Raw genomic sequence first — 144,179 nt, 5'->3', positions numbered from 1 at the left:
ATATGAACTACATGATAAATAATCAAAGACCACACTTGAGCTTTAATAGGTGACCTAACAGGATCGACCCGGGATCGTGAAAAATGTATTATAAGTGACACATCCATGTGTTTTGCCGCAGAATGAGGGCTGTCACATCAACATACTGTATGCATGTAGTCCCTGATAATGTATAATTTATATGACACATTTTCATGGGGCGCCATAATGCCATTATCATATTGGAGAATGTTTTTAGTTCTCCCACGGGACATCTCCACAAATCACCATGTCCAAAGCAAACTAGGGCCAAAGATTAATGATAAACATGACAAGGACAAATTAGAATATGAAGCACCACCAAATATCCCAGGGCTAAATAAATAGACATGCATTCTAAACTGTTCCCTATTGTCCAATTTTATAAATAGTCCTGTCGGGCCTGTTTATGAACTTCCAGAATATGTGTTTTTATATGTTTCAGCTGTCATGTGTAATATACTGCAGACAGGGAGAGAAAGATGAACATTTAGGCTACACATCCAGTAAAAGCGTCACTATATTGAGCTAGCAAATAGTATGCCTGCTTATATTCCGAGCTTGAGAAAACAGTAGCTACCACAGTTTTAAATCCATAGTTAAAAGTAATTCGGTTATTTCCCTTTATTAAATATCAATCAATCAATCAATCAATCAATCAATCAATCAATCAATCAATCAATCAATCAATCAATCAATCAATCAATGTTTATCTATATAGCCCAATATCACAAATGTTGTTAAATATAACTCTACAGCTACAATATGTTAGTTTACAGTGCTGATAATACATGCCCATTGTGTTTGCTTTCCTGGATTATAGTCCTCATGTGAATTGGTTGTTTTTACCCTTTTGTCGACAAAGCTAGGCTATATCTGCTTTCAGTCTTTATGCTAAGGTAATCTAAACTAACTGTCTCCTGGCTGTTGCTCTATTTGCGTTGGGACAACACATCCATCGGAGGTTTTACGTTTTTTATTTACATTTGGACATAAGCTAGCTGTTTTCCTGTTTTCAGTCTGTATGCTAAATAAAGCTAGGCTAACTGACTCCTGGCTGTAGCTTTATTAGCGTGGAGATATTGCAAGAGCAAGATTTTCCGAAAAAGTCAAACTATTACTCTAAAAATATAAAAGTGATATCAGTTTAATGTCTGAAAGTATTAAAAGTAATATGACTTTATCATGCTGCATGATGGCTTTTTTAAGAATGACATTCACAAACGTAATTATTGGAATCGACTGATATTCAATTTAGCCATCACAAATATCGTAAAACAATGCACCATATCATGAACTGATCAAAGGATATGTTTGTAAAATATAATGTAGCTATTGCTGTTAAATACATTTAGTTGAGTAAACAGTAAATGATTTCCCTATAAAGAGCAGAAAACTTAAATGATTGACATTAAGCACTTGAGTAAATGTAGTAACACGGCAGCAGTGGTTAGCATTAGCATTAGCAACTGTGAGAACCTCGGTGAGTGCTGCCAGAGTCAGAGAGCCAACCTTATTGTTTTTGATGGGGAGCATAAATCCCAATAACCATCAGGAGTGAGTGCTGAGCCATTAGCCACCCTGAGTGACTGTCACATCCAATGGAGAAGCCCCTCCTCCATCTCCACCTGAGGCTCTGGAGATGGATGGCCGGCCGCTCCATGGTGCGCTTGCTCATTTCTACCCCGGTACAGAAGTCAGTGCTGATTAAAATATCCACACTGGGTCTTTATTTCTATTACCAATTCACTCAGCCAGTCCAGACCCTCTCAATTAAAGCGCCTGGGCCCGGATGAATGGAGATGAGGGGGTGAATGGTAGCTGACAGAATTACAAACGCTCACAGTCACAATTTATGCTCCTGACAATTAGGAGCAATTTGTTTCATGCTAACTCATCCTTAAGGTTTCAGAAGGTCTTATTTGATATCAACAGGAGAGGCTGCAGCTGTCACAATCCCCCAATGCCACTCTCCGTTTTGATTATACTCAGTTGACTGCACTTACAGTAAGTAATGCAATGAGTCCTTCTCTTACACATAGGCCTACATGAGATGTTTATGTAAATACAGAACATGTTGAGATTAATTAAGTAAATTTATGAGTCTCGATATTGGTGGTGCACGATAATTATCGGCCCGATAATTATCGGTCCGATATTAGGAATTATGACGTCATCCCGATAAACCCGATAAAAGTATTAATAGCCCCGATAATATAAAATATATTTTTTGGGTAAAAAAAAAGAAAGAAATATTGCGGTGTGGGTGGATTGGGATGAGGGACGCTTGTTTTTCACTCGGCTCCTCCCGTTTAGCCAGTACTGTGGTATTAGTGGTTTAGGAAGAGGGGAGTTTTTCACAAATCCAGCGCTCCCTAACTCATGCCTGGCTGCGACGTAAATGGTGTGCGGCCGTGAAGCCAGGACAGTAAACAAACATGTCGTCGGTAGTATGGGACTATTTCAAAGTTTCAGAGTTAGATAGTTCGCTTGCTATTTGTATTAACAAATACAATGCAGAAGTTCCACGAGGAGGGAAAAAGGCAACGAGCTATAATACTTCCAACATGATTAGTCACCTGAAACATCGCCATCGCTACGATGGTGTGTTAAAAGCGTACGAAGACGCCTGCGCTGCTAAACTAGCGACGAATCCAAAGCCAGCTGCAAAGGCACCGGGGCTTTTACCTATCGAAGAGGCTTTTGAAAAAGGCAAAAAGTTTGCCAGAGACGACCCCAGGGCTAAAACGAGGAAAAACTACAGGTACATTTAATATATATATATTATATTATTATCGGTTATCGGTATCGGTATCGGTCTTGAGAAGCAGGAAGTTATCGGTATCGGTATCGGTTTCAAAAAACCAATATCGTGCATCCCTACTCGATATACTATATTCACTGCTTCACAGGCTTTGGGAGAAACGGAAAACATGTAACGGCGCTACGTAGGCCTACTGTATCTAGGATGATGTTTTTTTTTTACAGTTTTACGTTACAGTTACAGAAAAAAAAGACGTGACACAAATATGAGTTAGTAAAGTCTTGGACGGAACATTGCTAGCTTTTTTACTTGTGTTTTATGTCTCTCAAGTCACGATGAGATGAGTCAAAACAGCCTCACTCCCTGATAGTCCAGTAGCGATGCTTGGTCCGGGTCCTATGGCGTGCAGTTGGGACGCGCCGAGTCTCTTGCAGCTTCATAAACGGACGCAAAGAGCTTTCAACTGATTGCAATGTATTCTGTGGCGGGATTTGACGCTCATGGAAGCACGGCATTCGTTTATGTCGGCAGCCCTTAAAGGCAATGTGAGTGTGTATCAATGTGTGTGTATCCATTCCCATTGGATAACGGAGGATTTCACACCCGGAAGTAAGTATTCCCCTTACTGTCGATTGATTTGACAGTGATATCTCCACTACTCGACTAAAAAACACCAGATTATCCTTGTTAATTACACAACATTGATTGGTTTAAATTGTGTAAAATGCTTTTGTATTTTTCCCCTTTGTTTCGGAGAAACAACATTTTTTATCAGAGTTTAGGATGGCAGAAGACACTACACTACCCAGAATCCAGGAAGGATTCTTGCCTAGCTTCTGAAGGAAGTGACTCGGAAGACATGTGCTACCAAGCAAGCATTCTCAACATTGAGAAACACCCAGAGTTGGATGAGTGGGCAGCCAAATATTTCTGAACATGGACAAGGAGGACATGAGGTTATTTTAAATAACCTTTCCACACTGCTGATTCAGCCTTAATTTGAAATCTGTGCTTTTTTCTTTACACACCACATCTTATTGTAATGCACATTAATGCCCCACATGATTACATTAAGCACATCACTTATTATATATAACATGTTATAAGGCAACACAAAAATATGTACGCTCTTTCAACAACCTTTAACTCCAGCCACAACTATAAAAACTGAGAAATGATGGCGACTTCTCAGCGAGAATGTCTTAGGCTCGGGCACAATGGAGTACAGCTCTCACTGACTGAGCCACTTTCTTCAGCGGAACCACTAAAACTTCTATGGCGATATTCTATTGTGCTTTGAAAAAGGGCTTTTGAAATGCATTAGCACTACACACTTTCTGAAGAAAGCCCAAGCACGGATTTGATACATAGCGCCGGAACAAAAAAGAGAAAGGAAAAAAAAGATAAATAAAAGCAGGATGCAATCATTTTTGAAAGATTTGCCCAGCCCCCTTAAGATCTCTCCTTTGTTGTTTGCTGACGACTTGATACCGCAAAGTTCTATTTGTCTTTTACTTCTTCGTCTTTTTCTTCTGCCGTAGCAAATTTGTTTTCAGGCTCCATAAAATAGCCTTTTCTTATTTCAAGCAGCAGTGTATGCAGTGGAAAATCTTTCACATAATATATCCTTAAAAGCACATTACTCTGTCCCATACACCGTTAAGAGTTAAGAACACAGTTAATATTTACAGTTGAAAAGAAATGGGAGAAAAGGAAAAGGATTTTGTCAGGGAATAAAACACCCCCACCCACGTATACACACTCACTCTCAGTGCAGCAGTTGAACAATTGCTATTCACAATCCTATCCTTAATGCCTAAGACCAACATAAAAGAGGGGAGTTTAAGAATATAGGGATAAGCCCTTTCAGCTTTTCTAAGTCTTAAGGCTGGTTTATGCTCCATGAATACTGAGCATCGGCAGCCAGTGCTGTTGCCACTCTAAATAGATATTACAATGATTTGGGAACAATGCATTCGACTGATTCCCTCAGACACAAAAATACATATATGTGTATATATAGTGAATAGGAGGCAAACATTAGCGCTCCCCGACAATACAAGCATTTTTGATGTAGAAGGGTAGAGCAAGATTAATGTCTGAGCGAGAGAAAAGGCGAGATACCACTTTGGGTGTTTGCTGGGAAAGCTGCAGCGGGAAGATGCTTTGAGAGTCTAAATCCCCCCCTGAGTACAATGCAGGGCTGCTGATACAACCAACAGACACGGGGTCACCTCCCCTCAGGGAGACAATGGAGCACAACAACAAACTGGAGTGAGGAAGCACCGGGACTGTGCCGGCACAAAGGCATGGAGAGGAAGTCAAAGGGGGGAATAAAGTAGGGAAAATGCAATTTGCCAGCGTTTTTTCAACATTATTATTATTCCTAATAAGCAAGGGCTGCTGAATGTCGCAGCAAAGGGAAAGTGACCAGCCTCCAAAATCTCATCCTCTCCTCTGCAACATGAGAAGCATGAAAATTAGTCTTCTGTGCACGTCTGCTTCTATCCTACTAAATGACAACATATGGGAGCATTTAATATGCTCAAAGATGATTTTGAAGAGGGCCGTCTCGCAGCACAAGAGAGGTACGGATGAACAGTCCCCTTTTTTTGCCACTTAAGCTTTCCAAACGGCCTCAGGGCTCCAGAACAACTCCGACCCTTGTGTCTCCTCTCCCAATCCAAGATTAGCCTGTCTTCTTGTCTTAATCCAGCAGAAACGCTGCATCCTGACTCCAACACCTCTCCACAATTACTGCACTCCATAATCCCCTGCCTGCCTCCATTTTCCCTACTGCTTTAAGAGGGGTAAAGATCAGGGGTGAGCACTCATCCCCGAGCCCTCCCCTGCCTCTCACCATGGCAGTTAAGTGTCTGTGGAAATCATAGAATGAGTAAGCCTTGTGACAGCTTATTAATACTTCTCTCTTCTCTAGGGTTTACCAATGGTCAGTCCTTAAGTATACTGTACTGGATTAAAAGGATTTGCTTGTAGCTCAGGTTGTGAAAAATAGGTATTTCAGCGCAATTCTCCCGCTCTGTTCGAACTAAGATGTCACTTGAAGGGTCTCGAGTCGCTTTGTGCGCCGGGCTGATGGTCTATGAGATCTAATGTTGAACATGAGGCTCAGGTATTTTTCATGGTCAGTATGATTTCAAGTGGCTCTTGATCCTCTCAGGGAGCCAAAGCACTCAAGCCAAGGTCTGAAATACAGTAACCAGATGAACTGAGCGCGTCGCTCTTTATTCAGTAAACTTTGATAGTCTTTACCGCCGATCCAAAGAATGACCACCGCAGTTCTCCTCCACTCAAGGCCGTGTTCACTGCAGTGTACAGCCCGGCAACAATGAGTGTGGCGCTTACAGACGAGATGTGCTTAAATGAATCATCCTGCTGGCTTAGCATAGCTTGGCTGCCTCTGCTCTGGATGTCTTTAATGCGTTTGTTTGCCTGCAGGCCCTCCGAGCCTTTCTTCCCGCTTTCTCTGCTTTCTAGCCCGGATAGATTATACGTATTTTTTTATATTTATTTCAAAACCTAAATGGACTTGAATCGATCAATACCTCATTGTGCGTGTGACGAAAGCTCCAAGGGAGGGGGGCAACCAATATGACAGATGTTACAATTCAGATTTCCTTTTCATTCTTTTTCAAGTAAACACAATGGCATATCGAAAGGCATTTCAAAAGCTGTTTTAAATTGATTTAAGTTAGCTCATTGTCATAAAGCTGTGTGTTCACAAGTATCACAAAGATGACTCAGAACGGAGAAAGAGAGTAAAAGAAAGCTGCCTCCTCCAAGGACTCTAAGCCATTGTAGGCTTCTACCCAAGCCTTAGATTTAAGGGACCAGGCCCGGACAGATTTGCTCAGAAGTCTTTTCAGAAGATATTTTTTGAGCCTAAGATAGTCATCATGCAGAATAAACAACTTACTTTCAGAAAAGGGAGGGACATGAAAGAATATGGAGGCAAAAATGTCCCACTGGTAGCGAAATCAAGGAAAATAGAAGGGCATCAGAATCCTCTGAGCCTCCATATCAAATGTCCCACCCGATCTGGAATTCACAATAAAAGAGACACTTGTGCATAATATAACGATTGTCATGACATATCACTACAGCGGAGGAAATAAAATAGGGGAAGCAGAGAGCCTTTTATGTTCAGAAAATATGATGTGATTAGGGCTTTTGATGCTGCGAGCTACTCAGATTTGTTCTCTCTGCATCAAAAGGTGAGATCTTAAGTTTTTCATATTTCCAGTTCTCCATCATATCGTTCAATATCTCCAGAGATTATTACTGGCGCATAACTGAATTAATCCTCAGAGGTACAATTGAGCTGGAACCTGTGTTGCCCTAGCTACAGGGACAATACGGAGTTTCCATCCAGCCTCATCTGTTCAATTTAGCCCGCATGATTTTGGGAGTTCTAATCTGCCATGCTTCTTTCCGACAGAAGGGTGACCACAAATATGCTGCGTCTTCAAACTGTGATGGATGGCTGAGGCACAGGAAGAGAAAAGACAGGAAGTTAGAGAGCGATAGCAGCTCACTTCTTGGAAGGGAAGGAGAGAGACGTGGTCCCGCTCTGCAGTGCCGGAGAGAACAAAACATGCAATTAGAGCAGCAATACACTGTGAAGTGGTCATTACTAGAGCTAATGAGTGCGCTATCTGTCCGCACATTAAAGTGCCCGCTAACGAGGGCTTGTTCATCATCGGGCGAACACAAGTCATCGTACAATCCTATCTCCTGTCCTCTCATCCCATAGCAGGAGAGGAGGCTCATTTGGGCAGGCGCTGGACAAAAGAAGCCAAACAAGGCTTTGGCTCGGAGAGACTTTAAACTTGACCCAAACATCCGTCTGGTAGCCTACTTCTGCTGCTGCATCACGTATGCATTAAGGATCTTTTTCAATATGTTTCAAAATGACTCGGTAAGTCGACGTAAAAGTAGTAAATGCTGCATATTTGAATGAGTTGGTGCTACTCCCTTCCACCAGGTTTACCTCAATGTATGCCGGTAGTTTTACTGTAATCCAGTTGACACAAACCCGACTGAAAACATAACCTCCTGACATGTTTTATACTGGTTGAACCAAACACTCTTTTCATGGCTTCTCCCAAGTTTCCACAACATAAATGCCCCCGGCCGCCACAAGAGAGCACTGCAGCCAAGCCTTTCCCCCACACCCTGTGCTGCTGCTGTGTGGCATTCGTACTGTAAGCTGATAAAGATAGCGATGGCAGCATCAGATAAAGAGGGGAGGCAACACGCTCCATAGAGTTCACACACTCTTAAACACTTATTATCTATTTGATTCATTCCTGATTGCAAAATATTTTCATGGGCAAATCCTCCCACAGGGCAAGAACCCCACCCCCCCATGCTTTGTGTCCTTGTGTTTCTATTTATTCGAGAAAATAAGGGGGGTGGGGGGTAGAAAGTTTGGGCAGTCTCCGAGCAGTAAGAAATGTGTCACAATAAAACGAAATCTCTGGCATTCGCCCCCCCCCAAAAAGTAAATAGAGCTTTACTGTAAAAAAAGTCAAGATGAGGATTTTTAAAAAGAGTGACTGACACAGGAGTGAATACATCATATTCAAATAAAAGACTGTAATTTTTCCTGCATGTGTGTATTTGCTTCCCCTCCTGTCTCCACGGGGCAATGTTCTGGCACTCACAATCGGATGAACAAGTTTTTCCTCCACCATTGTTGGGTCCATATCACTCCACTATGACTCATTCCATACCCTGTAATTATGTTTGGAAAAGAAAGAAACAGACTTGAATTATCTTTAATTGCGTAAAGGAGCAAACTGCTGTCTGAAGGCAGACATGAAGTGTTTAACCTTGGGCACCAATATCCCCACATAAAACTCACTGCATGAGACCTCCAGATTAACCATGGAAACATAAGAAATAGCAGAAAAAGTAATTTTTTAAGTGGATTTCTGCATAGGTTGTGAAATTCAGGTCAAAAATATTCAACATAATTATTTTTAATGTGAATAATAACATTAATAAAATCATCCTGCAGTCTAATTGTTATATGGCAGACCCTGTGGAGGGAGTGTATCTGCGGACCATCTCCAGAGTGCTTCTGATTACTTCCTCTCTATTCATCATTTTGTCGTCTGGCCCCAAGGCATCAATAAACAACTGTCATGGATCCAAGTGACGTCAAATCAGTCAGCTTTCACAGCACAAAGACACTAATGCATTTGTATTGTTCATTACTTTATCATAATATTATATCTATTTCACCTAACACGTAGATTTAGAAGTCTCGTGTTTGATTATCTGGCGACTTTCAGGTAAAAACAGTGTTTCCATGAAGCAGATTAGCATCGGACAAACCAGGCGCTATCTCTATCTTTTTGTGTCGTAATAAGGTGCGATATAGTCTATCAACTGTACTACCTTCGATGTGTGTCCGTGTTGTGTGCATAGATAGATCTACACAGACACACAAGCACACACACACACAAGCACACACACACACACACACACACACACACACACACACACACACACACACACACACACACACACACACACACACACACACACACACACACACACACACACACACACACACACACACACACACACACACACACACAGTGATGTGTGATCAGAAGCATCAGAGAGTTTAGCTTCAGTAGCATTGCCCCCGAGGGACTGCTGCTGTGCCTGTGCAAACATGTGGGCCCCGCTCTGCCACCTGGGAGCCGAAAGGGGAAGACAATCAAGATCAGCAGCCCAGATAATCTCTGTTTAGGACACTACATGCATTACGGCTGAAATGTGAGACTGGAGTTGTTTTTGATCTGTACATGTTTGTTCAGCGTCTGTATCGGGCTGCGGCCGGTTCCAGGGATGAAGTATTGAGGCTGCAGCGAGCAAGAGCAGGGAGAGGCTGGAATATGTTAGCACAAGCACTGAAACCTGAAACGTTGTCTTTAATTAAATGTATGATGTCAACAGATTTCACTGTATTAGGTTGGTTGAAAGCAATAATATTAAGTTTAACCTATTTAAATGTTATATTGTTGCGTTCAACTGACCTAATACAGGTATGTGAAATATATCTTTAAATATTTGTATTGAAGACACATGGGCCATAGAAATATATATTTTTTAATTAAGTGTAACCACAGTTAAACAACTTTTGATCGTCGGAGTCTTGACTACTACTGTATGTCAATTGAAGAGCCATACTTTTCCTTTTTACATTTTTTCCCAGTTTGTTCATATAGATTCTCAATTTAATAAGATTCCGGACAAAAATCTGTGATCAGAACCAATTTCAAAGCGCCCATTTCGGGGTCAGTCTCATCTCAGCTGTGTTGGCAGCAATCATACTGTGTGCACACAAATTATGCTTAACCACAATTAACCTGGGGGGTGTGCCCTGTTTCCAGGACCATTCAATCTCACTTCCATATCACCAAGAAGTTAGAAGTTAAGAGATTGTCTTGGCTCCGCTCTCATCAAGCATCAATAATTGATTGAGGCTTCTGGGACACATTGTGCATTGTGTCGTCGGGGGTGATCAGCAGGCGGACCATCAGTGCGGGGGTAGAGCTCACCCAGCGCTGCTCTGCTTGACCCAACCAATCCTCTATTATTTATTACAGCAAAAAGGATCCTGGTGGATGGGTTAAGGAGGTCAGTCGACATTTAGTGCTTCCTCGACAGATGTCCCTGCGGTTTAGATTGAGCATTTCGCGCTACGCTGCCTCTCCCACACATGCCCTGATTTGATATTAATATCAATCTTCTTTTTACCCTTCTCTTCATTGAGATTAGCACCTCTCTTTTCCCCCGGTTCTGACATTCAGTTTGGTCTAAGGAGGACAGAGTGAAGCGTGTTTGCTGTAGAAGAATACAATCCTAAAGTGGTATTTTTGTGAGCACACACATCTAAGTTAAGCTCACACAGAGTTTATGCATTGCAAATCAACTGCTCTCCCTCCACGCATTCATACACACACACACTAATGTCTCAAACTGGCATATTTCCAATATTACTTCATGTAGCACTCCACTGAAAGAGAGAGTTTATTATGTTGGGAAATAGCGCAGAATTGAACAATAGCTTTGTTTGAAATCTTCTTCCCATGCAGTTAGAACGAAACAAGGCTTGACTTTAAACACGGCTCCAGGCTTGCGTTTTCTCGCGTTGACAGCACGGCTAGCCAAGCGTTCGCCCAAAGGCCTTTGGCAACATCCTCAACAATACCATATCAGTGTGTCCTGTCACCCCACTATTGTTCAACCCTGACACCAGCATCCCACTCAGACATAAGCGGGGTCAGAGGTCAGACCTCCAATACTTACGCGGATGCTAACAAATGACATCTCATCGTGACCTTGAGCCCTGAGGCTAAGACAATGAGGTGCAACAACATGGCCTCTGCCAGGTTCCTCACAGACATTGTGTTTGAGGTTGACAATAATTCTATATGAAAACTTACCCTGTGAAGTGATGACATCCATCAAAGGTTAACAAAGCTGAGGCCAAAGCACTGGGAGGAAGCCGCTGAGAACAAACCTTTAAGTCTCTTATCAGCTGATGGAGGAAATTACACGGCTGCAACCCTGAAACATTTAATTAGCAGTTTATGTACATAATGGTATATCACATCTCAACAACCGCTTCCCTATAATTGCTCTAAACGCCCCGGGCAGTTTGCAGTGGGTTGGATACTGAGGACTTATTCCAGGCCTTTGTTTGTGTTGCCGTCTGGGTCCTGCCTGTCTGATTGTCAAGTCTCACCTAAAAGTAGATTATTGTCCAAGATATCCTTATTACAGAATACACCGAATTTCATAACTGCAACAAAAACCAAAAAGGCGCAACAAATACAAATTAATTTCCAACAATGGGAGAGATTTGGGACATTTTCAGAAATGAAGAACCCTTATTTACAGCATAGCTTTTTCCAGTGATCACAATCAAAGTGTGTCACTTTGAGTTTCTTCCATACAAGTGTGTGTGTGAGTGTGTGGGTGGTACGTGTGTTTTACGGGTCACCTTGAGCGTTTTGCTGCACATGGCAGAGGGTCCCGTCGCTGTCTCTGGCGCGCTTCGCTGAGTACTTCCTCAAGCGCGACACTCCCACTCCAACAGGGATTTCCACATACTAACGGTTGAATCTTCCTCTTGGGCCTCCATTGCTAACCATTAGTGGCGGATTAGGAGAGCGGGTGAACGGAAGAGGAATGGCTCCGGGGGCTAGCTATCAGGTGGATTTCATAACTGACATCCTCGGATGACCATCCAGGGTTAGAAACCGGCTCAGCTCTTGGTTTCAACTTCAGAATGTTTTAATGTATACACTCAAAATGTATGCTAGCAGACCAGAAAACAAGCAACTTGTCAAAGCTTTGGACTCATAAGGTTCAGTTTCAACCTCTGCATTAACTTGTATCCCAGTATTGACAGTGCCAATACATTAGCAGAGCATAAAGGAAAAAGTGAGAGACTGAATTGATGGTCATGGCATCGTCCCATTTTACAAGTTAAATCTCTTTACCAGAAATTGCGCGGGCCTCCTCTTTAAAAAAAAAGAAGCAGCTGAGACAGTGCCATGAGATTCTATCACCACCAGCTACTAAACAAGCCAATCATTCCCAAATATATTTCTCAGGCGTTTAATAAGGAGATTAATTGAATGCTTTGTGAGAGAACTCATCCGGGAAAGGAAATAATGAGTCCGTCTTGGACTTTTTTGAGGAGCTGCCAAAAGAACTATTCACAATGGGTGCGATGGCGTTCTTAAAGTCCCAGTTTGAGCGACTAGCTGCTGTAATGTGACATATTTCCATTTGAAACGGCATTGTTAGATCTGAATGGTAAAGACAGTAGAGAAATTAATAAATTACAACTCATCAACAAACTTTTAAAAGGTTTTTTGACAACAAATATCCAAACACACACCTCTGACTATCACTCAAGGTTGCCTTGCTAACTACGACCCAAAAACGGTCCGTAAGGTTTGATATGTCGGTAGGAGTAAGCTAGTCGCCTAAAGTCATATTAGATCGATAAATGTTTGTTTTCAACCCCAGGGCTCAAGATGAAGAAATAATACATGGATTTGTATATATACATATTTTTTAAACTTTATTTGGCATGTAGCAAGCGATAACCAAACAATTGACACAAGGACGGAGGAGCTTGGGTCACGTCTCTCTCTGGTCACTGTGTTTTAAAAGTCATATAGGTGGACTGTGCAAACAGATTTTAACGACACATAATTATGTTTGTTGTTAGGCGACGACCTCTAGTGGCTATAGTTATAATGGCCGGAGTGAAGGGGGAGGTTACATTTCAACCCAGTCTCGTGGCATTTCGTGTTCACCAACACGATTTCCCCCTTTTTTTCGTGTTGCACAGCGCGATTTTAAAAGCAATGTATTTCTATTGGTAGTCTCACGGCATTACGTGTTATAGGAAGAACGGAAGCTGTGTGGTTCATAAAAACATGTTCTTACTCAATATCAAGCCACAATTATTGATTTTATTTTAAATCGTATAATTGCCATCTGTGAGGAAAATAAATGGGGCTGAGAGCCTCAGGATACTGAAATCTGTATTTTTTAAATCTTGTTTTCCTTCTAATTTGTTATTCTTTTCAAAAATAACACACTGTTATTTACTCAACAATAACACACAATTATCCTTGTTTTTATTTATTGGTTTATTTCCATAATCTCGGGCTTTGTTGGCGTCCGTCAGGAACTGAATTTCAAAATAAAAATAACCAGAAACAGATGTAGGCCTCTAGGAGTTTAGGATGGCCGAAGACACTACACTACCCATAATCCCCAGCTATCGTTTAGGACTACAGTCCCCGTGATTAATCTTCAAGCTCTGGGATTGGATGTTGGAGTGGCAGTGCGCCAAGGTTACGCAGAGCGTCAAACAGCTGTTTGAAATGGAACGAAACCACGCCAGACTATCCAAAACTGGAATCGAACGCACCCCCAGAACTAAACATTGTGTTTCGCAAAATGTTATATGGGACGTCTCTTCTGAACGTTTTCCCCACAATTAGAAGTTGCCATGACATTGGTGTTATCAAATGTAAAACATGTAATTAATAAATGGGTGAAAATCGCTTGTGTCCATAATGCGCAGCATTAATATATACCTACATGATAGCTCATTGTTACTTTGTAATTCTACTCCACTACAATTCAGAGGTTAACCTGGTATTTTTATTCCACTACACTTATTTGAGTTACTTTACAGATTCTGATTAATGATGTGAAATATAAACAACCCTTAAATCAGACTTTAGTTGCACCTGAGTAAAATTCAGGGAAGGTGATTGTAAAGTGCCAACAATCAGGAGAGATATTTGATAGTTGGTGCTTGAGAAGACTAAACATTTATCTGCAATTGACATGAATGGAAACGAGTAATAAAGTATATTCATTACTCGTTATTCTCTACTAATTAATTTAATTAAAGACTGTATAATTGCTATTTTGCACATCCCTTTCAAGATTTCAACATTTTCAAAGGTTTATTGACATATCATATACACAACTACGGTGTATGCAATGAATGAAAAACTTGGGTCGCAGCTGAGGTTCCTCAACAGATATGATGAGCATATCCCCTAATTAATAGCGGTTAACTAATAACCTAATTAATGATAAGCTAACAGGTCTTCTTTTAAATAAGAAAAAAACTTTGGGGGATATCTAGACTATGACTAGTCGATATACTATCAAAAAGTGACGTCGCTATGAACGCTTGGCCGCCACAAGCCAGTTATCCCTGTGGTAACTTTTCTGACACCTCCTGCTTAAAACCCAAAAAGTCAGAAGGATCGTGAGGCCCCGCTTTCACGGTCTGTATTCATACTGAAAATAAAGATCAAGCGAGGTTTTGCCCTTCTGCTCCACGGGAGGTTTCTGTCCTCCCTGAGCTCGCCTTAGGACACCTGCGTTAACGTTTGACAGGTGTACCACCCCAGTCAAACTCCCCACCTGCCACTGATGTCGATGTACTATCGACTAGGATAATATCATTAAGGGATATCAATATCTTTAAAAACTACAAGTCCTTTTATATCAGCTGTGCACCGTTATGGTGTAAATATAACCTATCTATGAATTAGATCAAATGTAAAAGTCAGCCTAATTACTATTGATACTGCGAGGAGACGTATTGTGTGAAGAGAAATTGAAGATGTTGTTTAATTGTTGATATATTTATGATCCACGTCAAGTATTCCGTTTCGGCGGGATTTCTTCCAGTTTTTCCAAAGGTCTTCTCATCAGGGCTCTATAAATAAAGAACTACGGCAGATCTGTAACATGTAATGCAGCCGAACCGTGTATTACAATGCCGCTATGTGATGACTTTCAAAGAGAAAAGCAAGAACACTCGGAATTAAGTATTATTTTATTATTTTAAAATGTTTTTCCGATTTCATATCATATAAACACCAAATCCCGACATGCATTGCGGCTAAAACATCAAATCAGCGAGCTTAAACCATAGCTGAGGATCTTGGGTAATGCCTACGTCTGTTATTTTTATTTTGAAATTCAGTTCCTGACGGACGCCAAAAAAGCCAGAGATTATGGAATCAAACAAATAAATATAAACAAGGATAATTGTGTGTTATTGGTGAGTAAATAACAGTGTGTTATTCTGAAAAGAATAACAAATTAGAAGGAAAAAAAGATTTTAAAAATACAGATTTCAGTATTCTGAGGCTCTGAGCCCCATTTCTTTTCCTCACAGACGGCAACAAAAGTCTTAAATTATACGATTTAAAATAAAATCAATAATTGCTGCTTGATATTGAGTAAGAACATGTTTTTATGAACCACACAGCTTCTGGTCTTCCTATAACACGTAATGCCGTACATACATTGCTTTTAAAATCGTGCTGTGCAACATGAAAAAAAGGGGAAAATCGTGTTGGTGAACACGAATCAATAGATTAAAAATCGTGTTGGTGAACACGAAATGCCATGAGACTGGGTTGTACATTTAGCATTATTAACAAACACAGAACTTTTACACTGACTGAGGATGCTGACGGTCGTGTGCTACGTGAAACCAAAAGTTGACACCTTGAGTTATTCCTTGGACCTAACAACGTTACAACATTATTATGTACGTAAACATTTGTCACTACATAGTGTGTTGACTTACTCCACCTAAAATGTACCTGGCCAACAAGTGAGCATAACTTACTCACATTTTTGCTCAGTTTCTGGTCTGTACCACATGCTTAGTTCAGTGTTGAGCATTCAGCATGAAGAGGATTTATCTTGTTTTTTTTCTCTTCTCTTCTTTTTTCACTTTCTTTTAGAATATGACACTGATGAGCCATGAACCATGAGACATTGAGTTCAAGGATGCTAACGCCGTAAAGCTTAGAGGAGCTGCAAAGTCGGGTGTTAATTCTCCGTGGAAACATCAGTATGGGTGAAATCTCTATACTCAACTGATATAAAAAAAAGTGATTATAGCAGTATGGAATATTCCTCCAGTCAATAATTTGGTTGAACACTTGCACATGTATGGATGAGTTTCAGGGTATACTGCCAGAACATGTGAACCTGATTTCAAAAAAAGATCTAGGTATATCTCTAGCAGAGGCTAACATTGTAACCACATCAGGAGCCTGCGGAGGCCACTGAGGTGTAACCGAGCGAATCTGAACGTTGAGCCTCTATTTGTCAGGGAGACAAAGGTCTGGTTTTCACAGCGAGGTCACAGTTGCATGGAGAAGAAAGCTGGACCCCGCCAGGTAAATAGGATGTCATTGTCCCACAACAAAAGCATAGTCTTAACCCTGTGACCTCATCAGCTTTGGGGAATGCTTCTCTATTCTCAGCCAGTCATCAGGAGAGGGAGACGGGCTCTTTGAAGACACTGCAGACACCACAGGTATCAGTTCCCCTGGGCCCGCTGAGGAACTTGCAGAACAGCACAAGCAACCTGTAGCAACATTGGTGTTTGCTTTAATGACCTTCATGATGCATAGAAACCCGAAACATGTGAAGAAAATTAATGTGCAGGGTTATACTTTTATATGGAGATAATCAGATAATCTATACAGGTCAGAAACCATGCTGCTGGGAAAGCACTGTTTGATTTAAAATACACATTTTGAAGGTTGCACATGAAAAAGTGCACTGAGAAACTTTCATCTGCCGCCTGCTTCCTGTTCCTTTACTGACCCACATTTCCCTGAAAACCCATCAAAACGACTTTCAGAAAGATGCAGTATCACTTGTTCTGTGATCACGCTAATCTGAACGCTTTTGCAGATTGAGAGCTGCGAGTGCTCAAAGCAAAGGCAACTCAATCTTAGAATTTAAAAGGCTTTTTTCTTTGCCTCATACAGCCTGCAGCCAAATGGCACTTGTGTTCTGACACGGCACATAAACACACACAAAAGAAGTTATTAGCGTAGATGCAAATCAAATTACTAGCAGTGTAAACTGCTATTCCTCCCTGCACTTGGGCCTGTAATTACTCTGGCTTATAGGACTATAATGAATGCTAATGACACACTACTGCAAGGCCATCAGCCCAACACTTGTGTGAGGTTGGCTGATTTTCACTTAAGTTATGAGAGCCCATTTTAGTCCGTGTAGTTTTCCCTTCATTCCATACTCTGTGCAAGATTAAAGAGAACAATAATTTTGGTGAGGAACACTTGCCCGGAATATGTTTCAGGAGCAATTCATTTAAAAATTAAAGTCCATAATTGGATGCAGTCAACCATATCATATATAAAGCATATTTTTGAATTTCAAAAGGGATTACAAATTCAACTACACAAAGAGTCCTTGTGGATGGGACAACAGCTGCACATGCCTCAGAACGAGAAGCTGTCAGTGTTACTGAATCTCATTTCCTTTAATTAGTAATATGCATTTCCGCTGTTTGGGAATCAATATGTATACAAATCCCTATACTTAAAATACAAAATATAGGTCAGCCTTAATAGGTCACCGTCGTTCTCAAAAATATGTGGTCAGGATGTTTGGGTCCGACATAAACATGAAGGCACGACAATTATAAATATCATTTATTTTGCTTGGTTAAATAAACATAGTTGGCATAAAGCCAAATATGGGCCAAAACTAGTCAGGGTAGGACGTCACTTAGTCAATATCGATTTTGTGAATTTCTCAAACTTACACAGTACTGGACCAGGGTCAGATGAGGTTGCTCAGTTATCGTAAACATTATCAACACAGGGAGACATTTCCAAATGAATGCAGAATCTGTGGGCAACGGCATGATATTTTTGTAACAGAAGATTTCAGCTTCCATTTTGCAGTCCATGATATATTGACCAATCACAATTAAGCGAGCTTTGATTGCATGCTAGTGAACAAACCCGCAAAAATGCAGCATTGCAGCCAATAAGATATTATGTAGTATGAAGAGGATTTTGCCTTTTTTCGTTTTAAATTAGCTTCTACATATATGATACATGTGAAAAGTCATATTGTAACTCAAACTCCATTTTCACATGCACAGACTGAGGCTGCAGTCGAATAGTCCATTTTGCGTACTACGGTGGCTGAGAGGTGCAATCGACAATTACAAAGTGTGACACACTTTAACAAAGCTTGAGACAAATTTACATTTTATAAAACAAATTTACATTTTATAAAACAAAATGACATTAGCAAAACACTTTTACAAAGCTAGGGACACATTTACAAGTGTCGAAACACTTTAACATTTCCCGAAACAATTTAACTTTATTAAATTTAATATTGGGATCATTTGTATTAATGTGGACGACCATAAGTTTCACTTTCCTTTTTTATTTCAATTACAACCTTGTTCATGAAGAATTTATGTTTCTCTGTTGTCCACGTTCATAAAGCATAAAACAACAGCATCAGAGTGCAAAGTCTCTAGATGCGTCCGCCGTTCTTATTAAACATCCATGTAGTCCGCTCACTCCGCTGTATAGAAAACTGTAGTTTCTCCACAGCAGACGAGATTCATGACGTCCGCTGGCGCATCATGAATATGTCGGATAGTGAAAGTGCAGTCGGATTCTCAAAGCACCTCTTCTCCTAAATCCTTTTGAATTCTCCTATCCACTACTCCTTAACCCTGTGACGTTTCACACAGAGGTCAAGGAATAGACGATAGAGTTAGACGTTAGGAGCTGATTTTTGGACTATTCGACTGCAACCTGAGAGTCGATGAGTTCCTAAAGTATTCCTAAGTGCAGTGTCCATATTTCTGGGCAGCGTCAGAACTAATGTTTTTCCATGTCTGGGTAAAGTTTAGCCTCAAACGATGTCAATCCAAGGTCTTCAGTCTCCTCACAGAGACACATTTGTGCAGGCTAAGGGTTTATCAACTCAATGTGAGATATAGAACTTAATTATTCCCAAATTTGTAGCATATGGTAATAGCAGCTAAAGCCAAGGCAGTTCAATAATAAAAGCTAAAATAATGTAATATAATTATAATGCTAAGAATAGCATTCAAAATGTCCAACACAATAGATGTACATTGTTGTTATGTTTATCAGAGTCACATAGAAAAATAATAGGAAGAGAAGAAATGTGTTTTCTTTACTTTAATATCGTGTTCATCTTCCTCTTCTTCTTTCGTGTAACGTTAGAGGTCCGATTCTGTGTCGTGTAGCCATGCCCGCATCTCTGGTCCTAGGTCGAAGAGGCTGGCTTCCGAGGGTGGTCTATATAAGGGGCAGATGGTGATATATATTATCGTGTTCATCATCCTGTGACCTCTTAGATGTATTGACTGTTGAGAAATATAATACATTTTGTAACAGACAAAGTTGGCATTGTATAAAATCAATTAGTGGGAAGATTGAAAAAGCCATGAAACTCATGGATATTTGCAATATATTCAAGGTCTGAGAACACACCATGTTCTTATGCAGCATGTGTTCATGCCTCAACAGCACCTTAGTTTATCTTATTTATGCTTATTGCATGATATTGTAGATTTACTGACATATCAGCCTCAACCTGGATCTTTTCCCCACAAACAGAAGAGTGAGCTAAAGCTTCCCATCGGCCGCTTGAATAGGGAATTTCTGATGGCCTGAGCTAAAGGTCAGCAGAGCTGAAGAAATGCTGCAGTACGGAGAAACCAGGGCAGCAGAGTCTGTGTGGATGAGAAAGAGATAAGGACTGGAGGAAGTGGAGAGGACAAGGAGCAAGTGAGCATTCTGCATCACTGTGTGCTATAGTGGCATCAGAACCAGGAAGAACTGGGAGCTTAGTGTGAGTCTGTTACTAAGAGAAGGATCTTGAATCACCCTGAAAGTGTTTCTTTCTTCACTCATCGGCTTGCTGCACATTATCCCACTTATTACATGGGTATGTACTAAATAAATACATGACTTGGGTCACAATATTGATTTATGATGAGTTTATTGACTTACAAATGACTGCATTGCTTCCATTAGGAAAAAATAGTCCGTTCCAGTACGTACCAACGGCCGAACTGAGGCGACAGCAACATAGATTAAAATGACGGCAGCACTGATTGAGGTGTTCTTTAACTGTTCAAGTCTGTTCATTCTCTTTTCCATTAACCAGTCTTTAAACACTGCAGAGCCCATACCGTGTTCCTGTTAGTGATTTCCTGTCTGTCTTCTTCTGTTGTTCCCTTTAGTGTTTACTTCCTGTCTGTCTTCCTTCTGCTGTTCCCTTTAGTGTTTACTTCCTGTCTCTCTTCTTCTGCTGTTCCCTTTACTGTTTACTTCCTGTCTGTCTTCTTCTGCGGTTCCCTTTACTGTTTACTTCTTGTCTGTCTTCTTCTGTTGTTCCCTTTACTGTTTACTTCCTGTCTGTCTTCTTCTGCTGTTCCCTTTAGTGTTTACTTCCTGTCTCTCTTCTTCTGCTGTTCCCTTTACTGTTTACTTCCTGTCTGTTTTCTTCTGCTGTTCCCTTTACTGTTTACTTCTTGTCTGTCTTCTTCTGTTGTTCCCTTTACTGTTTACTTCCTGTCTGTCTTCTTCTGCTGTTCCCTTTACTGTTTACTTCCTGTCTGTCTTCTTCTGCTGTTCCCTTTACTGTTTACTTCCTGTCTGTCTTCTTCTGCTGTTCCCTTTAGTGTTTACTTCCAGTCTTTCTTTTTCCGCTGATTCATTTGACATCCGGCGCTCTGATTCTTTTAAACTTGCGCTTTTTTCTTGTTCTAGTTTATATTTATTTACTGGAGACAGTTTTCTCACCATGAAAGTTCCGTGCTCTCCACAAATACAAAAATAAATATTGAAAACAATTATTCCTCTGTGGTTTCTGATTGGAGAAAAATGTATGGGGTTATTTTTGCCACTGCTGACGCTATATTGACTGCACTTCTTTCTGCTGATTATTATGACTACACGAAACAGAGCCATTTGGAATTGACCATTCAGCATTGAGTATTTAACTAAGTCGTGTAATAAGAGAGATGAAGGTATGAGTGGCTGGTCAAAGAGAAGGGATATTCTCAGTTGTTAAAGAGAAAGCTTTGAGAAAACACAGAGCCTTAATAACAGCCTAACACACCCTGACTATTCAAATGAAATGCTCCACAACAGAATCTTATTAAGGCGTATAAACACCACTATAACACTATAAAAACCATCAAATTTTGTTTGTCACGCATTCTACGTTTTTTGTAAGTTGCTTAATGCCCAATTCTCTTTTCCAATGTGTCACATGCAGACACACTGCTACAGTTTCAAACACTAGGTTAACAATGTGCATTCATACAAAACTACTTGGTTAGTTGAAAGAAGGTTAGTACGAGCAGCTAGCCTAGCTGCTATAGCTGTAGCTGTACATGCATAAAAGTATTACATTTCACTTTCATCAAGAAAGGGAATAAGCATTCTTTTAAAATGTAAATGTACACAATCTTTACATAAAGAAAGAGTGATTAAGTTGCTGCTTCTATAAGGTTACCAAAGGGTTAAGTAATTATAAATTATAATAAGTAGGAACATTTAAATAGCTAAGCCACAAGCTGCCTTTTGAAACTCTCTAGACTTTAACTATTACAATATTCGAGCTAACAAGTGATAAAACATGATTATGAAGTTGCATGTCAAAATACTTTTTTTTAAAGCAGACAGCTATTTATGTATTTTATTTATTAATCCCTATTTCATTGAGTCAAGTCAAAGTCAACTTTATTGTCAATCTTCCAGTTTGTGTGTACAGACAGAGGTTGAAATACCATTTCCCACAATCCTGAATATAAAAACAAATATATAGTATATCATCATCATCATCATCATCATCATCATCATCATCATCATCATCATCATCATCATCATCATCATCATCATCATCATCATCATCTTTGTTTAAAGAGACTCTTGGTCCATTATTACAAGACATACAACACTCAAATATAAATGTAAAAAGGCAGTTATACCAATGTTTCCACAGAGGTGACTGTTATCGTACAGCACTGAGACACGGATTTGAAAGCAGCATGACAGAGTTATGAGAAACATTCAATCAACAGATGAGTTTGTACATCAGATTTCTCAAAAGAGCATGGAACGTGTTGACTCGTGCATTACAGAACATTTCACTTGCACTGCACCACCTTGGTTTTCTAAGCAGTATACGCAAACAGTCATTATAAGCAGGGGTGCAAATAACTTTTTTGCGCTGGTTCTCAAAGGAGCATAAACCGTAACTTTTGAGGGGGTCTTGACTTTATTTGCCAGACACACGGCACTGAACACACATGCAGAGGTGAAAACAGAACACACATGTAGTGAACATAACCAATAACCTACCATAGCCAATAACAAATTAATGTAACTTATTTCATTTGTGTTGTTCATTCATATCTTATTTTACCTTAATATTTATTTATTTATTTATGCATTTTTTTTGTATCTCTCCAGTTTTAAAGGATATTTTTGGTTACTGTCCTATAGTATACATTGGAACGATTTCAAACCTGTTTATCCCAAGAATTATAAAGGAGTGCCTTGGAAATGTGTTTACATAAATTGTGACCAAACCGTTTGAACTTAGACTAAAGTTAACTATCTAAACACTCAGAGTCCTTTACCTCACTGAGCTGTAGTTATCAGCCTCTCAGTCTGACTGGAGAGGACTCTCCCTCCACATTATTGTAGACACATCTTCTTCTTATATCCGTTAAAGCAGCTAGCACCAGATTCTAATAACAACAGAGCCGGTACCGGTGCACCCTCCCTCTCTCCCGGTCACTCGCACTTTGGCTGTGAGCTGCGGGCGCCAGATAAGCCAACATCCCCCATTTTCATCACTTACAGCGCCCATCGTACAGGGCAAATGAAACGTATAACCGGGGTGAAAAGGGTGTTACATTGACTTAATTATGAATGTTGTTATATCAAGGCCGAAAATTAGGATGAGCACCAAAGGTCAAAAATGTGTTTTCCCTGCCAGAGCTGCCAGCGCAGCGCCTCCCCAGATCTGGCGCCCTAGGCGAAAAGTTATAACGCCAGTGCTACGGTCGGCCCTGAGTTCATATGCAACTCGCAAATATCTTTCTCTCTCTCTCCTCTCTTCTCTCTCTCCTCTCTTCTCTCTCCTCTCTTTTCCCTTCTCTCTCTCCCTCTCTCTCTCTCAATGTTGGTACGCAAATGCGCCTTTTTTCAAATGACCAGGTGCTCTTTTTTTGGCGGAGGTGCGCATGCGCACATGCGCACCACTTATGTGCAGCCCTGATTATAAGCAACCTGGAGCTTCTTGAGGCTCGCCTTCTTATACTTGACCCACAAGGGGGCAGTATAGAGAGGAGTGCAATAAGCTCTAAAGAGGTTCACCTTAACCTTATCTGAACACCAAGAGAATTTTCTAGCCAGCATGTTGGCTTGTATATATAAGACACGCCGCTGTCTATACATGTCATCATCATCAGCCATTTCATCTGTGATGATGTGTCCCAGATACTTAGTATTACAGCAAACAGACAGTACCTGTCCTGATAGATAGAGTGTTGGAAAACAAAGGTTCTTATCCCCTTTTGCTCTGCAGATCATTACAGCGCTCTTCTTAGCATTGTATTTAACGTCAAATTTGACTCCATAATCAGAACAAACATGTAGCAACTGTTGAAAACCATCACTGCTAGGAGAAACAATATAGCCAGATCATCGGCATACATAAGATGGTTTACAATCACATTACCAATCAAACACCCTGTTTTACAGACATCTGATAGATCATTCATATAGATATTAAAAAGGCATGGTGAGAGGAGCCCCCCCTGGCGGACTCCATTACCAACACCAAATGGCGCCGAGACTGCATTCCCCCATCTTATCCGCATGCTCTGGTTGGCATACCAATAAGCCAGGATCCTAATTATACTGTTAGGCACACCCCTTTGTCTCAATTTTAAAAACAGTGTATGATGGTTAACTCGGTCAAAAGCCTTAGAGGCATCAATGAAATCAATCAGAACAGTGGAATTCTGTATTCTATATGTTTCCACCATTTCCTTCAAAGCATAGATGCATAGCTCAGTACCATGCTTAGCCTTGAAGCCAAACTGGTTATCTGAGGTACATAAATAAGAACATAGCCTATCTAACAAAATTATTTCCAGGACTTTGGATAACACACTGTCTAGAGCAATTGGTCTATAGTTATCCAAGCTCCCTACCTTGCCCGCTTTGTCCTTAATGACAGGGACCAAAGTAACAGTCAACATGGAGTCTGGCAACATACCATGAGTCATGAGGCCGGGAAAACAAATGGCAAGAAGAACTGCAACCTTTGGGCTTGCCAGTTTAAGGTGCTCTCCAGTGATTCGTTCAGAGCCGAATGCTTTGTTATCAGCTAGCTGTGCAATTGCTCGATAAACTTCTTTAGCTGTGATTCCCACTGTGTCACTTTTCACAACATTACCAACTTTGTAGGGGTCACTTTTAACACAATTAAGTATAGTAGAGTAATGTTGCCTCCACAACTCAGCTATGTTATCGGCTCCAGATACTCCCTCTATGGTACATGGTAACGATGTACTGGCCCTGTTCAGAGCTCTCACCTCCTTCCAGAAGCCAGTCACATCATTATGAAGGAGCTTTTCAGCCATAGAATCCGCTCTCAATTTTTCTGTATGTTTGTTGACATAACGAACTGCATATTTATATCTAGCATTTGTACGATTTTTGAGATCCAGGACAAGCCCCTCTCTGGGCCTTCCTGCCCGGACCCAGGCCCCAAAAGCATTCTTGGCTTCAGCGTATTGATCAGCCACATGTTTATTCCACCCTGGCTTGACGTTGTGTCTCTTCCTAAAGTAGGTATAGCACAGTCCACTGGCTTCACATACAGCTCCCACAATACAATCATACATGTTACAGAGGTATTCACGGTGAGAGCTTTCATTACAACCCACATAGTTGCTACTTTGGGTAGATATACATCACTCAATAGGACATCAGTTCTCCTATAGTACAATAGCCTATCCTCATTTGTGAGCTTGTACCAATCCACTTTAGTGGTACAGGCATTTTTAATCTCCTGAGACATCTCAGGGAGACTATCATAATCTAGTGACATTACAAAAGGAATGTGATCAGACATTGATGCCTCATACACAATCTCAATTGATCTTACAATGTCATGGGCATTATCAGTGCTTATGCAATGGTCAAGCCATGAAGTTGTATGCCAGGCCTCGCTTATATATGAATAGTTATCTCTAGGCAAAAGTATTTGGCTTGATAATATAAGATTATTATCGTCACAAAACTGTAGCATATGCTTAGCAAACAAGGACCTTTTGTCTGATATGTCAGCATTCATATCACCCACTACATAAACACTGGTGGAATGATTATCAACAATAAAAGATGTATAAAGCAAGTCTGTTCAGGTATTCATCTTGATTATGCTGTGACTCATATGGTGTATATACATTGAGAATGCTATGATATGTTATTCATATTCATCTGTACAGCAATACACCAGTCAACGTTAAGCCTGATGACATTAATGACAGCGTCCAGCTTTTTGGGCCACAGGATAGCCACGCCCCCTGCTATCCTTCCTCTCACTATTCCCAGAGATAGGTCCGTAGTGGACTCACCAGCCCCGTGAAAATTGTCATTAAGAGAGCTCAACTTTCCCAGGTCCTGCTTTGGTAAGAGAGTTTCTTGCAAGCATAACATGTCAAATTTTTGTAGCAAGTTGTCCACCACTACACGTCGGATCCTATCAGCAGCGCTGTTGCCCAGGCGCAGCCCTCGACAGTTAAATGATCCAACCCGCATAACGTTTAGCTAAACAGCTCAGCCGTAGCCAAAGTAGCAAAAGGTCTAGCTCTGCTAGCCCCTATCACCTCCGCTTTACGTGGTTCATAATATCGCCTCACAACTGAGCATTCAGGCCAGAGTTCTGGTTTAAACATCTCCGCAACTTCATTGCACTCAGCACACACTTTAAACAAGCTATATCTGTTGCTCGCAGTGTCAATACGGTGACAGTTAACACCACGGCCGAGTTGTTCAGTTGGATATTCGGACAGTGTCTCAGCATCAAGGTCTGGCGCGAATTTGGTAGCAAAAACACTCACCAACTTCGTACGGACCACTTTTATATTCCCTTGTGCCAACAATAGGCTTAGGCATCCTCCGTTCAGGTTTCCCAACAAGCTGTTTAGATAAGGCAGACTGGCCCTCGGCCCTATTCCTCCGACCGTTAGAGGCTACAAGGACTAGCTCATCCTGGGTCATAGTTTTAATTTTAACCTCCAGGAAGTTGAGTAACTCATCCTCAACAATAACTAGGCCATCAACAGTCTTGTATATTGTAGGTTTTAATCGAGGCCGGTGGTTTGAATCATGAGCTGCCCGAGCCACGACACACACCATCAGCCATCTTGGAGTTCACCAATCTATATAAAGATATGTGTGCAAATATGTAAATATATACACAGAATCACCCATGGAAAACCAGGCTTTGGATTGACTGGATCATATTATATACGGCTACGGCTAAAATCTCTGTTTGTATTTGGTGGATATAGGGCAACTTTTAACAACTCATACATATCAGGTCAGTATGGCACTGTAGTTTGCATCGATCAAGGACGCATTTCGGCCTCAACATTGTAAGCATCCAATCTGGAAAGGTAATTGAAATTGCCAATTGATTGAGTATTTGCAAAACCAACTCATAAAGGCAGTGGCTTTCTGCATACCTCTATTAACCTAATAGGCGCATTCACACTGCAGTACTTTTCCCTCAAAGGTTCATCAGAACTTAGTTCATGAGAACTCTTTAGTTCTCATGAACTAAGTACAGATCGCGTTCACACCGGAATAAGTTCCTGGGGAAAGATTAGGCAAATGAAGCCGCTGACGTCACTTCTTCTTCTTCTGCTTTGGGTTTACTGGCAGGCCGCAAACAACTTCACGGTGTATACTGCCACCTGAAGTCCCCGGCCGGAAGTCCCCGGAGTTGGGGACTGGCTTCAGTAGAAGCTGCTGGGACTCCCAGCAGCTTCTACTGAAGCCTTCCGAGTAAATCACCAGAACGCCGACGCCTCCTCATCACTCCACTGCTCCCATGTTTTATTTTGTGTTGCCATAAGTTAGTCTCTCTGCGTTTGTGCGCTGGGCTAATGCTAATGCTAATAATGCTAATGTGAGGATAATAAAATGGCGGCTTCACAAAACTTTTTGGGAGTTTTACGGGGCATGGTTTGCAATCCGCCCAGCCAAACAGAGATAGGAACCTTTTTCTCCCAAGAAAGTACCTGCTCTCTAGCAGGGATGGAAAAGGGGGTAAAAAATGTTCTGATTAACTCATTTTAGTTCCGGCTCTTTTTGGTGTGAACCCGACATTTCTGAACTATATCGGAACTAAAGTGGGAAAAGTACTGCGGTGTGAATGTTGGCATATGAAGTAAATATATCCTTTGTTGGATGATAATAAAGGAATGGAAATAGACTAATAAAAGGCATATCAACAGCGAAACAAAACAATTTGAAATAATTGACCTAAACATATTTTCTTCCCTCTTTTTATCATGCCTTTGCCAAAATGTTTTGCTATGTTACTTTTTAACAGTTGTACTAATCACTGTGCCATTACTTACTGAACATATCCACTGTATTTCCTGTAACAGCATTAGACAGCAGCGGCCCGTAGCATCAGCACATCTCCTCCATTACTGCTGAGGAGACAGGAGGATGTTTTTTTCAGACGGACAAAGCATTCCGAGTAAATCTCAGATCAAACAACATGCTGAAAAGTTGGATCTCAAAAAAAATAGCCACCGTCAAAGGGGTAGGAGAAGGGAGAGAAGATTGTCTCAAATGAAAGACACCCCATTGAAATCCTATTGAGCTATTTTCAGTGAGGCACTAAAAAAGCGCCAGAGAAAAGAGTGCACTGGTAAAGGTCAGCGTGAACGCAGATCATAGAAGCTGAAACACGGCTCAAAGATAAAGGGCACAGTGGGAAATATATCAATTACGCCTTGACATTTTCCAGAGAGACAAAAGAGGCCAGTATAATACGATGGTGTGTGCAGCCTCTTCAGAAGTTAGCAACACTTTGGCTGGGTACATTCCTACTGTGTATTACAAATGTTGAAACAAAGTAATCATTTAAATTGTTCATTTCTTTATAGCTTCAAACACTGATTTATGGATATTTCAATGTGTGTAAAATATCATTGTACAACAGGGTGTACTTTGGCCATACATTTAAAATGTTGGTTATGAATTCAGATGATTTGGCCTATTTTATTTCAGAGAGGAAGTTTGAGCCTTAGTTGTATGCACTTAAGGGGTGTCAAACTCAAATACAAAGTGGGCCAAAATAAAAAAATCGGTACTACTCGAGGGCCGGACTGGCTCAATGTTTATTGCAAAACTTATTGAAATGAACTTATTGCACATATTAAAGTTGGAACTAACAAAGCTTAAATTATTGCCCATAAAAAACAACATTAAATAATCAGTTGCATTCATTTCTGCAGCTTTTCCTCAGTCATTTCTTATGATTACATTTTTCCACAGGCAAACAACAGCTTCAGAAAAACTATTTCCCTCAAAGAAAAACCAAACATGCAGAAGGAAACATCCATGGAAATTCAGTGTGCTGCTCTGTGATGTACACTAAGCCAGATACTTGGCATCTCACCTTGGGTGCAAGTTCATCAATGTTTGGGGTCAGGGTCTGAGCGGAGGAAACCCTCAGGATGGAGTGAAGGTGTGCGTACAATATACCAGCGGGCCAGATCTAATAGTAATTTTTTTAAATGATCCTGCGGGCTGCAATTAAATCCACCAAGATCTGATTTGGCCCCCGGGCCTTGAGTTTGACACATATGACTTAGAATCTCAAGCATTTTTTTTCATTCATTACATTCTCATGGTGGCCTCTGAAAGTTGCTCACCCTTGACCCCTGGAGCCCAGAGTCACTGCATGTCAAATATAACATTTAAAATAGGGATTTTATTTACTTTTTTTTAGTATTATTCTATTGATATATGTCTCTTGTAATGGTAAAATCTATTTGTTAAATCATAAACATATTTTAAATAACAGTAATTTTGCACAGAAGGTGTGTCCCTCAACATGCGTTCAACCCTCTTACCCAAACCTTTTTAGATTGGCACAGGAAGTGAAAAAACTGTAAATCAGATGACACAGTGGAAGTGACATCAGCAAGCCATGTGCTAGTGCAATGGGTAGAGCAAAACTAAGTCCTCTCTTTTATTTTTCATATTTTTACAATCTTTTCAGTCGTAAAAGAGTGTGGCACTCTGACCCACTCAACCATGTTACTGATATTACCAGAATAAAGCATATTAATTTCAAAGTTATCTTTCTTGCATTAGATATCCAAGTTTGTCATTGCCTTGGAAAGTAGCATTACATGCTACATCTAGCAATAATTCCTGAGGTTAAAGGCTCAAATTAGCATTGATTTTCAACCCTGTTACTTTCAACCCTGTTACTATAATTAGAGTAACAGGGGTAATTCTTCATTGGAAAATATACATTTGATGCCAAGCTGGGCAAATCACTTTTTTTGATGGTTTATTATCTGTTTTTCCTAAATACATATGAAACAAATTATAAAATAAAAGGTTCATTTTTCAAAAATGTTGGTGTCTAAATTGTCCTCCAATTCTGGAATGACCCTTAAACCAATCAATGTTGTGTAATTAACAAGGATAATCTGGTGCTTTTGAGTTGATGAGTAGTGCAGATATCTCTGTAAAATCAATCGACAGTAAGGAGAATACTTACTTCCGGGTGTAAAAGCCCTCGTTATCCAATGAGAATGGAGGCTCACATTGCCTTTAAATGCCGCCGACATGGACCGATGCGGTGCTTCCCTGAGCGTCAAATACCGCCGCCGATGGGAATATGGGGATCTTCCATTTAAAGTGATGTTTAAAACTCAGTTAATGGGGCTCATTCACTGGCGCTTCCACAAACAACATAATTATTACATTCAAATGAAGTATACATTATTCAAGTTTACATTAACTTTGGATAACATGGGAGAAATGAGCGGAAAAGAAGAATGGTCCTTAAACCAGTTTTGACAACTGACACTTACCCCTAATTTCCACCGGGTCCGTCTGCGTCGCGTTCCGGCCACATTACGGCTGCATTACGGCTGCGCCGCGGCGTTCGCAGAGATCGCGGCCACTCTAGTCAATGGGTGCTATTCCACCACGAGCGGCGCGTTACGGTACGTCTACACTACAGGCATCAAAAAATGCTTTCAACGCTTCGCCCATTCACTTGAATGGGGTGACGTAGAAGATTTTTAATTTTCGCCGAACTGCATTGTGGGGAGCATGGCATGGCTTTGCAAGCATCACGAGCATCTATCGGCATCAAAAGTTGAACAATGTTCAACTTTTGAGACTCGATGCTTGGCATCAGCCAATGAAATCCCGTTTATGCAAATCCCGCCAGTGCAAGCGCAGCCAATCAAACCGCGTGCAAGCTGGGAGAGCCAGACCGCAGTTCATTTCCTCATATTCCAAACGAGATATGACGGTAGCAAATCACCCGGTTCTTTACGACCGGAACTATTTACCGGGATACAAACCGGAGGAACCAGGCATGGAGGGAGGTGGCAGAGACAGTGGGTGAAACTGATAGTTGTTTCGCCTGTTTGGAGAGTTTATATCCAGTTTACTTCGTTTTAACATTGCTATTGCTTTGTATGTCGGGGGCAGGAGATTCATGTGATTGGTTGCTCGCAAAAAATCGCCAAGCTTCAGACACGCCCAGCTTCAAGATTTGTTCATGCCTGTAGTGTAGACGGGCCGTTACGGCTCAGAAGCGTCCCAGAAGCGTCTCGGCGCAGGGCAACTCTAAAATTAGGATGAATTCTATTTTTGACGCGACGCAGCCGTAAGGTAATGTCGGGCAGGCAGGAAGTGGAACGTTCAAAGCATATATAGCATATATATATATATATATATATATATATATATATATATATATATATATATATATATACACACACAAACAAATTTTGCAGACCCTATCCATCCGTAGTATTTCAAGCAGAAGGAGAAATGCCAGCGTTCTCCTCCGGTTTACAGGCACTGTGTAAATTATATATATAGAATAATTATGATGATGAATGCATTTTTTTACCACTAAAATACAGAAACACATCTTTGATTCATGGCGTTTATAACTGGAATATTATTATTATTATTATTATTATTATTATTATTATTATTATTATTATTATTATTATTATTATTATTATTATTAACTTCGTCTGTACAAAGTAGCCTGTCCAGGAAATATGCGCAAATCAACAAAAACTGCGAGCCGGCAGGCAAGACGCTCAGCTTCTGAAATGCTTCTGAAACGCGCCCGGTAGGTTATGACGCTAGAGGAGGTCACACCAAAACCGCGGTGCAGCCGTAACGCGGCGCAGACGGACCCGGTGGAAACTAGGTGTAAGAAAGCTATAGCAAGTTGAGCTAGCCCGAATGAGCATGTTCCTGGCTGGCTAGAACGTTTCCTCGTCAGCTAAAGTGTTATAACAACTAAAGGAATTTGCACCACAAATCTCAGCAGTTGCTGAAAGTTAACAAGGAAGCACAACCTCACATTGTGGTAATCACAAAAACTAAACCACTACGAAGTGTCTATGTAAAAGATGAGCCTCTACAAACACGATTGATTTTCTCAAGCGAAGGAAGAGAAAAGCATACACAGGTGCAGAAATGTAAAAACAGCTCGAAATCAGGAAGGTATGTAGGCTACTCATAATCACAGAAGAAAGGATACATGAAAGATAAGAGAGTAGTGATTGTGTTTTAGAGCGCTAACAATAGCTTTTTGCTAATGTCAAACATTCGTTAGCCCCTAATGCGACAGACGCTTTCCAGTGCCATAAACTCACTCAGGTTTGTGTCTTTTGCCAATATCAGCAATAAGTACAATAATGAATCAACTAGGACTCAGGGTGTGAGGTTTCCATGTGTTATATTAATCGGATGATTGATTTAAAAAACCCTGGTAGAATTGACTGCCTCACCAACTATTTTAATAGGAGGAAACCTTGCTTTGTAGCTGTGTGTTGAAATCAGGCCTTGAGCTTTGAAAGATTAGGCCACAACATTTTTAAAAACATGTATTTTTAAGCGGGCTTAGATTCTATTTTTATTACATGTGGGATTCCACAGTCAATTGCAGTTATTTTACGTCTGTTCCTTGAAGCCCTCTCTTTAGAGGGCCACTCCAAACTGGTAGTCTCCAAAACAAGGAGGAGAGACACGGGGGTACAAAGCCTCTTTAGGGGCAAACTGCTCCTTCTGTTCCAGAACACTGTTTCTGGAAAGTGCTGCGACAGCTGCCACAGATAATAGTCAGTACATTTAATAGCTTTTCAATCTTTGTTTGCTTGCTTGTTGGGGGTTGCATGCGTTCACAGTATATTACACTGATTTCTCAAATGCATGGCAGGCATGTTCTCTGCATATTTTTGCTCATCCATTTGTCACACACTAAATCTATGTCACTGCTGATCTCATTTTGACACAACATGCTGCAATTATGCATCTCACCAATGCAAGTGACGGACTGGATTTGTCAGTGATCGGCCCGGGTGAGGTCTGCTTTATTTAAAAATAAAGCATGTTTGCTATAACCAGACATATTTTATAGAATACAAAATATGATTTCAATAGTAGATGCTTCATTGCAAAGTACAGCGTTTTGGTTATAGTATACTATAACTAAAGACATTGTTAACCGAGTTAGAATCAGTGAAATATGAAAAAATATGTAGTCAGATTCTTTGATTCATGTAGTGGAAACAAGGCATTCACTGAGCAATAAAGCAAGTGCACAGTGCAACACAACAGAGCGTTTCAATATTTAGTATGACACATAATATGATGTTCTGGCCTATGAACAATGTGACAATGAAATAACCCAAGCATTTTGAATGAAGCTCAGTATCGTGTCAGGTTCGGGAGGCACCTGAATGTTATTCAGTAATACGAGGAATCAGACCTCTTTACAAGGCTGATATCTTAATCATCTGATGCTCTGCGCTTCCTCAAGTATTTGCTGCCATAATTAGTTGGCATAATCAACACTGTAGTGCTTTGTTGCGATAACAATGTGGTACAGTGCACATCATCCTGCAAACTGAATGGAGAGTGGTGGGGCAGCTCTCATTCAGACTCTTGTTCCAGAGCCAAGGTAAATCAATACAGCGAAGCAGAAGATTAACGTGTTGCTCACATACAAGGTTTCCTGAAAATGATCTAAATTGCAAGCAAATTCTTTCCCAATTCCAAAACAAACCACGCTGTAAGGCTCTCAAGGCCGCTCTGTTTGTTCCATCAGGCCAGGACAACTATTCATCCACAGCAAAGAGAGCAAGGACAAACACAAGTTTCTACATGTTCATTCAAATGCAAATGAACAGTTCAATACATACAAACATGTGCATATATTTAAATATATAAACAAGGTTAAGAGGGTAACTTTAAATTAGTTTTCCGTTGCAATTACTATTTACATTTAAAAAAGGTAAGTAGTAACCTAATGTGAGTATCACCATACTGTATACAAATAATTACTTTCTGTTTTTTCTTTTGGATATCCTCCAATATTAAATGCAATGTAAAGAAAGACTAAAGAAATATTCATAAGATGTTTTTACATTTTTATTTAAATGTATTATGTAAGACAACAGAACGATGTGACCTTAGAAAAGAAGAGACTAAGATATTTAGGATCAGAAATGATTGAATTGATAAGAAAAGCTGCCTTTCATGAAGCATATTCAGGCAGCAGCCTACACACCAACACTGAAACACATGAGCACCGACTACAGTTTAAAAAGCAGAAATACAATCTGAGCTGACAGAAATGCTCTGTTTTAGTTTTATACACACAGTTCGGCTCACACACCGGTGGCAAACCTTGTCTATCACAACTGGACCTTCTGTAGACACACACACCCCCCGCTGCCGCCGCCCCCCCTCCGCGTCATTATAATGTCCGTCTTTTCACTGAATTGTCGTCTTGAAAAAGGTACTAACAACAATTCTGCAACAACTTATTCTTCACCTGTTGCACTTGTCATTTCAACGTTAAAAGCAATAAAACGGCATGATTTGCTTCATCGCATTCATCTCATCCTCTGTCTCGAGCCAGTTAACTAGCGGGCCTTCTAGAGCAGGGGTTCCCAAAGTCGCGACCCCCACATTTATATTACAAAATTAAAATGCAAAATTAAAAAAAAGAATTTAAAAAATGGATTCACTTTTTTAAATAATGTTTTGGGGAAATTATTATTAATAATAACATTTGCATAGACATTTTTTTCTTTGACAATCCACTAGCGCAGTGTTTCTCAAAGTTTGTTTTTTTCCCCACCCGTAGACAGGGGGTCGCCAGTCTCTGGCACTGTTATTTTGGGGGTCGCGGGCTGAAAAGTTTGGGAACCCCCTGTTCTAGAGTACCCTGGCACTGAGGGAAACTCTGAAAGAATACGCCCATTGGCTACAAATCAATATATGATTGGTTGATCAAACTGTCAGTCCAAACGTACGCTCTCATTCGGTACAACGGCCAGGGCCTTCTATCAAGGATATAGAATACCTTGGTTCAAGGATATTCTACCCAGACCCAGAACAAGATCTGATTGGTTGCTTTCTTTTCTAACACAAAACCACTGAAATGCGTAGTGCATGGTCCGAGAAGGACAAACAAATAAACGTAACACTGTAATATTACAGATCAACAACACAGATACGATTCTCATTTATTCATTTTATATACATTTTATTACATGTTATTTATATAATTAAATCGATTTTTTGTTTGTTTTATCTGAGTATTCCAGGGTATTCTCTGAATACCTTGGAGGCCCTGACGGTTCGCCACTGGCTCACACACACTATTTTATGAACATAGGCTCACCTGCTGAATTAAAAACAGAAAAAAAGAACCAAAGAAAGTGAAAACCATAAAGCAGATTCAGGCAGTAGACTATTTTCCGGACTATAAATCTCGTTTTTTTTTACCTGTCTAGCTGGTCCTGCGATTTATACTCCAAAGCGAATTATATATTGAATTGTGTCCGACTGCGTTCAAACTCCGGCCAATAGATGGCACTGTTGTTATCGTGACACAGACCCGGCGGCAGACATACGTCTCTGGGCGGGCATTTGATTTACCAGGGCGGGCCCACCCCGAAACTTACATTTCCCGGGGGGAGGAGGGGGGGGGTTGCCATATTCCTTTCACGAACCACTTCCTGATATCCATTGTTGCAGATAAATATAAATGATAATAGCCAAACTAACCTAGCAAGAGTAAACTGACAGGCTGTTCAGTCTACAGTCTCGCGCGCAGCCTTTCATTCAGAATTTCATAGCAAAATAAAAAAATGATATTAAACTAATCTTTCAACATAGTTTAAAACAAAAATAAATATTAGGACAAAACCCTACAAATAACAACAATAAACATAATAATAAAACAATTAAAATGTTGTATTCAACCCTGATTAAAACAGCGTGCCGAAATCCTGGATGGGCGGGCCGAAATCCTGAATGGGCGGGCCCGTCCCCATGGGGCCCGCCCATGACGCCGGGTCTCTACTGAAAACTGCCGTACCACCGAAGAAGAAAAAGGTCACGGCAACCGGGAGAATGCGTCACGTAACTTTCCAGGATGTTGTGGGATGGATGGATGGACACAGCATGGGCTTCAGTGACGACCGACGCCATCCTGTCGGGATTCAGAAAGGTCTAATCGGGGCTGATTCTGATGGAGAGTCTGAGGACAGCCCAGAGCAGGACATGCTGCTTCATCCACACCTCTGTGTCGCTGTTAAACACTTCCCCCGGAGTTGGCGGAAGTGTTTAACAGCGACACAGAGGATGAAGACTTCAGTGGATAAATGCGATTTATACATCGAAGCGACTTATATATGTTTTTTTTCTCTTAACGACACGTTTTTTGATAAGAGCGGTTTATACACAGGTGCGACTTATAGTTCGGAAAATATGGTATGCATCCTTTTTTTGTAACTGTAAAGAAATACAGTTACCTTTTGTGTATCCTGAACATAATCCCGCTACATGTCATCTGTTACTCCAAAAACCTGTATATATATAAATATTTCTAACATTAGCTAATCCATTATTAGCTACTAGTCATACCAGAGCAGGTACAGCTACACCGATTTTTGTTTTTTTAAATTAAATGTATTATGTCAACAGACTTCAAATAACTGTATTAGGTTTGTTGAAAGCAATACTATTAAGTTGAACCTAATATTTCTTATTTAAATGTAATATAATTGACATAAATGTTGACATAATAAATACATTAAATAATAAATAAAATTGAATAAAATGAACGTTTCAGTTTTTTCACTGTAAAGTAAAGTACAAACCTGTATAGTACTGATTTCAACATGCGAGAGGGTTTTTCTTCCCAACAATTTAACTTTTAAGAAGTAGGAATTTGTTATTTATGCATTCAAAAGTTACATTGTAGATCTTTAAAATACACATTTGGGATGTTGTAGTGAGAAGCTGCATGTACAAAAAACAGGTAAACTATAGTGATAAATTAAAACGTGTCCCTTCTAGAACAGTTTTAAGTGTTGGAGAGACTTTCACCTACCTGTGACTTTTGTCCATTTGACCTTCTGTGTGTGTCTCCTATTAAAATCTACAATTGTTTTGGGATTATTTTGTCAAACAAGTAGCTGAAATTTTGCTTAAATAACTTTTTTTAATCGAGAAATTAAAGATATGCTTGTCAACTATCCCACATCCCTTCAAGAAATGGAGATTAATTTGAAGGTAATCATAAGTGTGAAAATTGCTGTTATCTTCTCACCATTGCTTTGACTGCTAACGGCCTGTCTGGCTCTGAAGTCGTCTGTAATAAATATTCATTTACCTTTCAGGGCCTTTGTTACGTCGACTACTTTCCATCAGTCTGATCTGTTGTGGCACCAGACACACAAATGGTGAAAAATAAATGAAGGAAAAATATAAATAATAAATAATAATGACAATGAGTGAACGGGGGGGGGGGGATTTGGAACATCAAAGGCTCCTGTATCTCTGCAGCATGTAAACAGTGCGTGGAAGAGCCCTTTTTAATGATTCTATGGAAGATTGCCACATCGACAAGCATCCTGTAATAAATAAAATTAACAAACACTTCTGTAGGGTATTTTCAAAGGGAAAGAGAGCCCAATGTTTTTTTTCAGATAAGTGGTCCATACATCCCCTGCTCCTTCCTGATTAGTTTAATCCAGGGAGAAGTGCGTGCAGGGTTTTGATTGAGTCAGCCGTGGAGGACCCCGAGGGGAACCTCCTGATAAGTGCCTTACCTTTCACCTCCAGAACCCCACGCACGTCGCTCCGCCATATCCCACTCACTCTAATCTCATTTGGCCCAGGAAGACATGCTCAGGCACAAGAAGCTACGATTAGCATCCTCTTTACCCAGGGATTCCAGCGGACTGCAGTGTTGCCCTCACCCTGAAGTCAGCCACTGTGTGTGTGTGTGTGTGTGTGTGTGTGTGTGTGTGTGTGTGTGTGTGTGTGTGTGTGTGTGTGTGTGTGTGTGTGTGTGTGTGTGTGTGTGTGTGTGTGTGTGTGTGTGTGTGTGTGTGTGTGTGTGTGTGTGTGTGTGTGTGTGTGTGTTGCTGCATCCGCCCTTCATGAAACAACATGATATGAGAAGGTGTGTTTCCTCCAGTCTTCTTGTATTAATGGATGTCAGTTTAAATATGACTCATTTTGAAGTTTTGCCAAACATGTACTTCTTTATGTTATGACCATATGTATCCACACTGAAAACACGGAAATGTTTACTTTAATTATAACTGTATAAGGTTAGTTGAAAGCAATAATATTAAGATTTAATAAAATATATTAGGTTCAACCTAGCTTTAACCTAATATAGTTATGTGAAATCTGTTGACATAATAAATGAAATTAAAGTCAACGTTTCAGTTATTTCAGTGTATCCAAGGTCCTTGAAATATGAGTTCAGACCCGAGCAGAATAACACCCACCTGTTTAACTCTGGGAAAAACAGATCACACCTTTTCACATTTTATTTATTCATCAGACCGTTCAGATATAAATGCTGTCATTTATGTGGGCGGCCAACACTAAATCTCTTACTTTCACTCTACCCTGTTTTACCCTATTTTATTATTTTTGTATTGAATGTAGGACAACCAGAAAAAAATAGGCGAAAGGATCCTTTCCCATTGCCAGTAGACGAGATATCCTTGTTTTTTTCCCGTTGTGTCACGATGAAGTCACAAGCACCAAGCAGGTTAGTGCACATCTGAGAGGAGCATGTTACAGCTACCGTTTTTATCTGTCTCTCTTTCACAATCATTGCCGACTAAATGAGAACTAACTGGCTGTTGTTGGTGGTTCCTGTCTTTTTAAGCACCACTATCAGGAACTCTGACCTGCAGGGTTGGTTATAACCTTCCCCACATATCGCTGTATTGGCTGTTTCCATTGGGAAAGTTTATTTCGTTACCGTTTTAGCATTTATTTATAGAAATTGCCTTCAAAAACTTGACAATGAGCATGAGTAGTTCAATCATAGAATATAAATTCCTTTTCAGTTTTTAAATCCAGTATCCAATAAACACGAATATTAGCAGGGTCATGACCTCTGTGACCTCAATGCTAACTGTTGCCGTGCACAGTGGGTTTAATACAAGTGGAATTAGGCTGGGCTTTACATCAGCCACTATGGACACAAATTATGCAATCTGACCATACTCATCTTTGTACTCAGCAATCACCCTTGTGCACTCAATTGTAAGCAGGAAGTGTATTTTGTAGACATGTTCAAGAGATTGTTAAGACATTACCAGTTAGCTCATTCTGTACAGAGACACTTACAGATGATTACAGCATTGTACAGCTACAGGGATACATATCTTCATCAGAGGATCACCTACATTTATATTCGAAAGGATCCTACATATATCATATAAAGAAAATAAATCAATGTAACACATTTTCTTAGGAAAGAAAACGTTGTTTATCAAAGCATAATGAAATAGTGGGTGGTCATGAGAAGTGTTATCTCTATGATGTTGACCTTCTGAAACTTCCTCAGAGATTTGAGCTCCTCTGACTTAGTATAAACGTCTTATTGTCATAAACCGATTGAAATAATATGGAATCAAAATGTTAATCAATAAGTGCAGGTCTGCAGTTTTTTTTTAATATCACATCAAATACTGTACACCAACAAGACTTAAATAAGAATTCTAATTCACCTAAGACAATCAGTCAGTTTGAAGAATCACTGAGTAACTTTATGACACCTCATATACCCATGCCCAGTATTTAGCTTTTTTTTTATCTGTGCCATACAAATGCAGCAGATGCATGTATGAAAACATAAATAAAACTTGATGCCTAAGAAGGCATCCTGAGTATTAATCAGAAAACGCAAAACTCCTTCGTCCGCAGGATTTGATGTATGGAAAGTTTATACTGCATGGATATTCAGAGATTGCATGAGCAACAAAGACAGAGAACAATAACTCAAAAGTATAACACACACACATTAACACACACACACAAACTGTGGGTCTCACACGCCGATGCATACTGTAAATTATGACAGACTTTTGTAATGTATGGGAGGTGTCTGAGCAGGCAGGACATGCATAATATAATAATACATATGCATGAAGAAATGTAACAGTCACAAGCAGCTTCTGAGACTGAAATATGTCCAAACATTTAAAAATAAGTACTGTGTTTGAGGCAGGATGCATGGGAATACTGTGCTAACCTTGCCTTTAAACGTATAAGGCATTTGGGATATGTAGAGTGGTTCCCATACTGGGGGTCAAGACCCCTAAGGAGTCACAAGATACATCGGAAGGGTCGCAAGGGGGGAAAAATAAGAATTATGTTAAAACGTTTTTTTTCAAACATTTATTTCATTTACTAGATAAGTTCATTACTTTGTGTCTTTGAAAACAATTGAAATGAGTCCTTTGGTTGAACTGAAAGTGACATTTAGCATCTTGATTCTGAAGGTTCATAAGAGAGATGTGGGGCGTTAGTTTAGAAGAGGATGTTTCTGCTCAGGATTCTTGGGAATGTGTGGGTCATGTGACTTAAAATTGAACCAAACATGTGACATGAGTGAGTGACAATAAACTGATGTAACCCATTGGCTTCAATGAGAGAGTCTTTACAAATAAAGACTTTCTGTAACAATGTGAGTAAGGGGAGCACATTAATTTGATCCATAATGACTAGAGCCTGATGATGTCTGAATATGCAGATTTGACAAAAAGTCGATTACTTAAAGTTGTTTAGATAATTTATTAAATAAAGAATGATCAGAAAATGATTTTAAATACTTATTTAATTGTCAAATAAATAAAATGATTAAAATATTCTAAAACATGTTATCATTACAGTAGATCTGTATAGATATGAATTAAAAAAGGGAACTAGCCTATAGCATGTGTTGTTTGAGAGCGGCACCAAACACCAGACTGGAGCTTCAAGGCCTGAAAATGTGCAGGGAAGCACACGTGCAAGAATCGATTGATTAGCAAATAAAACAGTCATTTTCATTAGATTGAACTTAGCTCTCTGTCCGCCGCACACACAGCTCTGCTCTGAGTGTTGCATGTTGTATTCTCTGCTTTAATATCTGCATGCAATGAACTCCAGAGCGTTGACCGCAGAGGACCGCGCGTGCATGCATGAGCGTGTGCGTGTCCGATAAATAAAGCAGAGTCTGTCTTATATGTGTCAGGGGAATAAAGTCTCGGTGTAAATCACTTTTCCGACTGGCAGCGCACATTACACGCACCGTGGCATGATTCCTTTTCTCTCAGCTCACGCGCTCCTCTCTTCTTTATCAGCTCGTTTACCATTTCATTTATTTCAGATGAGAATTCAGGGACCCAAATTCAAGCCCCCGCGCCTTCAAACAACAACTGCACGGTTTTACTTTTCCTCCCGTCAGAATGCTATCCCAGATTCAATTTCAGATAGACTAAGGATTTAGCCAGTGATGATTTTTGGTCTTTCCGAGACAATATTTAATATGCTGAAATTAGATCAGTTTTTATCCCTCCCCAAAATAATTTCTCAATATATATTTGTGTCAGATCTCGCGTTGACACAAACGCATGATAAGCTCGCCTGTGTGCCTTATAATCATCTCTCTTCCAACACCCTCATCAGGATCATCAATGGTGTTTTTCTCCAACCTCTCCTCGAGGGGACTTTCTCCTCCTTTTCATTTAGGACATTAGTACGCCTAAATACAAAATCACATTCTCATCAGCTACTTATCAAAGTCCATTTACTGAAGATGATTTCAGGGTAAAATGAAAAGACAATAATGTAAATGACCCATGGCTTTTAATTAAAAATGTCCTGCCCCCCTCCTCCTCCTCTTTCCGCTATTTGTATTTCATCTATTTAATATTTGGTGGACTTGAAGTGTTGTGCAGAGAAGGTAAAAGGCGGGTGATGTCCCCCTCCTCGTTGACTTTTATCACCAAATGAAGCATATAAATGACCTGAATTAAATAAAAATAAAGAACAATTATCCTCTCCTTTCTCTCTGATCTGGCGCTGAAAGGAGTCCCGGAGAGATAAGGTAGATTGAATTCTCCTCTGTTGTGCTCCAATAAAAACGTCAAGGGGGGAGGAAGAGTTAAAGAGAGATTTAAAAGCCTCCCTATAATTTCAAATCATAATTTCCCTCCCATTATACCTCTCACACGCGCGTTTATCGTTAGGGTTATTTATTCCAGGGCGATGTAAGTAACCACAGTCAATTTCCGTGACTAAGTTGGATAATTACAGGCATTGAGTGCACGCGGCAAAACTTTATTTTAAAATGTAGAAAATATGAAGTGATTTAAAACAAGAGCAAGGTTATTCGCCTCATTTTCTTTGCGGGAAAAATATATATCGGTCTGCTGCTGCTCCTCAAAGTAATTATAATTGTCTAATTTCAAAGTTGAATTGGGATGCTTTAGGGGTTTGATGTAAAACTTCACATTCGGTTCAATGAAGTGTCACCCTAATTTACAGCCGTAGATAAGGACTAAGTCTGTAATAAAAATCTCTCCCCCATTCTTCCTCCCCAGGATTGAATTGCACCTTGGGCAATAATGCAGAATCCTGAATCTGAACTTCTCCAGCATATGTTCCTGGCAGATAAGTAAACAATTTGGATGTGGAATGACATTTTTAATTAATACTACACATTCGTTTAATATGAGGATACACCGCGGTGCGCAAATCCTGATCTGCATTGACAGAAAAATTAATTTAAAATCTGTAAATGCTTGTATAATTCATACTGTAAGCTTTTTCCATTCAGTATTGTCTTAATGGGAGTCAGACCGATATCACTCACAAGTTTAAACAGGTTTTAACTCGTGTGAATGACTTGGGGATAAAAGGCTTTAGCGGGCTCATGGCTGCAGCACCTTTTTCTCTTTTAAACAGTAAACAGAGACATTTAAACCGCAGTGTAGTGGTGGGAGCAAGCCAGCACGCTACAAAAGGGAAGGGAAAAATCCCATCATTGAGTTTGTTCCATTAGTTAAAGCTATAATTAAGAGAAGTGATTAAGCAGTCAGACAGGTCGGACGGGCGGGATCCCTCAGGGAGGCCTCCGCGGAACCGTCAAACTTCAAACAGCCAGTTCATCTGCGAGTCACAGAAACACCTTCCTGCCTCAAACCTGTTCCATCATCTACACACAGCTGCAGACAGACGGAGGAAATAAAGCTGAAGGAGTCAGCTTAAACAGCAACAAGAAGAAGATCGATTTTGGAAAAAAAAGACAATTGATTTTGATGTTATTGTTCTGTCTTTAGACTATGATTAGTTGACAAGGTGGGTCTTCCATTTGAAATGTAAAAAACAATCTAGGAATTGTTTTTATTTATTTCTGACTGTATTTGTACGATAAATCTATTTTTTTAATTCCAAGCGTTTAAAAAATAACATTGTATTTTTTTTCCTAATTTAAATGATATTTAATGAGGCATTGCCAAGTTTCCTTCCCCGCAGCACCTACACAGCATTCCACTATCTCTGTCATCTCAAGTACCCAATAATAAGCTACAAATACAGGACATTGATAGCGTTGAAGACAGATTGTCTTTATTTCGAAACGCCTTTGCTCAGCAATTGAACAAAGAGCAGGAGGTATCAACCTTCAAGATACATTATCCTTTCCATAACATGACAGGTTTTAAATTACCATCTTAGATCATAATACACATTTAACTCCTTGAATTCAAATAGAAGTTATCCTGATTAAAAAACGAAAACAAAACTAAAAATGACGCGAGATATTAGCACTGAACCACAGGAAAAATGCAAAATAAAACATTTGTATGTTTTTTCTTTTTGTCATCTTAAATAGACCGTCTAGTTTAATGTGCCAGTTTTTGATAAATATAAACAATATGACCCGTATATAATCCAGCCTATAGGTCCTGATTTTGACCCTATAATCCAGAACATCATAAAATTACGAGTGCCAAAAACTCAGACTATAGTTAGGCCTATACAGGAAATAAGAATGCTAATTATGCAAGCCAAATTTTCTAAAATAAAAGAGTGCCATATCAATAATCAACACAAATCAGCATATCAGCATTGAAATGTACAATAAATAAAGTTAAAGGCCTCCCTTTTTCTGGTTGCCATACACGTTATAACATTTACATTTCTTACAGTTCCCAGGGTCCTCTGCAGCAGCTCTTCTGCTCAGCTCAGGAACTTGTTCGGTTTCTGGAAAAGTTAGTTTTTTTCTCTTTTTTGCCATAACAAGTCCAAGGCAGTTAATACTGTTCATGCCTTTGAATGGGCGCGCTGTCCATAATATATTTACATGCATTGATTTCAGTATTCAAGTGAATAGAAAAGAAATAAAGAGTCTTGAGGGTTACATGGCAGTGGCGTGTGCGGATGAATATGGGTCTAGCCCAGTCTTGGTCATACCTGGAAAAAGTATGTAGGCCACCGGGGGCTGTAAACTGGACGTGGACCAGGCCGTGCAGTTACACGGGACCACGTAGCCCGGGTTAGTGGGCGATGGGTGGGTGTGGGTGTGCTGACTGGGACACCCAAGGGTGCCGAACGCGCCGTTCTGGTATCCCAAAGAGGAAGCGTACGGCAAAGAGCTAGCGCTCAGCCCGTGGGGCATCTCCGTCATCTTCTGGAGGGCGCTGGAGGTGAACTGGCTCGGGTCGAGGAAGGAGTACGGGGAGGTCGGCGGCAGGAAGGCTCGGGCTTTCTCCGAGTGGCACAGCAGGGACTCGGCGGACATCGGGAGTCCCTTCAAGTGATCGGTGTCCCCGAGGTAAGGCAGCGGGAAAACGTACCTGTCCTTCTTCAGCAGGTTCTTGGGCTTGCGCCGGGGCCGGTACTTGTAGTCGGGGTGCTCCTTCATGTGCTGGGCGCGCAGCCGCTTAGCCTCGTCGATGTACGGTCTCTTCTCGGACTCGGACAGCAGCTTCCACTCGGCGCCCAGTCTCTTGCTGATCTCAGAGTTGTGCATTTTGGGGTTCTCCTGGGCCATTTTTCTCCTCTGGCCCCGGGACCAAACCATGAACGCGTTCATGGGTCTCTTGATGTGGTCAGCAGGCTTTGACATCTTTAAAAAGTGTATTTTTTATCCGCAATGTTAATGACGAGGAAAAGTTCTTATCGCAAGCAAGGGAAACTATTCACCTGTGTCGATGCCAGATATCAGTCATGCCCCGTCTGGGATGTTCTGAGTGTGGAAAAGAGCAAAAATAAAAGAGAATAAAATAAAAATCCAGCGGCCGTGTTGCTTCTTCCAGAGTTAAAACACTGATGCGCCTTCGTTCAAGTCCGGATACAAGTCTCTTTCAGACCTGCAGCAGGCAATACACAGAAAAAATACATGTAAGATGCACACACGTAAAGAAATCCACAAAGGTGAAAGCAATGTTCCGCAGTCAGCTTGCAGGAGTCGTAAAAAGTGTTATTTTTTTCCCTGCGACACACTCTTCCTCTCTCTCTCTCTCTGAGGTCTGTCGGCAGGCACCTGGTTGGAAATGAGCGGAAGAGCGTGAATACGAGCCAAAAGCGGTGAAGTTCAAAGGCTGGGCTGGTTTGGTTTCTGCACGCAATCTGACATAATCTGCAGGGCGTTCACTCTGCAACCTGCGCGCCAATCAGCACGCAGGGCGCCTATTATAATACCTCCACGGAAATATATGTACATTACAACATAAACAAAGAGCGGGTGGTAGTAGAAGAAGAAAGAAATAAGGGAAGAGGGGTGTGTGCGTGTCTGTGGAGGGGTAATACTCCGCAATTCCATTTAATGAATCGCAACAAACACAGACCTTCAACCTCTTTACAGTTAAAACCTGACTTCTATCCAGAGGTGACCGTGCACACAATTTAAAGCTTTACAGTAAAAATATATTTATAAGGCTTGTCGCTGAAATACATATAGATAGGCCTTAATAGTTATTATTTACTATATGTTGATGCTTTTTAAGTCAAGGAGGGGATGTAACTTTAAAAACATTATTATTTTTTAGCAGTTGTAGAAAAAGCAATAGTATACATTGTAAAATAATACTATATAATAATACTAATAATAATAATACTAATAATAATAATAACAACAACAATAATAATAATTTTAAAGCGTTTTTCTTTTAATGAAAATCCCATTCCCTCCCATATTTATATATATATATATATATATATATATTATAATACATCAGTTCACACAGCCCCCTGTGTTTCTCAAAGACGCTTTAACCTTTTCCTCTTTAGGGTGGTCTCTAAACACCCAGTGTGAATGGGCTCAGTATTGGAGGATGAAGGCATATCACATTTAATTTCATATTTTTTATATATCTGTTTTTCCAAACATTTCACTCTGAAGATGTCCCAATAACTCACATACAGTAGCATCTCCTTCATTGTAAAAAATCAATGTTGACCCCACGGAACTGAGCTGTGTCAGTGACAGAATTACAAACAGCAGGAAATATTACATCAAGTGTAAACGCTGAGAAACGCGCCATTGTGAGCCTCTAATTGTTGCATTAGCTCACATCAGGCTGACAGTATGGTTTTAAGGAGGCAGAGGGATCGTTTTACTATGCAAATGTCACTGACGACCATTGCCTAATAGCCCTCGGGCTAATGCGCGTGATATATGATTCCTTCAGCTGTGATTATTATAAAACACACACACACACACACACACACACACACACACACACACACACACACACACACACACACACACACACACACACACACACACACACACACAACACACACACACACACACACACACACACACACACACACACACACACACACACACACACACACACACACACACACACACACACACACGAGTGTGTTCATACTGAATTGTTATGATCGGAGCAGAGTCGTGTCTTGTTAGTTACACTGCTAAGTAGATTTATTTAAGGTTGTCTTCTCATACATGGCTATATATATTCCTACCCGCGCGCACACGTATGCCCACACGCGGATGTGTTGTGGATCACATCCTATTGCCATCATCATCCAATGTATGTGTGAGTGTGTGTGTGTGTGTGTGTGTGTGTGTGTGTGTGTGTGTGTGTGTGTGTGTGTGTGTCTGTGTGTCACAAACAGGCCACTTCAAAGGAGATTCTCTCTTTCACATGTCTCCACATCACAATGTCAAGCTAATATATTGTGACCAATATAAATGAAATGCTTAATAAGAAAATTACGGACAGGCAAAAGTATTGCATTTAAATATGTTTATGGGCAAAATATGTTTAGTATAAAGAAATATTTGTATTCTGTAAAACAGGTAAAAAATACAGTCTCATTCTGGCCAAAGTCAATTTATTTTTGTACACAGAATCAATTATTATGGGTTATTTCTCTGGTATTCCTTCTTGAGGCTGATCTGCGTCTTTTTCTCACGCTCTCTCCCCCGGCTCCTCACACACGCATGCGTCAATCGGCTTCTAACAAGAACATTTCCATCACATCTGCCTTAACAAATCCTGAAATTATGTTTAAAAATGCAGGTTATTGAGAGGAAAATCCTCCTCACCCTGACCCGCAAAACAATGCCCCCCCCAGCGGAGGACGCCCCCGAGTTTCTATTTTTCTCACACGGGCGGACCGGATGCCTGCAAAGAGAAACAGATCCTCAAATCCTCCCAATCTGCAGGCTGTGATGTCCATCAGCTTCTATGAGGTATACTGCATGTTCGGACTGTTTATTCCGGCGCATTTTGAAGTTTGAAATGATGCTGTGCTATCTTCCCCGGAACAGCGCGTCTGTCATTCACCGGGCAGCGTTTAGGCGGCCATACGTGCAGCGGCTCAGCTTCATTTCAGATCAATGAATTAGATAACAGGGAATTATTTTAGGGGCTGAGCCTCCCACTCACGAGGGGGAGGCTATATATGTTTCTTATTCAAAAACTGATTGTCTAATAAACGCACGCGCCTCTAAGTTCCCTCGATAATGTATCGGGATAATGAGAAATGCAATAGGTTTTAATTCAAGGATGGAGATGATATTTGTTTTCCATTGGCAGTTTCTCATCAGGTTTTTTTTCTCAAATGTAATCTTTACTATATTTAATACAGTTTACTGTCTGAGATTTAAAAGCAATCAAAATACACTTAAACAATAAAGTAATTGTAGTGCACGTCTCCATACAACTTCTCTCGGTCTCCAAATTTAAGAGATTTGGAAAGGATGTTAAAGGATTTTGTTGTTACAACAAACAGTAAATCAACTAAATCCATTATTAATAATGTAATATATCCAATATAGTCTGTAAATCATGTCTTTAAATAATTATTTTTGGAAAACAGTGTTGTTAGGAAAGCAATCAGTTAGTATTACATACGTGATAAAAGACTGGTACATTTTCCTCTAAAGTATTTATTTAATAAAAGCAAATTATAAGCGACACACAAAGACACCCACCCACACCCACCCACCCACCCACCCACACCCACACACACACACACACACACACACACACACACACACACACACACACACACACACACACACACACACACACACACACACACACACAACACGCACGCACGCACACACACGCACACGCACGGATTATCTAAGGACACATGTCCGTCCTTCTCGCGGTAAACAGCGGCCTGACACAGAGCCTGTTACCGGGCAGCGCGTGCAGCAGGTAAGCTGCACCGGAACTGTCCATGGTGCTGAGGGTAAAAGGGTTTCTGCTGCTCCTCACTCACAAACTCTTAAAGGCTGGGCTCTGACATTTCAATGCCTTTTATTGTATTTCCATCCTATTTAGTGATGGTTCTGTGTACAAAAGTCAAATATTAGAAAGACTCAAATAGTCTCATAACTTTCCTAACTTTTTCCCAGCAGAATGTTTTAAGCCTATTTATTTCACAGTGTGGAATAACTACTGTTAAATCACGTTTGGAACTAATACATCATGGCACTACGTATTATAATAAACACATTTGTATGTTGTCAAAAAATAACCAACAGTCTGTCACTCATGGATTCAGTAAAGAAAATAAGCTAGTGCCTCTCATTCAGTATCTTATAGCATTATTGTTTATGATCATTATTCACAAGATGAACTGCAGCATAGATGACTTTATATGCAAAAGGATGCCATGATAATACTGGATCACTTTTTAAAGAAGTTATGTACTTTCTGTATGAAGGACAGGTATATTGGCATTTTGCCAGTCCCATTTGTTGCTAATATGAGCACATACTATTCCCCACATTGAAATCTTCACTATGTAGACTGAGTTCCCATTGAAAATAGCAAATGTGCATGTGCCCCAATGACTTTAACTAACCCTGAATTCACTTATTTACTCAAAGTTTTTCCAAAAAGCATTTACAGTTTTTCTCGATTGCTAACTCACATTTTTTTTTTTAATTGCTCAGTTTATCAGAACACTAAACACAATTCACAAAACCACACACCCAAAGTGCAAAACACCTAATTTTTCCTGCTAAGTGAAGAACTGCACTCATTCATAATACTAGATGGTTTGACCACCAAACTACACACTGCTGGGCATCATCTAAAGCACTTTCATCTGTTGTGGGCTGTGCTCTGTACATAGAGGTTTCTGCAGAGAAAGATTGCTTGAGTTTACAGAAATACAGTAAATGAAGAAATACAAATGAGTTGTTGAAAGAAAATCACATTTTATTAAAAGATAACATTGTGCATCTCAGCACATAGTTACTGTGCTTCGGATCTCTTTAAGTGTGATGGCATTGTTTGCCAAAACCCAGTTTGTAACTGCTGCTTCCTGTGCCTCATTGAAAATCCTTAGCTTTCCACCTGCACCTCTTTGTTTCTCCGTCCTTCAGAAAAACAACAAAGATATAGTGGTTGGTCAGTGTCTGTGTTGCATACAAGTAAGTCTACCACAGTACATTGTGCAGGATGTTTGTACAGTTATAGTATGCAACATGCCAACAACTATCCTGTTTTCAAGTCTAAGTGTCCGGATTACAGAGGCAACAGTAAATCGGCTTAGATTAGGCTGAACCCTCTGTCCAGCCTCTCTCATCGTCACACCATGGTTGATAACATTTCATTTCATTAGAGAGTATTCTTCTTTGTCCACGTCCTCTCCCTCCAGCTCTACCTCTACCTCTCATTCTTCCTCCTCTCACTCCACCTCTTCCTCCTCCTCTCACTCTCAGCCCAGCTCTTCCTCTTCCTCTTGCTTCCATGTTGGCTTCCATTGTTGCTGTAAGAAAGTACTCACCTGTGGTCTTTTTATAGTGCTAACATCCTGATCGATGAGCCAACAATTATGCGATCAGGTGTTTGGTCAGGTGGAACGTGTTTCTTGATCATTGGTCCATGTGTGAGGCATTTTGAATATCAGTATTTTAAACCAGCTAACACGTGACTTTATGTCAGATTCCTGTGTCCTACGTGGAGACACATGTGTAGTGGTTTGCAAAAAGTGCCATGTTGATTTGCAAATTGTGTGAAAAGCTGAAAACGTGTTCAGAGTTTTGGAGATTTGAGCCGATGTTTTGCTCTTTGAGTGTCAGCTAAAAGAATTGTGCTTTATGTATAATTTTAGTGTGTTAGCAATCGAGAAAAACAGTAATAATAATATTCATTTTGAGTCACTCGAACATTGAATGAATCAGCATGGTGCCATCGGGAGACGTCTTGTGTGTTTTCTCAGATTCCTCTATCAGAAAATGTTTATTTTGATAAAATCACCGTTAATCAGGTCTGTTTTTCCAACAATAATTACGTGAATAATTTTCATATATAAACATGGTACTGGGTGTCCATGTACGTACACACATATATATATATACTGTACATACGGTTGAATTGCATATCATTATTTTGACAGTGTTAAGCACACGAAAAGGCTTTCTTTCAGCCATTTGAGAATTATTCTGAAACTAATATTCAGCTCAGAATACCGTAGATCTGTTTGCATTATCTGCTTTCAAGTGCCATTCATTAACACTGAAAAGCAATCAAAACAGCAATGAGCGCTATGTGAGAACATGAGGTATATTACAGAAAATATTCATATATCTCATATCATTCAGGTTACAATTTCTCAGTCAGATTGTGCAATTAGACTTGAATACAATCTTTTAAAACGCTAAACTTAAGCTGTCCTCTCTTTTATTTTGCAACACTGTATGGCACCAAGCAGAGCAGGAACAAATGAACAAAGGTTGAAGGCATCAGGTAATAATGAAAGGATAGGGGCAATACTTCAAAGACCACCAGGTCCACATCACACAATTATACAATACAATTAGGATTAAAGGGGCAAAAGAGATAACAGGAGATAGGGATAAATTATCACAAAAGGAAAGATGTGACTCTCTCCTGACCTTCATTAACAGAAGAAAAAGTAATTTAGCGCAGGCCTTGCTGGCAGGGGGATTTCAGCCTCTCACATGAGACTGAGACTCTCCAGATAAGGTTTAGCCAGAATAAATGAGGATCTGAACCGCTAAACAATAACATCAAATGTATATTAGAATAAAGTGATTCAATAAATTATGATACACATTATACAATAAATACATTGTTATATTATTATCATATTATACTTTTACTGATAGTCCATTCTTTGGAAAATAAACAATTAGACACTTTGAATCACATAACCACAATAACCAGTTTTTGATGGAAGAATTCAACCTTTTTTATTTGATGGATGCAGCTTAATAATCCTCTCAATAAGTTGTTTCTATGGTAACCATGAGTACAGGGTGTGTGTCAATCAACAGATTTAAAATGGATATAGGATTCAAAATACTATCCAAATAACTAATTGTACTCAATGTACAAGTGTTGCTTTTGTCTGTAAGCATTGATCTCTGAACTTGAACCACAATACAAAAACACTTAACAAAAACTTGAAAGGAAAGGCTTAACAGAGTCAGAAAAGTTGGATAATATCCCTCTTCTGAAATAATACTATTATATAGTAAGGGTTCATCTACAAACGGTCTCTCAGTTTGCAGAAGCTCAAGGTCCAGACGGAAAAGGAGGCCTTGAAGAAGAGACGCACTGGCTGAAAACTAAAGAGCAGCCTTGGACAGACCATAAAAACAATCCTTTACCCAGGCAGCAGCGACCACCTCTGCTGTGACCTGTTGTGTTCCTTAAACTCATCCACAACTGTCCTCAGGACCAATTCCTCCAACCCCCCGCCTCAATATTCCTTTTTCTAGCAAAAGTCTAAAGGATATTCAATGGAGGCAGATGTCTAAATGTCTTCTGCCTGATGGGGAACCATTATGGTCTTGACATGCTCACTTGGTTTCCTCCTTTAAGCTCCTGCACCTCAAACCTTCTTCTCTCAATGAAGCAGCCCAGATCAATCATCTCCACTGACTGTCTTCTTCAGGTCATTATAAGCAGTACAGGTCTGCAACTCATATCTTGGTTCAGTAAAGTATTTTGCTAACTCTTTGGATAAATGTCCACTTCTTTCATTCCAGTAGGTATACTGTATGGGACACTCCAGTGAGAACCATGAGAATGTCATCCATGTCTTGATCTCCAGCCATCGACCACTTGGAGCAGTCCACTCTACAATCTGGTTATCCTTCAGGAGGCCTCGTCACAATTCTTACCTGTCTCATCAGGGCAGTAGAACATGTCTAGCACTTGTCAGCAGACTTGACAAATAGATTTGTCCATGGTGCTGTTATACCAACATCCATCCTTTTGCAGCCAACAGGTCCTTGGTTGTCCACAGTCCAAAGCTAACGATATTATACATCTCCCAGATTTTTAGCAGGTCACCAAATCGCTATCCCTTCAAGTCCCGGCTATTGTCTAATGTCTAGTAGAGACAAGTCCCATACAACTCTGCCGCCATGCCTCACCGACTGTTAGCCCAACTACACCGTCCACAGCCTGAAGAGGGGGCACTGCTGGGACAAGAGTCCAGGTCCTGCTGGACCGTTGGTTCAAAGAATGATCCTGGATTGTTGCTTGCCCATCTTAAATGAGGTCAAAGGATTATCACAACATTTGGCAAAGAAAGAGTCCTTGTCTTTGCTTCCTGAACACAGTGCACAATTGTTTTTGCCAGCATTGCAAACATGCTTGCTGGCTCCAAAATGGTGGAACTAGCTACCTATTGATATCAGGACAGCAGGAGGTCTGTTGTTGTTGTGAGTTTGCTTATTGTAATTCGCTTTGTAATAAAGGAACAGCTAAATGTAATAGAATGTAACGTAATGGTGGTATAGCCAGACTTCTGAACAGTTTGATGTTGAAAAAAAGCCTCACCCTGAAGTTGGAGTACTTGCTAACTTCAGTAACTCCTGATGATGTTAATGATTCCACATAAAACTGAATTGGTGTTTTGTGTTTGCGTTATGTATATTTCATATATGTGTATATGTTTAAGTTGAACAAAGCCACACTTGTTTTAAAGACCTTCCAATGTCATACACATCTTGTGGTGATATATTGAATATCACCATGTCTAAAAAGATGGTAATGTACAGAGCTGTAACAGTTATAAACTGTGATGTTATACACTGTCACACTACATTCTGTATTTTGAGATGTTCTCAAATTAAATAACAGCTGCTCTGTCTAGGTAAAACATCCACGATAACACCTTTGACACATTTATACTCACTCATTAACTCTCATTACAGCCCACAGCCATATCTCATCAGCGGATATCATCTGTCTGTTGGAGTGTGTGCCCAGCATTCACATGCAGGCTGGGTATTTTTAACACTAGAATAAAGTGAAATATAATTTTTTGATTAATTGGGTTTGGTGGACACCCAGAGATAAGTGTGGCATTTACTGGGAAAGCACATCCTGTGGGTGAACTGCCCTGTGAGTCTGTGCTACATCCTGAGAGCTGAGAAGCCAGATGGAAATGTGAATATGTTAATAATGGGAACACAACCTCTCTTTTTATTTCTCAGGGCTACCACTGAGTCCTGGTCCTCAAGACATGGTCCAGATCTCCTGTGAGTGAGGTGATGAATTATAAACTGAAAATGAAATCAATATTCCACACCGGTACTTCTTAATGTCTCAGAATGATACATATCAACATACTCCTCTTGTACTTTCCTCCCTGTTTTGTTTACAGAATTTGCATCCTGTGTTCTGAAGATGGAAAATGTTTACTGGACCAACAGCTTTAGAAATCAAAGCAAGACAGTAGGTTTAATCAAATCAAAAACTGAGATAAATGTGATATAAGGAAAAAGAGAACGGAAAAGCGTTTGAAACCAGACAGACTGTAAGAAAATACAATTCTACAAATCTGTATCAGTGAATGATTAATTAATTATGTTGAATGATCTGTTCTAGCCTTGCGAGATATCACTTTCCATTTATTTTACACTTTTACAGAAGATCTCAAGAGAGCACTAGTTCAAAAGACTCTTCATTTTAGGGTTCCCATCGGAGACGCTTTCAGAGTCTCTGCCATACGTCGGCTTTGATGTCTTCCAACTGTCCTAATCTCACTGTTCAGAGACTGTTCATCACTTTTGTAAGTGCTCTTTTTTCTTGACTTCTAATTTAATATAATGTAGTTTCACAAAATATGAAAAGATTTTCATGGAAACATCAATGTATAACTTAAAATATGTTATAAGAATAAGGTATAGGTTAGTTTGTACTAGTGATCATAGGTCTTTTATTTAACCAAAAGCTTTCCCCTTTTTCCAATCATTTTGTTAAAAATCAGGATTTATTTTGTGAAAGATGAAGGATTTTGATTTATTAACATCTATTTACTAGTTACTGGTTGAAGAAAGAAGTAAAAGTCCTGCATTCAAGATCCTACTTAAGTAAAATTACAAAAGTATTGGCATCAAAATATACTTAAAAAACCAGGAGTAAAAGTTCTTATTGTGCGTAGGAGCCCATCAGAAATATATATAATTACTGGATTATGATTGTTGCTGCATTCATGTGTTAATCAAAGCTGGTAAATGTGGAGATCATTTGAACTACTTTGCACACTGCTGCTGGACATCTTCACCTATATCCATATTTCACAGTTGATTTATTAGTTTTATATGATGGTTTTCAATGAGCAAATAATCTAAATATATCAAGTTATTGGTAACTAATGCAGTCAAATAAATGTAGTGGAGTAAAAAGTAAAATATTGGCTCCCAAATTTGAAGTAGAAGTATAAAGCACTATAACGTGGAAATACTCAATACCCAGAATTGTACTTAAGTTCATTACTTAAGTTAATGTACTTCCCTACATTACACCATGTAGTCTATTTGACCTTGACCTCCATCTTGTTAAGTGGAAGGTGACTTTCTACCCGGCAGGTCATTTATTAATGAGAGGGAGATGGATCTGTTGTCTGAGGCATTTGTCCCATAGCAGCCTTTTGTCGTCGCCCCCCCCCCCCCCTCTCTCTAATAAGAGTCACATTTAGATATAAGCATCTGCAGGTAGATCTCCGATAGCTGTTTATAGAAAAGCCAACAAAAGTTGAAAAGTGGATATAACCTCAACTCAGAACTCTGGGGGGGGGGGGGGGGGGGGACTGAGATTTAAATTGGTCTGACTCTGCCTCCCTCTCTTGAATCGAGGGTCCATTGTCGTACGTCAAACAAAAGGTTTTTATCAGAGGCTCTTAATGTAACCCCCCCCCCCTTCTCATGGCCACCAACTCGTTCTTCTCTTCCTCTCTTTTCTCATTCATTTATTCCGCTGTGTGTGGAAATAGGCTGGGCAACAATTAATTTCAGAGTGAATTCAGGCAGGATCTATTACCCCTCTCTGCCTCTATTGCTCTAATGGAAATCTATTTCACTTCTCTTTTGTGCCCAATATAATTTAATGCCCATTTTATTAATGGCCTGAAATAATTACGGAAGGCTTTTGTGATTCTTGAGTATGTTTCATTTAATTGTGTAATAAATGTCTAATCAGGGCTCCCATCTGAAGCCATTATGGCATTAAAATTAACAATTACGCCACAAATATCTTGGTGAATGCGTTGGGGTCTATAGAAATCGCTGCTGATAACAAGACACATATAAATCATTCATGAGAATTTTTGCACATAAAAGCAGAGTGAGAGATAGGAGGAAGGGAGGGAGAGAAAAAGAAGCGGGGGAAGAAAAGAGGAGAAGAAAGAGGCTGAGTTTTCTTTATTCCATTCAAAAACCGGGGATGGCCAAAAGATAGGGCATTTTAAAACTGTGTCACCCTCTCCACTCCCTTTCTTCCCCTGTCTCTCTCTATCTCCCTTTAATTTGCCTTCCTCTTTATTTTTGAAGTGACAGATTTCACTTTGGGAATTCATTAACCGTTAACTTGGGCGATAAAATATCTATCAGGCCCTCTGCCCGGCTCCTTTGCTAAGCTGCGTGGCGCTCCGGTTCAACGTTGTGGGTGACCGAAGGCAATTAAAGAGGCTTCACAACACCCCCCCCCCCCCCTCCAGTGTCACTTTCTCAGTGAAAACAGGAAGGCTGCTCAACGTACCAGCAAGAATTGTTTTCTTAGTAGCCAAGTATCCAAATTTCATGGTGTAGGGAAACTCCATCTGCCACTAAAAACCCTCGTCAGTTCCTCTGTGTCATTTCCAGGCTAATATACTACAATTGGTTTTGGTGAATCTATTTTAATAGCGTAAGGTTTTGGCCTTCTTTGTTCTCTAGTACCATGATGCACAAAGGGCCTCCCTAGCCCTGGATGGTGCGGGCCCCGACTCTTTCAAGTGACGGAGTCCAGGGGAAGTCAATTTGATGTAGATGACGTCTCGTGTTAGTAAGACGTTTGATTTTATTCTTAACTCAAACAGACATTTCTGAATCAAGCAATCTTGCACAAGTGGCATCTCTGACTCCATTTGAGCAGCTGGAGATTCAATAACTCTGCCAGTGGTTAGTCACAGCAGCATCCACTGTACTGTATGTAGTGCTGTACGTCCAGCTTTAGTTTGGGATCAAATCAGTTTGTGTATGTCGTATTATTCCAATTGTAACTGTTAATACAATCCATTTTATAATTATAATGTATATATGTATTGCTTTCTTTGTCATTGTCTTTACTGCTTTGTATCATGTACCTGTAACTGTCTCCATGAGTGCATTTTGAACCTCTAAATAAGCTGACGTGTCTGAGGTAATGTTGGCTTGTTTTGGACCATTCAGATGATTTCTTCAGGAAAATCAATCAAACAAATACAATGATGGATATATGTTGTTGTATATTCTAATTTGACTTTTTTTTCTTGCATAAGAGGATCTTGTTAAGGAGTAGTAAAGTATTCTGGAAAATAGAGCTGAGCTCTTGTTCCCGGCCCTTATCATGTTATTATGTTCCCATTTCAAAACAACGCTACAGTTAACCTGAGATGTTTGGGTTAGGGGCCCTTGGGGTTCAGCTCAGTTCAGTTGGTTATTCAGTGTGGCCCCTAGTCAACAGAGGACCTGCAGTGTATCTGAAGGACTGCAGAGCATATTATAGTGAATATTGGTATTGGTATGTATCCTGTAAATATAATGTATGATGTCCTTTATTGTTTTATGTTTCATGTGGAACCTATATGCTCCAGGTCTCCCTTGAAAATGAGATCTATGATCTCAATGGGACCAATCTCGTTGAAATGAAATGAAATGGAAATCAACTAATTCAAGTATTTGCTCATAAAAGGTATAAAGATACTGTTTACTGTTTAGTTCTAAAACTATAAACTTTTCAATGTGTCACTGTTCTTTATTACATGACGATAACTTGATAATTATTCAAATTCACCGAACTCAATATAGACATTTCCGAGGTATAACTGCAATATTCCAGATGGGTCCTGCCTTTTTAGGTAAATAATAGTGTGTGTCTACAGAAGGTCCAGTTGTGATAGATACGGTTCGCCACTGCTTAGGGTCTGAGACCAGACGTCGGGGAAGCGAGCGACAACCCTGACAAACACACACAAAACAGGAAAAATTCCCGGCAAAAGCACAGAAAAAGGTTCCGAAACCATGACAGTATGTAGCCCGCGCGAGCCTAGTGACATGGGCGCACATTATTGATATCGATAGGATTATTATTATTAGGTGTTCTTTGAAATTGAAAAGGATATTGCATTGTGTTTGTTACTTTCGTTGCAGCTGTGCATATGTCTTAAAGGACCCATGTCATGGCCATTTCCACTGATCATAATTCCATTGTTGAGGTAGAATAGATTTATATTGTGCAATTTTCCAAAATCACGTTGGTTTCTCATACATCATCTCTGTAAACTACGTGTATTCACTGAATTTCACTTTCTGCCTTTAACGGCTCATTGTAGCTCCAATAGCTCCAGCCCCCACCCTCCCTGTGAGCACAGTGTGCTCTGATTGGTGGGACGTTGTGAATCGCGCTGAGCTCCGTGGAGGTGTGGTTTCCTTGTTTAGCGATACACAGCGAAACACAGCCAAACTCACCCTGAGCACACACAAAAGCTGTGTCCCAATTCAGAGGCTGGGTCCTCCTGTGGACGCAACAGGCCCCCGCGAAGAGGGCTTCATTCTCCCCGCGCATCTGGATAAATTGCGCAGTCTGCTCCTTGCTCCCTATCAAAACAAAATTGTTGCAGTAAGATTTATATAACAAAAGCAGTTAAATAAATAAATTAGCTTTATAATGAATCCCAACAATATGAAAACCAAACAGGGTTTAGAAATATGTTCACTTCATATTATTTTATGTATGTAATATAAAGAAGACATCTCCAATTGCCCGTATATTTAAATACACAAATTAAATAGGTTTACTTTTCTTTCATGTCGTGTACTATTTGGGTGAGTACATTTAAAAACGAATCCAGCTGACACCGTTGTAGCCGTTGATGGGACGTTACAAGCCTTATATATTTTTTTAAACTCATTCGTCACCGTCACCCGTTGCATCCTGGGATATGGTACACCGCGGAGTGTACATCAGATGTATCCTCTAAATCTGGATTATGGCTAGAAAGGATCCGTCTAGTGTAAATATGACGTCACGTTCTCGTTGTAACTCTCGTTGTAATCGGAGCGGCTCGGAAACACATCTACAGCAGTAACATGATGCAACATACACATTAATGCAGCAGCAATATTAATAGAGAAACATCAGACATAATAGTAAAACACTGCAAGGGAACATTTTATTGCACCAGGAGCTATCTTGGGACTTTTACTGCGACAACGTTGACTTGCCTTTGAATAAAAAATAAACCATAGTGTTGGTGATCTACAGTGTTGTCATTCTTCTTTGAACACCAACAAGACCGCTTTTCAACAATCACACTCCCTGTCATTGACATCATTAATAGATAGTTTAGCTTCTCACCATCATTTGCTGTGGCCAACTGATGTTAACGATCCTAACTGAAAGGCTGCCTGCCAAACGTAAACATTCAGCCACGTGACATTCAGCCGAACTCTCGCGAGAGTTTTACACAAGACGGATCCTTTCTAGCCATAACCCTAAATCTGGGGAAAGAAGACTGCATTTGCGGGCCGCGTTCTACGGAGCCCTGGAGGGTTCATTGAGAGAAAAATAAATAAAACGTGGCCACGTTTTGCTTTCTCGTTCGCACGAGTTAATAAAGCGTACGCACGATTTAATAAAGCGTGCGCACGAGTTAATAAAGCGTGCGAACGAGTTAATAAAGCGTGCGCACGATTTAATAAAGCGTGCGCACGGGTTAATAAAGCGTGCGCACGAGTTAATAAAGCTTGGCCTTGTTTTATTTAAATTGAGGGATTCCTGTCCGTGACTCACAGTATCTGCTGCCCACAGCTGTTTTATAGAAGGAAAACCTCCTTCACTTTATGAAATCTCTGCGGCACCAGTGGCCTGTGCTACGAAGCAGGATTCGCTATTTACACTATTCATTCATGAAGTATGACACTGCGCTGTCAGCACGCGTCTCCATGTTTGTGATTGGTCAAATGTTGCTAACCCCGTCCCTTTCACGTGAACGCGCTCTCAGCCGGTCAGAGAAACCCTGGTTGATTTACTGAGTTGATAACCAGCTTCGCAGGACCGCTTATCGACATTGCGTTTGTTAGGGTTAGTTAAGCCGGGTAAATTGAACATATCCAGGGTCAGTTGAACTGGCTCCGTAGTACAGGGCTCTGGAGGCAGTAACGTGTAACTCAGCAGAATCTGAGAAGAGCAGCACCAGCTGCAAAGAGCTGTGCCTTTTACTGTTTACTTCATTGTGTTTCCCTTCATTAGAACCGCTGAATAGAGATCGAGGCTGCTACGTTTAACCACACACACCTCTACACACATCGAACTACCAGAGTATTCCGCCTTGTTTTATGAAGGAGATGTCCTGTCACCGGGGCGCATGGTCTGTGTGTGTGTGTGTGTGTGTGTGTGTGTGTGTGTGTGTGTGTGTGTGTGTGTGTGCACGCTCAGCTCCGCTCTGTGTGCGTGCTCGGTGTGTTTGTGTGTGTCCGACACCACCGGCATTTGTTTTCAAATGACCACGAACAGTAATTTACACAAATCTGGTTCTCCATAGTTATATGTGTATTCCCAAGTGAAAGAAATTCGTTTAATCTTAATCTCGATGTGATAGTCCTGCCGGAGTACACCGGAACGAACGATACTATCATAAACAAATGCCGCCCCCCACCCCACACAAACACACACACACACACGTGCGCGCGCACACACACAAAACGAGGCCACGCTTTATTAACTCGTGCGCACGCTTTAGTAACTCGTGCGCACGCTTTAGTAAAACGTGGCCACGTTTTATTTATTTTTCTCTCTATGAACCCTCCAGGGCTCCGTAGCATTCGGAGGAGTCTTGTCTTTTTTTTAAAATTGGGACAGCCTTCGTTTGGCGGAAGTGACGTATGCGGTCTCCGAATGCATCCTCAGGAGGATGCGGCCGCTGAATTGGGACACAGCTAAAGTCACAGCCGAAGTAAATGCATGACATCATGAGTTACCCAGAAGAATCAATGGACAGTGACGTATCTCCAACGAGGCGTTATGGGAAGGTATTTTCTGTGTTGGAGTTTTACTCGCTACAGGGTGTACTTTGAGGGTTTCGACTCTGCAGACCGTTTACATGCATAAAAACCTTCATAACACACAAGGGGACGGGTAATAACCGGAAAAGCATGACATGGGACCTTTAAGTCTAATTTGGCTTGGCTTCTTATTTTGTATGGACATGCTTTTATTTTTGAAGGAGAGTTTACGCTGTTGACAGGAAGTTGTTGCTATGGAAATCTTGACCCGTTGTTATAACACATGCATAAACTTCCCAGCGGGCGGAACTTAAATAAAGCCCACCCATAGAGGGAAGCTATGATTGGTCAATTGTACTGTCATTTGACATTACTCTCTCGTTGAGTTACTATAGCTGGGCCCTCTGTGAATTTATAGCAGGACCACCAATCAGCTCCTGTCTTCACAGTAACTCGCAGAGAAGAGCCTCTTTCATTTAACCCTTCACATTCCAACATAAACTGAATAGGCAGATTCGAAGGATTTATTTCTTTGGAAATGTTGTTTTAAATACAATTAAATCGAGTTATTTTGGTAAAACTAATTAAACAAAAAATAATATATATATATATTTTTAAATGTTTTGAAATATAATTTTGTAGAATATCTTAGGCCCTTAGTAAGGGCCTAGAGGACCCTGACGGCTCTACACTGTTGCTATGTATATCTAATGTGCGGAGATGAACCAAAAAGCGTCTTGGAAGTGTATAAAGAAACGTACAGGAAGTCGGCCATTTTGAATCTGGCATTGGAAAAAGGCGATTTATCGCGTTTTTTGCCCTCCATACATTTACAACCTCCTCCTAGTGATTTACTCATGTCAAACTATGACCCCCCCCCATTTAAACCTCTAGCATCGGTTTATGCCTCAAGGCTCATGTCAATATTTAATTCAAGTTAAGAAAGTGGGGTAAAATCGATTGGTCAAACAAACACAGGACTTTCTCTCCTGTGTGAAACAAAAAGTCAATAGGTTGACTTATTGTAAGTTAAGGTGTAACACATAACATGGAGTTTTAGCTGATGCTTTTAACCAAAGTGACCTACCGTAGACATGCTGGGTATCGAACCACTGACCCCACAACGCACTCTATACATTACATTAATGCACACAACAACAATATTTTGTATTACTGCCGATTTTTATTCCATATTTGATTCCTTCTCATTCCATTCCAATGTAAATACTGTTATATTTTACTATATTCGTAATTATTTTAAATATTTTTCTAGTTCTGTACCTAATAATAATAAATGGGATTTATGTAGCGCTTTTCTAGACCCAAAGACGCTTTACATTACGAGTAAGGTTGACAAACAAAACAAGAACAAAAACACAAACAAAAACAAAAACAAAACAAAAACAGAAAAGCAGTCAGGAGGATGTTGTTTCAGAGGGGGGAGGGGCAGGTTTAAGGATAAGCAGAGTTGAAGAGGTGGGTTTTGAGACGGGACTGGAACAGGGTGAGGGAATCAGACTCACGGAGGTCTTGGGGGAGGGAGTTCCAGAGCTTCGGGGCTGCCACAGAGAAGGCTCTGTCCCCGAAGCTCCGGAGTTTGGCCTTGGGGATTGAAAGCAAACCGGCTGAGGTGGATCTGAGGGACCGGGGTGGTTGGTAGAGGATGAGGAGGTCAGTGAGGTAGGGGGGGGGGGGGCAGATGGTGGAGGGCTTTATAGGTGAGGACCAGGAGTTTGTAGTTAATGCGCTGTGAGATGGGGAGCCAGTGGAGTTCTTTGAGGACCGGGGTGATGTGATGCCATGATTTGGTGTGGGTGAGGAGTCTACCTGTGTTTTTAATCTTGTTTTTACGGACCACGACACCAAGTCAAATTCCTCATACATTTAAACCTGGTAATAAACCTGTTTCTGATTCTGATTTGGTTGGTTGATTCCTTTTTACCCCCTTCAGCATATTAACTTAGATGTATAACTGAAGTAGCGTAACAAATGTGCTTTCTTTTTAACCCCATCCATAATCTTTTCCTAAAAGCCATGTGAAACCAACGGGACTGCATGTTGGACATTTTAAAGAGGACATATTATTCTCATGTTCAGGTGTACATCAGTATTTAGTGTCTCTACTGGAACATGTTTCCATTCTTTAATGTTCAAAAAGCTCTTTATTTTTATCATACTGCCTGTGCTGCAGCACCTCTTTTCACCCTCTGTCTGAAACCAGAGCCCAGTCAGCAAACAATGTGTTGGAGCGCTAGTCAATAGGAGCGCGAGTGTCACATAGTGATGTCACTATGTAAGGGAAGAAAACAAAGGAGTCCAATGGAACCTTTTTAGGTTCCATTTACATTGTTCCATAATAAACAACAAACAAAGTTCAATATATAATGTTAAAATATGTGGGATGTATAGAAAAATGAGCTAAACTAAATAAACTAAAACCAATCGAAGGAAGACAATCTTTGTTCACCCATGCGCTGAGAGAGAAATGTTGAAGTGAACATGACTTGAACCATCTGATCTATTTACTACATTTCTCCTCATTAGGGTTTCATTTGTCCAAACAGATCTTCTGGTATTTAATTATGCATTTAAGTGATGTGCAAATTAGCCTTGGCATTTTCACAAAGGCACTTGTGTCTTTGTGAAAATACCTCATACCTTTCCCCCCTCCTCTTTTTCCAACCAATTTAATTCCAAGCTGCAGATTTCATGGTTAATTGTATCTCTCCCACTCTCAAAGACACCATCATCAATTCTTCACAACTTCTCATGTCCCCTTTCTCTGCAGATTCACTGCGAAATTGCCTATTCAGGTTATTAAATAACTGTGACTGCTATACATTTACGGTAACACCCTGTGCTTTGAATATGCATTTGGGATGCTGACCTCCAGCAGCAATTAGTCTTAGTCTTTGTTTATCCTTCACACACATCACACAGCACTTTCATTCTGTGTTTCACACTCTTTGTTTCAGATGAGTGAGCAGCATCCACACACATCTAGAGAAGGAATCCTCACTTCCCACCAACTCAACCTGTTCATTTTAAAACTTCTGTTGAATCAAGATAAATTGTTATGAGCAACAGATAGCTGTAAGCACAGCTAGTTTCCTCAGAGTCTCAGTCTAAATCTTCAGATATCTGCTCAAGAGTTGGCAAAAAGTATTTTTTTTTAAACTGAACGTGTTTCACCAAAAAAAGAAACTTCTGAAAAATGAGGTATAATCAACCTGTTAGAGCCGTGTATTTTAGAGAAGACATATCCTGCTGATGTTCAGGTGTATATCAGTATGTAGTGTCTCTACTGGGACATGCTCTCCAGGTCTCGAATCAACAAGATGGACGAGATCAGGGTGAGGTGTGTACCCCACTGTGTGACGATCATCACGGAGACCTGGCTGAACCACAACATCCCGGACGCCGCTAGCTGGCTGCTCTATTTACAGAGCGGATCGCACGAAGGACTCCGGAAAGAGCCGAGGTGGTGGATATTGTGTCTACGTAAACAACAGCTGGTGCACAGCAGCGGACATTGTTAGTAAACATTGCTGTCCAAACCTGGAGGCATTAACGGTAAGGTGCAGACCTTTCTTGTTACCAAGATAATTTACAACAATAATACTGATTGCAGTCGACAGCACTGGAAAAGCTACATGATGACATCAACAAACAGCTGACGGCGCACCCGGGCGGTGTAGTCATTGTAGCAGGTGATTTTAACCATGTTAATCTCAAAGCAGTCATGCCTAAATTCTATAAAAATGTGAATTTCCCAACAAGAGAAAACAACGTCCTGGACCAGGTCTACACAAACATCCCAGGGGCATTTAAAGCAACAGCATCCCCACATATAGGACAATCTGACCACATCTCACTAATTCTGACTCCAGCTTAAAAACCACGGATCTGCAAAACAAAACCAGCTATCAGGACAGTACAACTGCGGTCTGAGGAAGCCACCTCAATGCTGCAAGACTGTTTTGAACACACAGACTGGGATTTGTTTGCTGAAGGGTCAGATCTTGGGGAATACACTGAGACAGTACTAGGATAAATACACATCTGCACAGCAAATGTTTTAACTCAGAGGACAATAAAGCTGTTTCCAAATCAAAAGCCATGGATTACTAGCAATGTGAAGTCATTGCTTAAGGAGCGGGACACAGCATTCAGGTCTGGGGACAAACAATCCTACAGTGAAGCACGGGGGAAACTCAAGAGGGGCATCAGGGATGCTAAGCACGATCATAAGCAACATGTTGAGGATCACTTTGCTAACAACAACAACCCCCGCAGCATGTGGAACGGTTTCAGGGCACTAACCGACTACAAAAGCACCAATCTGCTGCCCAGCAATGATGCAGAACTCCCTGATGTCCTAAACCAGTTTTTCGCCCGCTTTGACACACCGGGAGGGGAATCTGCTCCATTCATCCACCCACCTGCTGAGGAGACAACGCTGGTTCTCCAGTACCATCAGGTGAGGACCAATCTGAAGAGAATCAGACCTAGCAAAGCTGCAGGCCCAGACGGAGTGCCCGGCCCGGTACTGAAGGCATGTGCGTCCAGCTGACAGAGGTGTTTACTAATATATTCAACCTCTCATTACAACAAGCTACTCTTCCAACGTGCCTCCAATCCTCAACCATCATTCCAGTGCCTAAAAAGACATCTGTGAAGTGCCTAAATGACTATTGCCCAGTCGCGCTTACACCAATAATCATGAAGTGTTTTGAGAAACTGGTGCTTTCCCATATCAGAACAATCATCCCACCTGACCTTGACAAGCATGTTTGCCTACAGGCCCGCTCCATAGAAGACGCCATCAACTCAGCCCTCCACACCTCTCTGACACATCTGGAATTACCAGGCAGTTATGTGAAGATGCTATTTGTGGATTTCAGCTCCGCATTCAACACCGCCATGCCCCACAAACTGGTCAGCAAACTGAATATTCTTGGCTTTGGCTCTTCACTTTGCTCGTGGGTCATGGACTTCCTGACTGACAGACCACAGCAAGTCAGAGTCGGTAAGCATCAATCATCCCCCCTTATACTAAACACAGGAACCCCACAAGGTTGTTTGCTTAGTCCCATGCTCTTCACACTCTTTACCAACGACTGCACCCCCATCCACACCTCCAACTCCATAGTCAAATTTGCAGACAACACCACAGTAGTCGGTCTTATTACAGACAATAAGGAGACAGCCTACAGGCTCGAGGTGGAACATCTGACGGACTGGTGTAAGGAGCACAACCTTGTCCTTAGCACCTCCAAAACTAAGGAGCTCATTGTTGATTTCAGGAGGACAAAAAAGGAAGTCCATCTCCCACTCCACATCCACGGAGAAGCAGTGGAGAGCGTGGAAGACCTACTGTTCCTTGGAGTCAACATCTCCAATAAATTAACATGGACCTCAAACACCTCAAACCTGGTAAAAAAGGCACAGCAGAGACTTTTTTTCCCGAGGAAACTGAGACAGGCCAGGCTTCTACAAAAACTGCTGGTAAACTTCTATCGGTCGACTATTGAAAGCACCCTGACCAGCTGCATAACTGTGTGGTACACCAGCTGCACAGCCGCAGAGCGGAAGGACCTGCAACGGGTGGTGAAGGCTGCTCAGCGCATCGTTGGGACTGAGCTGCCCAACCTTGACAACATGTACAAAAGTTGACTGCAGAAGAAAGCCAGCAGTATCATCAGAGACATCACACACCCCGGCCACTCACTGTTCGAACCGCAGCCATCCGGCAGACGGTTTGGGTCAATAAAGTCACGCACCAACAGACTGAAGAACAGCTTTTTTCCCAGAGCTGTGGCCTCCATCACTCCCATCCCTGTCCAACCACAAAACTCACTATAACTTTGAACATGCACACATACAAACACACTACCTCCCATCAAAGACTGCAGCCAAAAATACCATATGTTATTTATTTTTATTTTTATTAAGTATCAAACAGATATTTTTAGTAACTATTTATATTTAAATATTGTAGCTTTTCTTTATTTAACTATTTTTTCGGGGTTCGGGTGTTTTGTTTGATTTTAAACAAACAAAGTCTTGGCTTTCAGAAAATGAAACTTTTATTTCCAAAATCACACGATAAATACATTTTTTAAGCTTGTAAAGGGAAGATGACAGGCACCTCTCACTCGCAATCTGCTCTTCCGCTGCGCCGCTGTCGGTACCAGATGTGTTCGGGGTACCATATGTGTTCGGGGGCCGTCTCTTACCAATGACGTCACGCATTGTATGCATTGTGATTGGCTGTACGGTAATTTACCCAGGGGTGCTCGGGGGCAAATCACATCTACAGATCATGACGAACCGAATTGAATTATTCCTATGCTCCTAGCGTGTGAAAATGTTTGTGAAAAACATGTTAAAAAAACATGAAAACGGAGCAATGGCTGTACGCCATTGGCTGTACGGCAACTCAAGAGGACCATCATACACGGTCAAATTCCGAACATTTAAACATAGCCTACACTTCATTCTTTACTTTGTCCGTTATTATATGTAGAAGATGAACTACCTCTCTGAAAGGTCCCAATGTGTTAATTTTGATGGGCTGTCTTCTGAGTGGTTAAACATCACTAAAGATTTTCTGACTTCTGACTGCTTTGGATATATAATTACACCACAATAAGGTTTTACTATCACAGTGCACTGAGATTTGTGACAAACTGTAAAGCACTTACGCATCACTGTACACTGTAAACCAAGGCGGTTTTGCCATCACTTACTGTACTGAGGCTCAGTCACTGGTACATTTTCATTTACAAAGCCATGTTGGATAAAGTACCATCTTATATCTGCTCCCTGATCTCTCGGCAAATTGAAAGTACTTATTGCCTGAGATCTCATGCTGTGGTTTTATTAAATGTGCCAAGTGCTAGGACTGTCTTAGGGAAGAAAGCTTTTAGATGTGCAGTTCCACTAACTTGGAACAGTCTGCAAAAAGAATGTAAAATTACCAAGCTGGTACTGTTAAATATGTTCTTTATTCTCGCGTCCAGGAGAGAAGCTTTAAAATGAGACTAAATGGAGTCTCTGAAAAGATTCAAATGGGATACTTTAATTAAAAAAGGCGCGGTAGTGTTACAGACAGAATATTGTTCCGGCAGAAAACAGCTGTGATCTGGCTCTCCTGAGCAAGAAGAGAAGAGACCGGATCTCTCCTCCGGCGCTCTTATATATCCTCTGCTGGCTCCTCCCCGCCAGCCGGCTCACCTCGTCTCCAATGTCCGTTATTGCATTTCAACAGAGGATAGGTTCTTTTCACATTCAATATATGCTTAACACGCAGTTTCTCCTCATATTATCTTTCCTCACTTTTCATTTAACACATTCTAAACGCTGTAATCAATACTCTAAACAATACTTCTCGGCTCGTTTGGTTTCCGGTCATTCCGGATGTTGTCACATGCTACTCTCGTCTGTAAACAATAATGTATTCAAATAAACTGTACTTTCATTTAATATTCAACATGGTAGTACCTCGACATCTATAGTTGTAGTGTTAAATCCGTAGGTTTCGATTTGCACCACTCCATATCATTTCGCTACTCAATTCACCTCTTTAGGAAATCGTATATTAGCCACATGCTACATGCTAACCGTAGATGAAGGATTTTCAGAATAAAAGCTTAACTGCTTGTGCACAAGAATTTCTGGTTTTTCAGTATAAAAGAGCGTTTAAACTGACGGTATGTTTAAGCTACATTATACCATCAAAACATTGATTTTAATTTCTAACAGTCCCTCCTTACACACCTAAAAGGTGTGTATAATACTGAAATCAATGAGTTCTTCATCTGAACTTCGCATAGTACATATCTCATATTACAAACATACAATCTAAATGGAATGGTTCAATAGGCTTAACTTTACAAAAATACAAAATAAATTATTTGCCTGGTTCAAACCTAAAAGTTGTCCCTTGTGTATAACTTCTAGTGTTTGCATTCAATATCATTCTTCAAAATAGCAGCAATGGCTTGGTATCAGAACATTTCTTCCTCCCTCCTTTCACAGAAACCGTTCTCATACCACACTCAGTGTTAAGGCACTTGTTTTTACAAAGTGAAAAGAAACAAACCATTTTAGAATAGCAATGATTTATACAACATGAAATCTACCATATTAGAATAGTATAAAATAATAAAGTCAAATAAAATGGACTATCTTAGAATCGTGTAAAATTAATTGGAATAATAAAAATATACTATCTTGGAATAGTATGAAGTAAATTGAAATGGATTCACTCCATTTTAATTTTGCTCACTTCTTCACATGATTTCATCATTTAAAGAATCACATCGGCTGGACATTCATTGATCAATCTCATCTCCGAACATCCATATCATTTAAACTAACTCATCATTGTCATCCACATCTGTATACGGGGTGGGTCGTCTTGTTCTGCTAGCATTTGTAACTGTCTCCTCCTGAGAAATTTACCCTCCCTCCTTTCATACCATTTAAGGTATGAAAGTAATATGTTCTCTAGAAGGGGCCGTTGTACGTTCTACTCTGGGGTACGGCATTCTAGACAGTCATTTCTGGGAGAAGATTTTGGTCAGTTACAACAGTTGTAGAGTTTCATCACTTAAAAGTTCCTACTCAGTACCTTTGGGTGATCTGTTCTAATGCAGTGATAAAGTCCCTGAAATGGTGTGAAAACTTGTGGAATATCAATAACTCATTATACCAATTTATTTTCAATTCTGTTCTACTTAAATAGCTATGCTAACCCCTTTTACAGTGTGTGGAACCTTGGGTGCCCGAGCATGTGATAATTACTCCCTCCTTTAACAAGGATTTTAAAAACAGAAGTCATTTCATTAATGGTTTGTAGTTTAATTCAGGAATTTACATTAATGGCAGATATGTTTCTCCTTTAAATAACATCTCTAAATGTCAGGTCATCTGGTGAATGGATGACCTTTAGGAGCTGGTGGCGCTTGTCTTTTAAAACTCATAGTCTGGTGCCGTGCACTCCCTCTGAAGCTGCAAGTAAGATTTAAAACATCTGCAGGGTGGGTTGAGCGACCCCTTCTCCCTAAACGATGTTTGTTGTAACAAATATGCACCATCACAATGAGTGATCCAAGGCCCCGCATGTATTGCTCCCAACTACATTAGTTTTTAAAAAAAATTAAACTTTGCTTTCGCTCTTTGCCCAGTGTCATTTTAAAACTCTACATCTTGGACGAAAAACAAATGTTATTTCCACCTTAATCTTCCCTCCTGAGGTAATAACCATGCTACAATGGAGATATCAATACTCTAGATTGGAATACTATCTTTGGCTTGGTACTAGCTCTACCTTTAACATTTTCCATACAAATAAAGATTTGTCTGCTTTTATAGAGTGGTTACTAAAACCATCCCTTTAAACTGTAGGTCTATACTGTAACAAATTAAATCTTACCCAAATTCACACATGAATAAAAAACTCTTAAAGAATAATTTGTTCATATGATGAAAAGATTGAATAATATGTTCTACCCTCAGTGTGTTTTTAGGGTTATTTAATAGTTTCCTCTTTCTTTCTTTCTTTATAAATTCACCAATTGATGAATTCATGGCTAATAAATATTTTTCTTTACGTATTTCTCGTTGGTGAATAAGTGTATTTATGTGTAAACTCGCAAACTCCCGTTTTCCTTCTCTCCCCCTCTGGTTGTCAAGCCACGACCCCCTCACATTCTGCCGGACCATGCCAACTCCTCCGTTCTTTCCTCTCCTCCGTCCACCTTCTCCTCAGTCCATCTGCTCTTGGAACCTTCCGCTGTAACTCTTTTCAGTGTCCCATCTGCTTTGCTTTTCATCTCCTCCTTTACAGTCTCTACTGGTTGCTTGGAAGGCGTATTCCGCTCTCATGTCCCACACTCTGCTCTTGTGCCCAAATCTTGTGGCTCAGCTTGGAACTTCATGTCCTGTGGGGGACCGATGAGAGTGTGCCTTTTTATGTCACCTGGTTTTGGTTCTGGATGCCTCAGGTGGAGATAGTTCTGGATGCAGCGTTGGAGTTGTTGGTTCAGCTCTGGTTCTCTGTCTGTTCTATGGAGGAGGAGGAGTCTTCCGTGGTGAGGTCTTTTGTCTGCTTGGACGATGGGGTCGTAGCGTTCTGACAGGTGGAGAGAGAGAGAGAGAGAGATCTCGGGACGCATTATCTATAGTTAATTCTAACACACTGAGGTAAAATAAATCCAACCTTTTCCACTCTATTTTCCTAATCTTACTATCCATCTTAGTTGTTAAATGTCATCTAAACACAATTCATGTCTACTAATAATTTTACCATATCCCTAAACATTGCCTTCACCCACTGTAACATGTTTATTCCAATTAACTCTTTCAGGAAACCATTTTCTTCTATAAATTTAAATACCTACATGTTTCAAGCACCACATATTTCACACACTATAAAAGAACGTCTCCATATTTTCTCCATCACTTTAAATCTCACTGTTATTTAGAACCGTAGTAACTTTTGTGACTGGACATATCTGCAATGTCGCCACTATCTGCTGGGGAATCTTGTTCATAGAGTTTGTACGTACAAAGCTGTACTTGTGGGTTAGTAGCCTGTGTCTAACAATCATTTTCAATAATTGTGCTCAGGTCACCGATCGGTTGTTCATAGCTTAACAGGGGGTGTTTCTGGTACGGACTAAAACATGGATCCAGTGTATTTAGAGATTCCCCTAATCTGTAAATCCCCATCACTTACATATCCCAATCACTTAAACCCATCTCATCATTTGATACAAGAACTGCATATAAGGGGGTGAATCATCTTGATTATAACCGCCTCTTGTTTGGGACCGAGTATTTCTAACTCCTCCTCTTGTTGCTCAGCTGATCTTTTGGCTCTGGGGATAAGTGAAAGTCTCTGAAACACAGCTGGAGTCTTGTTAGTGATGTGGGCATTCTATGAGTGAACTAATGGATCCATGTCTTACATAATATTGTACTCCCCTTCCAACCAGAAAGGTGCCAAGTGTAATGAGCACAATCAACAATGCTATTCTGACTCTTATCCCTAGGGGACCCCACAATTGGTTTGGCTTTGTTCTCGTCATCATCTCTATTTTATCCCTGGTTGTGTCCGTTACAGAATTTAAATAATGAGTACAAAAATAACATAACAAATTGGACTCTTTTTACAGATGTAAAACAAAAAATAGGTTTTCACATTAATGTACAATCTATAAAAATCTATAGACAATTTGTCTTTTGAGCTGTTTCTATCTTTATCTTATTTCTATTTATTGTTTTGTTCCAGCTCTGCCAAATCAGTCCTAACTCCCAATAATGTTCTGGAAGTCGCCAGTGAAGGGTGACAATGTGTGAGGTGGTGTCAATTTGCTCCTTTTTCTTTACCTTTAAACCGGAGCGCGTTTGAAGTTCGTTACAACTTTTCACGCTTCCGTCCACCGGGGATCAGCCCACTGTCTTTTGTGAACTTTCACCCTCACCCAATCACCTGGCCGAACAGGAGTCTCTTCTGGTGTCTCGTCTGGTATCTCTGTAGTTTTCCTAGCCTGCTGTGTAGACAAAACTTGCATAATATTACTCAGAGTTCTGACATATTCATCCACTTCTATTTGTCTAATATCTAAAACTGGACCACTCCCTCCTTGGAGAAGGCCCGAGCTTCGGCATACCTCTTGTTGACTACATGTTATTATTTATTAACTACAACGTCACTGAAATCAACATATCTGTATAATCATGACACTCCCTCCTTTGAGCATAAAATGCTCAATTAATATTGCAATGATTACCCTATTCTGAACAGGACATGTAAAACCCATAACGTTGCATTAAAAAAATATAACTTCTCCGTGTACCCACAAGGGGTACAAAAATATCGTATGATTTATGGTTTTCTGATGGTATAAATGCATATTCACTATAAAAAAATCAGCAATTAGCACTTCTAATAGTTTACTTGTTTCAATAATGGCTTTTGTAATGGTATTATGCATCATCGTTGCTGCGAAAAACAATACCCCTGGTGTCGCTAATGCGTCTCAATAATTCTAGGATTAGAGGATTGGTTGACACTGCTGAACTAACATATGATAAAATAATATTTCTCCAAACTGGAGGGAAAATATGAACTATTCTCTCAGAGAGTGACCTGCATGAAGGGCTAGTGCCCCTCACTCAAATGAGATATTGCCTTACGCACAACACCACAAATCAGTAAAGTTACTCAAGAATAAATAAATAAAGACTGATTCTTGAAACTGTTGTAAAAACCCTACAACTTCTTCATCCAAGCTCTCAATCAGTGTTATGTTATTTAATCTGCAGCTCACGCCTTAAAACAGATACTTCAGACCGATTATAAAATTGTGTTTATGAGAAAAATGTAATCTGACTCCATAAATCAAATAATTGTTTGATTAAAAACTGCACTTCTGGCTAACAATAAATGAAGTTCCCCTTTAAACACAGCCCCGGTCTTCTGACGGGGTCCATCTATGTACTGGCTGGAAAATGTTGGGCCAGTCTCCGTCGCTCCGTCACTGTTCTCCCGTTAACAGTCACTCTCTAGTTCAGCTGGGTTCTTGTTGACTTCTTCACTGGTTTGAGACAAGCGACCCTATCGGACACCTCCCTTTGTAGCCAGACTTCACCACCACAGAATCGAGTTTCTGTTTTCAGGTCTGGACAGCTTCACGTCAGGTGTATCGCCGCCCCTTGCATATTTTGGGTGGAAGCCCGTCTTCTTGACCTCACTAGTTGTGTGGACACAATAGTTTTCTGTGGGGGGGAACAACATCACTCGTAATGTATTTTCCTTCTCATAATTACAAAAATAGTCTGCTAAATGTTCTACTCTGCTACTTCTAATCTGTGGATGCTCTGTGTAAATGCAATATTCTACTCACTATCTTTTAAATAACATTCAACCTTTCCCTCCTGTGGTGACATATGTGGCTCTATGTAGCTGGATTTCCAAATACTCTAGTGCTGAAGATGCATCACCTGATGGTCTGGTCCTCTAAGCTTCCTCATTGTTGTGGTTGATACCAGGCTGTCTGCGGCATTTGGTTCATGTTTGGAAATTCTGTACGTCTTTGACATCTCTGGGTTGCTTGGTATTTCATATCATTGTAAATGAGATGTTGTCTCCATTCTTCAATGGGTATAGCGTCTAATGCCACCACATCTCCCAGGCTTGCCTGCACTGATTGGGGAAGGGCGTTAATGACCGCGTTCTTCCACAGCATTACGACAGACGGTGAAACGTCATGTCGTTCTGCAGTGGAGTCCTCCCACACTCCTTCACATCTCTTCAGGAAGGCATACATGTCTTCCCCCGGTTCTTTTCTCAGGCTGTTGAGGGCATGTAAACTCCGTGTTGTTGGGTAGATGTGACGAATAGCAGCCCAATAATTCGACCTGATGTAGTTGAATGGAGTTTCATCTGGGTCATTTGTGCAATTGGCCTCGGAATCTATTGCTCTCACTTCAAGTCGTCTTTCAATCCGTCCGAGCAGGGCCCTCATGTATCCCAAGCACAGGTGGTCCTGGGCTGTGTATCTCTTCAGATCATTCACCCACTTCTGACCTCCTTTCGTGAGTGGAGGTAGCTTTGACACTAATGCTTCCATGTCCCTGTGAGTCCATGATTTGTATTGAAATCCTCCTCTTCCAGCCGCTATCAATGGCATGGAGGTATATGCACCGGTTCTTCGTTCTTCTTGTTCTCTCCGTTGTCTATCTGCCACAATGTCATTATGGGCTTCAACTGACTTTCGTCTCTCTTCAATAATGTCATTATGGGCTTCAACTGCCTTTCGTCTCTCTTCCATTCCTCTGTTGAGTTCCTTTTTCATTATTCTGCCGAGTTCTTCCACATGTAAGCTGTTTGTCAGTCCTTGGCTGGCATCTTCCAGATGGAATACCAGACTTGCAACCATAGCTTTTCTTTTTTCAGCTCTGTTCATAGCAATGTTTACAGGTCCATACCAAGAGGGTTGTCCGGCTTTGATCCATGTCCTCTGTCTTTTACTTGAAACTGTTAAAGCATCGGATCTGATTTTTACCCTTTCCTTGATATCTGCAGTTGAGCCTGGCCCTGCGTCTAGTCTCAACTTAGTTTGTTTTGGTGACATGTTCTCTAATTATTTATGAACTTATCAAAGATGAAGCACTAATCTTCTGACTAGCACCTTCGTTGCTGTTCGTCCGAACTTTAACTTTTTCTTTTTTTTTTTCTTGCTCAAGGTTTTATTATTTTTATAGATTTTTTTTTTTTTTAAGTTTAAGGTAAAATATTAATAAAGTTAATTAATATATAAAAAATATGCAAAATTAAAATATGAAATGTTAAAATAAAGTTGTACCGTGTATGGTTTTGACTTTGAAATATGAATTTGGTTCAAATTCACAATGTTATGGTGTTTCCGCTATTTGGGTAATAATTCTGTACTACCACCAGAGTGCGCTATTTTAAATTCCAGCTTAATCCACTAGGGAATAGCTGTTTCAAAACTGACTCGTTTTCAACAAGGAGAAACTTAGTTTCCTCAAAAATATCTTTAAAATAGGAATTTACACTACGGTTAAACAACACAGCACATAACCGCCAAAACACATTTGCAAAGAAGAATATTCACAAAACCGCCAATACACATTTACCAGCAGAAGTACTTCCAATAGTTCTAACTCTAACAAGAAGTATGATGTTCTTTAGAAGATGGAATGCCTAGCCTCAGTGTGTTAAAGCAAACAGAGTACTTCAATTAGCATTTCATGAAATGGTGACTGCCGTGTGGCTCACCGTGAACATGAGGTCAAGACAAGATGGCAACTGGTTTTCCAACCTTTGACCTGAAGAACAAAGGGATTTGAGAAAACACCTGGAGTTGAAATTGGTGAGGTGATATTTTGTCTAGTAAATTCAACACACAACACTGTAGTTTAAAATAACATTTCTATTTAGTTTACAATGATAAATGGGCCTCATACCCTTACGTCATAGCCCTCTACCCATGTACGTAAATGTTTTGACTTTAAGAGCCAGTATGGTCATCTCTTCTGTTTAAATGGGCCTCATACCCTTACGTCATAGCCCTCTACCCATGTACGTAAATGTTTTGACTTTAAGAGCCAGTATGGTCATCTCTTCTGTTTAAACACGCTATTTATGGGACAAATAGGACGCTAAGCAAACACAATCAGAAGAATATCGTCTATCTAACGCACGAATGTCGCACTTCCTGCCGTAATCCACAACGCAATGTCTTGAAAAACAGAAATAGAGTAACCACTGAAAGCTTCAAACTCCTCAGGCCTTTTCCTTGAAAAATGACTTTTTTAAAACAGCCTCACACTGTTGTTACACAAAACACTCACTCCAATAACCTTAGCTTCAAACTTTGGCTGTGTCTTTGCCTCAAGCAGTCCCGACTGCTTAATGGCCTAAAACCATTCACGTAAAACGTAAAACGCAACAAAAGACACATATAGTGATTGGCCTCTAGCCGACATGTAATAACAGACAAACGAATAGCATGCAGGGTTAAATAGAAAAAAAGAAATTGAACTCACCCTGCCTGTAACAAAGCAACGCCACGTTGGATACCAATGTTTATCAATTTAGGCTTGTTTTAACTTAAATTGCACAGCTATTTTCAGGATCCGCTGGCCGCCGTCAAACACACAGAACTAACATTGTCCTACATTAACTATTGAAGAATTCGATATAACAGGTTTCTCCTTACCTAGTTGATTTGAGCTCTCTGTGTGTTGAACGGATGCCAGCGGGTCCAGCAAGCAGCCTGCTGTAGTCTCTCCCGGTTTTGCGAGCACATCTTGTTGAACAGTTGCCCAGAAATAATTCTAATAGAGCATGTAGTACTGCTTCTGAAACAAAACTGTTACATTCAATTTCTAAACAAACAAAAATCACAGTGCATTGTCAGTGTTGCATAATACACAGATTTAATCAAAGTGCACTGTCAGTATTGCATTTCTCTTTTTCACAGGTTTAACACATCTCTTGGCTTCACTATGCGGCCTGATCTTGTGATCTTATTGAAACAATGTGTGATTGCTCTCTGGGGCCTGTTTGTTTCTCAGTGTCCTGCTGCAAAGTCTTAGTGTCCTCAGGCTCCAACTGCTTGTCTGATGGAGTCTCCTAATCTGTGTCACTCTCACATGTTTGTAGAAGGTGACGCCTGTTGCGCCGAAACATGTGACCTCCGTCCGTGCAGATGTTGCAGGATCTCTGGGTACCTGCTGGCTTGATACTGTTGCAGGTTTCCATGTCCCTGTTAGAAGCTGGAAGCGGATCGTGGCTCCCACTGGTAGTGCAGGCAGTGATCTGGCATTCCTGTCATAATATTATTTTTGTCGTGTTTTGCATTACACTTCTCAGCCACCGTAGTTCTCTCCTGCTGTGAACGGTGCTGCGACAGGCAAGCTCTGGCTGTAGATGCTTTTCAGTGGTGGGAAGGATGGAGCGCAGACGCTTGCTCATGAGTAGCTGTGCTGGCGATTTCAAACCATCCACTGGTGTGTTTCAAGCTGAGGTACAAGTCAGTTCTCTGTGCGTGTGCTTTGTCCATGAGAGCTTTGGCAGTCTGAACTGTTTTTTCTGCTAGCCCGTTTCTCTGTGGATACAAAGGACTGCTTGTGACATACTTGAAGTCCCATGCATGAGCAAAAGCTTTAAACTCTTGTGAACTGTAGCAAGGTCCATTATCGCTGACTAGTGTCTGTGGTATTCCAAATCGAGCGAACATGGTCTTCAGCTTTTGGATGACTACTGAGGAGGTGAGGCTAGTGATTTTTCTACCTCAAAGCAGAGTCCTGCATCGGGGCGGGTACCCGACGGGTTACCCGCAAAAAAGGTGATTCGCGGGTGGTATTTTTTCAAACGCTTTTTTCCGGGTTCGGCTCTGGGTAAAACAAAGATGAGGCGGGTTGGGTCGCGGGTGTTGCATAATAAATATATAAAAATAATAATAATTTAGTTTAATGTTTAAATCCTCAGACCCACCCCCACGGGACCGCGCATAATCATAACCTCTGCAGCGCATCAATCTGCTTCTGAGCGCGCAAGATTCGAAATGGCTGAGGTGAAGCACTCTAGCGGAGAATACAGCATTATCAATAACACTTCCTCAAGAGCGAAGTCCAACGTCTGGTAGGCTTTTGGTGTCATCCTAGATGCAGAAAATAACCAACATCCCAGGCTTTTTTAGACAAATATGCAACTGCGTGTGTTAATAATTGCACGTTTTCACTGCTCATATATGCGGGTTCGGGTCGGGTTGCGGATCCTGTGCCGACAGGTCGGGTCGGGTTGCGGAACTAATTGGCAATATGTGCGGGTAGCGGGGCGGGTTCGGTATTGCATGTCGCGGGTGCGGGGCGGGAGCGGGTCTTGAAAATCAGACCCGTGCAGGACTCTGCCTCAAAGTACCTACTATAATAGTCAACTACAACTACATAGTCAGTACTGTTCCATGTGAAGAGATCAGTTGCTATTACCTGCCAAGATTGTTCTGGGATTGGGTGTGACATCATAGGCTCTTTTGGGAGTGAGCTGCATCGCTCAAGGCAGGTGCTGCAGGTCCCTACTAGTGTCTCTATCTGCTTACCCATCCTTGGCCAGAACAGCACATCTCTTGCACGTTGTTTGGACTTTTCCATCCCTAAGTGTCCTGTGTGAATGCGTGAAAGCATTTCAGCCCTGAGTGAGTGCGGCAAGATGGTTTTCTCTCCTTTCAGTAGGATGCCATCAGTCTCTGATATCTTATCCCTATGATTCCAATACTCTGAGACTGCAGGTGCACATTTTTGGTTTTTCTCAGGCCACCCTGCTTGGATCACCTGTCTCAGCACTGAGAACTGTTCATCTTTGGTTGTAGCGGCTCTGATCTCTGCCATTTTGCGGTCGCTTACCGGAGCATTGCTGATCACAGTGTGTATTTGGTAGTCCATGCCCTCACTCATGGAGGGGTCGTAACACTCAAGTGGCTTTCTGGACAGAGTGTCTGCGATGGGGATTTGTTTTCCTGGTTTGTGCTCGATAGTGATGTCATATCTCTGTAGCTGCAGTATCATGCGTTGCAGACGCGGTGGTACAGCTGCTAAGGGCTTACGCATGATTGACTCAAGTGGCTTATGATCTGACTCGACGATCACCTGGCGTCCGTACAGGTATTGGTGAAACCGCCTACATCCAAAGAGCACTGCGTATAGCTCCTTTTCGATCTGAGCATAGTTCTCTTCAGTTTCAGTCAGTGTCTTTGATGCGTATGCCACTGGTTTCTCTTCCTGGAGCAGGACAGCTCCTAAGCCGTGTTTGGAAACATCGACTTGTAACTTCACATCCTTTGTGTAATCGAAGTAGGTGAGTACTGGGCCAGGCTCCTGTGTTAGGATGTATTTTACTCGTTGAAAGGCTGCATCATGATTTGAGTCCCACACAAACTCAATATTTTCCTTTAACAGTTGCCGGAGTGGAGCTGTTGCCTCTGACATTCTCGGGGCGAAACCTGGAAAGGTAAGTGACCATGCCCAGTATGGTCTCCAACTCTGCCTTGCTTTGTGGGTTAGGCATTTCTTTGATGGCCTTAATCTTGTTCGGGTCCGGGCGGATGCCTTCTCTTGTCAGCTTGTGCCCAAAATAGCTTACCTCAGGCACACAGATTTTGCACTTGTCCTTATTCAGCTTTATGCCTTTTTCTCTGGTTCTCTCCAGCATGGCACGAAGGCTGGCGTTGTGCTCCTCTTTGGTGCAGCCGTAGACTATGATGTCATCTACGATGGCGGAAACGCCTGGAAGCCCCTCATAGGCCTCATCCACTCTCCTCTGGAACTCATCCTGAGCAGATATGATTCCAAAAGGCAGTCTCTTGAAACGGTACCTTCCGTAGATCGTGTTGAACGTGGTTAGCATAGATGAGTCGTGTGTGAATTTTATATTCCAGTATCCAGATCTGGCGTCTAGTACACTGAAATACTGTGCTCCAGCCAGTTTTGGTATGACGTCATCTAGAGTAGGGAGTGGATAGTGCGGTCTTTGGATAGCTTTGTTCAGGGCACGGGGGTCTAGGCATATTCTCAGCCTATTTGTTTTCGGCTTTTCCAACACTACTAGTGCATTAACCCATTCAGTTGGCTCTGTGAATTTTTGGATAACGTCCAGTTTTTCCATGTCGTCCAACTCATCCTTGAGCCGTTCACACAGAGCATATGGGATGCGTCGAGGTGGACATACCACTGGTGCTACAGAGGGTTTGAGTTGGAAACTGCATTCTCCAGGAAACAGTCCGATGCCTTTAAACACATCAGCAAACTCTTCCATCATGGTTGTGTGTGTTATCGGCTTTGCATCAACTACATGTATCATTTTGACTAGGTTTAAATCTAGACATGCTCTTAAGCCTAACAGAGGTGGAGCATTTGTATGGACTATGTCAAAACCTACCATGGCTATTTTCTCACCGTGTTTACATGTCAGTCTACATGTTCCTTCTGCTTCCATCCTGTGACCACCATAATCTGAGAGTTTGCTTGATGGGGGGCCTAGTATTGCACTTCCATATAACTTGCAGAATGTGTCTGCTGGTATAATACTAGTCTGAGCACCAGTGTCCATTTTAAACTCCAGTTTGTTCCTCGCTTTTCCTATTTCTACTTCTGCATATGCCTGTTCTCTATCTGTGTTTTCATGCTCTTTTATGATAGCATCAATATAGAGTTCTTCTAGTGTCGGGGTAGCCAACGCGGTGCCCGCGGGCACTAAGTCGGCCACAGGGGGGGAAATTGGTCACCCGCGTGCATGTTCTAAAAATAGCACAAGTCACCATGGAGCTCCGTCTAAAAAAATTATTGAATACATTTTTATTTTTAAAATGACAATATTGAATACAACATTTTAAAAGCACACATTTTGTATGTACATATGTAAGTGAAATGGAGATTTGGTGCGTGAAATTCAACTCTGACCCCAGATAGGTTCAGAGTTGAACTCCACGCACCAAATCTCCGTTCCACCTTTAGCTGAGACAAGCTAGCATGAGCAGCTACGATCATGGGCCTCATCACCACACCGCAAACAGACAAACACACACACACACACACACACACACACACACACACACACACACACACACACACACACACACACACACACACACACACACACACACACACACACACACACACACACACACACATAGCAGTGGTGAGGATCTCAGCCTGCCACTGACGTTCAACCAGAAAACATCAGCAGTTAGCTGTTAGCAGTTAGCAAACAGAGATCACAGCTCCTAATATCTTTTCAGAAACTGGACAAAACTTAAACAAGTACAAACCACAGACTGTCTGTGTCATGGCGAATACAGTCGCTGGTTTATTTATGTCTGTAGGCCGTTGTTATGAGTGTGGAATGAGCATATACAACGTTAGCTTTGCCTGGTCGACCCAATCTCCATTCAGAAGACAAGCATTTTAAAAGGTTTTTCACCTGCCGTCTTGTCTGCAGACTTGTCAAGCATTAATTCATGGTTTTTACTAACCGGTATCAGTATGTTGTTACTTCGGCATCATTTAGAAACGTGTATTACAATTGAATCACGGTAAAATATGTTCATTTTGTTGTAGTTGTAGCTCCCAAGCCAGCGCGTCTTGTTTGAATGATGCGAGTAAACACAGCTGGCAGCAGCGGTGAAACTCGAGCGATTAGAGCGAAGTCGCGTCCGGTGTGAACGCAGCATTACAACGACCCCTGATAGATCTCACAAGAATGTGTATAAATATAGATACATTTTCATAACAAAACAATGGGGTTGCTATAGCAATGGTAAATCATTGTTAATAATTATTGTGAGGAATAATTAACATTAACATGTGATCGGACAGTCCTTCACATACAGTAAATTAATATGTATTCTGATTATTATTAATAATAATATTATCATTAAAGGTGAACCGTGCAATTATGTTATTCAGGAAGTTTGTATCAAACAAGTAGCCCTTCGTATTACTCAGTACCCTTGAAGTAGCCTTTGGTGACAAAAAGGTTGGTGACCCCTGTTCTAGTGACTGTTCTGCACTGATTGAGATGGTATGCAATTTTCTGGGATTATATCTCGTCTATGGCTGCTGTGTTTGTGACCTACACACTTTAGCAAAGTGGTTGGGCTTCTTGCATTTGCTGCATTGGCGACCCTTTGCTGGACATTCCTCAGTGCGACTTTGCTCCCTCCCGCATGCTCCACATTCCTTGCTCCTCACGGCGCTGTTACGATCATTCCATGTTGTCTTGTGCCCACGGGATGCTTGGTCTGCTCTAAAAGGTTTTCTGCTAACCGCGTGAGCAGAGCGACTGTCTTGGCTAGCAGCGGGGGTTAGCATTGTCTTTAGCTGCTGCTGTGATAGCGCATGTGAACGTGCAATGTCAATGGCTTTCTCTAGCGTCAAGTCTGGACCGTGACATAGCAGTTTTTCGCGCACTCTTTGTGAGTTTGTAGCAAAGACAATCCTGTCTAATCATTTCCTCGCTGTTTGGGTAGTCGCAGTCTTTACTTAGCCATTTTAGCTCCGTTACAAACTGGTCGAAACTCTCACTGTCTCCTTGGATTTTTTCATGAAATTTATAGCGCGCAAATATGGGATTTGCTTTCGGAGTTACATAAGCTTCAAAACCGTCATAGTATGTTTTTAGTACCTTACTTTGGTCTTCTGTGAGAGTCCATGTGTAAAAAACATCTCTGCCTTTTTCCCCAATCCATAGGAGTAGATAGCTACGTTTTTCCTCCTCGTTTTTAGCATGTAGCGGGCCTGAAAACATTAGCTGCACATGCTGCCGAAACTTTCTCCATGCGTCCGGAGGATTAGACGAGTCCCAGACCATTCGTGGTGTTGGAACGCCTGTGTTCTCCATCTTCCGTCGTCAGGTCGATGATAAATGAACTAACTCTGACACCATGCAATATTCTGTTCTATGGACATGTAAGTGTCTACATAAACAGATGAAGCGGACTACCTCTCTCATTCCGAGTGTCCATCTTTATTCCACTGGCGCGTAACATGCACACATACATTACGTCATCCACGTGATCTCTGTAATCAAAGATCTTGTATTCACCAAGATATTACAGTTTCTTCGGGTCAATGCGACCGATTTCGATAGAGCAGGTCACATTTAAGTGATGACCCTGATTATTGCTACTATCATGCTTTATCACTGCCTTTATGGATGTGTTCTTATTTATGTACTGCAGTGAGAGATGCCAACTGAATTTCGTTACACTGATGTGTGATGACAACAAAGATATTCTATTCTATTCTTCTTTAAAGATGGGGTAGGTAATTTTGAAGAAACCAGCTCGAGTGCGCTAGAATTTGAAAATACACAACCGGAAAAAATCTGCAGCTTCCTTACAGAGCCCCTCCTCCAATACACACGAACGCGCACATGACCAATCAGGGCACGAGATAAGTTTGTGCACAGATGGAAGGCTGATAGGCAGGTAGGCCATCCGGTTATTTTAGCCGGGCCAGCTAAAATGATTGGTCGTGCTTTTTACAGCGATACGGCTTCCACAGATGACATTTTTTTATGTATTTATTGTCAAAGCATTTAATATATTCATTGCTATCGGGATGTTAAGAGCATTCCATGGACTATAACAAAAAGTGTTTCTGAAATAAATTACATACCCCACCTTTAATGTTCAAAAAGCTCTTTATGTTTCTCATACTGCCTGTGCTGCAGCACCTCTTTTCACCCTCTGTCTGAAACCAGAGCCCAGTCTGCTCTGATTGGTTAGCTGGCCGGCTCTGTTGAGATTGGTCATCTGTGTGTGAGAGAAGCTCCCTCAGGAGGGAACATAAGAATTTTATCCGTTGCAGACCATTTCATACATCATTTGTATATGGAGCTTTTTCCATTGCAAAATAACCTCTATAACACACTACAGGGAAGGGAAAACCGCCAACAAGCATAACAGGGTTTAATTTAATAAAGTTATGAACAGTTTTACACCGAAACTGTTGATGAAGAAACATCTGTTTTAAAGTAAGACATGCAACTTGCAGTTTTTATTTACTGAATAGAGGAAATGTTTGTTAGGCTTTATATTAGGATTATTATTCAGTGTGTGACCGCTGATAGAGATGTCACAAGGATGGCTCTGGACAGAATATGCAACATGTTGTTAATAATGTTTCTGAGAAAAAAAAAGAGTTAGTTAGTACGTTTTTTTATCCTATCAGAAATTCTTCCTGCAGCTGACTGCCAGACAAATACAACTTCAACACAAATACATTATAATCAAGACCACAATAATTTCAAGGATAAGTGAATGTACTAAAATCGTCAAATAATCGTCAAATAATCATGACTATATATCATTGCCATTGCCATTGTTATTGTTGTTATTGTTATTATTATCATCATGCGTCGCTTTCCACCTTCTTCTCCAGTAGGACTCAGATGAGAGTGTTGCACTTTTCTTTTCCTTATACATGTGATGTTTTGGTGTTGTTTTTTTTCTTTCCGTTAACCGTCAAGTGGGAAATAAGTATTTTGTTTGTGTGTTTCTCTTAGTATCCTAAGATACTGTTATGTTTGGCTTTGAAAAAAAAAAAAATTATTATGAAGGGCAGACCATCTATTTGTATTTATTTAGTTTTTTTTAGAAAGGGGCAGGTCACATAGATTGTATTCTTCTCCCTGCTCCTTTTTGCTCAATGGTGTATTGGTAGAGTCATGTTTTGTGGCAATTATTGTACATTTTAAATTAAATTAAATGTACGCTTGTCATTCCAAAAACATGACCGCTTAAGTTAATTTACTTATGGTGGACTAAATGGGTTGAAGACAGGATGCATTTTGGGTCAGTATGGCTCTTCCATAATAAATACCTGTCAGGGTTTTGAGGTAAAGTAGGACCCAAATGCAGTTTGAGGAGAAGCGGAATTCAGAGTGTAACAAAAGGCTAGCTTTAATTACAAAAAGCTAGGGGTGTACCGAATGGGAAATTCTTGGTCGAAACCGATACCGAAAATAGGAAACAGTTGGCCGAAAACCGAATGCCGAAAATGATTAATAGAAATATATTATATTATATATATATATAATGTATACATTTTTTACCAATGTTGTTCAGCTGCCTGATTATAGAAAAATAAATGATTATGGCAAAACTTAACTTAAATAATAATCACTAGTATGGGTCCATAAAACATTTATTCAGCACTTTTGAATGCATACAGTCCATTAATTCCAAGTCAAGTGCATTTTCTTTTCTCTGTAGGATAACTACAACAAAGTGCATTCAGAACAAAGCCAAGGTGCTTTAAAACTGCATAAACATCTAGGCCAGTAGGCCTACTACAAAATAGTGTAAATAAAGACTGTAACAGCCAGGCCTTCAACAACAACAAATGCACAAGTGCATGCATACAAATGTGCAAACTGGATAAATCCACATGAATGTAACTATTTACAAATGAAATTACAATTGAATTTCAAGAATCTGTAAATAAGGCTGTCTGTCCTCATAAGCAAAGTAGTAAACATTGTATAAAGATACATAAAATGAAAACTGGATACAAAATCCACAATCAATTACAAATTAAATTACAATTTCAAGAATCTGCAAATAAGGTGGTCTGTCCTCATGAGCAATGTAAACAACATTGTATCATTTCGATACCGAAAGTACAATATATTGAACACTGTGCTGCTGTCATTTCCCCCTAATGATAACCTGAGATGGTGAATTATAACTCACAATGAAAATTGTTCAGGAAAGTGGGTATAGAGTAGACATGTAGAACTAGATAAGCTTATGATAAGCCAGCCTTGTCTACTTATTAAGGAAAATTGGGAGGTTCTTTTTAATGAACAGTAGCTTCTCTGCTTTATCAGCCATAATTCTGTTCCTCTTCTCATCAAGCACATGAGAGGCAGCGCTGAACAGTCTCTTGCTGTCAGTGCTTGTTATTTGATCTTACTCCGGATATTTGTCCGGGTGTTTTGATTTCAAGTGGTGGAGTAATCCCGAAGTGGTGAAAGTCTTTGCAATTACACCCCCTCGAGAAATGTCAGCTGAACACGTTTTACAAATCGCAATCCGCGCCTCTTTCTCTGATATTTTTAAATATCTCCAAGCGGCAGACATGTTGGCTGTGAGCCAGCAGCGAGCATGGTCGCGCGCCGTGCTTGTCGCCGCGTTTTGATTACGTCATCACAACAACACGTTAGTTTACCAACGTAACCCTGTTCTCTGACATTCGGTGATATTTTTTCGGTGCTTGAACCCTTTCGGCCGAAAGCCGAAAGGGCCTTTTTTACCATTTTCGGCCGATAATTTTCGGCGGCCGAATATTCGGTGCATCCCTACAAAAAGCTGTTGACAATGAAAAACAAAACAAAAAGCATGAATCTATAAACAGGTAGCACGAGGTAGAAGGGCGGGCCATACTATTATTATTTTTTTAAATCGATCGAGAGGGGTATTCAAATAACATATTTTGGCGTGTAGATCTCAAATCTGAAGACATTTTTCAATTCTGATAAACCTACATCAATTTGCAGTTGCAGTTGATTATTATCTATTTTTTGATTATTTTGCTATTCTGCTGGGAAAAACAGACTAAGTTGGGGGGCTTTTATTTTGAAGTCAGGGCTTTTATGTTCCTGTCTGAAGTTAAACTTACAGGAATTGAAACTTACTTGTGTATCAGTGTTTTCAGTGTGAACTAGTTGAAATTGCTAAAGTCAAAACAAGGGCAAAATCTCCTTCTCATTTGAGTAATCTTGTTGGCACTGGGCGAGAGCTGTTGGTGTCTGAACTGCCAATTGTGAGGGATATCCTGAGGTATGGCATCTACTTGAGGGATCAAAGTAAAGATGAAAGGAGGAACTACCCAGTGGACCAGCTGGTGGGTGACTGGTCTGATTGGTCAGTGGAGCAAAGTGAATGCTCTTTTCAAGCCATCTGTTATTAATGAAAAGGTGACCATCATGTCCAAGCTCAAGGAGGTCTGGAATCAGGCAGTGAAGTTTTCCCTTGGGAAGGGCGAACTTGATGCCAAAGAGAGGTTCAGTGTCAAGCTAGACACATTATTTGATATTTTGACTTTCAAGTGTCAGATTACCAGTTGTGAGGGGGGAGGCTGTGATGGCTGTGTGATCCAAGCCCACATTAACTGTTCCTGAAGCAGAGAGAAAATGATTCCTTTAAAAGATCTCGCATACATCAAGGGAAAGAAAGAGAATGTTGGAAGTAAAGGACCCCACCACATGGGGGCCCCTGATCTGCAGGAGCACAAGAGACAGGTGAGGACATTGGAAAGGCAGGGGATGGAAAACATGGCTGAGGAAAGGAGAAGGAGCAAGGAGGGAAATGCTGCAGCAGCAGACAAGGCAGCTAGGAAGGATGTTAAGAGATTTTTTAGCAGATGGTGATGAGGATCTGGAATTGGAGAGTGGTGCTGAAGATGAGTTTGTCCCCGAAGTTGAGCTCTTCCCTGAAACTGAACCTAAGCCTGCAGCCTCAACAAAAGTACAGAAAAACTATGATAATATTCCAAATATTGCGCTTGCTAGTGTTAGGTATGGCATAGGGCTGAGACCAACTGCAGCGATAGCAACTGCAGCTTTGATTGATGCAGGAATCATCACAGAAGACAACACAAGTAAAGTGATTGATTGATTGACGACCCGGGGGCAAGGCAGAGGACCAGGTAGGGGTCTCGGGCGGAAGACCCAGGGGTAAGGCAGAGTTCAAGGAGGGAGTCTCGGGCAGACGGCCCGGGGGCAAAGCAGAGTTCAAGGAGGGGGACTCGGGCGGACGGCCCGGTGGCACGGCAGAGGCAGAGAAGCGGCTAAGGCCGAAGCGGACATAGTCAGGGAGACGGGCACAAGGACGGGCCGGGTTCGTGGACGACTGGACCACCGGCAGAATAGGAACTGGTGTTGGCGGGACACCCGGCAGGACAGAGTTCGTAGCCGGCGGAACCACCGGTGGAAAAGGAGCACCGGGAGCAGGAGTTGGCAGGAACCCCAGCGGAGCAGGTGTTGGCGGGACCCTCAATGGAACAGGACATGGAGTTGGCAGGACTCTCAGTGGAACCCCCAACGACACAGGACGTGGAGTTGGCAGGACCTCCAGCGGAACTTCCAACTAAACAGGACATGGAGTTGGCAGGACCACCAGCGGAACCCCCAATGAAACAGGACATGGAGTTGACAGGAACCCCGGCGTAGCAGGTGTCGGCGGGACCCCCAACCGGACAGGACCTGATGTTGGCTGAACCCCCGACGAAGATGGTACATGAGTCGGGACTTGAGAAGGGACTTGAGTCTGCGGGACCTCCGATGAAGAAGGGACATGAGTCGGCGGGACCCCTGGCGGTGAAGAAGGGACTTGAGTCGGCCGGGCCGCCAACAGGAGACGGGGAGCTGGAGTCGGCCGGTATGCCAACAGGACATAGGGGGCTGGCGTCGGCAGGGAAGCCAGCACTGGAGCCGAAAAAATGGCTGCTGGGGCTCTGGAACTGGAGCCGGAATTGGAGCCGGAAATATGGCTGCTGGGGCCGGGACTGGAGCCTGAACTGGAGCCGGAACTGGGGCCGGAACCATGGCTGCTTGGGCCGGAACTGGTGCAAGAGACCAGGAGGAAAAACTGATACAAAAAAAAAATCATAATTTGAACAATTATTGATTCAAAAATAATATGATGCAGTACTATTACGTCTGGGTCTCTGTGTTTCATGGAAACTCTGCTCTGTGTGTGTGTGGAACGAGCCATTTTGCGCACCGGTACTGGAGATCGTTGTTGTTAGCTTCTGGTGCTACCAAGCTACGCTAACGGATATAAGGAGTTTTTTCAACAACAAAGTGGAGGAGAGTCCTCTCCTGTCAGACTGAGAGACTCAGTGAGCTAAAGGACTCTCTCAGTGTTATCTCAGTGGGTCTCAAATGTTTTGATCACCATTAATGTAAACAATTATTTCCGAGGCACATGTTTATATGATCATTAAAGTTATAAAACAATAAGAGAATAAATGAAAAACAGCTATGAAATACTATATGACAGTAAAGCAAGAATAAAGTTTAAAAGGGTGATTTGTAAAATATCCATAAAGAAAAAGTAAATCTGTTTACAGTTCTGTTTCAAATGGGTGTTGAGAGATGTATCCATAGATCTCTTAATTTTGCTCTCAAAGTGCACCAGATTGATGCATTTAATTTACATGTATCTTCCCGGGGTAGCTTGCCCCCGTAGCCCCCTATGTGAGGTCCACACACCACCTATAAAAATAGCACTTGACCCCTGCTTACACCTATATGCCACGAGCTGATTATCGAGTCTTCATTGTAACTGTCGCGGGTACACTGTGTATTTGCGTGGGGATTGTTGCAGTAGACAATTCCACTGTAGCGACCGATACATTAATGGGAAACCCTAAATGTTTGAGCACCCTCTATGAAACGTCAAGCTACCCCACAGCACCCCCAAAATAAATCTCTGGCGCCGCCACTGAGCCTGACTTGTGTTGGGGGGGCCCGACTTTTTTTTTCTCCAAAGTGGGGGCCTGACAGAAAAAGTTTGAGAACCACAGGGTTAATCCAATGTGTCTGTTACTTTGAAAAAAGTATTGATAATCCATAATTCCAAAACTGAGTTTTCATCTTAGAAACTAATGATAGCTTCCAGAGTGTATGACAGCTTCCTGTTTTGGGTATTCTGGCTACGCGTGATTCTCACTCCTTATTTAGTAACGTGTGTGTGTGTGTGTATGAGGAACCTGCCCTTGATTCCATTGGCTATAACGGTTAGAGATGTCCAGTGTTGGGTGTAACGCATTACAAAAGTAACGGAGTCACAGTAATATATTACTTTTTGCTGTAACGAAGTAATATAACGCATTACTAATGAAATGTGGGTAATATATTACCCGTTACAATGCTCAGTAACGCAGTTACAACACATTTTAACCCGAAATTAAATGGTGTTTTGTTGAATGTACTAACATAGCGAGACATTCCGACACCAGACAAATTGTGCGGGTAGATTAGTAAACCTGGAGTGTTTACCCTTCAGGCTTCGCGTCGGGGTCTTCGGGGCAGTTGAATGTTATGCACCCTCTATTCAAAAAAGAGAACAGAGCGAAAAATACAAACAACAAATTGTGTCAGGTGCGCGTGACCTGCTCCGCTGTGCGTGCATCATTTCAAAAGTGCTTCCACAGCAATGACACACATCTGTGGATAATCAAATACGAAAATGGTTAAAGCAACCATCAGTAAACGCCAGCAGCACTGCATCTACTGCAGACAGTAGCAACAGGTCAGATGGGGACATCACGTTACCCTCCGTTGTGGACACTAGCTTACTCCCGCCTGACTCGCCGCCCTCGCCCTCGGAGCAGCAGTCTTCGTCGCCCGAAACTACGCCGCCCCTCTGCGGCCCGCAGGTGCCAGGATACCACGGCAAAACAGAGCCTGCCCAGGTATGTCTAAACAAGTACCCGCCTGTACAGTGGGGTTAGGCGGTCATTTTGCAGCTCGTGGTATAAAAATAGACAATGGAATATTCATGTGAAAATAGAGCCATATTCTGCCATGCATGTAGAAATGTTGGGTCAAACATAATGCATACAAAGCACAGATGCCTTCACCACGAATGGCTACAAAAAGATCTCATATCCCAAGCTTATCAACGAGCTGATGTTGCAGCTGAAATGTTCTCCAGATCACAAAGTCAACCTCAGATGATGATGTGATACCAGTTTTTAAGCACAGTAAATATTCTCTTCCCAGAGATGGGACCAAGGTGATGATGTAGTACATGGTTTTAATAATACTTTTGCTTTTCAATGTTTGCCATTTCAAACCATAAGCTGGTTCAAATAATATTTGCCTTGATTTACAATATGTTCTCATTTGTTTTATCAGTACAGTTTTGAAGCTTTTGTGCTTTTCTTTGCCATAGTCCACTTTGGACTATATGAAATATTTCAGGATTGCACTTTTAACTCACTTGAAATGTTCTCACTTGCTTGGTTTCAAAACATAACAAATGCCATAATCTGTTCATTGGGGACCATCAATGCTATTTTTCATTGCTGTTGCCGGCCACTATTGCTCATGTAAACCTACTGCTGCTGCCCCCCTGTAATCTCAGAGGCACCCTGAGTCATTTTGTTCTGGACCCGGGCCTGTACACGGCCATATACTAAACAAACTACAGAGCCCATTCCGTGTCCTGTTATGGTTTACTTCCTGTCTGCCTTCTTCTGGTGATTTATCTGACGTCCAGCGCTCCGTCTTTTAACCTCTTTTCCTTTCTCTTTCTTGATCCTCCTTAGAAATCTTCATTATAGTCCTTGACAGTGGTCTGTACTGCTATATTAACAACGTGTCACATGTTAAGAATTTACAATCAGAATCGAGTATTCAACTAAGCCGTGTAATACAAGTTGTTAGTAGCCTTAAGGACCTACAGTTGTTATGCTGTACCACATTGCCCTTCACTGGATGTACAATAACTACATTTGAGCATTTAAAATATCTAGCCATTCTTTTGCGGTTATTTTGGTGAAAGTAACTAAAAAGTAACTAAAGTAGTGTAACTCATTACATTTCAGAGACAGTAATATTGTAATGTAACTTATTACTTTCAAAAGAGAGTAATAAGTCATATGTAATATATTACATTTTGGAAGTAACTTGCCCAACACTGGAGATGTCAATCATCAAAATCGACCAAGAGGGGCCAGAGATAGGTCAAATCCACCCAAATGACCACAGACGGTTTTTTTGTGTGCTAAATCTCTCTAAAACGGTCAAATTTAACTTGTTTTGCATCAATCTTGATACAGGGTTATTATATGTTGCAGTTTGGATTCCTAAAGCTTTTAGTCTACTATCCCATCATTCAATGGTAGTTTTCACTATAAGTAATGTTTTTATTTTGGACGGACAGAATAATTAAAAATGTGTTACTATGTTCAATCTGAATTGACTTTTACACTAAAATAAAATCTATATTGATTCTGACTCTTCTACATCCAACTCACAGGTTTATCATTGCTTTGAGAAAAAAGATTATTATTTTACCCCTTTTAGAAGTGAAGTTATGGTCATTTGTTATGGAATGTCATTTTCAAGCCTGAGACCTGGAAAACAGGCTCGGGGCTTAACGGGTTAACGGGAAGAAACTCAGCTTTCAGACAATATTAACCATGTTTAGCTAAACGAAACAAAAGGGTAATAACAAAGGCTCTGAATTAGCCCGGAGCGAAAAATGCTAACGCAATTAGCACAGAACTCAAGGTACAATACCCTTATTGCTAATCGTATCTGCACAAACAAGATATCGATTAGCAAACTGAGATTCCACAGATTCCAGATATATAAGTATCATCACTGAGCCATCAGAACTCGCGACATGGGAAGCAAAACCAGACATCACACCACGTAGCATTACGGATCAAAGACAGGAGAAATTCTTACCTGTGCTGTTGTTCTGATCAAAAGTTGTGTTCAATGGCATTAAAACGATAGAAACTCTGCTGAAGGTTAATCCATAGGTTAATCCGATGTGTCTGTGTCGCTTTGAAATGATTACTGATAATCCATCTTCATATTTATGTCAATAATGGAGATTTCATATTAGCTACTACGAGAGTGTATGACAGCTTCCGGTTTTGGGCATTCTGGCTACGCATCACTCATTCTCCAATGGGTAATGTGTAGATGGATTTTAGGAACTTCCCCTCGATTCCATTCGCTCTAACGGTTAAAAAGAGGTGTCAATCATCAAAATCGACCAAGGGGGGCCATAAATATGGAATATGCACCCAAATGACCTCAGAAGTGGGTTTCTTTCTTCTAAATCTCTCTAAAAAGGTCAAATGTCACTTGTTTTGCATCAATATTGATACAGGGTACTTATTATATGTTATAGTTTGGATTCCTAAAGCGTTTAGTCTACTATCCCATCATTCAAGGGTGGTTTTCACTTTAAGTAATGGGTTCTTTTTGGACAGACACTATAATTAAAAATGTTTTACTATGTTCAATCTGATTTACTTTAAAATAAAAAAGTTCTATATTGTTTCTGACTTTTCTACATCCAACTCACAGGTTTATCATTGCTTTGAGAAAAAAGATTATTCATTTACGCCTTTTAGAAGTGAAGTTATAGTCATTTGTTCTGGGAATGTCATTTTCGAGCCTGAGGCCTGAAAAACAGGCTCGGGCCTCAACTGGTTAAAGAGCCTGTGACACGAGTTTCCCCCATCATCCAAACCCATCAATTTGAGTAAATATTGTCCCCTTGACAACCGTTACTGAACTGATTTTGGATATTTGTACTTTGATAACCATTAATCTGCCCTTCAATGTTGACCATATTCTGGATCTTCTCGGGGATTCTTCAAATCCCGCCAAATTATGTGTGACGTCATTGCGGGCCAAGCACTCCAGCTGCACCGTTCAGGATCCCAGCATCTGCATGTAAACGCACGATGGCGCACACAGCAGCAATCTCAGACAGCGATGACAGTTTAATTTTGAACGTGTCCGAGAGCTCATATGTGACCTGCTCTATCGAAATCAGTCGCATTGACCCGAAGACACATTTTGAGTTGTATACACTGCTGGAAAGAGGATATTCCTAGCTTTTTCTAATGATATCAGGTTTGTTTTTGTACTCCAAATATAAAGCGAAATATGTCACATTATATAATGACTGTCACCAAGTCATTATTTTGAGAAAAAGGCCTTCAAAGTTTTCTCTTCTCTGGAATCCATCGATCTGAAAATACTACGGAGGGAAGATATTTTCGTTTGGATTACTGGTCTGGGGGAAGCTCGCGAGTGTGTGTGTGTGTGTATACGTGTGTGTGTTTGTGTCTTTTTGCTTTTGTGTGTATTGCGTTTGTTTCCCGGGAAAAAGCCTCACGAGAAACACCGACTGTTGTTATGCCTGCTGTGAGAAAAAGTTACTCCGTTCTCCGCTTGTAATTATGCCGTTACAAGCTTCAAAGTTGTATTTATCATCTGAATTTGCCGAAACAAGTTTAATAAAAAAGTCTGCCAAGACTTTGTTTAATTGAAATCAGATGAAAACAAACAGTAACGGACCCTGCCGTGTTATTTATGATTACTCTACGCTTACATTCATAATGTCAGCCGGAGGGAGGGGGGGCGGCGATGCGGAAGAGCAGATTGCCTGTCATCTTCCCTTTACAAGCTTAAAGAATATATTTATCGTGTGAGTTTGGAAATAAAAGTTACATATTCTGAAAGCCAAGACTTTGTTTGGTTAAAATCAAACAAAACACCGGAACCCCGAAAAAATAGTTTTTTACGCAAATCCACGTTTATTTTGAGATTGATTTAGATAGAGTGGGTGACATATGAGGCTGAAGGATCGGTTTATGTTGTATCTGTTAGAAGTTTAGGAATTAGGTGCGTCAATATGGGCGATAATAGGGTCATGTACAGGGGTGCACATAACTGGTGCGCCAGTGCGCATGCGCACCGAAATTGAATGATGCGCTGCCAGATGAACCCCGGGAAACGCTTTTGCGCACCAACTGCTGGGGCCACTGAGAGGAAATTTCTTCCTGAAAATCCCACCCCTGGACCTAGCGCTTCAGCCCCGCCCCTGGATCTCGGCTCTGCAGCGAGCGGCACTTGGAAAATCGTGACACTATCTGCAGGCACTTGTTAAAATGTCCAAAAAGCAAGCAACGCTGAGTAACTTTTTTGGTTTTCCAGGACCGCCACCACCAAAGAGACAACACACTGAACCACCACCTGACTCGCAAAGAAAACGTGTTTTTTCTGAAAAGTGGCTTCAGCAGGTGGGCTGGCTTAAATCCAATGATGAACGCACCGACATGTGGTGCAAATTATGCCGTGAGCATCCTAATCTGGCAGATAAAAACAGCGCGTTTTATACTGGGACAAATAATTTCAGTCACCCACCTTTCGAAAAACATGAGAAAAGCAAAGAGCACGTGAACATCATTAAAACAATTGAAAACAGCAGCAGACAGGGTCGGAGTCGCCCTCTTGATAGGTGGCAAGACAAAATTAACGAAGAACAGCGTCAGGCACTCAGTAATATATTTCTGTTGGCCTTTCATAAAGCTAAACACGCACGGCCGATGCGCTCGTATGAAGAGGACATTTCTCTGTTTAAGAGGCTTGGAGTTGATGTCGGGACTGCGTATCATTCAAGAGAAGGAGGATCCCGCATCATGCAGACTATTGCACAGACAATCAGCACGGAACTGTTTGAAAAATTAAAAGCAGCAGAATTCTGGGGTCTGCTCTTTGACGGATCAGAAGACATCAACAAAACTGAGCAGGAAATCGTGTACATTGTGTCTGTGTCAAGCGACGGAGAGTTAAACTCGAATTTCCTTGGATTAATTAATCTGGGGGCAGCACGATCAGCACAGGACATTGTTGACGGACTTGTGCAACTATTTAATGCATGTGGATTAGCGGATGAGTGGAAGACAAAGTTGGTCTCGGTGTGTACAGACGGAGCAGCTGTCAACGTGGGAGTATACAACGGCGTCATCCCTAAACTACGCCGGATAGTGGACGTCGGGGATTCCCCGGTTCATATTCTGTGTACAGCCCACACCCTGGAGAACTGCGCCAAATCAGCCGATCGCATGGTGCCATACTGTGAGTCTTTTAATCGCTCCGTTGTCAGTTTGCTACGCTTTTATTTGCAAAAGAGGGGTGCCGCTAACACAGCACAACTAAAGAAACACTGTGATGAGACTGGCATTGACTTTGTAAAACTGGGAAAGTTTCACAACATTAGATGGTCTGCTTGGAGACATGAGACTCTGTTAAAAATATGGAGGCTATTACCTGCCATTAAAATACGACTGGCTAAAAGTGATGACAGTGACCTAAAGCATGTCTGCACAGAGCGTTTTCACTGTTTCCTAGCCAACATGCTTGATATTGGGAATATATTACAGGGGCTCTCTCTCAAGTTCCAGCGAGATCAGCTGAGTATCGGTGAATGCAAAGATGAGCTCATGGTAGCTGTTGGCCAGCTGACACTTCTGCTTGACAGTGATGATGGGAAGTACAGGAAACAAAGTGTTGCAAATGCTGATGCTGACAGGGACAAGAATAATGTACTGAGGGGTTTAATTCAAGAGTTTGAAACCAGATATGAATCCCTCAAGTCATGTGACCAATTTCTAATTTTTGATCCTTCAACTTGGCCTCAGGAAAGGAAAGACCTCCACAGTTTTGGCAACACAACACTTAAAAGCATCCTCCAGAATTATGAGGCCAGCATGTCTGTTGACAGAGACTCCATTCTAAGTGAATGGATGCGTTTAAAGCAAGCAGGAAAACGTTTAGCAGCCTCCTCTGTGTATGACTTGGTCAACATTGTGAAGACAGGCAATCCAGAGAATTACTCTAACATTAAGAAAGTCCTTGTGTTGTCCCTTACACTGCCTTTAAGCAGTGCTGCATGTGAGAGAGGATTTTCACACCTTAACATTATTAAAACCAAGTACAGATCCCGCCTGTCAGACTGTCGCCTGTCATCCCTGATGCACATCCACCTGTCTAAGTTGACAACAGAGACCTTTGACCCAAAGCAGGCTATTGACTTGTGGATGCAAACAGCTGATCGTAGGCTCAACCAGAGGGAGAGGAGTAGGCCTACATCAGCAGCTGCCATGGTTGAAATTGAGGACAGTGATAGCAGCAGTCAAGAGAGCAGTGAGGATGATGATGTCCAGCTTGTAGAATAAAAAGATAAATGGAGAGATTGTAGCTTTAAACTGAGCTGAAAGAAGAGCCAGTCAGTTGTTCCAGTGTTTACAGAACCAACATTTAATTGCAGTGGTTAAAGGGCAGTCAGTTGAGTTATTTTTCAGTGTTTCAGTGTTTTATCCTGAGTTTACAGAACCAACATTTAATTGCAGTGGTTAAAGGGCAGTCAGTTAAGTTATGTTTCAGTGTTTCAGTGTTTGTTCTAGTGTTTACAGAACCAACATTTAATTGCAGTGGTTAAAAGGCAGTCAGTTAAGTTATTTTTCAGTGTTTCAGTGTTTGTTCTAGTGTTTTCAGAACCAACATTTAATTGCAGTGGTTAAAGGGCAGTCAGTTAAGTTATGTTTCAGTGTTTCAGTGTTTGTTCTAGTGTTTACAGAACCAACATTTAATTGCAGTGGTTAAAGGGCAGTCAGTTTGAGTTATTGTTCAGTGTTTCAGTGTTAACAGAATAGAGAGTCACATTCTTCATCAGTGCTTAAAAAGATGACAGTTGATTTCAGTGTTAAAAGAACAGACATTCAATGCTTAAAGAGATGATTGATGTGAGGATGTCAGTTGATTTCAGTGTGTTTTAGAACAGTGTTAATTACAAGAGCAGTAATTTGATTTATTTTATTTTGTTTTCCATCCAACACCTTCACACACCATACTTTGCACACATCCACTCACCTACACTACTGATTATACAGACTAACACACACACCATAATGTGTTAATTCATATTTATTTATGAATACATTTTATATCGCAATAAGTTATCCATGTATCCCTGTTTTATTCATTCTGCGAGACGGGTCGCGATATTTGGTGAGCACCAAGTCACATCTCCAGGTGCTCCTTTGAGTTCCAGGCCAAAAAAGTTATGTGCACCCCTGGTCATGTAGCCAGTGGTGGACTGGGACTAAAAATCATCCCGGGACTCTCGAACGGCCCACTTCGGTACCGCTAGTAAATTGTCAACGGGGGGAGTGGGGGATGTGCTAGTGACTTATCCGACCGGCCCACTTCGGTACCGGCCCATCGGGATTCGTCCCGATGGCCAGTCCGCCACTGCACCCAGCCCAGCCCGTAAACTGTCAACTGGGGGAGCCTCGCTGCGGGGAAACGGTGGACCTAGTGTCCCGATCGGAGTGGGAATGAATAATAATCCGTGCATTTTATCCATTAATTTCCCCAACATTGTGGCAAAAAAACCACACGTTTAATCCATGTTGGTGTACTACTGTACTACAGCTACAAAAAGCATTGGTTTGTTTTTTCATCAGGAAATGCAGACCGGCTCAAACAAACAATTTTGAAATCGTCATCCTCACGATCATTTAATGTATCATATGTTCGGCGATTGACATGAAAGCACTAATAAATGTAGTTTCATCCACTTGACACAACGAGAAAAATAATCAATTTGTTTTTATATCACATCCGACGGGAGGAAATTCAGCAGCTCTCACTACCGATTTTTAATCCTAATTTAATCATCATCTTCACCACGATCATTTATGTTCACCGAATTGACATGAAAGCACTGACAAATATGAATATACTGTAGTCAACTTCATTAAAACGTTATTAACGTGCCTAAACTCAGTAATTCACAATTTATACGCATGACAACGCAAATAGAGAACCGCAGTGACGCGTCGTAAAACCAGGAAGTAAGTTAGCATTTTTAGCACTTCCGGTTCCTTCCTCAAAAAGCAATGCATCTTTTCCATAGGGTTTTGGAAAATAGCTCGAAATAAGGTCTGTGGTTGACACAAATTTAAGCGATAAGTCACGTTTTGTTCTGCGACATTAAATACATCAGCAGTGACCCCACTGAGGATTTTTGAAGAGTTTACAGTACGTGTCTGAAAAACGATGGTTGTTACCGAGTGGCCGAATAGCACTACAGAAATTATCGAGGCCGTTGCACGTCATTACGCAGAACACGTAAACACTCCCGCTAAGTTTGTTTTCCCCTGTGTTCTGCTTGAAAGCAAGTACCTGCCTATCTGTAGTATCTGTATATCTATATCTGACCATTAGAATCTGTATTTTTGAAATTGTCATTTTTAACACAGTAGTTTTACAAATCATAGAATAATTAATTACCAGAGTTTTCCAATTTTACTCGGCAGTTCGTTTCGTTAGCTAACGTTAGCTAAAGCTAGCGCTACTAGTTAGCTACGCAATGGTTTGTTGCTTTGCTCCGGGTTGCAGCCACAGGTCTTCGCATGAAACGTGCTTGTTCTATCGTTTCCCGGCCAATGTTTTCCAAAGGAGAGTCTGGATTCGTGCCATGAGGTAAGCTGACGTTACATTTTTGTCCATGTCACGGTGAAATGTAAATGATGGGTTGTGACTAGGCATGGGCGGTATCATTTTTTTCATACCGTCATACCTTGCTGGCATCATACCGTGGTATACGGTATATGACGGTATCAGTCCCAATTTAAGGGGTAATTTCTCCCCCCAAAAATGTGTTTTACTCACTATATCAACAGCCAGCCCCACCAAAAATATTTGCCACCAGCCGCCACTGACTTGGGTCGACTTGAGTGAGGTGGCGTTCGGCGGCAAATAGATGTTTCGAACGGTATATTATATGTTCGGTGTAAAATGCAGCCCGAGCCGGTAGACGCTCGCAAAGTGCCGCGACGTGCGCGCAAGTGCAAAACAAGGGCTGCATACATGACACATTGTGCAAATGGCACATTTTGAGATCGGATACAGGACGCGTTTGTAGATGTCCGACGTTGTTTCCATAGTGAGCTAAGTTAACAATATATCATCATACATAAACATTTTCCGGGAGTAAATACTTGACTTATGTAAACTGTGTTCATTATTCTCCCGTCCAGGAGAGAAGCTTTAAAAGGAGACTAAATGGAGTCTCTGTGAAAGTTCAATTGGGTACTTTAATTAAAAAAGGCGCGGGTTGGTCACAAGCATGATATTGTTCAGTCAGACAAACAGCTGTGATCCGCTCCTCGTTAGGGAAGCCAAGAATTGGATCTCTCCTCCGGTGCTGTTATATATCCTCTGCTTGCTCCTCCCCGCCTGCCGGCTCGCCTCCTCTCCAATGTCCGTTGTTGCATTTAAACAGAGGATTGGCTCCTTTCACATCCAATATATGCTCAACACGCCTTTTCTCCTCATATTCTCTTTCATCACTTTTCATTTAACACATTCTAAACGCTGTAATCAATACTCTAAAAAATACTTCTCGGCTCGTTTGGTTTCCGGTCATTCCGGATGTTGTCACATGCTACTCTCGTCTGTAAACAATAATGTATTCAAATAAACTGTACCTTCATTTAATATTCAGCATGGTAGTATCTCGACATCTATAGTTGTAGTGTTAAATCAGTAGGCTTCGGTTTGCACCACTCCATATCATTTCGCTACTAAATTCACCTCTTTAGGAAATCGTATATTAGCCACATGCTACATGCGTAGATGAAGGATTTTCAGAATAAAAGCTTAACTGCTTGTGCACAATAATTTCTGGTTTTTCAGTATAAAAGAGCATTAAAACTGACGGCATGTTTAAACTACATTTCCCCATTAAAACATTGATTTTAATTTCTAACACTTATTGAATAAAGTTTGCTATATTCACTAACTGAGCTCTGAGAGCGGGAAAGACGGACTGCCCTCCCCTGCCCTCTGCTGGCGCGTGCTGTGCATTACAACCAATGTCGTCCCTGTCAAAACTCCGTGTCAGTGTAATAGAATGAAACGCATCTATGATTTGGCGCACAGTCTGTGACGTCACGGTATTGAAAATCATACCGACGGTATTTCGAAATACCCTGGTATACCGTAATACCGTCATACCGCCCAAGCCTAGTTGTGACTGTATCGCCCTTTTAGAGATGGCGCTGCTGAAAAGGCTGCAACATAAGTAAAGATAATGAATACATCCTATTAAAACCTGTGTGGCTTATATGATAAGTCTAATTAGTACAAGCAGCATAACGTTTCACCATGTAACTAAAGATTGTAGTCAGGGAAATCAGTTTGACATATTGAACTAATAAAAAATCACCTCTGGCTGGCAGAGAACTCTCTGCTCCATAGCTTCTCTTGGACGTAAAATCACATGTACATTTTTACATTTATATTCAATTTAATATTCCATCCCTCACATACTTTTGTATATATAATAACTTATATGTTGTTTTTCTTGTTATGCTGCTGCAACACAAACATTTCCCAAATTGGGATCAATACAGTAATACCTTATCTTAATTAATTAAGAAATATAACTATTATAATTAGTGTAGCAGCTGACACCTATTTTCAATATGGATTAATCTACCATTTATTTCTTTAGTTCAATTTTGATCTATAAAAATGTCAAAATAGTGAAAATATTCACGATACTTATCAAAGTGCAAGGTTATATCTTTAGAGGTTTTGTTTTAGCCTATGTACTGTATGTCTTAATGCTCTTACAGTATGAAGGTGTGACTTCCATGAAACTAATATTTTATATCTTCCCAACAGACGAACTGACAGGAAACCTAACACTCTAACAACCACAACATTGCAAAGGCGAGTAAATGTAAATTAAAAACAATTCACCATTTTTTTATTTCTTCTTCCTTGCAGTGAGGTGAAGCTGACCTTGCACTTGGTGCCAGTAAGGATGTTCCTCACGCAGGCTGAATGTTTCTCCCTCCTTACTGACACAGAAGCCCTTGATTTGCAATGCTTCACTAATTGTCATTTCCCTGGCTCCGTAGGGACACTTTACCTCCAGCACAGCGGAAGACCCTACCAGACCATCTGCAGATGCCCCCAACATTCCTGATTGGGAGAGTCACAAATCTGACTCATGGACCTGTATCTGGGTTGCAGTGGTGAATGCCCTGACGCCCTCACATTCATTCATAGTCCCCCACTGTACAGACAAAACACCATCAAGGGCCTGTTGTTGCCCTAGCACCCTGGCAATAAAGGAAGCAGTCACACGCTTTGACCTCAGGACAGCTCCAAAGTTGCTGGCAGTCAACCTTCCTTTCCTGAACAAATGCCAGTTTGGGTTGGTTCGCTGACCAGTGGTAGCCACCTGAATTGCCCTCTGTTGCTCTTCAGACAATGCCATGCTTGCCACAATTGCCTCAGGTCCCTGATGCCCAACAGATTTGATCATTTCAGGAACAGTAAGTGTTTCCAAGCTGTAGTGTTCCTCTTCTGGCTCGGGGGAGAGAAGCCAAGAAATTCCTGAAAACCTGCCCCCGAGTCTGTCCCTCAGCCAGTCACGATCTTCGGAGGTGGGCTCTCTTGTCAGCGGGTTAAATTAGTTATTGGTTTCAACAGTCACATTAAAACAGTTACTAAATCAGCTTACTATCACCAAAAGAACATATCTAGGATTAAAAGACTAATGTCACAGCAGGATTTGGAAAAACATGTCCATGCTTTTATCTTCAGTAGACTTGACTACTGCAATGGTGTCTTCACAGGTCTCACTAAAAAATCTATTAGAAAGCTGCAGCTGATTCAGAACACCGCTGCTCGAGTCCTCACTAACACTAAGAAAGTGGATCACATCACTCCTGTTCTGAAGTCTTTACACTGGCTTCCTGTGTGTCAAAGAATATATTTCAAAAATATTGCTGCTTTTTATAAAGCACTGAATGGTTTAGGACCAAAATGCATTTCTGACCTCCTGCTAAATGATGAACCATCCAGATATCTCAGGTCTTCAGGGACTGGTCAGCTTTCTGTCCCCAGAGTCAGAACTAAACATGGTAAAGCAGCGTTCAGTTATTATGCTCCAAATATCTGGAACAAACTCCCAGAAACTTGCAGGTCCGCTGCAACTCTTACTACTTTTAAATCCAGGCTGAAGACTTTTCTTTTTGTCGCTGCTTTTAATTGAACTATTCATATCTTAGACTGCACTGTAACTTTTATCCATGTATTTTTTCTTTTAATGTTTATTTTATTAGCTTTTCTTTTTAATGACTGATTTGAAATGCCATTTTCTTAATGTCTTTCATTTTTTGTAAAGCACTTTGAATTGCCTTGTGTTGAAAAGTGCTATATAAATAAACTTGCCTTGCCTTGCCTAATAAAGATTTCATGTGACACATACAATTGATTTGTTGATGGGAATTAATGTGAATAAATTGACTCTAGGTTAACGGTACTCTTGCTATCACTACTCACCGACACTATAAACCTTGTCCCTCATGCTAGCCCTGACAACACCGGTAAGCACACCTTCATCTTGGCTGCACTGTTACGTGTCCTGACTTGTAGTGGTTCTCTCCTCTGTCTACACTCTTCTTGTCATCTTTGTAAAACGATATCCGGTAATTGACACAGCCATGACTTATAGTTAAATTAAGTGTGGCTAAAATGAAAAGCTTTGTTAAAATATGCAAGCACGCGAAAGTCAAATTCAGCTTTATTGTCAAAAATTCTACATGTGTTATACATCCAGAAATATCGAAATATCGTTTCCCACAGTGTGACATGTATACATAAAACAAAACAAAAAGGGCCTAGATAAACGTGGTATACATTAAACAAATCGAAAAGGGCCTAGATAACCCGGGTATACAGTTTAAAATGTTAATATATTTAATTTAAAGTGTTCAAAGTGCAGTTTCAGTGCAAGCCAGTTGAAACGATCTTAAGTTGGCGTGACGTTGAAGTCGTGCGACCTTGCTGCTGTACTGGCTTGTAGTTCGTTTATAGCATAACGTTAGCATTTCGCTTTTGGCGACTAGATTTATGATTCAGAAATTATAAAAGTAGGGTTGACATGTGGAGATTATCCGGCTGAACAAAACGTGATCCCTCTCTTAAATGTGTGTCAACCACAGACCTTATTTCGAGCTATTTTCCAAAATCCTATGGAGAATTTGCATTGGTTTTTCAAGAAGGAACCGGGAGAAGTTTACTTCCGGGTTTAACGACGCGTCACTGCGGTTCTCTATTGTCCGTGTTTGGCTCTGTCGCCGCACAGTGAAGCATTCCTGCATTGACGTCACTTCCGGCTTCCCCCAAAACTTCAAAATGAGTCGAAGGAATTTCCCCGCCATGTTCGAAATTATTGATATTTATCGGAACGGTATTGTACCTTCTTTTTTAAACTGACGGTTTGAGATTACTAGTAGCCCAATATTTCATTGCACAACAGTTGTTTGGAGGCTGTCACAGGCTCTTTAACCATGGCCTGTTGGCCACCTCCATTTGAGCCTTTTTGAGGGCCTCCTCTTTGTCCCCTCTAGCCGAGGTTCTACTCCACTCAGCATAAAGACACCGAAGAGTGTACTCAAACAGGTCCAAGTCAAAATGAAAAACGTCTGAGTACATATTTGGTCGGTTCATTCTGTCAGGGTTTTGAGGTAAGGTAGGACCCAAATGCAGTTTGAGGAGAAGCGGGATTCAGAGTGTAACAAAAGGTGAGCTTTAATTACAAAAAGCTGTTGACAATGAAAAACAAAACAAAAACCATGAATCTATAAACAGGTAGCACGAGGTAGCATCCAGACAAAACCCGATAGTGACAAACATAGAGGGTGACAGGAAAGACAACGAACCGAAATGGAGCACAGGGGAAGACAAGACTAATTACACAGAAGGGTAATCACAGGACAAGACACAGCTGGGCAGGGGAGGCAGAAACACAGGGGCAACAGGTGAACACAATCAGACAATCAGACATAGGAGGGCAAACACAGGAAGGAAGACAAGTGGCCAGGGAGGGAGCAGGAGTATAGGGAGATTGGAGTGAACATTGACGTGAGTGCGAGATTGAGAGCAGCTGGTGGAATGGCGTCTTTGAGTCCTGGAGAGGAGGATATGGAAAGTGCATCTGAAGGAGAAGGAGGATGGAATGAAGTAAGGAAAAAGACTTCAAGAAAGAAGATAGACATGTCAAGTGACAGTCTTAGTGAATCTGATTCGCAGAATGAATTGAAGAAAGTAAAGAAAAGGATTGAGAATGAAGAGTGGAAAGTGATTGTGGAGTTTGGTGAGCAATCCGCAGCTAAGCTACATCCAGTGGCCCTGACTAAAGCGATTCACAAAGAAATTGGATCAATAAAGCAAGCAAGATTTCTGAGCAAAGGACGGATGTTGGTTGAATTGATGAATGCAAAACAACAGGAAAAGTCACTGAAAATGAAGACCCTGAATGAAGTTCGAATTAAATGCCATGTTCCTGGAGCAAATCGGAAAATACTTGGAGTTATCAGTGGAGTTTCCCATAGAAATCGGCATAGAAGAACTCAAAAAAGAAATTAAAGGGGGAAAAGTGTCTGTAGTTAAGCATCTTCCTATATGTATCAGGGTAAGATAGTGGATAGTTTGTCTGTTCTTCTTCAGTTTGAAGAAACATTTCAACAGAAGATAATGATCGGTTGCATGAGCTTTCCAGTAAGAGAATTCATCCCTAAACCTCTGCGGTGCTTAAGTGCCAAAGGTTTGGGCATGTGGCAGACAAGTGCAAAGCAACTAAGCCCAGGTGTCCAACATGTGCGGGGGAACATGAATATGGTAGTTGTACTGCAGGTGCTAAAGTGAAATGTTGTAACTGTGGTGGGGAACATAGTGCTGCATATCAGGGCTGCAAAGTGCAGAAAAAGGCCAAGGAGGTGCAGAGATACAAAGTGCAAAATAAAGTCTCATATGCTGAAGCAACAGAAAAGGTTTCACTAAACATAGCTAGGAAATCCCAAGTAGCAGCAAGTATGTTCTCTTCAAAAGATTTTCCCAAACTCCCACAGGCAAAGGAAAGCTCCACAAAGTGTTCACATCAGTGTGTGATAGGAGAGGATGCATTGATTGTTAATAAGTACAAATGTGTGGCCTTTATTGGAAAAGTGGTGAATGTTGCTTTGCAACAAACAAAAAAGAGGTCAAGACTGAAAACAATAGTGGAAGCAGCAGGTGAATTTTTGGGGACAAAGGATATAACCGTTGAAATGAGACGTGATATGCTAGCCCCCAATAATGATGATTCGCAGATTAATGAATAGATTCATTGTTTTTCTCATTCTGCAATGGAATGCTAGAAGCCTTATTGTAAATGGACAAGAATTCAAGACCTATATATATCAGTTAAAAGAAAAACCAGACGTTATTTGTATTCAAGAAACATGGCTGAAGACTCATTTGGACTTCATAATTGGGGGATATACTGTTATAAAACAAGATAGAAATGATGGCCAGGGAGGGGGATGTGCAATCTTTATCAGAGAAGTAATGTCTTATAGTAGGCTAACATTTAAGAACAGTCGTGATTTAGAAATAGTGGGTGTAGAAGTTTGGATTAATAAAAGGAAAATTAGTGTCCTGAATTTTTATAATCCATGTAATAAAGTCAAAATAGAGGAATTAGACAGTCTTTGCCAAGGAAATGAAATAATATGGTGTGGTGATTTTAATGCACATAATACAATGTGGGGAGGGAGATCAACAGATTACAACGGACAGGTGGTGGAGGATTTAAAGGAGGCAAAGGAATTAGTTTGTTTAAATAATGGGCAAGGTACAAGGATCAATTTTAGAGATGAAACAGAGTCTGCGATCGACCTAACTCTTGTAACAAGTGAATTAGCTTCTGGTAGCAGTTGGGAAGTATTGGCAAATAACAGTATTGGGAGTGATCATCTTCCGATTATAATCAAGTTTGATATAAGTCATGTGGTTGAGCTAGACGGTATCATGAGATGGACTTTTTCTAAAGCAAATTGGGAGATGTTTGCTAAATTGTGTGATAATGAATTTGATCAGATTGATATGGCAGGAAATATTGATGAAATAAATGAGCAATTTACTTCAAATATAATTAAAAGCGCTAATCAAACTATTGGGAATAAAACTGGTAAACTTAGTAAATGTGTTAAGATGGTACCGTCGTGGAACAAAGAATGTAATGATGCAATCCGAAACAAAATCAGGCTGTTTGGAAAGCTAAGAAAGACACATTCATTACATAATTTATTAGATTATAAAAAGGCTCAGGTAAGGAACATTGTTAAAAGAGCAAAAAGGGAGTGTTGGAGAGGATTCTGTTCAAGTATTGGGAGAACTAGGCCATTAGATAAAGTACGGGGAATGATTAAGAAGATGAGGGGAATAAGACAGCAGAGTAATCTGCCAGTATTAGAGATTGGAGGGGAAGTTGCCACTGGTGCTTTGGAGAAGGCAGAAATTCTAGCAACATTTTTTGTCAAAGTTAATTCTTCGAAAAATTTGACAGAAGAAGGTAAGATCAGGAGGCAGGAAGTGTTAGATGAACATCCTAATGTATATTAAGAAAGACACTCGTCACAGAGTGTTGTAAATATTCCTTTTTTCTATTCAAGAGTTGAGAAGAGCATTAAGTAAGTGTAAAATGACTGCTCCTGGGAAAGATAATGTATGTTATATAATGTTGACCAAATTAAGTGATTTTGCATTAGGAAAGCTGCTGGAGATGTACAATAAGATCTGGGAGAAAGGGAAGCTGCCAATAATATGGAAAGAGTCTGTCATTATTCCTATTAGGAAACCTGGGAAAGATCCAACCAGTCCAGGCAGTTATAGACCTATAGCTGTGACATCGCACTTGTGTAAAGTTATGGAAAGAATGATAACAGAAAGGCTGACATACTACATTGAGAAAAATGAACTAATGAATCCTTATCAGAGTGGGTTTAGAAGAGGGCGGAGTACTTTAGATCCACTGCTGTGCCTGGAGTCTGAAGTCAGGAAAGCCCAAGCGAATACGGAGTGTGTTGTAGCTGTATTCTATGATGTGGAAAAAGCTTACGATATGATGTGGAAGGAAGAATTATTAATAAAACTGGACATTATGGGTCTGGGAGGTAATGTATATAATTGGATTATGGATTTTTTGTTTGGCCGTGCCATCAGAGTCCGAGTTGGCAAGTCATATTCTCGAAGGCATGAAGTTGAAAATGGAACCCCGCAGGGGAGTGTCATCAGTCCTCTTTTATTTTCTATCATGATCAATGATATATACACACAAGTAGGATCTGATATTGGTAAGTCACTTTTTGCAGATGATGGAGCTATTTGGAAAAGGGGCAGAAATGTAAAATATATTGTAGCTAAGATTCAGGAAGCCATTACGGAAATTGAAAGCTGGTTTCTGACATGGGGGTTTAGATTGTCGGTGGAAAAAACTGAAACTTTATTTTTTACGAGGAAAAGGGTAGGTGAGGAGGTTAGGTTAAAACTTTATGGACAAGATCTAAAGAAAGTGAAGACATTTACATTTCTGGGAATATGGTTGGACGAGAGAGTCACATGGAGTACTCACATTGATAAAGTAATAGGCAAATGTAAAAGGGTTTTAAATGTTATGAGGTGCTTGGCAGGCACTAAGTGGGGGGCTGATAAAGCTGCTTTGAGGAACGTATACTATTAGACCCTCCAGAAAAACGCGATCCTGCGATCGCAGAATTTACCGCATTATCAGCAAAATGGCGCAGATTTTTAAAAGGCCGCATTATTATCAAAAGGCTGCATAATCCCCGCATTTTCCACACAAAGTTTAGGAAAAAAAAAGTTAACTCGTCTTGACGTGAAGTAGTGATGATGATGATGACGTGACGTCATCAGCTCGCGCATCACAGAAGGTAAACAACACCGTAGAGTGAACGTGTGGAACTCACACGACGAACATTTCTGCTAAAGACCGGGCAAAGCAGTACCCCGATGTCTTTCACGAAAGTGGGGGGGAAACTATTCTGCACCCTGTGCAACTGTGTGTTGGAGCATACGTCTTAGAGAAAATCGACGGTGACGACCCACTTTCATTCATTCAAACATTCGAAAATGCTTTCTGCTGCTGCGGACAAGAAAGCCAAACAACTCACGTTCACCTAGGCATCAACCTCCAAAACCCTTTCGAGGGCTACAAGAAACGAAGTGAGTAGCCTACAAGATTGAAGCTGGTCAGATAACGAACAAGTAAATGAAAACAGAATGAGGCGGAGATGTGTGCGTGTGCGTGTACGTGCGTGCATGCGCGCGCGCGTGTGTGTGCGTGTGCGCGTGTGCGTGCGCGTGTGCGTGTGTGGAAAAAAAAATAGCCCCATTGCTTTTACAATAAATAAACATTGAATGTGTTTAATTGAATAGGAAAGGGGTTTAACTTTAGTGGCAGGTTGTCTGTGAGAGATAATAAATAAGACAGCCCAATATTTAAAAAAAAATCTATTCTTTTTCGCAACTTTCCGCATATTTTGCAACTTCCCGCAATTTCACCGCATAAAAACCCTGCATGTTTAATCGCATAATCAAGGATTTTGGCCCGCATAATCAAGGATTTTAGCCCGCATAATCAAGGATTTTTGCCCGCGTTTTTCTGGAGGGTCTAGTTACTGTATACACAGCCTTAATAAGATCAGCCATAGAATACGGACTAATGGTGTATGGTTCAGCTGCATATTCTTCTCTTCAAAAATTAGATAGAGTCCAGGCACAAGCACTAAGGATATGCTGTGGGGCAGTCAGATCTACACCAGTGTCGGCACTTCAGGTAGAGGTCGGAGAAATACCACTTCCTTTGAGGAGAAAGCAGTTAATTGTTCATTACTGGGCAAATCTACAGGGCCATAAAGATACTCACCCGACTAAACAAACTGTAAAAAACAAGTTGGGAAAGTAACAAAATAAAAAAAGGAACGTTTTTGTGTTTGTGTTTCGGAAATATGTTTGTAATTCAAAGTTAAAGAATGGAATATTAGTCCGACGGTGTTGTTATCAGCTGTTCCACCACGGTTGCTACCTCAACCTATAGTAGATGTATTATTATTGGAATGGTTACATTCAATGAAAAACAAAATCAATGTACAGGCTTATGTGAATACTGTTCTACATGAACAATATGGGCACTTTATAAAAATATTTACTGATGGATCCAAAAATCCAGAAAATGGTCTAAGTAGTTGTGCATTTTATGTTCCTGAATTAAAAGTCAAAGTGGGAAAGCGTACAAGTGATCACATTGCAGTATATACAGTAGAGATGATGGCTATCTCTCTAGCACTTCAGTGGGTAGAGGAAGCCAATGCGAGTGGTCATTTGCTCTGACTCCAGTGCAGCTCAGGGGTCTCATTTATAAAGGGATATACGCTCAAAAAATGGCGTACGGCAGTTTCTACGCAATGTTTGCGATTTATAAAATACTAACTTGACGGGAAAACATGCGGTCCTCCATGCAAACTCTAACCTATGCGTACGCACTAAGCACAAAAACGGGAGAGACGAGAAACTGCGACACCGTTGGCAGAAGGAAGAATGGAGAGAAACATGTGGAAATAATACCATAAATAAAATGTTACACCTCATTTATCATATATGAAGAATTCATTTTCAAACATTGTTTAAAGCCAATCTTAAAATGATTTAACAAACGCCTGTTTGAGACTCCTCAGTGCACACAAAAACATAACTTGGAGAAATACATAAATACGGATATGTTATTTAAAACCACCTGGAATATGTTGTGTTAATGTTATGAAATGTTTTCTCATAAATGATGCGGTAAGCAGGAGGACAGAATTACGTCTAAACTGACGCCGTTTTGCATTTCTATAGGTTGTAGATACGAGCGTGGTTTTATATTTTAATACATGTTTAATCATGTTTTATGCCTTTTGCCAAGACTTGATAAGTCGCTCGTAAAACAGAGGAGGTATGGAAACTAAGAGCACCATATGTGGTAAATTGTACAGCTAATATAACACAACACATTAGTTGTATTTCCTTTAACTGGTGGATATAGAGTTGCTGCGGAGGGGGGTTGAGATGCACAGGCTGCAGTGGAGACGATGCGCACAGCTGATTGACAGCTGGGACACAAACCACCAAATACAAAAACATAATTCAGATCCAGTCGTCATGACTCCACTCCGGAGGGATTCCCCGATAATTTCTTACAGTTTCTCATCAAGGGGGGGGGGGGGGTCTCCTGTCCCCGGTACAAACACACTGCCTGAGGAAGACTATGTGTATTTTTTTTGTCATTAACCTTTTTCGGACCACTTATTTATTTATTTTGGTGCGATCCGACCGCCATGCTGCTACTCTGGTTCAAACTGCATCCACCAAACAATATGATTTATCTCCACCTCCCCAAAATAACCATAATCTGACACGGAGTGAGATGTTTTTTTTAGCTGTTCTGTCGTCATTTCCTGCGGTCTTCTCCATGCAGTCAGTCAAAATGAATGAATGAATGGGCGTTTCTTTGACTATTTATAGGCAAACATGGGCGTTACGTGAAGCCCGCAAAAGCTGCACCGCATTTCGAGTCGGTTGTGATTTAAAGGAAACAGGCGTAGGAAGTCCCATACGCACTTTCCTCACCGGTACGCAATGTTTGGTGAATCGGAAAGTGCCGGAAAATGTATGGACCTATTTTTCGGATTTCTACTACGTAAGTACCTTCCCACGTCAATCCTACGCACAGCCTTTCTACATGAGGCCCCTCGAGAGTATACACAACTTCTCTTCAGAATGTCGTCAGGATATTTTACATGACATTTTACACATGTTTAGGTTAGTTCATCTGGGAATTGTTGTTCAATTTGTGTGGGTTCCAGCGCATGTGGGTATTAGAGGGAATGAAGTAGTGGATCAACTGGCAAAATGTGGTTTGAAAGCAAACCAGATTGATATTATGGTACCCATCAGTAGAGCAGAAGTCAAATCTTTTACAAAAGTGGTTATCAAGCAACAATGGCAAAAACTATGGGACAGTAACACCAAAGGAAGACATTTATACCAGATACAAAGGGAAGTAGGAACAGGAAGCACTTGGGGGAGTAGTAGAAGAGAACAGAGCATTAACAGCAGGATAAAATTGGGACACTCTGGACTAAACTCATCACTGCATCTGATTGGAAAACATCCAAATGGCAATTGTGATGGTTGCCAACAACCAGAGACAATACATCATGTTTTTTTTAGCTGCCCGGATTATAACAGACAAAGATTCATTCTGAAAACTGCACTGGAACAACTCAACATCAAGGACATGGATTTCAAGTCAATATACAAAAGTAAATCAAGAAATTAAGCAAACAAGCTGATCTTCAAATTCCTCAAAAGCACTGGTCTGAGGACAAGGATTTAATATGAACATTTAATAACTCAAAAGTAGGTGGCGATATATGCTCCAAGTGGAAGCGATTCGCCATTAAAGAAAAGAAGAAGAAAGAAGAAGGAAGACAAGACACAGGGAGAACAGAATTTAGAAATTCATGACAAGACAACTAAAATCCTGACAATACCAAATATTACTTTAAGGTTTGACATTTAGCCCCTGTACCCATCAGAGATGAATGCACTTATGTGAGTCGCATTGTTCTCTCTGAAGGTGTTTTTCTCCCTTCTTAAACACGGTAAATCATCACGTTTTTTCCCTGTCAATACAGCTTGATGCTTCTCTTAAAGAGCCTGTGACACGAGTTTCCCTCATCATCCAAACCCATCAATTTGAGTAAATATTGTCCCCTTGAAAACCGTTAATGAACTGATTTTGGATATTTTTACTTTGATAACCATTAATCTGCCCTTCAATGTTGACAATTTTCTAGATCTTCTCGGAGATTCTTCAAATCCCGCCAAATTATGTGTGACGTCATTGCGGGCACAGCGCTCCAGCTGCACCGTTCAGGATCCCAGCATCTGCATGTAAACGCACGATGGGGCACACAGCAGCAAGCTCACAGAGCGATGACAGTTTAATTTTGAACGTGTCTGAGAGCTCATATGAGGCTGAAGGATCGGTTTATTTTGTATCTGTTAGAAGTTTAGGAATTAGGTGCGTCAATATGGGCGATCATACGGTCATGTAGCCAGTGGTGGACTGGGACTAAAAATCAGCCCGGGACTCTCGACCGGCCCACTTCGGTACCACTAGTAAATTGTCAACGGGGGGAGTGGGGGATGTGCTAGTGACTTATCCGACCGGCCCACTTCAGTACCGGCCCATCGGGATTCGTCCCGATGGCCAGTCCGCCACTGCACCCAGCCCAGCCCACGTAAACTGTCAACGGGGGGAGCCTCGCTGCGGGGAAACGGTGGACCTAGTGTCCCGATCGGAGTGGGAATAATAATAATAATAATAATCCATGCGTGCATTTTATCCATTAATTTCCCCAATATTGTGGTAAAAAAAAACACACGTTTAATTCATGTTGGTGTACTACTACAACCAGTGGTGTAGTGGGGATGTTTTTACTAGGTGGACGGGCTGGTGGGTGGACGGGAGACACTATGGACACGCTCGTGAACTGTCAACGGGGGGGGGCTTGGGGACCCCTGGGTCGCCTGTCAGCGCAACTTACATGATGCCGTTTAGACAATATAATAATAAAGGGCGGTGCCGGCTGTCAGCGAACCGATCCGGCCTTTCTGCGCGACTATCACTCAAATGCGGGACATAGTCTCAATGTGTGGGAAGCGGGACAAATAATAAAAATGCTGTGTGTGCAGTCCCGCACAGTGCGGGACACCTGGTCACCCTTCACACACAGTTCTGCCCCTCACACACACACGCTTCAAATCAATTTGCATAAATGCTTGAGCTACGTTTTTATTATAATTACTGTGAAATTTGCCTATTATGTTTTCGTCATTATTACAAAAAACACACACTTGCAACTGATAACAATGGCAATGATTTTAGATGTATTAGACCAGGGGTCGGCAACCCCTGGCACGCGTGCCAGCATTGGCACGCGGCACCGTAACCAGTGGCACACTAGGAATAAGTGGAATAAGTGTGCAAAAATATTTAAATTGTATTTTCGGATCCTGAATGAGACCGCCGCCAGAGTGCGTCTCCCCGTTACCTGCAGAAGGAAGCCATGCACGCAACGCAGCCCCGCTCTCTTTATCTCCAGGTGACATTCTGCCGCTTTCCTCCGTGGTGCAGTGCTGATCGTTTCACCACTGAGGAAAGCACCTCACAAATTGCAGTACCCATAAGGAGCTGTACAAATGCCGCAGTTTTTGCGTGGCTCTGTATTTAGTTGAAAGCCCAGTGGCGATCTGCTCATCTCTCATCGACATAATATGCTACAAAGGGGCGGACTGGCCATCTGTGTGTTGAACTTTCCTGTCGGCTCCCAGACCGTAGTCGAGGAGGGCAGAAGCAACAAGCTTCAGGTTCAATAACCCACTTTAGAGAGAGGCGAGCTCTTCTTCGGAGGCCGTTGCATTTATTTAGCTGTTCTTCTGTTTCACAAAATACATCACAGACCTCTGTTTTTCTGCTTCCTCGTTTCACTTCCAGAAACATACACACGTTCTCTCCATAGGTTCTCTCACTGTCGCTCTACCATCCACAAACACACATGCACAAGCCACACCCCTCTCTCTCTCTCTCTCTTAAAGGGACAGCGATCTCATCTCACTCTGCATGACCCTAATATCATAGCATGTGTGCTCTGGAGAATCACAGAACGGACGATCGTCCTTATTATTATGCCGTTTAAACCAATTATTTAAATGTGTTTGTTAAATTCGGCATCATGCGAGTTGCGCTGACAGGTCCACACACTGCTTCCCCGCAGCGAGGCTCCCCCGCCCTCCTGCTGATAGTTGACGAGCGTCAAGCTCCTCAACCCCCCCCCCCCCCCCCCCCCCGTTGATAATTCTCGATCGTTGGCACGCTGATAACAATTATTTTTTTAAATGGCACTTCATATCAAAAAGGTTGCCGACCCCTGTATTAGACTATTAAAAAAAGAAATCATGCTTCAAATAAGTGGGGGTACGCCGTACGGCGTACCCCCGCGTCCAACGCCCACTACACCACTGACTGCAACTACAAAAAGCTAAGGTTTGTTTTCTCATCAGGAAATGCAGACCGGCTCAAACAAAAGATTTTTAAATCATCATCCTCACGATCATTTAATGTCTCATATGTTCGCCGAATTGACATGAAAGCACTAATAAATGTAGTTTCATCCACTTGAGTTTACAACTACAAAAATAATCGATTTGTTTTTATATCACATCCGACGGGAGGAAATTCAGCAGCTCTCACTACCGATTTTTAATCCTAATTTAATCATCATCTTCCCCACGATCATTTATGTTTATGTTCGCCGAATTGACATGAAAGCACTGACAAATATGAATATACTGTAGTCAACTTCATTAAAACGTTATGAACGTGCCTAAACTCAGTAATTCACCATTTATACGCATGACAACAAACTTTGTCCGTGTTTGGCTCTCTCGCCGCACAGTGAAGCGTTCCCGCATTGACGTCACTTCCGGCTTCCCCCAAAACCTCAAAATGAGTCGGAGGAATTTCCCCGCGATGTTCGAAATTATTGATATTTATCGGAACGGTATCGCTTTTTCTTTTTTAAACTGACGGTTCGAGATTACTAGTAGCCCACTATTTCATTGCACAACAGTTGTTGGGTTCGTGTCACAGGCTCTTTAAGTGGAAGAAGTCATAAAGATAAAGGTAATCAGGGATGCTCCGATCTTTCGGCCACCGATCGATATCGGCCGATACTCACTCTCTGCCGATTGATCGGTGCTCTCTAAAAATGCCGATCGCGAGAGCCGATCGCATGACGTAAAATGATCACGTAAAATACGTGACACTTTTCTCTGTGCCCGCCAAAACAAGCTCGTCAAAATGGCTTCACCAGTCTGGCAGCATTTTAAGGTGTCCTAAAATGACAATAAAATAGCGGTATGCAACGTGTGTGAAGCAGAAATCCTGCAGCTCCACCCGCTGTGACGGACCGGTGAGCGGAGCAAAACACAAGAGTTAGACCTAACACACTTAGCTATTTTATCTACCTCTGGAACAAGCTAAACTAGTTATAAACATCTTTATTCTTAACTGTCGGGTCACTCACTCATTACAGGATCAGTGAGCTGCATGAGACGATACTGACAGGCTGTCAGGAGAGAGAGAGAGGGGGGGAGAGAGGAAAGAGAGCGCTTCCGCTAATTTCTCCCGTGTTATTATCCAAAGTTAATGTAAACTTGAACAATGTAATTAATTTGAATATAATAATTATGTTTGTTGTTGTTTGTGGAAGCGCCAGTGAATAAGCCCCATTAACTGTGTTTTAAACATCACTTTAAATGGAATATCCCCATAGGCCCCGCCCACTCGATCGTATCGGCCTCAGCTCAGAGGCCGATGCTGATTCCGGTGATCGGCCCCACAATTGGCGATCGGAGCATCCCTAAAGGTAATGTCTTTATGACATTTAGTCACACAGTCTGAGTCCTCCCTTTGTCTTCACAGAGACCATGGCTGTAATTGGAGAGAGCGCCGGTCTCTCGGCTGAGAGGGTAAATGAGGGATCCCTAGACTCCAGGATTACCCTCTTATTGAGGAGACGTTCCACTAAGCCTCCAACACTGACACATATTCCTGTTCTATGGCCTATTCACTTTAAAATATGTCTTGTCAGGAGGCTTACAGAAATCTACATAATCCTTTTTCATCACAATTAAAGATACCACTGAACAATAAAATTGCTTGCTCTCTGGTTTGTTTCATGTTGCTGTGAGAACAGAAGGGGTGAGGGAAAGGCAGCTTAGCGTGGCTGAAGGTTTCAAATGGCTGAAATGAATTTTGGATTGTGTCTGAGGAGAGTGAAGAACTTCGTAACATCCTCTAACCTTGACAGGTGTACCGAGGTCTATGCACCAAAGAAGTATGATCGAATGAATAGTCTAGATTGTTTGATTCATTAACAAGCCCTTACTAAAGAAAAGTTTCACTCAAGTCGATACTTTAGTATTTGACAAACGTCATCAAGATCAGTAGACTTTAATGCTTCTCTTTTGCACAGATCTGATGCAAGCAGGTCGAACAGCTGATCTGTGACTCATTTCATCAGGACCTCACTGGGTCCCTTTTTCCCTCCGAGCCGTCTGAATTCCTGCTCAGTGCATCTGTAGCAAATGACAGTAATAACGCTGAGATAACGCTGAGAGAATGCAGCAGATTCATCACACTCTGTCAGAGTCACACAGCCGAGACATACCTCTCATCGCAATGATGTAGGCTATAGGCACAGACGGGACAATATACACAAATGTGCAATTCATAAAAAAAAACAAGACTTCTCTTGTTGATTAAAACTTCATGGTCGAGAATTTAGTTGTCGATCTAAATTAGATACGTTTTTTTATATTATAGCACTATTTTTAGTTTCACAAAGTCCTTGGGCCCTTTTTTGTATATAGGCCTTTGAAAATATGCTGGGAAGTCTAGTTGCCACTGCATGCCAGAAGTTGGAGGAGCAAATTAGTGAATCTTTGTAAATTCATCAACACAAATAAATGTAAAAACAATTTACAAATATGGAGTGAGCTACTGTACCTTGGTTTATCTTGGGGTTAATGTTATCATTAACTGAATAAAAAACATTAAGGTTACAGTTTTGTTGCCTTTTCCCGATATTGATGAGACAAATCATATTTTTTATGAAAACAGATGAGAGCAGCGCACGTATGCCAGAAATATTACTTGATCAAACTCATTCATGATTCAATCAACTGAAGACACTAAAGCCTAAACAGAAGCCTTCTAGCTTCCATAAAATTCAGATACTCATAGCACAGTGTAGAGAAAAGCCCTTGAAAAGGAATCTAACTTCGATACATTGGCGGCTGGTGAATCTTTCTCCAGAGCTGGCTCTACCAAAATGTAAGCAAACGTATACACAAACTCAAAACATGTCATATTACAACGCAGGGCTAGCTCAAAGGCACACAGCACTTGATACAGTCTATTATTTTAGTGCCTGTTTTGTCAACCTCCTTATTGTGCTTACTGATCCCTATCCTGTAGCCCTCATTGAACAGCTGTGTTTACTTTCCTAAACATGGCTAGTCGCATAGCATCGTCCAGGTGGACTCTAGTTTGTTCATGCTTTTTAGTTTTTTCTGATATGTGCTTTAAGTCACTCATGTCACACGATAGTGTGAGGTTCCTTTTTATATACCAGCAACTCATTTCCACCGTTAAAGAATAGAGGATCAAAGGACAGATTTGAGATAATTTATTATAATCAATAAATTACAGTTTAAATATTAAGATAGATCTATTTATAAAAATGGTTAACCTGTTAAGACCTGAGCCTGTTTTTCAGGTCTCGGGCTCGAAAATGACATTCCCAGAACAAATGACCATATCTTCCCTTCTAAAAGGGTTAAATTAATAATCTTTTGTCTCAAAGTAAGGATAAACCTGTGAGTTGGATGTAGAAAAGTCAGAATCAATATAGATGTTTTTTATTTTAAAGAAAATTCAGATTGAACATAGTAAAAAACTGTAAATGATAGTGTCCGTCCAAAAATAATTTTTTACTTATAGTGAAAAACTACCCTTGGATGATGGTAAGGTAGACTAAAAGCTTTATGAATCCAAAGTACAATATATAATAAGTACCCTGTATCAAGATTGATGCAAAACAAGTGACATTTGACCTTTTTAGAGAGATTTAGCAAAAGAAACTTCACCTCTGAGGTGATTTGGGTGGAAATTGCCATTTTTACCATTTCTCTGGAACCCATTGGTCAATTTTGGTGATTGACATCTGTTTTTAACCGTTAGAGCCAATATAATCGAATGGGAATTTCCCCATACACACACCTGGTAAAAGAAAGGTTGGGCCTTGCATCAGAGTGAACCTATCTCTCGCTCTGACATCTGGAAATGGAAAAGCAGGTTTATTGCTTATGGATTATCAAAAATCATTTCAAAGGGACGCAGACACATTGGATTAACCTATGGATTAACTTCAGCAGCGTTTTTATCGTTTGAATGCCATTGAAGACCACTTTTGAACAGACAACGACCAAGGTAGGCCATGTTGCCGGTTTTAGCTACCTAGTGCCACATGTTTTGATGTCTGTTCTTGTTAATAGCTTCGCTAGTTATTATCATGGAGTGATGATGTATGTACCGATCGATTCTGTGTCATCTCACGATCAGATCGATGGGTTGGGCGTGCAGTTACGATAAGTAATAAGGGTATTAAACCGTGTTTTCTGTGCAGGCGCCATTAGCATTTTTTCGCTCGTGTTAAGACCGGTTGCTCAGTCTACCGGTAGTCTGGCATGTCTCCCAAACACAACATAGTGTGGGGTCATCCCCGTGGTGCTGTGGGTGCATGTTATTGTAGGCCTGGATGAGGGGTGGCAGCCGGTGGGGCCACTGTGCCTGGTCGATCTCTGCTAAGGAACTTAACAGTTTTAACAATGTCTGGTTGAATCTCTAACATGCTCCGTGCCCCGGAGGATGGAATGCCGTTGTGCGGCTCTTTTGACATCCATAAAGTTTGCATAGCTCACCCATTATAGCGGATTCAAAAGCAGCCCCCCCGGTCGGTTAGAATACGCTCTGGGCAGCCGAACATCTGGATGAGCCCGCTGTACAGGGCTTGCACTGTTGTGTTTGCAGACTGGTCTTTGGTAGGGACTGCAAAAGTATACTTGGAGAACAAGTCGGTTATCACCAGAATATAGTTGTACCTGTCATCTTGTCGTCCCAAAGAGAGATAATCTACTCCAACAACTTCAAAAGGATATGATGTGGTGATGGGTAATAGAGTAAGGTGACCAGATTTTCAAAATGAAAACCGGGGACATTTTGAGTTTTGCGGTCAATATATCATTAACATATCCAATTGTCTTCACTGTTAAAGAAAAAAGGGGGACAATTCTGGTTTAATGTAATTCGAACATTTGAGCTGTTGGATACAAACAGAAGGAAGATAGCTCATATATGAGAATTCAAAGGTCTTTTATTTTGAAACTGTACATCAGATTGTCCAGATTCTCTCTGAGTGACTAGATGGGGTGTCCTGCTATCACCCTGAAGTGAAATAAGTCTTTGATACTGGATAGTTTTTGTTTTATTCTTATCTGAAAACAGAGGGATGATAGCTCATATATGAGACCTCAAAGGTATTTTATTTTGAAACTCTACATCAGATTGTCCTGATTCTCTCTGAGTGACTAGATGGGGTGTCCTATCACCCTGGAGTGAAATAAGTCTTTGATAATTTGACCGTTTTTTTATTTATTCTTGTATAAAAACGGAAGGACGATAGCCCATATATGAGATTTCAAAAGTATTTTATTTTGAAATTCTACATCAGATTGTCCTGATTTTCTCTAATTGACTAGATAGGGTCTCCTGCTATCACCCTGAAGTGAAACAAGTATTTGATTGACTTCGAATGACTCTTTGATTATGGACGGTTTCCATTAAATAATAATCAAAATATAGATGGACAATAGATCTAATTTGAGATTTTAAACAGCATACATTTTCAATTGTGCTTCAGAAAGTAATGTTATTTTAGGAGTGCTGTGAGATGGTGTCAACATCAATTACAATTAGTCACCCAGTAGAAATGTCAGATATGTCTTCATAACTGTATACTTACATTTTACATTCACTCAGTTATAATGTGGTAGTTATACGTAGTTTATTTTAAATTATTATTGATCACATTATATAGTACATATTTCTTAATTCAAGCTCCAGTATGAATATGTTTGGTGTGTTTTTTAGGTATATTTCTTATTGACCGAGTAAACGCTTTTATTTTGAAGGCAGTTTTTACAGGCCTCTACCGTAATCCATAGGATATTCGCGCAATGCAATACAACGTGCTTTTGACTGTGTTTTCCGAAGTGGGGGCTGGCTTGACCACAGTCTGTTAACCCAGTGTTTCCTGACATGAAACGTTTTATTTCACCTTGCTATGTGTTTTTAACGTATATTAAAAAACGGGGACATTTCCGGGGACAGTTTCAACCGGGGACAGGCCAATACAAACGGGGACTGTCCCCGGAAAACGGGGACGTCTGGTCACCCTATAATAGAGGGGCCCTCACTTCAGGTCCAGCTTTAGCACACCACTCCTTTACATCTTAAGTCATTCTGGGCCAGTAGCAGCACTGCTGCAAAGTTGTCGTAGTCCTTTCGTGTTGTGTCTCGTCAGATTTGTTAATATTATTTCTCTGTTTAGTTTATATTGTCAAGTCCGCGTCTTCTAACCCTTTTCGTTGTCTGCCATTTCCTGTTTTACTTTGTTATTTCCTTTCTCCTTTCAGGTAGTTCGACTCCTACCTTGCCACTATGTTCACTGACCTGATTACCTGCCCCGCCCTTATTGTTTGCAGCTGTAGAATCCCTTCTATGTGTATATATTATGTGTGTTCCCTGTGCCCAGTGCCAGATTGTTTTTTAACCTTGTGATTGTATTGCCTTGCTTATCACCACAAGTAAAAACCTTTTTTAAATCATCTTTTGTCTGGAGTCGTGCATTTGGGTCCTATCATTTTTTGTGTGCTCCAGTAGTAACATTTCGCTGCTAGGGTGGCCCATTGCCTGATGATATGTTCTCAACACATCCTTCGTTTCCTGCTTTGGAACAATAACTTGGAAAGCCTCAAGTCCAGAACCCGTCTGGGTCCACAATCTCCCCAGTACACCATTTTGAATTACAATTTTGTCCCACTCTCTCAGTAGACCTTTTGTGTAAAGGGAAAATGACTCACCAACATCAGGCTTGGGCAGTGTTGGGGAAGTTACTTTTAAAAAGTAGTGTTTGCTCGTTACTCGTTACTTCTTTAAAAAAGTAATCACTTACTTTACTTAGTTACCCTCCAAGGAAAGTAACTTTTTACGTTAATCGTTACTTTTACGTTACTTTTATGTTGCTCGACTTTGGGCAGAACCCCATCTCTGTTCCTAAATGTTTAGGCTTACATAAAGTTCTACTATGGAGGACATAACAGATATTTATTTTGTGCTCTTTATTATAAAAAAAATGCCACAGAGCACTTAAAAAAACATTGGGCTCAACACCACCACTAAACAATAATATCAAACAATATCAATATAAAATCATAATCATTAAACAGGCTAGGCCCAAAATAGGTGCAAAGCTAGTGCAAATCATATCAATAGGCTCCTTAGGAACAACATGATGAAAACCTCAAAATGGCTCATGTGTCTCAAAATAAAACATGCCTCATGTAAATCCAACAGAAAAATAATAACTTAAAAATGTCTTGATATCAATGGCTTGTGTAAATAAAATAAAATGGCATAATACAGCTTGGAAGCAAAGACATTTTAGCCAAAATAAAATCAAGAACAACTTAAAGCAGGACTGGCCTCCGAATTAAAAGGCTATGTTCACTGAATATGCTGGCCCTTCTTCACGGTATGATAATATCATCATTTCCCCGGGGATCTTGAGCTACTAGCTTCATGCTAGCATGTTTTCCTTTCAAATGCTTGGTGAGGTTGGCAGTTGAGTTAACGGCAGTGGACAAAAGTTTCTGGCCAGGGCACAACGTACACCTTACACTCAAATTTTTCCCCTTAGTTTCAACAAGTTTGAAGTAATGGGAATACCTCCATCCAGGGCCGTATTCATGGAGTCAACATTTGGGGGGGACCAAAAATTCAATAACAATTTGAATACTAATTTCCTGCCACTCTAAAGGAAAATACATAAAAAACCACTAACACATTGGATACTTTAAAACCTGTTTAACCCCATGCCCCTGCCCGTGGGGGCAAAACACAACAATAGTCACGAAACTGAGAAGCATCCTGAATGTGGGTGGGACAATTTGACGGTGGGTGTGGGCAGGCGGGGGACCTAACCTCCTCTAGGGCATCAATCTGGTGCACTTTGAGAGCAACATTAGGGACTAAATCTATGGATACATCTCAACAACACCCATGTGAAACAGAACTGAACAGATTTACTTTTTCTTTATGCATATTTTACAAATCACTCCCTTTTTAAACTGTAGTATGAGTTGGAATGATTTCATACCTGTTATTCTGTTATTCTCTTATTTTGTATAACTATAATGAACATATAAAGGTGTGCCTTGGAAATACTTGTTTTACATCAATCTTGATACAGGGTACTTATTATATGTTATAGTTTGGATTCCTAAAGCTTTTAGTCTACTATCCCATCATTCAAGGGTGGTTTTCACTATAAGTAATGGTTTATTTTTTGCACGGACACTATCATTTACATTTTTTTACTATGTTCAAACTGAATTTACTTTAAAAACATTTATATTGATTCTGACTTTTTCTACATCCAACTCACAGGTTTATCATTGCTTTGAGAAAAAAGATTATTCATTTAACCATTTTTAGAAGCGAAGATATAGTCAATTGTTCTGCATCGCCTGTTGCCTTGTACTTTAGAAGCTGGCTTAAATTCCCACTCTCCTTCTGATCGCCTCGAAAAGCCAGACCTTGCCGCGCCAAGTACCTCACACCCTCAACAATCTTCATCAGATTTCTTCTTGCTTGTTGCTGCCGTCTTTCAAGCTCACGTGAAAGTTGCACATTAGCAGGCTCTGGCTCCTGAATCCTAGTCATGACAGCTAATTTGTGACACTGGCTGTGTTTATGCACACTAAATTTCTCCAGTGCCTTCTTCCAATTGTTATAACCAGTCTTCACAAACGCTGAATCTGCTTTTGACGCAAGCTTAGACTATTGTGCTGCAAAGTATTTAGTACAATAGAAACAGAGGACCCCTTTTATAGAGGGGCTGTAATGGAGCCATGTATGATCTTCAAACCACTTCTCCTGAAAGTAGAGTATTCTATTTGATAGGGTTTGACTGGGTATGACTTTCACATTTGGATGACTTGGGCAAAGTCCAAGCTCCTCCCCTTCCTTTCCTGTACCTTCATTTTCGCCTGCCTGGCTGCTCTCTCTCTCATTGTCAAACTCACTCTCCATGCTTGATGGTATTATCTGAAATACATATGAGGATGATCTCATCTTAAATTAACATTAACATTAGACTGCTATGTTGTCATTATTCTGTCTTAACCATCAATATAGCTCCTTTCTGGCTTACCTCCATGTCACCAGCGCACTCTCCCTGTCTGGTCGCCATGCTCACATTCTCTCTCTCCCTCTCTCTCTCTTTACTCTGAACACACCAGAGTGAACATGGAAGAAATATCAGTAAACTATTGACTAGAAAGACTGTTGATACACATTATACATGGGGGGACACAGGAGTCTGTACATTAACATTAGACTGCTATGTTGTCATTATTCTGTCTTAACCATCAATATAGCTCCTTTCTGGCTTACCTCCATGTCACCAGCGCACTCTCCCTGTCTGGTCGCCATGCTCACATTCTCTCTCTCCCTCTCTCTCTTTACTCTGAACACACCAGAGTGAACATGGAAGAAATATCAGTAAACTATTGACTAGAAAGACTGTTGATACACATTATACATGGGGGGACACAGGAGTCTGTACATTAACATTAGACTGCTATGTTGTCATTATTCTGTCTTAACCATCAATATAGCTCCTTTCTGGCTTACCTCCATGTCACCAGCGCACACTCTCCCTGTCCGGTCGCCATGCTCACATTCTCTCTCTCCCTCTCTCTCTTTACTCTGAACACACCAGAGTGAACATGGAAGAAATATTATCAGTAAACAAGCTATCTGACTGGTAACAATACTCACTTTCTCACTGCTCTTAACTTACTTTTTTTCTTTTCTGAGGCTGCCCAAAAAACTGTCTAATGTCACTGCCACCCTTCCTCTTGCTCATGCTTACAGCTTGACCTCGGCGATCTGCAGTTGCTGATGTGATTAATACGGGTCAGCAGCGCTGGATATAAGATAATTAAACATGTTTATTAGCAATTCTGAGCGTTCTAAACCCAGCACAAGCTATGATGCACATTGCAAACCTCCTGCGTGTGAGTATCTTTTAAATGCTTCTGACGATTATGAAATACTATTTCATAATAATTGTAGAGTATTTATTATTTAATTAATTCCGGCACCTTTGGTATTCCATAGGTGTCACACATCACAGTTTTAAATCTTTCCACACCCTACAAATTACAAAATAAAATAGAAATAATCCACATGAATAAATATCTATTGGATTACATCCAAAACGACACCGTCATTTTCCACATAGCTGACACTAGCCCGCCAAACCCTGGCTAACAACTGAAACCAGCTAGCCCACAGCTAGTTAGCTACTATTCCTGAAAAGTTCGGTTTTAACATCAGAACTACAAGTTACTTACACAAAGAAGCTAAACCGGAGGGTTCATTAACATTACCATTACGAAATAAAATAATATAGATTACTTTAGGGCTAACTAGAAAAGATACCAGAACTGATGGAGGGCAAATTAAAACACGACTGACCTGCTTGGAGCATCAAGCTAACTGAAGGTGGACTCAGACGTGCAACAGCAAAATACACCCCCGGGTACAAAATAAGGAACCAATTTACATATGAAAAGAAATATCATTTTGGTGAAGTTCACAATAACAGAAAATATGGATTTTCAAGTATACAGATAAACAAAATAAAGAAGTCATAGAATAGCAATTTTATTTTAATTAAAAAATCTAAAAATTAAAAATTAAAAAATTAAAACTTTTTTTTGTGTTGCTATTTATTGGGGGGGGGGGACATTTTGAGTGTATCTGAATATTGGGGGGGATGTGTCCCCTCCAATGTATATGGTGAATACGGCCCTGCCTCCATCCCTCGAATGTTAGCGTTGGCTGTGCCTGCTTCTCGCTTGCCATCACTGCTCTTCAGTCTTCATGCCACCACCAGCGGCCAGCCTCTATCACGTACAGTGTGGAATGAGAGCTCGTGCCTGCGTAAGCACGCAGCTGAGTAGGTAGTGTGTCACACTGTCACTCGTCCCTGGGAAAAGTAACGTTCGGGCGAATTGAAAAAGAAACTTCGTTACGTTACCAAATTTTCCATAGTAGCGCGTTACACTACTTTTTACCCGGAAAAAGTAGTTACGTTACTGTAACGCGTTACTTTGTAACTTTGTAACGCGTTACACCCAACACTGGGCTTGGGCAACTGCTGTTTCTTCCATTGTATCATTTGAGAGAGCTCTCTCTCCCTGGTTTGGCATGCCTTCCATGTCCCATCTCCTTCAACCGTGACCAGGTCAGAATGCAATGGGCTCGGTGACAAGCTCCTCCTCTGTTTCTCTCCTAGGCTCCGCCTCTCGTCACTCCTCCACTCTGCAACACTGATGTGGCGGGGGGGAAGAGAGAGCCCTCAGTGACGCGGACTCAGACACTCGTTTTAGCTGGTCAAAAGCTTGCTGGCACTCGGGGGACCAGCTGACTGGGACAGTCTTCTTTGCATGTGTGTTGCTACCATGTGTCAGGGTATTCAGAGGTGTTGCAATCTTAGAAAAAGCAGGTATGAAACGGCGGTAGTAACCAGCAAAGCCAAGGAAAGATTTTATCTGCTTCACTGTCTGTAGCCACTGTCTGTAGCCACCCCTTCCTCACTGATTACATGTCCCAGATACATCACCTCTCGCTGGAACAGGTGGCACTTTTTCGGCTGCAATTTTAGTCCATGCTGATGTAGTCGCTGAAACACTTCTTCCAGGTGTTGCACATGACTGTTAAAATCAAGAGAAATCACAACAATGTCATCCAGATAAATAAACAATGAGTCGTTTACCAGATTTCCCAAGCAGCGTTGCATCAGTCTTTGAAATGTGGCTGGGGCATTATACAAGCCAAAGGGCATCCGGTCAAATTCAGAAAGACCAAATGGCGTCGTAAAGGCAGTCTTCTCCCTGTCAGAGGGTTCCATTTCCACCTGCCAATAGCCACTTGCCAGGTCCAGCGTGGAATACCATTTGGCAGCTGGTCAGTGACTCCTCAATGCGGGGTAGGGGGTAGGCGTCCTTGTGGGTAAGTGTGCTTCCTGTAGTCCACACAGAAACTCCAGCTTCCATCCTTCTTTTTGACCAGCACAATTGGGGCTGCCCAGGGGCTCGCAATCTCTCTCACTATACCGCTGTCCAGCATGTTCTGCAGTAAGGTCTGTAGTTCAGCATACAGGCTGGGAGGGACAGACCAGTACCTCTCACAACTTGGGGATGCTGAACACGTTGGGATTTGGTGCTTAACAACGCCAGTGCAGCTAAAGTCTTCCTCATGGCTTGCAAACACCTTTTTCCACTTCTGGAGAAGGCTGTTCATCTTCCCTTGTTGATCAGAAGTCAGCCCTTCTCCCTGTAAGCTCATTGCAGGATGCAATTCATTTTCATTGATGACCTCTGTTACCCCTACCCTTCTTACTGCCACTTCCATGACACCCGGCGCCACACTGTTGAGGACCAGCCCTTGTACCCCTTGTATGTCGGTTGCAGCCACCTCTGTCACTTGACCCAATGGCTGTCGCTGGGGGACCTCTACTGGGTAAGGGTTGGGGTTGCAGATCCTGACAGGCACCCGTCCATCCTTCAATGTGGCAAGGGTTCGTCCCACACGCCATTCCGTGTCACTGTCAGGAAGAGGCTCAACAACAACATTGCATGCCTGGTTAGCTGCACCTTCAGATACCTGTGTCCACAGGATCATCTCCGATTGGTGTGGGATGATGACCGGTTGTTGTCGTGGCAATTTTGCTATGCCCTGATAAGCTGGGAGAGGCATTCTGGTGGAGACTCGCTGACACTCTGTAAATGCCTGTGCCCGGAGCTGTCCGGTGGCATGAGGCATGGTGGTTTTGAAAGCTGACAGTCCTGGGTGGTTCCCCTGAGTGAGAGCAGACCAAACAGGTTGAATAATGTTCATGCCCAGTAAGCCCTTATTTGGTCCCAAACAATCATCATTAGCAATGATCACTCCTTAATGCTTCCTACCATACAGTCAACCAAGGCATAACCAACATATGGGATCTCCAAGCCATTTGCAGCACGAAGGGTCAGCCATGAGACCTCATCAGCACTGGTCACATTGGTTCCTTCTAAGCATTTCCTGAACAGGGTCCGGCTCAGCAATGTGACCTGTGATCCTGTATCAAGCACAAAGAGAATTGGACAGCCAGTCATGTTTACAACAACATTTGGACACTCACCAATCAGGGCAGACTTAGGCTGGGATTTGGGGTCCTCCTGGGTAATTACTCCTACTGCTTGGCCCTTGGCTGTAGGGGGCTCTAAAAATCCGGGGTCCCTGATGATCCGTGGGGGCATTGGCGCTGAACATGGCCGGCTGCACCACAACTCCTGCAGATGGGTCTGCAGGAGTGCCGCGGTCTGCTTGCCGCTGTCTGCTTGCCTTCTTCTCACCTGGGGGAATCATGTTTCGGTTGTGTGATGATGACGATTCCTGGTTGGGGATTTAGGAGTAGGAAGCACGTCCTTTGTCGAGAACTGCATCCTCATATCCTCCATCAAGTTTTCAGAAAAAGCTTTCATTTGTTCTGCAATCTCTTTCCTCATTTCTCCCATCAGCCCCTGTTGTAGCTCAGCTTGTATCTGGCCCTTTAATTGTTGCAGATTTGAGTTTTGTGTGGTGGGAGCAATTACCCTTTGAGACAAAATGGCGTCTTCTCCATCATGCAATTCCTGTTCCAGGGCCCGGGCTTCTTTGCAGGTAACTGTGAAGTTCATCCTTTCATTCCGCCGGAAATGTCTGCTTATTTCTTGTTTTATTGGTCCTGGTGTTAGACCGACCATTAGCTGGTCAAGCAACAACTCATCCCCCTCTTCAGTCCCACCTTCATCAGGCTTTTGCCACCTGCAAAATAGTTCTCTTAACCGGAGTATAAAAGCACTGACCTTTTCATCAGGCCGCTGTTTACAATTTAAAAAAATGAGATCTCAACTTTGCTCTTGTAGGTCGTTTAGCATACAGTGTTGGCAGAATATCCAATACTTTCTGTCCTGTGTCTTTGTCCCTTGGAATAACAAGCTGTAGTTCACGCTTGGCTTCTCCCTCCAAGGCACCCAAAACAAAATCAGCCTGTTGCTGTTGACTGAGTCCTTGGGCCCTCAACATGGCTTCCACCTGAGTCCTCCATTCAACATTTGATGGAGAAAAAGCTACATTTGTAGCTTTTTCTCCATCAAATGTAGGAATCCAGGCAGCCCCCATAAACCATGGCATCACAAATTGAGCAGTTACAGATGGACTAGCACTAGGTCTATCCTGGGCCTCATCCATTCTTTAACAGCTGGTATCCTGCCGACAACGCCAATAAATGTCACACGATAGGGTGAGGTTCCTTTTTATATTCCTCCGTTTCCTCGTTCGTCCTTTTCCTTGAACCTCTTCCTTTCTTTGTCTTCCTGCTCAGCTGTATCTGATTGCTTAAAAACCAAATAATGTTCACTATCGGCCAATAGAATACTGCCACTCCAACACTCACATTTGTCTGGATCCATGCTGGGTCTGGTTCATAGACTGGTCTGATCCTGACGTTTGAAAAGGGAGGCAGGGGAAGCTAAATATAGCACTGGTGTTGCTACAGGCAGTTAGCCTTCTTGCTAAACCAGGTCCTTGAAAAAGAGCAGGTATACTGCCTTCCTCTGTCCTTAACTCCTGCCTATGTCAGGCTGATCAGGTCCGAGCTCTTTTACTTTCAGCTTTCCCTCCAGTGTCCTTCTCAAAGGGTGTTTCTTTAACCTGTTGAACCCCATCCCTGTTTTTCAGGTCTCAGGCTCGGGAAAAAAGTGGGGGCTTCATGCATGCAGTTTTGCCCAGAGCGAAAGCTGTCTCACGCTCTGAAATCTGAAAACGGAAAGGTTTATTGCTTATGGATTATCAGAAATCATTTCAAAGTGACACAGACACATTGGATTAACCTATGGATTAACCTTCAGCAGCGTTGTTATCGTTTTAATGCCATTGAAGACAACTGTTGATCAGACAACGACAAAGGTAAGCCATTTTCCCGTTTTTGCTACCTAGCGCCATGTGTTGTGATGTCAGTTCTTATCATTGGAGTGATGATGTAGGTACCGATCGACTCTGTGTCTTCTCACGATGCTAGTCGATATATTGGATGTGCAGTTACGATAAGTAATAAGGGTGTTAAACCGTGTTTTCTGTGCACTCGCCGTTAGCATTTTTTCGCTCGTGGCTAATTCAGAGGCTCAGCGTTAGCTTTTTTTCCTAAACATTTTATCAGTTAGCTGAGTTTCTTCCCGTTACATGGATATAAAACATTCATAGTTTATTAAATATTAAGAAGCCCTCAGACGCTGTTTCCTGCAGATTATGCAATTTTCTGCCCGGGGGCGGGGGGATGGGGTTCAACAGGTTAAGTGATTAAACATAATTTTCCTTCTCCATATTTGCTATCTAGTTTTGTTTATACGCCCTCTAGGTTTAACTCTCTCTCACTCGTCAACGTCAATCAATCACTCTCTCTGGCGCTCCTGCTGCCCCCTAGTGGTTGGCGGTGCTAACAGCTGCACTAGATGCTCAGGGCGCAGCTTGTGGGCACCCTGAGCTGCTCCTATCTGTTGTATTGAAGAGCTGCTCCTATCTGTTGTATTGAAGGTGTGCGGACTGCGCATGCACCGCTTACAACGAGAGTCAAGACTGTATATATAAATGGATGTAGGGTCCGTGACGTCACCCATAGGATTCTGCAGAGTTGCCGAGAAGCCCTTAGTAGGCGGAGTCGGCCACTAACGGCTCGACAGTGACGTCAGAGTCCAACTCCCGCCTGCTCCAGCCTGATCCAAATAAGGGCAAAGAGGCGGAGCCAAGGCGGCACCTGCTGCCACAGAGCTGGAAGCTCCAGAGCTAGCTGAAGCTGCCAAGCTAAGCTAACATGATCCCCATCTGCACACTGCAGTCACATTTTACGTTTCTAATAAGCAGACATGAAACTATTCAGCAAAACTATAAATAATAATCTAAGTTATTGAGTTTTTAGCATATTACTTCAGAATCTTACAATCCCTTGACGTTGAGTGTGCTAAATTCAACACTGGAATCAAGCAAATATGTTTGCATGACATTAGTTATTTATATTTTGATATCACTTAATTATAGGTTTAATACATTTAAGTCAAGCTAAGGTACATGTGATGGTAGCTAGTTAGCGCTCTTACTTGTGAGGCCTCCTCCAAACAGCAAAATAACCAGAATGTATCATTAAAACTAAGTACCAGTTCTAGATCCTTAACTTAGGCAAACAATTCAAAAGACAACATGTATTTAAAGACCAATCTTTATTTGAATGTGCCTTTCAACCTGAGATATTAGTTATACAGCAATAGTATTGACAATCTAAAAAAACTGAGCAACTCAACAGTCAACTTTATATTTCTTATTGTCTAAAGCATTTATTATTTTCATTTTCCCCCTCTCATATTCAGTGTGGACGGATTGAGACAGCATGGTGTCCAGAGAGCTGCAGAGACTTCAGGGAGAAACATTGGTTTGGAGTGGACTGAGCCGTCTTTCCTCTGCGAGGAGGACCAGGCCTGATGGAGGAGCCCATGCTGGGCAAAGCTGATACCAACTGCAGAGGCCTAGTCTGTCACTTCATTTGACTAAATGTGTTTACTTGTACATTTAATAGGTTTACACCTTCTGTCCATATGTGCTTTTTATTTAAAACCTTTTTGATTAACTTTTGTTTCACATTTCAATAAATTGTATTTGTATTTGCACTCCTTTCGTCCATTATTCTAACTGAAAATGTTAGATTATACATTAAATTGACCCCATTATTTGTGACGTTGCAAACTCTGCGGTACAAGGCACATGTTGTGAAGCTCATAAAGTGAGGCAAATAGAAATAATCAGCTGGTGGAGTGTAGATGTGGAAATAGGTGCATTCGATCAGCTGACTTTGTTGTTCGCTCACTTTATACAGTAAGCCTGAAAATGACCACACCTTCTCTGAGGTGCAGAGTCACAAACAAATGATGGTCCTGATAGACTATAAAAATATTCGGTGTGCAGATCTTTGTTTTCACAATAAAAATAGTTTCTTAGTGAATGTCCTGTACTGGTCTTAAAATCTCATAACATCAGCTTTTAATTTTCCTCTTGGATGTTCTTCTTGACCCTCAGAGAAGGAGAAAATGTTGAGTCATGTCCTTTCCTAACAAAAAATACAGGAAACATAAAACATTATTGCAGAACAAGTGTGTTATTTATGAAAGAGGTGTGTTTGTGTGTTTAGGGGCTGTAGATATTATTTTGTAATTGTAATGTTTTTTTTTATTTCAACAGTGAGCTACAAAGACAATCAGATTATGAATGAACAGTATGACTTTCATCAACATTGACATATATTTTATTTATGAAAATAATATTTAACTGTTATCAAAACGTAGTGCAACTGTAGAAGCTTGCTCTGTTGTCTCACTGAAAGAATAACTTTTACCACATTTTTTCCAGACAATATTGAGAGATAAATAGTAGCAGTTCTCACAATATGTTAAATATCTTTGCCTTCAATACATTACATTAGAAAGCTAACAAAGTCATATTGCTTGTTAACATCTAAATGTAACTTTTTGCATTGAAAAAACCCTCAACTTCACTGATGTGTAGGTGATCTGGTATTGTTTAATGGAATGTATATCAGTGTATTAAAGTCAATACTTAATTGATTTAAACCAATATCTTTCTTGATTCTTTGTACAGTATGAAAAAAAAGTCTTTATACCTGTGCTGAAGTTCACTGCTGTGAGGAGTCCAGTTCTGTCTCTCACTCTCTGGTCCAGCCTGTCTGCATCACCTGGACACCTTAAACAAACAGATATATATGTAAAGTACCATGTGTACAAACAATATAACTGATTATCTTCTGTTGAACATGTTGGATTGTGTATTGTCCGAGTCAGGGTCCTTTTTATTTGACTGTAACTTTGGAAGTTGTGTTACCAATGCTAACTGTTTATTTGATATCAATTTGGTAATACAATCAATAAAAACAACAAGGTTTGGGTTCGTTCTTCAGATGACTGTGACGTTAACGTGTAAGCTCAATAATGAACTCCAGCTCAACCAACCATATTGTAATATCTAAGTAATCATCTTAATATGACATTAACAATTGTAATGTACACACATCTTATGGTGAGGTTGATTTCACATACGTACACTACTTTGACGTTAACTTGTCTACATACTTGAGCATAGCCAATTTAAATTAACCTTAGCGATGCATACAGTTCTTACCTACATAATAAAATATCTCTCTAAGTTACAAGGATGACCTTATTTTACCAACCTCAAACAGAAGCCGTTTGTTCTACAGTATTATCCCACTTAACGCTTAACATGTGTCTATTTCGTTTGAACCTTTATACAATCTATGGTTTTAACTTGGAGTCTACGATTAGCATCGTTAGCACAGATGTAGCTACCACTCGCTTACACGCTAACCTAAACCTTAATATTCCATATGTAGCTGATTAAAATCATCCTCTTAAGCCCCAAGCCTGTTTTTCAGGTTTCAGGCTCGAAAATGACATTCCCAGAACAAATTACCATATCTTCCCTTCTAAAAGGGTTAAATTAATAATCTTTTTTCTCAAAGTAATGATAAACCTGTGAGTTGGATGTAGAAAAGTCAGAATCAATATAGATGTTTTTTTATTTTTAAGAAAATTCAGATTGAACATGGTAAAAAAATGTAAATTATAGTGTCCGTCCCAAAAATATTTTGTACTTATAGTGAAAACTAACCTTGGATGATGGGTTAGTAGACTAAAAGCTTTAGGAATCCAAACTACAGCATATAATAAGTACCCTGTATCAAGATTGATGCAAAACAAGTTATATTTGACCTTTTTAGACAGATTTAGCAAAAGAAACCTCTTCTGGGGCCATTTGGGTGGATTTTCCTTATCTCTGGCCCCCCTTCTTCGATTTTGACATGTGACATCTCTTTCTGACCGTTAGAGCCAATAGAATCGAAGGGAAATCGTCTTGCACACACTCATGTTAAAAAAAAGGTGCGTCTTCGCGCATTCAATCTTGCTACAGAGCGTAGGAATGGCCTGCTCTGATATTTGAAAACGGAATTGCAGTTGTATTGCTTATAGATTATCAGAACATTATAAAGGGGACACAGACACATTGGATATTAACCTATGGATTAACTACAGCATCTTTGTTATAATTTTAATGCCATTGAAGACCAGTTTTGACCAGACAAAACCAAGGTAACCCATGTTAGCGTTGTAGGCTACCTAGCGCCACATGTTTTGATGTAAGTTTTTGTTGATAAAGTTGCGAGTTTGTATCTTTCAGTGTTGAGGTGGGCACCATTAGATTCTGTGTCTTTACGATCATAAACGATGTGTTGGATGTGCAGCTAGGATAACTAATAAGGGAGCTAAGAGTGATTTTCGGTGCAGTAATAGGTTAGCATTTTTCGCTCTGGGGTAATTCAGAGGCGTGTGTTTAAAAAAAAAAAAAAAGATCAGTTAAATTAGTTTTTTCCCGTTTTATGGATATCAAATATTCATAGTTTATTAAATATTAAGGTTCCTTAGACATTGTTTCCTGCAAATGACGCGATTTCGGCCCCGGAACCGGGTCCGTGGGGCTTAAGAGGTTTTAAATAAAGTACTCAAATTTCACTTACAGCAAAACCGCATTCATGCACCGTCTGTTTTAGCCGCAGAGCGAGCCACAATAGTCCAATATAAGCTATGCATGAAGAATAAACAAACACGGCCGGGTTAAAGTTGTGTTCCCTGGATGAGCTGAGCAGGCAGAGTCCCTGTAGCATGCATTACGGGGCTGCTAGCAGAGAGACAAGAAGCTTACAGCAGCAGTCACTGGACAGAGCTGTCACTCAATGTGACCACGCCCTGATTTATGCAAAAACGTGAAAGAGCTTCCGAAATGCTTTTAGCACCTGTTAGTGGGCTTAGTATATGATAGAGGTTGCATGATTTGTATTGTGAAATGTGCCATATGATTTTTTTATTATTGATCTATTTTTAATAAATCACGATAATAACAGCATACAAAAGTTGTCAGTTAGTAACAATCGTTCGTTGCAGCGGAAACATCAACTTCGGACATTTCCGGCGGTGACGTCATGAGTAGAACATAGCTGAGCTCAGTCCCGTTTGAATGCATTGAAGGGCCAAATATTATGACAAAGGATGCACAGAAATAAGACGCCAAGAATAATTGGCAAGCGATATGTTGTATGGGGATGTGGGGCCGTCTCAACATCTGGTTATGGGATGTTTTTGTGGCCAAAAAATGATCAAATGCGTATATGGACAAAACAAGTGCGTTGTATGAGGCGGACTTTTGCTAAACCAGGTAACCCGGGGTCGATGAAACCGACGATGTGTGGGCAGCACATCGAGAGATCGTGTTTCGAACAATCAACAATGCCCGCTAAGGAGAGAGAGTAAAAGCTTTCTCGAAGGTTAGTTTTGCTTTCTTACAACGTTACGTTAACTTAACCTTACGTTTGCCATGAGGCTATGTTACTTCCCTTAAGAGCTAGCTGTCTTAGTTAACAACAGTTAGCAGCTAACGTTTTCTGCAGTTTGTGTTTCCACTGAAAAACGTGATGTAGTTATTGAAGGGTAAGTTAACTAAACGTTATCTTACAAGTAGAGAGAGTTAAGTTGTGTTTAAAATCGTCAATGTAATGCACGTTAAAGGTTTTGTGTTGAGCATGAAGTTAGCTTTACTGCAGCTCGCTTAATACAAAGAGGGGTTTTGTGCTTCATTGTAAACTTTTCTTACAAATGTGTGTTAATCTACCTGAAAGTGTAGGGACAGTTTTTTTCTACTCAACTATACAGACCATTACTGAGGAGATGCAAAACATACTGTAAATGAGTTGGGTCCGACATATACTTTGAGTAATGTTAGTTTGCTGCTAAAAAAAAAAAGAAACATTATCAGATGAGGACATCACCAAAGTGTGTGAGTCTGTCAGGGGATTTGATCTGTTCTCTGCATGTCGTACAGGGCCTACTGTATGTACACACTGCTCTGGTATGAATTACAAATATAATTGTAAAATGTAAGTCTCTTGCTCTTGTCATCATTCAGGCTTTGCATTTGAACTCCTAAGACTGGTTACGCACTTGAAGGGAATGACTTCCTGGCCTTCCTGACATCCAGGAAATGGTGAGATTCTAATCCATTTCAATGCCAACAGCAAGTCATTGTTTTTAACTTTTTTAATATGATTTTTTGGGGAATTTCTGTTTTATTGGATGGTAGAAATCTACTGGAACCTAACACCAGAGAGAGAGAGAGAGGGAGGAGATGATATGCAGCAAAAGGCCCAGCCGGATGGTTGCTGCTCCGTGTGGAACGTGTTCTATCAGGTAAAGCATTTTGGTACCCAGTTATTTATGGTATTGAGTTTGAATTTAGCCTTTGGAAGGTAATTTCCAACAGTGCATTGTAATGACTGAAAAAACATTTCTTTGTCTCTTAACATTCCTGTAATAATTAGTTTTTTTATTGTTGATATTGTTTTGTTCTTTATTTTTGTTGGGAGAATCACTTTGCAATTGTGTAAGTGCTATATAAATAGTTATACTAATATTATTGTTGTTACCATCATTACCATTATTAAAAATGTCTTCTTTGTTTTCTTTATTTATCGGTGCAGAAAGGATCATGCCAGCCCACATCAAACACCTGATCAAGAACTTTTGAATCTTCAGGCAGAAAAGATGAAAACACCTGTTCAAAGTTCCAGTTTCCTGTACATGGAACCATGCCTGTCCTCTGTTCCACATGTCTTCAGTCAGTCCTGGGGCCTGTTCTACGAAGCAGGATTTTCGCTTAGCCGGCTGACTTCAGGAAAAACTCCGGCTTTCCGGTCTTACGAAGCTGGTTCTCTTTTTAGCGGGCTAGCTCTCCATGGTAACTTATGCTGAGTGGCTGACCTGCCCCGGAGCAGGTTAGGTTGCAGGCTAAGAGATCAAGTCAGTGAAAGCACCTCCTGCTGACCAATCAGAGCTCAGTGTGCGGAGTTTAAAGCGATAAAGTCACAGGAGAAAGGAAATACAGTTTAAATTGCAGTTGCAGGAAAGACGGCCGGCAAAAATCACAGAATGTGTGAACGTGAAAATTAATAGAATATCACCTTCCATCTTCAGAGCAATCTGACTATTATAACATTAGCGTTAAGAAAGCTTGCTTAAATATCTGCCACAACATAAGTAACCGGATCAAAGTCACATTAAGTACAGTCCGCGGCACTGTGAGTGCAGACATCGATTTGTCCCATTATCATTCATATCACATCATAATGTATCATATAATTCCTTATCTGAGTCAGCTTCTTGAGCCGTATCTGGCCGTGCAACACTCAGTGTCACATACTGTATGCAGAAGTATTATTTTAAGCAACACATTAAGTTGACGAAACACTCGAGTCAAATGTCATTAAAGTCAGATCCACTCGTGTCTTAGACGGGGCATATCATAAACCTGTTAATGTACGCATTCAAACACTTTTTCTTTTACCAGCTGTATTCACCTTGTAGGTGCAGCTATGTGGCTTTGATCCTGGATAAAGTGTTTAAGTCATGGATGTTTAAAGTATAACTTCTTCTTATTTGATTAATATTAAAGTTCACTTTTCATTCAGGAAGCGCACTTAACTAGATAGGACACGGCTGGCTTGAGCGATCCACTTGATTACCCGCGTCGTAGTCCCGTTTAGCGAGAGCGTGTATGTTTTGGATTAGGCCAACCGGCTAACTCAAACATATCCAGGTTAGGTTGAACCGGCTTCGTAGTATAGGCCTCTGGACCCTATGACTTGGACACTAGTTCTACCAAGGCTTATTAGAGGTAAGAGTGGTAGGAGAGGAGTGGAGTTATCTTTGTATTTAGGCTGCAAGTCGACAAAGGTGATCAGATGCTAATAATGATCCGATTCATTTGATATTGATTGTCTGCCAATACCGAATCCTGATCCGATTATTCTATTTCCCTGATAATACAGCTGCACCGTGTACACTAGCTCTATTTGTTTTTGCCATTGTAATTCACCATAAGCAATTTTTGACTGTAACGTCTATGCCAACCAACTGTAATTTGTAATGTATTATACTTTAACGGTTCTGGCAACCACAGCAGCCCAAATGTTAACGTAAATTTCAAGTTTTCTTTTTACAGTGTACTTATATCTGTACCTTTCTTTTCAGTTTGCGTGAAGAAGTGGCTTCAACAGACAGAAGTGCAGGCCAGATTGGGAAAGGCTGGACGCTACACAACGGGAAACATTATGGACATGAACAAGAAAAAACCAAAACACTTTCTTTGTTGCCTTTTTCTTATCATATATAGTGTTACGGTTTTTGTTACCATTTAAATATTGAATTCTATGTATTACTTTTATTTTAAATCAAACGCACCGGTTTTAGATAAGATATTTATTTTGATGTGTAGGTTGATTTGCAGGTTGGTTGTTATTTGTATAATTATTGTATTGTTACTGTGTATTTTATTATATTAACTAGCTATTTATTCAATTAAAATACTGTTATGAACACCATACAATGTTTTTATTTTTGGTAGATACCAGAATACATGACACAATGAATCTTTGTAATATATTTATGTTCTCTTGTTTAAATAATCATACCAGTATTTAATGTGTGCTGGTCACCTGGAATCCTGGTAAGCTTCCAGCATGGTATATTTAATACTATTATTAACCATAAGCTGGTGATAGATGGATAAACCAGCCATCCTGGCCAGCTAAAGTGTCCAAAACCCCTCTCCAGCCAACCATTCCAGCCTAATATCTACTGGCTGGTCAATTTAGAACTCTGAAGAACCAGCACCTTACCGTGGTAGAGAGGTTTGTGTGCCCTGATGAACCTGGGGGCTGTGTTGTCTGGAACCTTGTGTTCCTGGTAGGGTCTCCCATGGCAAATTGGTCTCAGGCAAGGAGCCAGACTAAGATTGGTTCAAAATACCTCATGAAAGAACAACAAAGAAGTGAGGATACCCGGCCCGGAGGAAGCCCGGGGTCCCCTTCTGGAGCCAGTCCCAGAAGGAGGACTCGTCGGCGAGCGTCTGGTGGCCGGGCTTGCCACGGAGCCCGGCCGGCACAGCCCGAAAAGGCAACGTGGGTAACACCTCCATTTCTCCGTCCCGCAGGCCCACCACCTACGGGAAACAGCGATGGGGTCGGGTGCACTGCCAGAAGGGTGGCAGTGAAAGCAGAGGGTCTCGACGGACCATACCCGGGCGACAGAAGCTGGCTTTGGGGACGTGGAACGTCACCTCTCTTGGGGGGAAGGAACCGGAGCTTGTGCGGGAGGTGGAGCGTTACCAGTTGGATCTGGTTGGGCTCACCTCTACGCGCAGCGTCGGCTCTGGATCCTTACTTCTGGATAGGGGTTGGACTCTATTCTTCTCCGGAGTTGCTCAAGGTGTGAGGCGCCGGGCGGGTGTGGGGATACTCAAAAGTCCCCGGTTGGGTGCTTCGTTGTTGGAGTTTACCCCAGTGGACGAGAGGGTCGCCTCCCTACGCCTGCGGGTTATGGGGGGGAAAACTCAGACTGTTGTGTGTGCTTATGCACCAAACAGCAGTTCAGAGTATACGGCCTTCTTGGAGACCCTGGAAAGAGTCCTGTATTGGGCTCCTGAAGGGGACTCTTTAATCTTGCTGGGAGACTACAACGGACACCTCTGGGCAATGATGGAGACACTTGGAGGGGCGTGATTGGGAGGAACAGCCCCCCTGATCTGAACCGGAGTGGTGGTTTGTTACTGGACTTCTGTGCTAGTCATGGACTGGCCATAACAAACACCATGTTCGAACATAAGGATGCTCATAAGTGTACGTGGTACCAGAGCATCCTAGGCAGAAGGTCCATGATCGATTTCGTTATCGTATCATCGGACCAGAGGCCGTATGTTTTGGACACTCGGGTAAAGAGAGGGGCGGAGTTGTCAATTGATCACCATCTGGTGGTGAGTTGGGTCGAGTGGCGGGGGAAGTCTCTGGATAGAACTGGTAAGCCCAAACGTGTAGTACGGGTGAACTGGGAACGTCTGGAGGAGGCCCAAGTTCAGGAGACCTTCAACTCACACCTCCGGCGGAGCTTTTCGGGCATTCCTGTGGAGGTTGGGGACATTGAACCAGAGTGGTCGGTGTTCAAAGCCTCTATTGCCGAAGCTGCGGCGGGGAGCTGTGGTCTCAAGGTCTTAGGTGCCTCAAGGGGCGGTAACCCTCGAACCTCCTGGTGGACACCGGTGGTGAGAGAATGCTCCGGTTTTGGGACAAAATTAACATGGGATCACTCCGGTCAATGTACGTACTTCGTCTCACTGGAATATTAATGGCCAGATTGAATACAACATCGACCCAATTTCTCCGGTCAATGACGGGAGAGTTTTGAAAGGGACAAAACGCTGTTCCACACATTTAAAAACACTTAAACAATTAAACAATGTTTACCCAGGATTCAGGCACCTGGCTTGTAAAATTCTGTTCTCTGGTGCAGTCTGGATGCAAGAGCCATGTGCTGCGAGGAGCTCTCTGGGTGCGCTCTGTGGGGTCTCGCAGCCCGCTCCTCTCTGGCTCTGCTCCACGCCTCTATTCACAGCACTTTCCCCGCCTTTCAGAGATTTATTGCTGGGTAAAAAAGCCATGTGCACTGCCCTGGATCTCTGCATGTGTGTGTGCCTGTGAGTCTGAGACCCTAACAGCAGCGACCCTAACAGCAGCGACTCTGCTGTTTTTAACTGCTTGTCCATTTCGTGAGTCAAATGTTAACGAAACGGACAGATTTCCGTCCATTTCGTGACTCAAATGTTAACGAAACTTACAGATTTCCATGCACGCCAGCAGCTGTCGGATTAAAACAGTTTAATGCACTTTTAACAATCATGTACCCAGGATTCCTGCTCCTTTCCTGGGTTACAAAGTGAGGTGATGCAGCCTGTCCTCTGGGTGCGCTCTGTGGGGGGGTATCGCAGCCTGCTTCTCCGGGGTGCTGCAGATTCATTTTCAGGCTCCTCTCCACAGTTGTCCCCCTAAAAATGATTTATAAACATTATTTTTGCATTTAAAGGATTTATTTTATCATTAATATGGTTCCGTATCACAATGCACATAGTCTGGAGCTCACTGGGGTCCTGCATATGCTTTAATCAGGCGTTTTAACACTTTCTTCCATGAAAATGATTTTCATTCAGTATCATGGGGCTATATAAATCAAATTCCAGGTAATTCGGAGCACAATTGTCCCTTTTACTATTTAAATGTATTTGTATTATATATGTTTGGGCTATAAAAGTGACATTTTTGGGTGACTTTGTCAGTTTATGGAGCTTATCCCACAAATCCTGGAGGTTCTGGGCCGAATTTGGGAGCTCATAGGCGGCCTGCCACACGCCCCCACCCGTGGAAAGAAGAAAAAATGAAAGAAAACGGTCAATTATAACTTAAAATAATCAAAAATGAAGTTTTGAAAAATTCTCGAAAAAACGACTGAGTGCCAACGGAGAAGGGCCTCCGAAATGCTCAACCCTTCGGAGCTTCGGGCCGAAGCCCCGGACACTTTTCCACCTCCCCGTTGCAAGTTACAATGGAGAGGGGAAACCAAGCCTCCCCTACTCTGTTAAAAAAATGCATTCATCATTTTCAGACTACTGTCCGCACGAAATTGGAAACACAGTTTTTGAGAGTACTCAGAAAAAAAACAGCTGTTTAACTTCATGGAGGAATTCATCTCCTCCAGAGCCCTAGAGAGAAAGCGTTACGACACTCTTTGATGTCGCCGCCAGCCGGTCACGTGGTTTATCTATGCCGGGATAGTTCAAAACGCACTTCCAGGGCAATGCTTCTCTATGGCAAAAACAGCACGAACATGGTCAAAATAGTCATAGATTAAACCAACGCTGTTATTTTTTAAAGATTGCTTTCATATGTACATGATGTGGTTACGCTTTGTATGGATTGGCACTATTTCCAAGTTTCGTTATTTAACGATATTTTGAGGGGAAAGTGTGGTAGCACAAACAGGCTATGTTGATGTCACTGCCAGGGCAGTCACGTCCGTAGTATAGTTGCGCTGCGCTGTCATGTTCTTCTATGGGACAGACATGTAACGATCAACTATCTAAAAATAGTTGTGTTAATTAAACGCACAAGGGGTTCTTGAATGAAATATTATAAAAGGTAAACAGAAATAATAAACGGATAATCTGCTCTTCCCACAAAATAGTCTCCACGGAAATGTATTAACTAAAGTCTATATGCACACATTAACAAAATAAACAAAGACAGGTTTTCTGCGTTATTCAAATGTATTCACAGTTTTTCGAGCCAAACAAAACAAATAAAACCCAACAAAAAGTCGACTCACGATACATTGAAATTGTCTTTACTGCGTAATCCAGGCCATAGTGTAGCTCATTGATACAAAAAAAAGGCTGTTGCTCCTGCGCCCGTCGGCGGCAAAAACAGAAATGTTTGTAGGCCTTTTCAGGCTATAATCCACAAAAAAGGAAAACACGATGATCAGCGTGGCACAAAGGAGCGATCTTACCCTGTGTTGGAGAGACTCTCTCTCACTGTGCGCGTCCTCTCCAGGGAGACGTGCTTCGAGGTTGGTCGATGCAATATCCACATACGGTTACTTTCAGTTACTTCCCTCGTTGCATTTTAACATATATAGACATGCTGAGGAAACTTAAATATCCCGCTGAATACGGAATTACGGAATACGGAATGTGAATTCACCACACATACGCTTCCTCCTCCCATGAGAACCACCCCTGGCATCCCGGTGACGCGCCCACTAAAAAGCCTCTGGGTGCGTCGCGACAGGTGAATCTGCAAATGAGGCTTGCAGAGCCACACCCTCAAACCTTACACAAAAGTGGACATTTAATGACTGTAGTTGCGAGGATAATACACATGCATCATAGATTTTTCATTTCATTCTAAACTACATGTCTTAACGTTTTCCCCTGCACCTACAGTTTATAAGACACACTGAGATCAAACTGCGATTGTCACAGACAGACAGCAACGATTGCGTTATTGAATGGTAAATATATATATAAAAAAACACACACACCCAAGTACTTTTTCAGCTGTAATTGCATTATTGCATACTTTTTATTGACAGTTTTGCATTTGGAGAGGCAGGGTGACAACGGAAAGCTTGGTAGCCTATTACTTAGATACGTTTTAAATTTTTAGAGGAAAACGCTTTCATGTTAGCATGGGTAGCATGATCATGTTAAGACTATGAATATAATATTTCCACAACAGTGGATGAACAATTGATATATGTGTTTGAACAAGAACAACAGGAAGAACAAAGTAAAAGGGACGAACAAAGTATTAAGAACAGTGTATGGAAAAAGTGATGTGTGTTAGAACAAAACAAAGTAAAATGAATGAGAAGGAGAACAAAGAGGGTTAGGGTTGAACAGAAAAAGATTAATTCAGCCAAAAAACACAATTTGATTAATCTAAAGTGTAAAACAATCTTCAACACAGACCAAATTAGTGCCCTTGGACAACAAAACATATGGTGGAGGAAAGAAACGATAAATTAAATTGAGACAGAGTGGGAGACTGAAAATGATTACTATGATAAATAATAAAACTATTTACAAAACTATTTACAGAAGCTCCTGTTGAACCATGGTTCAAAATATTTACGAACAACTATTTACAAAAAAGCAACTATTGATAAAAAAGCAATACTATTTACAAAAAAGGGTTAGGGTCAGCAACTATTCACAAAAAAAACCCATCTGTTTCGTGGTCTGAAGATCGGTCCCAAGGGCAGCTGGAAACCAGTCCAGACAGGACTGGTGATGGCCACAACAACAATCCTGGAGGTCCAGCACGACCTGTTGAGACAAGGACACAAATTTGTTCTCACAAGCCGCTTCACTCAAGACTGCCTGGAAAACAAATTTTCGTCCATTCGTCTGAGGAACTCTGTCCCAACACCTGTTGAGTTCCAATATGCACTGCGCACTGTCACCTCCGCCAGCAGCAGCAGCAACAGCCATGGCTGACATATGAGGCTGAATAAAAAAGTGCTTATTATTTTTTTTAAAGTGTTTATTTTGTTAAAAATAAACATTTTGGATGCATGACCATGTTTTAGGCTCATCCTTCATTCACTGCTGTAGAGTAGCCTCTTCAGTAGGCTATTATTTTTTTAAGACTGAATAGTACCTTTTGAAGAACAATCATTAAACTAGTGTGTATATTACAATACAAAGGAATCTATCCTAGCATGCCATCAAGCATTAAAAAGTAGCGCTAGGCTAGTTGAACAGAACAGTACAAAAAAAAACTAAGTACAGTCAACATGTTACATAATGAAATGTGTATATCCCAAAATTCAATTAAATATTAAATGAAATATTTATCACAAACGCCACCTCATTTCTACTAGTGCTAGCAGTTAAGTCATATCATACAGAAAAAGCCGACTAAAGATGGCTGACACGGTCAGGTTCAGCAGATAAAAGCCAAAATAACAACAAAAAAACATAATCAATCTAAATCCTGCTTGTTAGTTACCCAGCATCATTGATATATAAGCTGCTATCGATTCATTACTGAAATCACCTTCAAAGCTGACGAAGTCGCGCTAGCTAACTAGCAGGCAATGCTAGTA

The 144,179-nt window shown here is 41.1% G+C and overlaps 2 protein-coding genes across 6 annotated transcripts; both read right to left on the bottom strand.

The window, feature by feature from the left end:
• Positions 1 to 43,472: 43,472 nt before the first annotated feature.
• sox14 (SRY-box transcription factor 14) lies at positions 43,473 to 45,416 on the bottom strand. The gene has a single exon (XM_079648103.1). It carries the CDS (start codon positions 44,993 to 44,995, stop codon positions 44,285 to 44,287), a length of 711 nt encoding a protein of 236 aa, XP_079504229.1. The 5' UTR covers positions 44,996 to 45,416; the 3' UTR covers positions 43,473 to 44,284.
• A 4,163-nt stretch (positions 45,417 to 49,579) lies between these two features.
• LOC307018600 (uncharacterized protein) lies at positions 49,580 to 125,032 on the bottom strand. 5 transcript variants are annotated; one of them, XM_079648917.1, is made up of 6 exons: positions 124,271 to 125,032; positions 124,102 to 124,176; positions 123,862 to 123,934; positions 123,620 to 123,694; positions 123,444 to 123,540; positions 49,580 to 49,747 (listed from the first exon to the last, which is right to left on the bottom strand). In XM_079648917.1, the coding sequence occupies exons 2-6, from the start codon at positions 124,140 to 124,142 to the stop codon at positions 49,713 to 49,715; spliced, it is 321 nt and encodes a 106-aa protein (XP_079505043.1). In that variant the 5' UTR covers positions 124,143 to 124,176; positions 124,271 to 125,032; the 3' UTR covers positions 49,580 to 49,712. The 5 variants fall into 5 exon arrangements, 4 of the variants coding, with proteins under 4 accessions (XP_079505043.1, XP_079505045.1, XP_079505044.1 ...); XM_079648919.1 differs by lacking the exon at positions 123,444 to 123,540; XM_079648918.1 differs by lacking the exon at positions 123,862 to 123,934 and having other exon boundaries at positions 123,444 to 123,513.
• Positions 125,033 to 144,179: the final 19,147 nt, after the last annotated feature.

This window comes from Notothenia rossii (genome assembly GCF_949606895.1).
Source record: "Notothenia rossii genome assembly, chromosome: 1".
NCBI lineage: Eukaryota > Metazoa > Chordata > Actinopteri > Perciformes > Nototheniidae > Notothenia > Notothenia rossii.
This window is presented reverse-complemented; position numbering and strand designations above follow the sequence as displayed.

Coding starts and splice junctions, on each gene's coding strand:
- sox14 (XM_079648103.1), bottom strand. CDS start 44,995: ATGTCAAAGCCTGCTGACCACATCAAGAGACCCATGAACGCGTTCATG.
- LOC307018600 (XM_079648916.1), bottom strand. CDS start 124,142: ATGGCGACCGGACAGGGAGAGTGTGCGCTGGTGACATGGAG. Junction 123,695..123,861: donor AGTGCGCTGGTGACATGGAG/GTAAGCCAGAAA, acceptor TGGTGTGTTCAG/AGTAAAGAGAGAGAGAGGGA. Junction 123,541..123,619: donor AGTGCGCTGGTGACATGGAG/GTAAGCCAGAAA, acceptor TGTTAATTTAAG/ATGAGATCATCCTCATATGT.